The sequence below is a fragment of the Solea senegalensis genome, linkage group LG2, assembly GCF_019176455.1.
Source record: "Solea senegalensis isolate Sse05_10M linkage group LG2, IFAPA_SoseM_1, whole genome shotgun sequence".
Classification (NCBI taxonomy): Eukaryota; Metazoa; Chordata; class Actinopteri; order Pleuronectiformes; family Soleidae; genus Solea; species Solea senegalensis.
Window position 1 is genome coordinate 1,739,176 of NC_058022.1, and position 144,179 is coordinate 1,883,354.

Below are 144,179 nucleotides of genomic sequence, written 5' to 3' on the forward strand. Positions count from 1 at the left end.
AAACAGCGCAGGTCAGGAGCTGCTGTGTTCTCATCTTGTTCTCTCTCAGCTTCTTCCTCTTCCTCGGTTCAGGCCGGAGTGACGGCACAAGCTGAGACACATTTCCTCGTTGACCTTTACTGTGTGTGTGTGTGTGTGTGTGTTGAGACAGAGCGTAACTGTCTTGTTACGCTTGTTGTTTAGGACCACAAGTCGACAGTTTGTCAAGAGAATCAATGGAAATCTGTCATATGACCAAATTACATGCAAAATCAATACACATATGCGTCTCTAGCATCAGCAAGAGCAATGGATACAGCTTGGTACGTGCAGGGACCGAGCAAGGCCTGGGGTGCCCCTGAGAAAGGCACCCAATCCTCCAATGCTTCCTGGGTGCAGATAAGTGCTGAACTGTGCACCTGCACCTGGCATGTGTGCGTGTTCAGGACAACTTGAATGTTATGTTCGGAACTAAACTATAAAAGCCCTGGAATGATCCTGCTCCATGAGAGGCACATCACCTTGTACCCACCAAATATTAGCATTAAAAAAATGATACCTCTCTGTCTTAAGATGGAAAATCTCCAGCGTTTCTCAAAGACGTTCTGCATCTTTTCAGGTTTGACTTGAGTTACTCGGGTTGGAAAGTTATGAGCCTCTTCATGTTCTCAGTTCAAAGTCAGCACACTCTCACTGGGATCTCAAATTCTATGACGCAACCAGGCTCTCCAAACAAACCACACTGTATATATATGTCCAAGAATAGATTTCGGAAACTACCATGTAATACAAATCTGGTGACGCTCTGGAGAAGCGCACAGCGAGTTACGTAAGAAGAAAGCGCGGAGGGGCTGAGATGAAAAGGTTGAAGGAAGGAAAACACACCAGTTCATCCCAGATATGTCCCCGACAGTTGGGCTATCAATAGACCTCGCTTTGGGAACATCAGATTCCATTATGAGTTTGTTTTGCTGTTGTGTCTCCATGACGATTTCTCTTCAAAGACAAAGCTATAACACGCAAATTTTCCAAAAATATACACTCACTGAACCGGAAGGAGCGACAGAGCAGCCGAGGTCTCTTGGTTCAAGTTTCATTTCCTGGGGTGGTCTTTTGTCTCTGTCCCAGGGTCAGTCCACGTACATTTAATTGTTATTTACAGAAAGCACGTTAATTCTAGTTATTAATGGTTGGGTTGATGGGAGAGCTACAACTGTATAGTAGAAAAGCACCATTTCCTTTTTTCCCTTTTTAAATTTATGTGCAATTCATCTCATCTCATTTTATTGTTATTTTGCCTTGAGTAAAATAATATCATGTCTGTGTTAAATAATTTGTACGGATTTGAGAGACAACACATTGGATATTAAAATAAAATGGGAACTGGAGGCTAATGTCATAATTTAAGATGTGGAATTGGAGAGAGATTGCATCTCCTGGCATGAAAGTTATGAATTTTATCTTTTTCCAGATAAGACAGTAATTCAAATCCACTTTGTTGAAGAAGATGTGGTTTATTAGGAGATGTTCTCCCACATTAAAAAGGGAAAACTCTTAACTGGGACAGAGATTTCTTTTTAAGTGAACCTTGGTAATATGCCCCAGAGTGAGCTGGGAACGAAGAACATTAATACAGTAAGAGTTCTTGCACCTTCTTGACCAATGGATACAGGAAACTGTCTGGAAAAACTGCAATTTCGAAAAGACATGTTTTGAGAGATGGTCTTGGTTATAATGTATTGAGAGTGCAACTGATCCTTCTCTCAAGCTCTATACATAGTAAGACAAAAACCTTTACAATATTATGGAGAGAAGAGAAACAACAACAGTTCCCACAATGAGAGAAAAAACTCCATTCCACTCCATCTGACAGAACCAGATTCAAAGATGTGCCTAGACAGGTTGTGATGAAAGGAAAAGCAGAGGAGAGGAAGGCGACAGAGAAGACAAAAGGAAGGTGAGGTAGAGACAGAAGAGAGAAATACAACAATTATATCTCGTTAAACCTTTAGACAAGACAGTTCTGAATCAGTTCTGACGAGTTTATGGTACTACAGTGTCCTTTTACTATCTTGATTTGATGTTTGTTTGGTAAAAAGCTAATGTATCATCGCAGTGGTGCCGGCAGGATCATATTTCAGTGCGAGCACAGTACTGTAATTGGTTAAAACTCAAGCCTGTCAGAGACGTTAAAAGCGCTGCTTCTGGTTGATGGAGGAGGAGAACATTACGGTGTGAGGCACTCCCAGAACATCCACAATAACCAGCAGCAGCAGCAGCAGCAGCAGCAGCAGCAGCAGCAGCAGCAGCGGAAACGAAAATGATCCTGAATAAACACGTACGACATAATCAGATGACCGTTCAGCTGGGGATTTACTAATTCACTAATTCACTCATTTCCCATCATGTCTTCACTGTTTTTCCCTCTCATGGCTCAGCCTTTATGTGTCAAGTCTGATGTGAGGGAAAAAGGGTGTTTCACTAATGTTACTCATCATCATCATCATCATCATCATTATTCTTGTTTCTGGAAAATGTGATTTATGTTGATGATATTAAGATGTGTCAGCTGAGAGAGGGGTCACCGTGAGGTCACGGATGAAACCTCCTCATCTGCTGGAAACAATGTCACATAACATGTAATAAGTTATACATATATATATTTTTTATTCATACCTGAAGAAACCTTCTTTAATTTACATGGAATAAAATGCTCTAATTGTCTAATTTTATTTGAATTACATTTTTAATAATATTAAATTAACAATAGCATGATTTAATACAGTGAGTTTTAATAATATAAAACATGGACAATTATATTGAGTTGCCCCAAATACTACTTCAAGTTCTGCTACTATTTTGTATTTGGATTGTTGCTATATCTGCAGAAAGCACACACAAAGAAAACAATTAATGAAGTCATTATTAATACTTTAGTTATAATAGTATCAATTAAACAAATGTGGACTGGACATCTAAAATAGTTTATTAGTTGTCACAAGCTAAATTAAACCAAATCTTTTGCTAGTTACCAAATATGTGTAAAGAAATACTACAGATGATGTATTTTCTTCATTTAAAAATCAGGTGGAATGTTCAAATGAAAACATATTTAATACGCAAATATAAGGGCAATTTTATTCGAAAGTTAAAGATAATGCTGCCGGTCTGGAATACTGTCCACGCTGGCTGTTTCCATACTCATGGAAACCACCAGGGGGCAGTATAAGTTTCAGTCATGTTCTGTTGTGGGTTTAAAGTTCGCAGTGAACTCGTACAGCGTGATGAGGCAGAACCTCATTTCTGAAGAACTGGTTCAAGAGCTAAGATTTGAATTGTGGTTATAGTTAAAGTTAGGGTTAGTCAATAGCTGCTTACGGTTCAGGTTAGTGATAAGGCTTTGTTTAGTCTGTTTAATTGAATGGAAGTCAAAGCAGTGTTGTTAGTGTGTGTGTGTGTGTGTAATTGTGTGTCCGTACACACTGGTGGAACGTCGTTTGGAAAAATGGCAAATGACTGATTTGAATGTCAAATCCTCGCCAACACACAAAGGTCCCGGTGACATTTCCTTGTCGTCCAGCAGTCTGCCGCCGCTGCCGTCCCCACTCCGTCCAGATGTCCTCCGTCTGCTTGTCTCACTTCATTTTCACATCGAGGACACCCCCGCCGCTCTGACCTGCACACCTTCAGGAGAAGGTGAGGAGAACAGAGGTGAGAAAACACCTGAGGTTAAACACACCTCAGGTGTTTCCAGTGTGTCGTCAGGCAGAATAGTTCACAATGTTCTCCACCTCCGTCTCCCAGTCGGGTCTCAAAGGAAAAAAAATTTGAATTTAATTGAAAAACCATGGGAAACATTACATTTGCACAGTCTCTACAGCAGGGGTGTCAAACTCAAATGACCTGGGGACCAAAGGGTGTCGAGTTTGGTCAGGAGGGGGCCGGACGAAAAAAAGTGAGCAATACCAGATATTTGACAGAATTTCAAAATAAAAGTGTTTGTTTTGATATGGAATGACATGTACTTACATATATGTGTAATTTAATGTTTATAATGTGAAAATTACAACCAAATGTCTTACAATTATACAAATATTCTGTGTTTAAAGGATTAAAACATGGTGATATTGAGTGGTGAACCATGTGTACGCTGTTATTGTGTGTGTAGCCACACCTGAATATTTTAAATCCAATTTTTTGCATTTTTCTCCGCCTCTTTTGAATTAAAGATTAAATAATTGAAGTGAGTCTCTGAATAATTCACAGGCTGACGTCAGCACAATGAGGTCACACGTGTGTACTAGGAACAGCTGTAGTGAAAATCTCATACGTTCAATCACAGAGGAGGAGGAGGAGGAGGAGGAGGAGGAGGATGATAAAGAGGGAGAGAAGAGAAGTGGATTAATGTCTCATCCTACTGGGTTTTTGATTTTGATCATCACACGTGACTCCTTCAGGCTCAGTGCTGAAGGTTTAATCAAACACTTTCTTCATTAAACATAATTAACCTGGAGTTAATGGTGATATTTCTCTGTTTTAGCTCCGTGTTTGGTCTCCACCACCTCCACTGCTCACTGTTAACGTGTAATTAAACCATTAAACAACTTTTTACAGGTGTATAAATCTGAGCAAAATAGTCACAAAATAACACATTTGAACTTAAACAAACTTAATTAAAATTGACCAAAAAAAGTCCTGGAAATGATTAATGATCTTCCATTTGAAAATGATATTAGGTTTTACAGATATGGCTTTAAATTGTACTCGATTTATTCTAATTATTGTCATTTTGAATTATTCTATATTTTGTTTGTTTATGAATGTATTATTTTTGCCAAACCTGCTGTTGATCAGCAGGTTTCAGCTCACCTGGGCCTGTGGACCACGTCTCGTGTTTCCTGTGGTCTCATTAATAGTCTGCAGCCTGTGAACAGTGGAGTGGCTCAGTGGCTTCATCAGAGAGGGATTTACCTCGCAGGATCAAAGACGTCCTTCATCATATTAGTGTCCTTCAGCGCCTCCTCCTCCTCGTCCTCCTCTGCATCCCAGCAGCTCCCACATCCACCCACAAGTCGGCCATCTGGGATGATTTCACCAGAGTGTGTTTGCTCCAGATTATGATTAATGAGGAAGTGAAATTACATTGTTTCACCTGATTGAGTCTACACTACTGATTTATTCCTTTTAATTTGTAGTGATTGTTCAGTGATAAAGTGAACATGAGTGTGGGAATGTTTTTATCAACAATTGACTGCATTTTAATATTAAACGTGGAGACAGAAATACTAGCGGTGTTGTGGACACTGTCCTCTGTCATCTCTGTCTCACCAAAGACAAATGACAAAGACCGACTTTGACCGAGATCCCGATGCAGAGCGTCAATAAAGGTGGACACCGTCATGGACGAAGACAAGTTCTTACAAGTTGTCCTCCCATCTTAAACTGTGTCAGTACATTAAAGTCCTTGAATTTGAGGCAAGTGTACCTGGAAAGTCCTTGAATTTGTGGGAACCCTGTGTAAATGTCATCCACCCAAATTTTATGAACTCTTTGATACGTTGTGGAGGAAGGTGTTGATGTAGATGAGGCGGACGGAGGTCAGACGAGTAGGCTGGACCACAGACAGAGACAGAGACAGACAGACAGAGACAGTCAGAGACAAACTGACAGTTGGGGAAGTGAATTTTCCATGATCTGTTGCAGATGAAACAAACATGAGTGAGATTATCTGGTGAGTAAAAAGCTTCTCATCGCTCTTCTCGTGCAGCTGCCTCACAGTCTTTAAGCCACTGCATCTGTTTGTCTGTCCATTTATCACTGTCTCCCACTTCCTGTTTTGCAGTTGTTGTATTGATTGTTGCTGAGTGTGTGTGTGTGTGTGTGCTTACGCTGCTTTGTTTCCACGTGTGCGACATAAAAACACAGATGAGTGTAACAGTTGCTGCTCTGCGGTGACAAAGTAAACACACACCGTGTTTGAGGAGGAAGTGGAAGAGCAGTGAGACTGTGCTTCACCTCCACGTGGAGCTGGTTCCTTCTTCTTCTTCTTTTGTTTTTCTCTCTCACGTCAGTTGCAGACTCTTCTCCTGAGGTCAAATGTGGAGCCAGAGTTTGTGGCGGTCGATCTGTCGTCTATGTCTTCGTTTCAGGTTTCACATGAAAGTGACTGAGTGGAGACCTTCAGTCCTTCAGTTTGAGAGAGATAGATGGATGGATGGATGGATGGATGGATGGATGGATGATAGGTGCGAGGTAGAAATGTTGGTTGGTGGTTAAGTAGATAGCTAGGTTGATAAGTGGATGGTTGGTCTGTAGGTTGGTAAGTTGGTTTGTCAGTAGGTAGGTAAAAAGATTGGTTGGTAGTTAAGTAGGTAGTTAGGATGTGGTTAGGTAGGTAGGTAGGTAAAAAGATTGGTTGGTAGTTAAGTAGGTAGTTAGGATGTGGTTAGGTAGGTAGGTAGGTAAAAAGATTGGTTGGTAGTTAGTTTGAACAAACAATAGTTCTTACGCTCTCACCAAAGTTATGAGTTAACATTCATAACACAGTGTCAGAGTTATGGTTTGTCTATGTTTATTTGTAATTGTTTCCTGTCTTATTTTGGTAGTCTGCTTTCATTCCCCACATCCTGTCAGGTGTGATTATTTGCTCCGCCCTGATTACTTTCACCTGTGTCTCATTGTCTCCTCATTTATCTGTGTTGTTTACCGTCAGAGCTGAATCATCTTTACTTCAGTGTGAGTGTTTCAACAAATCTACATTGTTTTGTTGTTGTTGTTGTTGTTGTTGTTGTTGTGATCATGTTCTGAAGAGTTTTTTTGTTTTAAAGACACTGAACTTTTCTAAAACAGAGTAAGAATGACAGAACCTTTATTTCGATACTTTCACTTCATTACAAGCCAGTGCAGCATCAACACTATATTAAATCTCTTATTTTAAAATGATAAAGGTAGAGTTTGTGAAGTTTAGCAACATTTATTAGTGAAATAGGTTGTTGCAGCTGAATCTCCTTCACCTCACTCTTCCCTTCCAAGTGTGTTGTTGAACCTATGAAGCCCTCAGTTAAAATAACTGATAAAGTTGCTGTTAGACCTTTAACTAAGTGTTGGGATCATATTCCAAACAACATTTCTTTTACCTGTCACATTTGTACTAAAATAGAGTCATTTTCACACTTAAATTGATATCAATCCCTCAGAAACCTCTTTAAATAAACTTCAGAGTTAGAATGTAAATGAAATGTTAATATCCTGATGAAAACACTCTGTTTGATCTTAAAAAAAGGGAAAGTGCAGCTATTTTATTCTCCACTTCTCAAATGAAACCAAGGGACGTTTTTCTTTTTTTTTCTTTTTCCCCGTCTGAACTTTCATTTTAGCCAAATGTGCCAGGTCATGTGACCTTTGACCCCTGGCCGTTACATCATCATCATCATCATCATCATCAGTGTCATACAACAGACTCTTCTCTCCTCCTCCTCCTCATCATCACCTCAGACGTTAAGACATTGTTGGTGAAGTTGTAGAAACTTGGAGACAATCGCGTTTTCCTTGTCCAAAAATCACATTCCTGAGCGTCTCTCAGAAGAACCAGAGCAGCAGGACACATAACTGTTTCCCTTTAAAGACCAGTTCATGTCCTCAATGTCTTTCAGTTTGTCCGTCCACTGAATTCCCACAGGGTGAGGACTGTCCCCGAGCTCTGGGTCAAGACTTTTCTCCTTTGATTTGTTTTTCTTTTTTTAATTATTCTTTCATACAGAAGTATATATATATATATATATATATACATATAAAAACCTCTAAAAACATTGGAAAATAATCCCAGACTTGATATATATATATAAAATATATATATATGTATGAATATGGATATGTATATGTATATATACACAGTATATATATATGTTTATGTATATATGTATGCAGTGTATATATATTCATGTGTGTATATATATATATATATGTATATATGTATACAGTATACATTCATATATACATATAAAAACCTCTAAAAACATTGGAAAATAATCCCAGACTTGATATATATATATAAAATATATATATATGTATGAATATGGATATGTATATGTATATATACAGTATATATATGTTTATGTATATATGTATGCAGTGTATATATATTCATGTATATATTTTCATGTATATATGTATACAGTGTATATATATTCATGTATATATGTTTATGTATGTATACAGTATATATATATGTACGTACATACATATATATGTTCGACAAATTTTGACAAATGTTTGAATGAAAACAAAGACTTTAACTCATAAACAGCTTACATTTATATTTTTAGGATAAATGATGTGAAAATCTGAACAAAAAATACTTTATTTTCATTTTTTCAGAGTATTGGCAAAGATAAAGAGAAATGCTTATCAATTAATAAAATAAACATGTAGCAGGAAGATCAGAAAGGTTAAGTGCAATTTTATTTACAAATTGCATCTTGTCAAGTCTTAAAAAAGAGCTTAAGTGTATTTAGTGTGAATTAAAATTTTTATTTTTAGGTAATTGACAGATGTTTCCATTGAAACAAAGAAGAAGCAACAGAAATTAAATTCACTGAAAATAAATGGTATTTGAATTTATTTTCAGTGAATTTAATTTCTGTTGCTCCTTCTTTGACACAAGTCTGAAGGCTCTCAGTGACGATGATGATGACGAAGAAGAAGATGCTCTTGTTTCTTTTCGCTTCTTCACAGCAGCAGGAAGTGACGTAGAATTTTGAGAAACGAGGCCACAACAACACATGAAACAGAAAGTGAAGAAAATCTTAAACATTTGTGTTTCTGCCGGTTCACGTTTAGAGAAATTATAAAAAATATGAACAAAGTGTTTTCTTTCAGAAATCAGAAAGTGAATTAAATAAAAAAAAACACATTTGTGTCTTTTTTCACCTTAAAAAACATTTTTACATTAAAACTGCAGATTATTTTATATGTATATCAGTTATTTTTGATTTTTCTTCATGAAAGTGAACGTTAATATGTAATTATTTTCCCTTTACCTTAAAGTGAGTACATTTGTGTATTATATTATTATAGTACCTGGAAATACATTTTCCGTCACAGTTTTTGTCAAAAATTTTAAGTCAGATTTTAGTAAATGAATAGATAATTTAAGTGTTTCTTTAATTTAAGTGCGACTCATAGTCCGATTACTCCTGCATGTATACACTTAGTCGGACTAACATACCTGGATAGTGCGACTCATAGTCCGATTACTCCTGCATGTATACACTTAGTCGGACTAACACACCTGGATAGTGCGACTCATAGTCCGATTACTCCTGCATGTATAAACTTAGTCGGACTAACACACCTGGATAGCACTCATAGTCCGATTACTCCTGCATGTATACACTTAGTGGACTAACACACCTGGATAGTGCGACCCATAGTCCGATTACTCCTGCATGTATACACTTAGTCGGACTAACGGACTAGTCCTAGACTAACACACCTGGATAGTACCCATAGTCCGATTACTCCTGCATGTATACACTTAGGACTAACACACCTGGATAGTGCGACTCATAGTCCGATTACTCCTGCATGTATACACTTAGTCAGAGTAACACACCCGGATAGTGCGACTCATAGTCCAATTACTCCTGCATGTATACACTTAGTCGGACTAACACACCTGGATAGTGCGACTCATAGTCCGATTACTCCTGCATGTATACACTTAGTCGGACTGGAGTGCGTTTTGTGCATGTCAACACAATTGGACAGAAGAAGAGACCACATTTATGCTTCACTGTTCTGTCACGTAAAAGGTCGACAAGAAACTGATTCACTACTCACTTGCTTACAGGGAGATACAATGACACCTGCGGAGGCGGAGTCAGATGTACACGGCCACTTAAATCGATTTTCTCCTCCACGTACAAACTCGGACCCTGCAAGTTGTCCGATTGCCTGTCTTAGTCGGACTATGACCTTAGCTTGATTAAACTGTGCGTGTAAATGTACTGAGTGTTAGATTGAGTGTTAAACAGCCCCGACTTCCGAGGTCCGATGTAAATGGAACGCAGTGTAACATGAGCAACAGTGATCAACAAAAAAAAAGTTACGTACTGCAGCTTTAAATGCACACCCACAGGAATTCAGCTGATTCAAATTCAGGATTACACGATATCCGATCCAGTGATACAGACCCTGTACAGTATCATATCTGCTATGGATAGATGATGTAGATGTATGAATATATGACTGAATGGTTGTGAATGGCTGAATTTACTCTGATTCAAACATCAGCAGCTTTGTTTTCTCTATTTTGGATTTTTTATTTAAGTCTGTCAACGATTAACTTATTATTATTTTTTACAGTGTATTTAACATTTGAACTGTGTGTGTTACAGAAGAGATGAACTCTATAGAGAGAGAAATTAAGAAGAAAACACATGTGAGTCAGGAAGAAGAGACAGAGAGAGGGAGAGGAAACTGAAAGCAGGGGAAACACACACACACACACACACACACAGAGAGAGAGGGAGAGAGAGGGAGAGAGAGAGCATTAACCATGCGCACATGAGAATCAGAGAGAGCGAGAGAGAGGAGAGAGGGAGGGAAGGAAGGCAGCAGAGGGAGGAAGGAAAATAAGGCTTAATGAATTCAGGGTGGATGAGAGAGAGAGAGAGGGAGAGAGGGCGGGAGGGAGAGGGAGAGAGAGGGAGGTGGATGTTGCTGCTGCTGAAGCTTCACTTCTTCTTTTCTTCTTCAGTTGTCGAGCTGCGTGAAGCTGAGAGGACGAGCTCACTTCACTGTGTCTGTTTCTGCTGCTGCTGAGACACAGAGGACAGAGACACAGAGGACAGAGGACAGAGACACAGAGACACAGAGGACAGAGACACAGAGACACAGAGGACAGACCATCAACACCAGCCTGACATCAGTGAGGAATAATCATGGATGTAACAGAGTGAAGTGAGAGTGCAGACGTTCACAGGTAAATCATGACTTTTCTGTCTCCTTCATCATCTGCATCATCTTCGTCTTCTTCTTGTTGTTATTTATATTTAATATTTTCACTCTCATGTTCAAATGTGTGTCTCTGAAGTTTCACACGTTCACTCTGTGAAACATGAGCTGATGAAGCTTCTGTGTTTGTTCACTTTATTTTCACAGCAACTTAAATTCACATTTATGTCGTGGTCTCTTTGTTTGTTTACATCCATATTTCATATTTTTTAAATATACTTATATTTAGTTTGCATCTTTATCTATTTTTATGTATTTAAATTTATTATAGATTAGAGATTATAATTTATTATAGATTAGTTATCTTAAAAATCAGTTTATTATTTTCTGCTGACGTATTATAAGGATTGTAGTGATGTCTTTATTCATATTTTAGCCTGTTTTCATATTTGTTTTATAAATATATACATTTTTGTTTACATCACTATTTCTTTTTATTCTTATATATACAGTATATACACATATATACACATATAGAGCCTGTTTTACATTATTTTATAGAAAAGTATATTATTTATTTTGTGCTACATTTAGTTTATTATTTTCTGCTGATTTATGATGAAGCTTTCAGTGATGTGATTATTTTTATTTTAGCTTGTTTTACTCTATTTCATTACACTTTTACCTCCTTACTTATTTGTAGTTTTGTAGTTTTTGATTTGCTTTACTAAAAATTCAGCTTCTTGCTTTCAGCTAATTTATTTTTATTTATACATTATTTAATATACATGACATTCATTTAACGCTCATATTTCACAGACCTTTATTTTATTTTTTTCAGTCTGTTCTTAATTTACATATAATCTTTTTTTTTTGTTAAATTCAGTTTATTTCCTGCTGATTTATAATAATTATGATTTTAGTGGTTTGTTTATTTATGTGTAACTCTGTGAGACTGTGTGTGTGTGTGTGTGTGTGTGTGGTGTTTTTATGTTTTTGTTACATTTTAATTCAAAGAAAATCACTATAATAATAAATGTATTCAGAATAACACGCAGACGGGCAAACGTTAACAAACAAGCAGGAAAAAACTCATGAAAACATAACATTTAAAAGGGGAAATTGGGATTACAGTGGATTAAATTGGACTAATTTCACCTGAAGAATCATGTGGACAAATGAACCCGGCGTTAGATCAATGCTTCACATAGATAAGCAGCATCTGGTGACTCTGTCACACGTCAATATTCTCTCATTTAAAAACAACACTGTCCATGATAATGTCCATGTGTCTCACGTGATGACCTTTTGTCGCGGAGGACAAAATTATAAACATGGAAACGAGACGACGTGGAAATGTCGTATCTCGATTATCACGATTATCTCTACGGCTAATGAAGAACAGCAAATATGAATTCAGTTATTTATTCGTTGACAGCGCCCTCTGTGGTTGGACATGAGAATTACTGAGGAACGAGCAGAGAGTGAGTCCATAAGTACATGAACTGTAGAAGACATCAGGTTAGGAACCAGCTGGTGTGGGAGGGGTCATCCGGTGAGGGGGAGTAGCTCGGCCGGTCAATTGACCTGCTTGACCATCACACCCTCGTTTGTCACACGGATTAGAGTCCAAGTGAACAATCGTCTTCGGGATTATGTCAATAAAATGCCGCTGGCCCCTCCCCATTTTTGTGAGACCCATTACGCTAAAAGTGAAGTGGACATTTAAGGTTCCACTTTGTCACCTGCATTTGACAGATCCAGAGGACGTCCCTGCTCATAGATCGTCAGACGTCACATGACCTGGTTTCTTTTAGCCGCCATGTTGGCAGGCAAACACGTGGCAAACATTAACGGTCACTGTCACTTTAAATAATATATCGCAAAACCTAACAGACTGAAATCAGATCCGATGATTATGATTTTTTTATTATATTTATTATGATTCCTTTTCCTTTTTAAGTTTGAGGACATTATTCCTCCACTGAAATAAACATGTCTGAACTTGTTCAATGGGAGTTCAATTTAAATTGCTGCCAATAATCTGCTGTAATCTTGATCCAATCTGGATGAAACTGAGTCTGTTGGTAGAGTGTCTGATCCTGCATACATATACCAAATTTAGTTACAATCCGATTAGTTTTGACAGAGATATGATTATTTATTTTTACAGTTTTGCCCATTATAAGTGAATGGGATTTCTTGAAAGTTTCCCTCTTCTTCACTGTTTTTTAATGGCGATTGGTGAACCATCTTATAAGTGCGTTACTGCCACCTACTGCCCTGGAGTGTGGGGCAGTAGTTTCGTCGTAATGATGGCAGTGATGAGTGAGATGAGTGAGAATCTGAGACACGATCACAAGCTTCCAGCCACAGGTTTCAAGTTGAAGTAAAAAAAAAGTAAAATAAAACTAAATCTATGTCCATATTTATTTTAGTCGCCTTTTAGTCCGATTTATGGAGCTGCTGCTTTGTTTTACACGACGGTTTGCTTTAAATAATGCACTTTAAAGTGCTCTAAATTCTCCTCTGTACTCAATAAAATGCCTGTGGCCGTTAGTGTGAGGCTGCGCGTGTGCTGGTCCCGCAAATATTTCACAATAAAAACCTTGTTGACAAAATAAATAATGGAAAAAAAGCAGCAGAAATGCTGTCACTGAAGCTGATGATCCCACGCTGCTCTCCAAAATCATCAAACTGGGACTTTTGTTATTGTTTTTGATTGAGAGAGAGAGACACAGAGAGAGAGAGACACAGAGAGAGAGAGAGACACAGAGAGAGACAGAGACAGAGAGAGAGAGACAGAGAGAGAGAGACAGAGAGAGAAACAGAGAGAGAACCCAGGTGGTGGCCAAAAGGTATATTTCTATAAACATGACATTATCTTATTTTGTAGATATTGAACTTGTTAGTAAATCAAAGGTAGCATATTTCAGTGATGGAGCTACGTTTTCTTTCATTTATGTCCACGTGCTGCGTGTGTCGTTGCTCCATGTTTGGTCTCCACCTCAGCAGGGAAATGAATGGGTGAAATGTCTCTTTAGTCACGCTCTGTCCTCTCTGTCCTCTCTGTCCTCTCCGTCCTCTCTGTCCTCTTCTGTTTCCGCTCGCTCTGGGGTTCAGAAAACCTGTACGTTCAGGGCAGGGAAAAAGAAGCGGCCCATAATGCATCTGCCATCTTAAAGTAACAGGCCCAACATGGGCCAGTATGTCACGTGATTAAAGGACACTCAGCAGATTTTGGACAGGCCAGAATATATTCTGCTGTTTCGACAGATTTACTGCAGCGACTTCTTTGGCTCGGTGTCGTTAATACGACTGAGTCAGAATATTTATGTCAGTTTCATCTGTGGGAATTTTTCTTTTTTACTGCTGCTGCTGCTGCTGCTGCTGCCGCTGCTGCATGAGGTCACCGTTTAAGGTGGACTGAAGTTTGTGAGGACATGAGGACACGTCCTGAATTCATGATGTGAAGCTAAACCCTTAATCCTACTTAATGTCATATTCTGTATTTCAGGAAACCATTTATTTTTATGTCAAATAGATGTGACTCAGCATTTAGGATCAGGGTGACTACATGAGGCTGCAGTTCTTTCACAATAAAAGCCTTCCTGCTGCAGCATCGCTGCTGTACTCTCTTTTATTTTGTATTTTCAGGTTTTGTAATAATGACTTGTAGTTTCTCGTTGATGATGTTGAGAAAAGCATTTCCAGCTTTTAATCGTCTTTGTTCCTCTAAATGTGACAGACGTAGGCGTGTGCCGTGTTTACATTTTTAAATTTATTTTGTTGTTTTTATCTGAATTTAATTTACAAAACTAGCATGTTTAGAGCAGTAACTCAACAGGGCAATATTTCATGGTACTTTTAGCACCCCCTGGTGGATATTTTATATACACTAATTTCCTGGTTGGCTTCTTTAGAACGATAAGTTCTCCACTTCCCTCCCACAGTCCAAAAAACATGAAGATTAACTGGACACTCTAGAGTAAGTGTAGAGAATGAATGGTTGTTTGTCTCTGTGTGTTGGAGACCTGTCCAGAGTTTGACCCGCCTTTGACCCCGCCTTTGACCCCGCCTTTGACCCCGCCTTTGGCCCCCTAATCCTCATGTGAAGGATAAAGCGGTAGAAGATGAGTGTGTGAACGAGTGCTTTCATAAATCGAGAGTTGATATAGAATTCCAGATATCAATATTGAAAGTGTCGTTAATCAATATCTAATCATAAAGTCTGTATGCAAGTGATCGCAGATCGATGCAGACACAGGAGACAAGGCTGCAACTAACAATTACTTTTTATTATCAATTCATCTATATATTTTTTGGTGCACAAACAATTTCGTATGGAGCAAAAAAATATAAAAATGTGAAATGTGAAAATATTCACATTTCAGAAGCTGAAAAACAACCAGATGAATCCATTAATTGTTCGGTCCATGTTTCCCCAAACCTGAAAATGATGCTTTCTTTCATCTTCAAATCAAAACATCTCAGTTTTAATAATTTCTTTGTTTTGTTTTTATTTATAAAAAAACAAAAAACACTCAAAACAGAGTCATAGATTATCAAAATAGTTTCATTTTGTCATTAGATATTCATGTGTCCATAAATTAAACTTAACTTAACAATCGATTATCAAACTAGTTTAATTTAGTAATCAATTCATTTTATGGGTCAAAAACTTATCACGTGGCCAATATACACATTTTAATATACTGTTTAAAGTATTTAGATGATGTCAGTGAAGGTTTAGCTGCGTCTCATTTGTCCTGAGGACAGTTTGTGACACTGCCTGTCTCGCTGTCTCTGCACAGTGCACTCTCTTGTTGTTGTGTATGCTGTAGTGTGGCCTTTTCTTTTTCCCCTCTGCATTTTACACACAATCCCCCAGTTGCCATGACACCGGGCCTTCCATAAATACTCCTGGTATTTGTGAGGCTGCATCCCCACTCACCGAGAAGCCAGCGAGGGCCCGCGAGATGTGAGCCGAGGCAGAGCTAATCAATCAATCAATCAATCAATCAATCAATCCCTCAGTGTCTTTGTGTCGGCCACAGATCCACAGACGCTGACCCTGTCACATATCTGTGACAAACAACCGCGCGGTGGAAGTTCAAGCAGATGAGTAACGGTGATGAGGAGGACGCTGACAGATGAGGTGATTCACAGTGTTGATGGAAAGTCGCGAGTGTGGATCATATTTTAAACAAGAAGAAAGACAATGGGACTAAGTGGAAACAGTGAGTTGTGGTAATGGGGGCGAGAGGTGAAGACGAGGAACAGGACGCAGCAGGAACAGGAGAGTGTCATTTTCTCTGTGTGTGTGTGTGTGTGTGTGTGTGCGTGTGTGTGTGTGTGTGTGTGTCTTGTCAGGACTTGACAAGGCATCAGCAGCAGTCCTTTTATGGGTAAAGATACGAGGCTCGGGCTGCAGCCCCTAAGGTTAACTATGCCCCCGTGTAGTTCATTCTCTGAAACCGTCTTTGGCATGTGCACATTCCCATCCTCCACCTCCACCTCTGGCTCTGAGAAGCTCACAGAGTAAAACATCAGAAAATGCAAAAATTAAATGTAGTTTTCAACTTTTTCTGGATTCAATTGTCCACACCAAACCTCATTGAGAAAATCACTGATTTTGCATCCCGGCACACAGGGGTGGTTGATCCACTATCCTCCATCACTATGTTCAAACATGTTGTTTTATGACATTAGGGTTTTAAAAGCTTTGCTCGGACTTACCTCAGTCATGCAAACATACCAAACAAGGCAGCAGCCGACCAGCAAATCCTGTTAAAGTCCCGGCTAAAAACGATGGTTTTCTCTATGGAGTTTGGTGCAGGACACAGAGAGCAGTCCCATTTAACAACAACTGAGTTCAGAACTTGAGTTCAACAATTTCTCTGGCAATTCTGCAGCTTTAAATCTAATTCCTCTCATTTTTCTCTTCACCAAAACTGCTGCAGATCAAATTTAGGAAGCATTTTTTTTTAAAAGAGTTTTACATCAGCTTTGATTTACGCTGCATACAAACGTACTGAAGTTCTCACTTCCTCAGGTGTTCATGAAAACATGGAAGTTGAGCGAACAGTGGTCCCTCACTTCCTCTTTTTCTTGCCTCACTTACGCACTCTTCCCCCGCGTCTTTGGTCTCACTGTGAAATCATTTATGAAGTGGTGACCTCTTGTTCACCTGCGACCTCTTTAGCTGCCGTTACTGCCCGTCTGTTTCCATCCCCGCCTCGTTAAGGGAAACCATTACCCGTGTAATTTCAATTAAAATACGCTAAGTAAGTGCTTCGTTATAGTTATAGGACCTTTTTGTTGCCATGGTTACCGTAATACAGTAAACACTTGGGAAGATGGAACACTATTGTCTTTTCTCTGAGAATGTTTGTTATTTTTGAAGAACCATTAAAAGTACTTGGGGACACACGGTGATGCAGTGGCTAGCATTGTGCCCTCACAGCAAGAAGGTCACCGGTCTGGAACCCGGCCCTTTCTGTGTGATGTTTGCACATGTTCTGCCAGGGTTCTCCAGTTCAGTTTGCAGATAACAGTGTTCAGAGTCTTATTGTTGTCTTTAAATAGAACAATAAAGTTCTGTTCTCGTGTGAATAAAGCCTCAGTTTTTTTGGCAACCTTCTTATGAAAACCAACATATACAAAAGTGTCCTTTCTAATCGTGCGTCCGGTTATGTCTTCTGGGGACAACCTTTCTGTCCCTCTGACGTTTCTCTTACCATTTAACAGCCCGTTCAGGAGGCTTTACTGCCGCCGCGTGTAGTCGATACGCGGCCTGTCTTTATTGTTCGAGGACCGTGAGCATTTTCTTAAGCGTCCTGAACATCTACAAAGAGACTAATGGACCATTAACAGCCGCTCATTTGCCTGAAGTAGAGGAAACCTGCCATAGGGTTCAGGTGATTGAAGTGGTTCAAGTGCTGCTCTGGCTGATAATCAAGACTTGGCCTTCTTTTGGTCTCAGGGGAGGAAGAAAGAAAACATCAGCGCACACACACACACACACACACACACACACGCACACTTAAGCTGTCTAATCTACTTAATTAACACAAAGCACTAAATGAGCAAATACTACCAACTATCTAGCTCGCTAAATCATCTATTTCTCTATCTATATAGCTGGAAAATTATGTGATTTTCTATATAAATTGATGTGGGGAGTGACCATTTAGCTAGTTAGCTAGTTTGTTAGTTAGCTAGTTATTTATCTAGCTATACTAATGATTTTCTCATGGATTTTGATGTGCGTTAGCAGTTAGCAGTTTACAAAGTGGCATCTGTTTATCTATCTAGCAATCTGGTGCTAGCAAGTTAGTCAGCTAGCCATTTATTTAGCTAGCTAGCTAAATCAATGGTTTTCTCTATGGACGTTGGTCTATCTATCTGTCTGTCTGTCTGTCTGTGTATCTATCTATCTGTCTCTCTGTCTGTCTGTCTATCTATCTGTCTGTCTGTCTGTCTATCTATCTATCTTTAAATCTTTATAATCCAACTTATTTTGTCTTGTTAATGGAAAAAAAAAGAGATACATTTGTAACATTTGCATCAAACAAAAACAAATGTTGATAAAAAATACACTAATAACTAATAACGCAGGTACAAACCAGGGCTTGGATTTTCAAGTGGTTGGACTTGTGAATGAGTGAGTGAGCGACCCAGTTCTGTTGGTGAAGTCTATATTTAGCGAGTGCATGGATGATGAAGATTATGTCTGTGCTGTAAATGACTGATGTTTGACACAGAAAAGCTGAATATAATCATATGGTCGCACAGTTCTGTGGTTTCCTGTGTGTGTGTGTGTGTGTGTGTGTGTGTGTGTGTGTGTAGACATGCTGTGCTGCTATCAGAGCTTGGACACACACTTCCTGCAGAGACGGGTCAGTTTCCTGACCAACACTCGTCCTGTATGAGCCTCCGTTTATCCTCCAGCTGACAAGCTCCGCCTACTGTAAATGATGCTGTGTGTAAAAGTATAACTATTATAAATATTATACGATGTTTAAAAATGATGCCTAACCACTGAAAATGAACCTACTTCCCCGACTTGATTTGTGAGAAAGTTCTAATTCTATGGAGCAATTTTGTAAATTATTGACCAATTTAAACAAACTGTGCTTGAGTGGAGAACTTGATTAAGATCATTCAAGAGCTTTGACGAATGTTTCAAGGCCTGGAAAATAGTCTTTCTACTTTCACAACTTTCCCAGGAAATTCATGACCATGGGAACGTAACAAAAAACACCTTCTGGTTCTTGTTGCTGATTGAAAAGTCGAGGCTTCAGTGGGTTTCACCAAACTCTTTTTAACCAATTCAACACTGAATGAGCTTCATGTAAGAAATGCATTATAATAAGTCATAACCCATCTTATCCGTGCCTTAAATCTTAGCCATTTTCCTCCAAAGGACAAAGTTCTGCAGCACAAGTGACCAACGTGGACTTAATATAAGAACTGGATAATATACTGTATATATATAATATAATAGTATCACGTAATCCCTGCATGTTCTTTCTCATGTTTTTCCTTTGTGAATATTGAGCGTCTGTTTCTGTTGATCCTCCCTCTTCACCACTATCATCATCATCATCAGTGTCCTAATTTGGCTGTGCTGCTCTCTGCACATGCTTCATGTCTTGTAGCACGTCGTGTTGGCGAGTGTGTACACACACACACACACAGAACTGGGTTTATATGTCTTAGTGAGGACATCATGCATTCCCTAATGCCTAAAACCAGGTCTCAACCCTGAAAAAAACCCTTTAAATGTCCTCTCAAAGATAGGTTTATATGTGTTTTGGACCTCATAAAAATATAAATACATGTACACACACACACACACAGCAGCAGTGTTGTGATGATGGACAGAAATATTTATTGTTGTTGTTCTTTTAATTCCCCATCGTGTCTTTGTGTGAATTATGGCTACGACTTCCCGACGTGTCCAGTCGCTGAAGCAGGACCAGTGTTTTCATACAGGAGTGACTTGTAACGCTCGTAATTATTTATCAACCATTTCTGTCTGAGATAAATTGAGAAATTAAAGTCAAAAACATGTTGGTGAGAGGCAGCAGTCACACACACACACACACACACACACAGAGCACTGTGCTGTGTAGTTACCTAATACCATAATAATAATAAGAAGAATATAAATGTGTAGATATAGCAGCTCAGAATATTTGTCATGTGATCAGCTTCGATGTTTCCATCATTGTTGCATCCGTTGATAGTTACCGTGGTGATCTCTCGCTCTCTCTCTCTGTGTCTACCTCTGTCACAGTGCTTCACTCCAGTGACGTCACAGTTGCCGTGGCAACGGTGCGAGCAAAACAGAATCCCTCTCTGCTCAGAGGGGAGGCCCCTGCAGTACGTTTGAGTGGCACGTGCTCGTCTTTCTCTCTCTGTGTGTGTGTGTGTGTGTGTGAACATGATGACTACGTGACAGTGAACCTACCACCAGCTCTGTCTGTCTGTCTGTCTGTCTGTCTGTGTGTGCTGTAGTTGAGCAGAGAGAAGCACAGGTGAAGCACAGGTGGAAACATGTGACAGTGGTAAAGTAAACTCAAGAGCCATAAATGAATAGTGGAGCTAACAGCATGTTGTGTCAAAGCACTAATATTATTATTTTTTGACTATTATTCACAGTCCAACCATCTGAAAAAATGTGTATATTCATGTATTTAAATGTCAATTTGGTGACCAACCATACATATCTGAACCTGTTCAACAACTGAACGTTTAAATTACCACCAAATCTACATTGATCTGGATGATCTAGTCTGTTGGTAGTAGAATGTGTTATCCTGCATATGCATACCAAATGATGTTATTATCATGATGACTCTTTATTTTTACAATTTTGCCCATTCTAAAAGAACGGGGAAATAGAATGGTAACATACGTGGGTGATCACCTGCCCATCACAAAAACATCAGACTCATCCGTTAAAAAGAACGTTGCTAACAGAAGATAAACATATAAACACATTGTAACACATTCATTTATGTAAAAATAAAGATGAAACTAAATAAAAACCTCTCAAAATGATTTGTTTATATTTTATTTACACCTATTTATATCCACATGTGTGACATTGTCCTTTAAATCTATCATACAATCTTTTACTCTGTCTTTGATCTGTGTCACCAGTGGAATTTTAACATATGTTTTTAAATAAAGATTAGTATAAACATCCTCTCCCTCCTGCTTCTGCACAAATATAAGTATATACTGTATATATATCTTTTGACAGACACTGAGATGTTGCAGGTTTTTCCTCACGCGGCTGGTACACATATGTGTGTATATATATATATATATACATATATATATTTAAAGTGTATATAAACTGTCCACTGAGTGTTGACAATCATTTCCATTTATATGTGGCTGTTGTTTTTCCATCTCTCCCTCAGGTCAGATGAGGTGACTCTTCAATAAGGAGGTGAAACTCTTTTATCGCAGACGGAGGAGACTTTTTAAAGACTTTTTTTTTTTTTTGAGACTTGTTGGAATACGTGCAAAGGTGCTCGTGTTAAAAAAGAAGAGGCCGAGATGACGTCACAAAACCATTTCGCCTCTGTCTCATTACAAAACTCGACACAAGGATAACCATCGACCACCCCACCCTCCCCACCCCGCCCTGACGGCGCTCAAGGACCGACACACTCCGAGAATACCCCACCACAAGCTTCAGGCAGCATGGGAGACGGGGAGCTGGGTTTGTCTGAGTCCAGCTGAGTTTAACCAGCTGCAACAGTACAGCGAGTGTGAGTGTACACACACACACACACACACACACACACACACACACAGACAGACACACGTACATATTATGTCTGCTGTATTATTGCGTTCATGTTGTGGGGACCTGAGTTTGATTTCACACTCACTTAATGGGAACTTCCTCCCTTATGGGGACATAAAAGTCCCCATCAAGTTGTTTGGTTAGGGTTCGGTTACGTCACGGGTCGACAACCTTTAGAATGAAAAAAGACATTTTTGTCACCTCTCCATCCTAATAAAGTTAATCTGGAGCCACAAAAAAAATCAACTATTTGACCCTTAAAATGAAGATAATATCATCACTTTGAAAACTGTTTACATTTCATTGCTGTTTATACCTAACCTCTTATGAAGTGGAGAAAAAATAAATGAAATAAAACAATATTTGGATTTTTACGTAGTTCATGCTTGAGTAAACCTGTAGACATTGGATGTGATGCCTAAAAATATCAAAACACTTTTATTTACACCTTCATCTCTACAAAAAACATTCAAATAGTCTCCACTAATGTAATGTCCAGACACTGTGTGTTTGTGTCCATGACAACCATTCATTACTTTGTTTCCACAAACAAATTCAGTGGTTTTTAAGTGACTCGACTCTAAAAACCCTGCATCACCTGATTTTTAACTCTTTGTAATCCAGATTAGATGTAGTAAAAATGGCAACAGTCAAAATACAAATACGGCCAATACAAATATAATCAGATTGGCCGATTATTATTAGCATTGCACAACATTATTAGTATGATAATGGTATCGGCCACTACTTGATTTAAAATAATATTAGCATCAGCTATCATGCAAACATCCATCAACATGAATGACTAAAACAGTAGGTTTGACTTCTATAGTGCCCTCTACAACTCTTTTAACTTTATTGTAGTTATTTATTTTGTATAATGAAGAAAATGTATATCTACATTTATATCTCATATCTTTATATTACATCTGCTGTGACATGAAAAATATTTTGTGAGTATTTCACTAAAGAAAATCTCCTCAAAGATCTATATATTGTTATCTGTTACCGGCCCGGTATCACTTCTGATTTATTGGATGTCGGCAAAGAGGTTTGCAGGAGTGTATAATAACTTTAAAAATAAAAATTATAATATAATTATTATATATGTACTTGACTTGTGGGTATTGCTTTACGGAGGCTGACGTCTTCTCCTTTTTTCTCCTCTGATCCAGTGAATATTAATAATGATAATGTGTTGTGTGTTTTACTTCATATCTATGAAATAATGGCTTTGACCACGAGTGAGTGATTCCTGGACAGACGAGTTAAACCGTCTGTTCAAAGCCCGTTTGACTAACAAATGCTGTGACACCACAAGGCTCGTCCAGCAGGTGCATTAGTCAGTGGCGTCAATGTTTGCTCTCTGTTTTCAGCTTAGGAAGAATGCTGTTATCCTAACAGCATTCTGAGTTGTCTTGATGTCTGATTATCATTAACTCTTAGAACACAGAGCATTTAGGCATATTTTTTTCATTACTATGTTAAAACGTATATACAGAGGCTATGAGAATGAGTAATATAGATCAAATAATAACGGTCCATTTTGTGACGCAATAATCACTACTCCAAGTTTTTTGTTTATAAAAAATATGCGATATAAAATTAATCTTAACTTTGACACAACATATTAAGATTTAAGAGTGGGTTTGCTAGTTTGTATTAGTTTTTATTTGTTTGTAAATGGTTGTTTTAGTTTAGTTAGATGAGAGACCCCATAACCAGTGTTATGTTTAACTAGCATGTCCCACATTGTAAACAATAACAAATTGAAAAAAAATATTATGAAAATTTGCTAGCAGAGAAAAAATAAACACACTTCATATGAACCCAAAAGGATTATTTAATGTATGGAATAAACAACAAAGATAAAAAACTAAGCACATTTTCACTCCAATTTTAGGTTAGTTTTATACACTGCTCAGTTTCAGTTAGTTATCTTTTTTCATTAAACTCTTCAAATGTTTTTCCAATATTAGTTTTCATTAATCACCTTGGCTATAAACGGACACACCCCCAGGACGTCCATACAAGGAGTTGTGTGTTATTATTATTATTCCCACAGCAATTTACCAAAGGATTAGAAAGCGCCAAAGAAGGTGTAAAACCTTTAAGAACAAAAAAGAAAAACCTTTTATTGGTAGAATTACATGTATAATTTAATGTTTATAACAGCATTAAATAATGTTAATACTTATTATAAAGTGTGATCTAGGTGAGAAACGAAACTGCTGCTGCTGCTGTGGTCTGGTCTGGTCTAGTCTGGTCTAGTCTGGTCTAGTCTGACCGGTGTTCTGTCCTTCATGAGTCCGTTTTTCCACTGTAATCCAAAATGTGACATATTAATGTGAGCGGCTGGTCGTGAAAGATGTGACGTCCAGTGTCAGCGATGATGGAAGGAAAGGAGAAGAGAAGGAAAAGGCTTGTGTATCAGCAGCTGATCAATCAATCAATCAATCAATCAATCAATCAATGAAGGTCTTAATGAAGGACGTGGAGGCAGCAGACACTCTCAGGTCATTAATAAAGACCTGTAATCAAATAGAACTGGGACAATTAATTGACCCAATCAATTGCGGCTGGTTTTGTTCATGGATTAATCTGATTTATATTTAAAAACATTAGCTGCTTGAAGCTTCACAGTTTTCTTTTTATATTATTTTTATACTTATTTGAATGTGTCATTGATGATTTATGAAGATTCTATTAAATTCTACTCTATTTTATTCTTGTTTTGAAGGTCTTCACATGTAGTTCGAGGCAGAAGCTAACGATTAATAACATCATTAGTGAATTTGATAAATGAATTATTAGTTCAATTTCACATTTAATTGATTTTTCTATGGGTTTTTTTGTGCAGAAATTGAAAATATGGTTTAAAGACGGACATATTTTCCTTTATTTTTCTACCACAGACTCCACCAAGAAGCTGAAGGATGTTCTGGAGGAGTTCCATGGAGACGGAATTCTGTCCAAATACAACCCAGAGCAGGTGTGTGTGTGTGTGTGTGTCGATGTCCTCACTCTCGCACTCTGACACACAACGACTGTACACAGTGACGTTATCGATCCCGCTGATTCAGTGTGATATCACTCACAGAAAATGCTGAGTCACCGCTCGGCCACACTTTTTCAAACGAAGACACTGACGTCGGCGGATCAGCTCTAAGTATGACTCTGTGGAAATGTGTCCTGCAAATATAATCGATACAGAAAACAGCGTTAACTAATGGAAATCATGTGATTGATACATTTTAAATCTGCCACCAATCTGCTGAATCATGTGATTTCACTTTGATTATTAGTTTTCCTGCTGTTAATATTTAGGCTTTTTTTACATTTTATTTTATATAGTTTTCTGCTCACTCCCTTCACCAAAGTACATAGAAAATCCTCTGTTTAGCGAGCTAGATAGCTAGGAGCATCTCAATTTACTTAGCTAGATAAACAGTTAACAGATAGATAGATAGATAGATAGATAGATAGATAGATAGATAGATAGATAAATAGATAGATAGCTTTGCATCCTCAGTATCAGTGATGTCATGATGAACAGCTGGGTGGACATTTGGCGCCACAGGAACCAGAATTAACGTCCATGTGGGATTTCTGAGACCACAACGGCCCCGCCTCCTCCATTTATCAATGACTGTGTCTGTGTGTGTGTATATATATATGTATATATATATATATACATATATATATATACATATATATATATATACTTCTAATGACTCTGTAACCAAAGAAGTCTACGACCTCCATTTCCTCCGCCCGTGGTGATTTTATTCATGACACTTTGAGACACTGTCTTTGCCTCTTTTTTTTAAAAAGCTGTTTGATGAAAAGTGAAGAAGTAATTGGCATGTTAAGCTGTAAACAAGAATCAGTAATGAAATGAAAACTAAAAACTGACTTTTCAGACTGTAATTTGCCTTAAAATGAGGAAAAACAGGCCAAAATGTAAGAAGTCAAGCAAAGACATTCTGTCATGTCAAAAATGTTGACTTTAAATGAGCCATTTCTTGATTAAGATGATTTTAAGAGAAGAACCTGTTATATTTGCACTCACACCAATCCGTGATTGTGAATTTTACTTCTCTATTTAGCACATTTTAGTGCAACACTTGCTTACCAGGATTTCTGTTTTCTTTTTACAGACAGTTTCCCAGAAATGAGGCTTATTTTACTTTCATGAAAATCAGTTTTTTTGCAGTGATGCTGAGTTTCCTTCACTGAACAAAAAGTAATGCTATAATTCTCTTTGATGAATGAGACGGTGGCAGCAAATGACACCCACGCAGGGTTTTCCCTTCAGTCACACACTTCATCACAAACAGAGAGTGCAAATTAAGTGCAGTGGGCTGTGTTTGTGTCATTTTGTTAAAAAAAGGAAAAAATAAATGAAAAAAAAAACCCACATTATTGTATTCGTCTTAAAAGGGTCACACAAACAAAATCATGATCCATTTAAACTTTAAAGAAGAAATATCTGTAATATACCAATCATTTTTCCACAGTCACAGAATGCAATACTCAGCTGAACATCAGAGTCTTCTTGAATACTTGAATAGTATTCAAAATCTAATTTAATCACATCAATCCAACTGTTTAAAAAAAGAAAAAGAAATGAAGCATGTACTGTAAATGTGTCATGTCTTCCCTTGGGAGATATTTACAGACGGCCAGTATTGAATCTGTGACACTCGCTGGGAATTCACTCCACTCTGGGGGAAGTGAGAGTCTCTAGAGATGCACTCTGTTTAAGGTAATAGATAAAAATGAGAAGACTCCATTTTCATGTTTTATCATCATAAACAGAGACTGTGTACGAAGAATCCACGAGATTCACAATCTGACCAGTTTTTCATGTCAAATATCGGATAATTCGCCCTTAAATGGGAACATTATTTACAAAATTGACATTGTGTTCGACCGGAGAAGAGAAGAAAGCGCCCATTAAGACCATTAACTCCTCAGCAAAGACTTTACTGACGTTATAAATCAAGTGAGAATTAGGGCCAATTTTTACCTTAGATTTCCGGTCAAACTGAGCGAATATACGACCTCGAGGTTTCACTTTTCAAACCAGGCCACCTCATGTATTTGGTCGTCTGGTACTACATCATATGATCATAGTGTGTGTGTGTGTGTGTGTGTTTCAGTGTATTTGTCTAAAGCTGAGTCTTGCGCGCACAATTAAAGCCTCATGTTTTTATTTGGCCAAATAAGGAGAAGAGGAGGAGAGAGACGATGAGTGATGATGAGTGTTCGGGGTTAGGATCTTCATCACGGTGTGTTCTCACACATGATGGGCATCAGTTCCGGCAGCTCTGAGCCCGTGGAGCAGCATATTTCCATGTGGTCACGGAGGAGGATCGGCTTCACTTTTGTCCTATTTTGGTGCAGACCAAATGTTCCCCCGAGAGGGAAACAGGCGGCGGTTTCAGTTTGTTCGTAGAGCAGCCTTATTGTGTTTGCTTAGTTTATGTGCATTTACTGGATCCAGGTCTGCTTGAAACCTAAGAGGAAATTGCTACCAGCAAAAAACTGATATGAGCAAATGTAAAACAAATACAGTCGTCTTTCAGCGTGTCATTTGTTAGACTGATTAGGGTTCAGGTTTGAGTAGAAATTAAAAAAGACATCGTCAGCAATGAACTTTCAGTGGAGACAGGACACATTTTAGCCACCGACTAAAATCTACATCAGTGTAAGTCTGCAATAGCTTGAAAATATGTTTACTGCTGTGTCTCGTTTTTAAACGGGGAAAGTTTTTCTCGCAAATTGCAAATTATTATTCACTCCCACACCAAATTCCATTGAAAAAAACAACGATTTTACATCACGGCACAGAGGAGTTGTTGATCTACCACTGCCTCCGTCAATACATTGAAATGTGTTGTTTTGTGACTAAGGTGTTTGAAACCCTTTGATCAGATTAACCTCAGTGACTCAAACTTATCAAACAAAGCAGCAGGAGACCAGCAGCTCCTGTGTCTCCATCAGCTAAAAACGTTGATTTTCTCCATGGAGTTCGGTGTGGGAGAGTGAGCGGTTTAAAAACGTTAGTGAGATAAAGTAATGGGCATATTGTTAAGATATGTTAAACTAAAGCTGCTGGATTTTTTGTTTTCTTTTTATGTCCCTGTGGCAGCCATGTTTTCAGTGAGTGTTAGCATGACGATAGCAAAGTTAGCACTGATTTTGTGTCAATAACTCATACAACCGCACTTCAGAAACTTTGTTGTTGTTATTGTTGGTGTTCTTCTTCTCTTTGCCTTTTCTTCTTGCTCTGTGTTTATTTGTTTACCTTTACTTTACCCGAACTATCACTTTAAAGCACGTATTTGTATGACATGGTCGTATTGGAGGCCGAATGTACAACTTTACAACAATCTAGTCAACTTTAGCACCATGTTGTCCCAGTACACAAGTGCAAAACAAGAAATCAAAGTATTGAATTAAGGTGATGTGTTTGCCTCTAGGTGGCGATATAGGCATTTCCTGGTTTACATATTACGTCACAGATGACAACTGTAGCTATCAGCTGGTTGTTAGCATGTCAAGCACTATTCCATGTCTAAAAATAGCTAAATATTTCCATGGTAATGAATGGTAGTAAATATTTACTTCTTTAAGCTATTTAAATAATTAAATTTGTTCTGCACATGTGAGGACAGTTACTATTTCCTGTCGGCAAAAAAAAAACCTACCCAATTTAAAATAATCTTATGCTATGTTATATAACATTTTTAGCAGATGTAAAATCAATACGCTTTTTTAAAACATTTATATTATCAAATCCACGTTGTTTTGGTTTAAAGTAAAAATAAGAGCTTCTGATTTTGTACACGTGTTTATGTTATTTTTAGGAAGTTTAGGAACTTTGCACATGTGTATATTAAATCGGGTTTCCGGTAACAGCTCCTAACCACGATGTTTTTCTTTCAGTCGTCTTATGTGACTTTTACTTCTAGTAATATCGCAGTCAAGGCCTGATGTTAATGGAGAAGTGGAACAGAGCATTTAGATCAGTTGAACGTAGACTTCTTCATACAATTTTAAAATGTATTTTAGAAGTTTAACATAGATTAACATAATAATTCATCATGTAGACACAGCAACTGACCACCACCACCACCACCATCAGCTTCAACTCACACAAAACAGCTAACCCCTTCTCTTCTTCTACCAACTCCCTCTTTCCTCCCTTCCTTCTTCCTTCCTTCTTTCCATGTGTCTCCTCACCTTTCCTTTTCCAACTGTTAACCAGAAGCAAGACGTTCTCAGCCAAGTAAGCCTCAGCCCGGCGGCTCTCTCTGCATGCTGTGTGATGTGTGTGTGTGTGTGTGTGTGTCGACAGACTGCATGAACATTCTGTCCACTAACATGACCTAACCCGACCTTTACCCTCTGCAGACGCTCTGTCTCTGTGCCACAGGTTCACCGGCTCCTCCGGCTCCTCCGGCTCACTGCTGAGCTCACCACATGTCTGTGTGGGGACGCAGGGATGTTAGAAGATGTTAGAACATGTGTTTGTGTGTTACACGTTTAATTTCTAATTCATGAAGCCTCCAAACTGCAGGATTATATGTGGATGTTATGTGGATCCAGCTCCTCCGTGCTTCCCCTCGACAGATGTTCCTCGTGGTCATTTGACTGGTCTGACATTTCACTGACCTTTCAGTCCACAAAGAACATTTTCACTGCCCACATGACATGATTTTTTCTTTTTTAAATTAATTAGTTTTCTGATGGGTTCACACGGCGGGTAAGTGGGTAGCATTGTTGCCTAGCAGTACGAAGGTCAGCGGTTTGAATCCTGGTATGTTTCTAAGAAGGTCTGTGTAATTTGGTATTAAATATGAAGTCCTTACTTGTTCTGTTTAAGATTTTTTTAAAGATAAAATTAAGAAATAATGCATGTTGTGATGCTATCCATGGTTCTCAAACTGTGGTGCGTGTACCACCAGTGGTACGCGAGATTCCTCTGAAACTTGGGTGGAAGTTACCTGGCCTGACCTCACGTTTTTGTTTTCTTCAGTTTGACAGATATCGTCATGTATCGCTATATAATTGTCTCGCAATATATTGATTATCACAGAATCGTTGTATCGTGATATTATTGGTATCGTGGACCGTGTATCACATATCATATTGTATCGTGAATTAGCTTCATAGACATTTTACATACATGTACAATACGGGTTGTCCAACTTCCTGTCACAGTCCAAAAACATGCAGATTAGGTTAAGTGGACACTCTAAATGTACTTGTATGTTGCTTGTCTCTGTGTCCAGGGTGTGACCCCGTCTTTCTGTCCAAAAAATGCTATTTTTTAAGTGTCAATATGGAAATCCCAGATATTCTGCCTGTCACTGGATAAAATGTGTTTCAGAGATAAAATTATGGATCCCAGCTTCAATTTTTTTTTTTTATTACATATCAATAAGCGGCATGTCACAGCAAATCAAAGCTGCAGACGTTCATTTCAGGGCAGAATCGACGTGAATCAAAAAATCTACCTGCATCTGTGGTTTTTGTCGTGAACTTCATTCTCATGTAAAAGTTCTCAAGTTTTAAATCGTGTCACTTCTCCCTCTCCGTGCAGCCCATCGACTACGAGGGCTTCCAGCTCTTCATGGCCACGTACCTGGAGAACGACATCCCAGAGGAGCTTTGTCAGCACCTCTTCACCTCCTTCAAGAGCAAGACGGGCGGCTGCTCCCCCGACCAATCACGAGCTGGGACCAGCTTACTGGGTACGCCCATTGCTTTTGTTATTGTTATTTTTTCACATGACTGAAGACAGAACTATTTTATTATTATATTGTTATTTTAACTTTTATGTAGGCGGGGATACAAGCCCGGGGGGTGGGACTACAAGTTGTCAAAATCACAAGAAGACTCGGAAGTCGATACGAGATCTTGACGGCAACATGACATAACAAAACAATGGTGAAACTATTTTTAAATTAGCGGTCGACAGATATCAGTTTTTCATTCCGATACAATAATAAAATAAAATAAAGTTAATGAGACCGATAAATGATATTTGGAACCGATTAACAATGAAAGTCTCTGTCAAAATTATTTTATTTTACCAACTCCAACATCAAAAACTTGGTTTAAATTCCTTTTAAAGGTCATGAAAATTTCTAATATAATCACCCAGGCCGATAAATGGTCAACCCCTTAGATTCAATGTCCTCTGTCCCCCATTTTTTCCTTTCACCCCAACCTGTCTTGGCAGATGCCGCACGTGGTTGAGCCTGGTTCTGTCAGAGATTTCTTTCTGTCTTCCTGTGCGGTTCTGTGTGATTTTGACAACTACTTCCGTCCCCTGCATATAACCCCTCGCACATATTGCCCCGCCCCTTGTCTTGTCCGATTTTGCTCGAGAACCTTGAGTCATAAATCGTTACGTTTCAAAGACGGTCCGTGTAATTTGGTGCTAATTATTCTGAAATGAAAATGAATGATGAATCACCTCAGCGCTCCTCCCCAAAGACACAAAAACACTGACCTGTCTCCGTTTACACCACAGACAATAAAAGAAATCTGCTGTCACTTCGCGTTTATCTCTTTAATCACATCAACATTGACTCTTGTGGGGAAAAAAAAGGAGCACAGATTTCACAGTGACCAGAGCGTTTGTGGCGTCGTAGAAGTGTGTGTGTCTTCGTCCGTCTGTCCGTCCGTCCATGCGTGGGCTGTGACTCGGTGTCCTCACTGCAGAGAGCAGCTGAACAGACAGATGGACTGTTGAATGAGAGTCTATTTCAGAAGGTTCAGTGTTTGTAAAAAAGAGGCCACAGGAAACAAAGACGAACACTGATTCACATTCATTTATGTTTCGTATTAATAACGCTTACACTGCAAAATGTTCACTTTTAGTAAAATAAGTCTAATTTCTGAAGTCTGTGTGTGTGTGTGTGTGTTTGTTCTAAAGTAAATTAAATCAATAATCTTGACGACAGATGACACACTTTATGAAATAAATTCACTTTATCTTCATCATTTTTGATGCAAAGATTGTTGTTGTTAAAGCCTTTGGTCTGGAGTCTGCAGCATCGTCAGTGTGTGAAGACAGAGCCTGTGCTGCCACCTGGTGGTGATTTCAGATCACATGATAATAAAGTGTTATTTTATTCATCATCTTTGTGAAGCTGGTATTTTGAACAAAATAGAGGATTTCTGAGCTAAAATAAAAGCAGGCTCACGCACACAGTGCGTTACGTGACCCTGGGTTGTTCTGCTGTTTGTCACAAACATAAAGAATTGTCTTTTCTTCTTCTTCTTGACTGGTGTTGTTTTGTTGACCGCCTGAAATCGTCTGACCACAGAGGTTCGCTCCATTGACGCAGGAATCTCTATTCAGACTGAAGTGGCCTGTGCTCCCATCACAGGTACCAGAGTCACGAGGGCCGCGACGGCTCTTTGTGGCTGTAAACTGCTGCTTTATCACTGTTTCCTGTGCTTTTGTGACTTGTTTTTTCTTGTGGTTCAGTGGAAAGCTCAAGGCTTTTGTATTATTTTATCACAGTGGAATTTATTTGACCTGCTTCTTGTCTGTTTTGGCTTTTTGTTTTTCAGTATTTGAACTTTTGTTGTGAAGTTTTACAGTGTATTCTTTCATGCCATGCCTAATAATTTGACCCTTTTGTGTGTCAATCATGCTCTTTTGGCTGTAAATGAACACACATTAATAATAATAATATTGCTGTCATTATTTTGCAATTTGTTTAATATTCTACGCACTCCGGTCAAAATTCCTCGGCTCCAATCCGATTACATGTATACACAATAGAACTAGAAGTACCACCAGAGGAAGCTCGTATCACAGTTTGTGAACCATGGGCTTAGTAAGTTTTTTTTTTTTCCGATAAACCATGAAGACAATTTGGTAAAAAAAAAATGGCACAATTGAGTCATAGCTCCAGTCAAATTAGGAAAGTCATAAAAACAGTTAACTTTGCAACCAGGCGTCTACCTCTGCTCTTAAATATCTACCTCCGCTCTTAAATATCTAACTCCGTTCTTAAATATCTACCTCCGCTCTTAAATATCTACATCCGCTCTTAAATATCTACATCCGCTCTTAAATATCTACCTCCGCTCTTAAATATCTACATCCGCTCTTAAATATCTACCTCGCTCTTAAATATCTAGCTCTTAAATATCTACCTCCGGCTCTTAAATATCTACTCTCTTAAATATCTACCTCCAAATATCTACCTCGGCTCTTAAATATCTACCTCCTCTCTTAAATATCTACCTCCGGCCTAAATATCCCGTTCTTAAATATCTACAGCTCTTAAATATCTACGCTCTTAAATAAATATCTACCTCACTTAAATATCTACCTCAAAATATCGAAATATCTACCGCTCTTAAATATCTACCTCCGTTCTTAAATATCTACCTCCGATCTTAAATATCTACAAATATCTACTAAAATATCTAAAATATCTACCTTCTTAAATATCTCTATCTACCTCCGCTCTTAAATATCTACCTCCGCTCTTAAATATCTACCTCTGCTCTTAAATATCTTTTCTCTTTTGTTTTCCTTTCCTGTCGGTCCGTGGTCGCCCTCACCAGGAATGAACGGGAAGAGCATCCTGTCAGCGATGGGCCGCCACACGCCGGAGCACTCGAGCGTCATGAGCACGGCGGGCTCCGGGGCCACCACCTCGCCCTGTTCCTCCCGCTCCTCCTCGCAGCGCTCTGGGACGGGGGGCCACACTCCTAGGGGCCCCCACCGGTCGCCCTGCGCCCGGGTCAGAATGTCAGAGGGCGGCGGCAGCAGCAACGTCCTGACCCCCAACTCTGTCCCCGCCAGGTCACCAGTGTCCCCCAAACTTTCACCAGGTGAGGATGAGATGATTCTTCTCATGACACTGATGTTTCTCTACCAACATCCACAGCAAACACATATTTATTTATATAGACGGTCTATCCATGTAAAGAAAAAATAAAATAATGAAGCTATAGACAACAAAATATTACAATTACATGTGTACAAATATATGATTTATACACCACAGTTTTACCAGGAGTAAGGAATTAGCAAATTAAAATTTGAAATTCTGATTTTACTTGACTTTTTAATGTTTATTTGAATAAAATCTTGGTGCTAAGGCCTAGAAATCCTATTTGGCCACTAAAATGTGTTTGAAATCTCTTGTACCATTTCCCATAATTCTCTTGTCAGTAGCTATGGGTGTCAAAATGGCTTAAAAGTGGCTCCTGAAGTCAGGACCTGGAACCTTTTAGTCCTGCAGGTACCAAACTGGGTCAAAACATCTGTGGAGGTTTTTGATTTTATAGAGGGGAAACACATGAGGAGAGGGTGCAAGACTACAAGTGGGTGGGGCAACAAGCAGGGGGGAGGAGCTTCAAGTTGTATTTATTAGTTATCGCACTAGAAGTCGGCAAAATAAAAGTACAAAAAAAACATACCAGTATCACGCGGGTTATGGTTGTTTTTGGGCCACAGTTACACAAATTCATTTGAAATAAAGTTATTGTATTTGGTCAAATGCAACGTCTGTACTCGGTAATAAATCAGAGGTCATTTACGACACAAATACACATTTATGATTTGTTTATTGACATCTTGTGAGGCAGAATGTTGCATATTGCACCTTTAATCCCCCTTTAATCCCCCTTTAATTCGAGCAGATTTGTGGTGGTTGCTGTGCAGGGGACTTGACCTGTGTTGTGTTTGTCGTGCGCTCACAGAGAGGACTCACTCTGAGAAGCATTTGTCGCTGCGCAGGAGTCCGTCGCCACAGAAAGGTTCCCCGCTGCCGTCGCCTCAGGTCGTCTTTCTCAAGGACATCGTCTGCTACCTGTCTCTGCTGGAGCGGGGGACGCCCGAGGACAAGCTGGAGTGTGAGTGTCAGGAGACTAAAGGGGAGCAACTGTTGTGGAAACAAATAAATAAACATTGCTATTTTCATTTTCTGTCATGTCAGCAGTGTTTGAGGCAATAAAAGAAGGCTAGTTTAGCCGGTATCGAGATTAGCCGATTAAAACAGGTTTTATAATGTTTACATAATATTTTTTGGTTTTAAGTTTTATTTCATTTCATTTACATGTGTAATGTTGCTGCTCTGTCTGTCTGTCTGTCTGTCTGTGTCTTTAGCGGTGAACAAAGTGACATAAACATCTATATCCATCTATAGCTAGCCAGAGTTGGTTATTTAGTTAGTTAAATCTTTAGATTTTGATTTGCATAGTTAGTGGTTAACAAAGTGACAAACATATCTATAGCTAGCTAGCATTAGTTAGTTAGCTAATTAAATCTACGATTTTCTCATGAAATAGCTATTGATTGATCCATCTAGCCAGCTAGCGCTAGCTAGTTAGTTGTCTAGCAATTTATTTAGCTAGTTACATCACTGATTTTCTATGGACTTTGGTGTGTTGAGTTAGCAGTTCATCTGTATATTAGCACTTTTAAGCACATTTTTTTCCCCTCTCGTTTAGAACAACTGCTATAAGACATTTACAAGCTTTCAAACGGTATTTTAAGTTTTAATCGCTAATGTTTTCTTACAAAGTCTAAATCTCCACTTAGCGACAACTGTCCTATGTTTTAGCAGAAGGTGAAGCTCTGTACATATTGTGAATTCTAACCCTATAACCAAGTGTTAAAGAGTGGTATCTGAGTCATCATGTGATCTCTGCAGTCATGTTCCGGCTCTACGACACAGACGGGAACGGCTTCCTGGACAGTTCGGTGAGTTCTCTACCTTCTGCTCTCGTCTCTTCTTTTAACATATAATCATACGGATCTAAAAATAGACACCTGAACGCAGCACAGGCAGCTCCATTGTTACCATGAGATCATTAGTGATGAGTCGTGACGTAAACACAATGGGTTCTTCCTCTTCTTCTTCTTCAGAAAGAGAAGGAATTGAAGCAAAGTCATCGTCAACCCTGTTTACATTCTATGAATAAGTTGAATTATTAAATCATTAGTTTCTCTATTAGACTTCTCAAATTCTAACCAAATTTTTCGTAAAGAGGAGTTTATTTTTTGTTCTTCATACTTACGTCTGTTTCTGCAGGAGCTGGACCGAATCATCAACCAGATGGTGCACGTGGCCGAGTATTTGGAGTGGGATTCTACAGAGCTGCGACCGGTGAGCAAGCAAATCAAGCAGCAGCAGCAGCAGCAGCAGCAGCAGCAGCACACACTCACGACCCTGTCAGCTGTGATCAAATGTGATGTGAAACAGTCAAGAGTAAACTTTTACAGGCAGAGAGTGAAGCACAGAGATACTGCAGTTTACAGCAGAAACTGCAAGAAAAAACATGTGTAAGAGGAAGAGCATTTCAACATTACTTAATAGTTTTCTATATTGTTTATTGATAGATGTTAAAATTCACATTTTTTTAATAACCTTTACTTTTTCAACATCTCTGCTGTTATTAAAAATTAAAAGTATTAAAAATTAAAATAACACAAGAAAGTCTAACAAAACAAAATACTAACAACAAAGTATATACATTTAACATGAAATAAATACATTTTAATGGTAATAGAACCTCTGAAACTGTAACACCAATCCAGAGTCTAATTGTAATGAATTGCCTTTTTTTCTTTTTTTTTACTATTACTACATAAAACAAACATGTAAGTTGATAATAAAGCACTCCTGCAGCCTGTAATCAGTCTGAAACTGATTTAAATCCACAGACGAAAACACACAAACACAACAAGACATTCTGTGGTTGTTTTTTTGTCAGAACTGAGCCTGAATACAAGTTACAAGAACATTTTGTCGGAAAGCGGCTCAACCGGTCAAGTTTCCCGTATCCACACGTTTTTGACAGGTTGACAAAATAAACTCTGTATATTTAAAGTAGTTTTTATGTATATTTATATGTATTTATATGTATGTATATATATATATATATATATATATATATATATATATATATATATATGTATATGTATATATATATATATGTTAACTTATGAATTATTATATTATTTATATATATATATATATTTTTTTTTTTTTCTTATAATTTAGATTTCTTATCTCAATGAAGTTTGTTATTCCTGGTTAAATAAAGGTTATTATAGTAATAGTAATGAATCCACAGCACAGACTGTCTGTGTCTCTTCAGATTCTGAAGGAGATGATGGAGGAGATCGACTTTGACCGAGACGGGACGGTCACACTGGAGGAGTGGATCAGAGGAGGCCTCACAACAATCCCTTTACTGGTGCTGCTGGGCATGGATACGGTACATTTCACTGTCTGTGTGTCTGTTTCAGGGCCAGCAGTCGTGTCCTCGGCCTGATTTTAAATACATTTGATCTAATAAAGTCTATGCCAGCTTAAGTGTGTGCTATTTTAAGAATATGTTCATCACTTTTTTATCACTGTTAGACATTCTTGTGTTTGTGTCACTTTGTAAACTGCTGGTCTGCTTCTGCCATGTTTGGTGGCTTTGTCTCATGTATGTAAACTCACATCAAACAACCCATGTTAGCTTCCTGACAGAACAGCAGTGGATCAACAACTCCCGTGTGCTGTGATGTAAAATCCATGATTTTCTCAATGGACTTTGGTGTGTGTGAGTGAGTGAGTGGTTTACAAAGTGACACAAACTTAGTTTAAAAAACTGTGTTTTACAATGAGATAAATGTGCAACATACTACATTTAAGATGAACAACTAACCTGAGATGACTGATTCAGTAGATTCCATTAAATCACTTCTTAAAACACATTTTATGTCCTTTTTATCCCTGTTTTATTGCTTTATTCTTGCTCTTGCGTGACATGACATTGATTATTGATTTCTGTGCATATTTTGTTGCTTTGTCTTTGTGTTTGTCTTGTTTCTGTCCCTGCGTCGATCATGTATTTGCTTCATTTGTTTCCAATCATGCGAGATCTGCCATAAAACATCTTCCTATAACCACATTAACAAACAGAACTGTCCGTGTAGAGGAAGAGTTCCTGTCTTTCATCATCTGTCCTGTCTTTAAACGTCTGTGCAGAATCAGCAGGAGGACGGGCAGCACGTGTGGCGTCTCAAGCACTTCAACAAACCAGCGTACTGTAACTACTGCCACACCATGCTGCTCGGGGTCCGCAAGCAGGGCCTCAGCTGCTCCTGTGAGTCCATACTCTGTCTTTTTTTGGTAGTTCCTGGGCTGCATGGACACTGTCTGTCCTCAGGACACGCCAGAGACCGTCTCCTGCTACTTCAGATTCAGATTATTACTGTTTTCTCATGGTTTATTATTTCATGTTACGGCAGCGAGTGTAGAGCTTTAATTCACTTCTCTCTGTCACTCACACAAAATGTTTATATATAATATTTTACTTATATTACAAATGATCAGCACACAGCCTTGCTCACAGGCACCACAGCCCTCGACTTGACCCAAGATTTGCACCAGATATGATCTCTTTTTAATGCCAAACTATCGTACTTAAAGGACGTGTGTTAATACCACATCTAGCCCATACACTGTAAAAACAGCCATTGTAGAAATTCTTAAATTCTTAAATTGTCTTGTTTTTTTACAACAGAATGTGAGCACATTTAGTTTGGCTAGAATATTTAACTACGGCCACTTTCTGACTCTAATGTTCTTTAAAACGAGGAAAAACTAGATAAACCTGGACAAAACTGGACAAATTAAATAAAGCTGTAATAAATACAAGCAAATAAATTCAGTCATGTAAGTTCTTCCTCGATTCAGCTGAATTTAAGAATTTTTACCTGAGAATTTCTTATATTTGCAAACACAGGAATGTGATAGTGAATGTTATTCAAATTCCACAGAATTTAGACTTTATTTTAACTTATTTTAACTTTTTCTTCCATCTTCTCTGTTTTTTATTGACTTCCTGCGTCTGACTTGAATTTCAGTCTATTTCGGACCTCGGAGTAAATCTAGTTTTTCTAATTAAATGTCACCACCGTGGTCTTTTAAAGGACATAAATCCTCATCATGAGTAACTTCATTACTGACGTAGTTCTGCCTCAGAGCTGAAATTTAATGTGATAAACTTTATTTTTTATTCCATTCACATGAAAGACGACCAACGACGACAAGTTTAGGAGGTAGTTAGTAATGAAATAAAAAAAGCTGCTCTGTGTTTGTGTTGTGACGTCTTTTCTTCTCTCGTTGTCGTTGTTGTTGTTGTTTACGTTGTTGTTGTTGTTTACCTCCAGTATGCAAATACACGGTGCACGAGCGCTGTGTGTCCAAAGACATCGCCGCCTGCATCAGCACGTACGCCAAGTCCCGGAGACACACCAACGTAAGTATATATGTATATATATAATATACTGTATAAACGCACAAGCTTTTTCACAACAAAAAAAGACAATAAAGAAGATTTTATTTGTATTTTCTTTTGTTTAATCTAAAAAAAAGTAAAGTCAAAATTAGAGCAAAGACTTTTAGATTAGGTGAAAACTTAGGTTTTAGGGTTGGAACCTAATTCCAACCCTAAAACCTTAACACTTTTGTCCACTGCAGTGTCTGGTTTGGCCAGTAGGGGGGCGGTCTTTGAGGAAAAACCGGATTTCAAAATAAAAGCGTTGATAATGATACATTATTCACAATATAGACGTATTTATGACACAAAATAAGCTCTGATAAGGTGTATGTGGATGATTGTGTTATTTCCTTTGGTTTATTTGTTGTCTCCGTCTTGTTTTGAAGGCGATGCAGCACGTGTGGATCGAGGGAAACTCTCCGACCAAATGCGACCGCTGTCACAGGAGCATCAAGTGTTACCAGGGTCTGACGGGGCTGCACTGTGTCTGGTGTCAAATCACTGTGAGTCTTTATCCATTTCTGTTTCTTATTCCTAAATTCCTTTGTTTATTGTTTGCCTGATGAAAGTCGTTATGAGACAAGAGACGTTATAAAAAACAGTCTCTTTTCTACTACTATAAATGCCTTTAAAGCTACATTTTAATGAGTTAATGTTGATTTGTGTTCATTTCCATGCATTAATATCTGCTATAAAAGTAAGTATTTTGTTTTGATACATGACATCACTTCCTGTCGAAGGCTATTTATGGTGCTGTCACTTCCTGTTTGGCCTCTGCCCATGAATCACGCAGTTAAGAAAATGTTTGTTTTCCCGTTCAAACGTCACAGAATCAGCAGTGTAAGTTGGTCAAGTTCAATGTTTGAAATGTTGTAAAATTGATAGATTTATAAGTTGATTTAATATGATTTATCTACAGTTAAAGTTAAAAAAATAACCACAAAAGTCCGTTTAAATCCCCTTTCTTTTCATAATAATTAAAAATAATGAACCTGTCTCGACACAGAAAAGAACAAAAACCTTAACAAATGTCATTCTATAATATCCTCTCACCCTGTTTTCTTTAATTACATTTTTAAATGTGATATTAGTATCAGTTTATTTAGCTGTTAATGAAGAGAAAAATCACATTTATTTTAGTTTAAAAATCGTATTAAAGGACCCCTTAATGACTTTAAGGCACAAACTTGTGGCGGTAGATGTTTTTTAACTGGTTTTAATGTCACTAAATTACTTTAATCTGTTTATTTCTTACACATATGATGATTCTGGTGCCGTTTAATGTCAGTCTTGGCTCTGACTCTGGTTAAATTAAGGTCTAATAATGGACATCGGCTTTATTTTAACTTTATTGTATTTATGTGTCGTTTTTTAACATCTTGTTTGGATTACACAGGTACATAATCCGAGATTATTCTTCTTGCTTTTCATTCATATTTTGTGTTTTTTAACGTAACCCAGGTCGATAAATCGTCTTTAAATCAATCTTATTAACCGCAATACTGTGAGAAAACAGTAACAGGTTATAGGAGCTGCATGACTCTGCTCAGCCACCAGATGGCAGCAGCGTCTCAGAGTTGTCCACACGCTGTGGGATGGAGACTCAAGGACAGAAGAAGCCTCTGTCTGTCTGTGGGTGTGTGTGTGTGTGTGAGATGGACCAGTGTGGAGCTCACAAAACCACCTGTGAAAAGTGTTGTTCTCAGTCTGACAGATGGACGACTCCCACACACACTCTCATGCTTCTTCTCCTTCTGTTTCTTCTTCTTCTTCTTCTTCTTCTTCTTCTTCTGTTTCTTGTTGTTCTTCTGCTGCAGCTTCATAATAAATGTGCGTCTAATGTGAAGGCAGAATGTGATGGAGGAGTTTTGAGGGACCACACGCTGCTGCCCTCATACATCTGTCCTGTCGTCCTGGTGAGATCCTGACAGACCGACACACAGACACTTTAACCTTTAACCTTAATCTGAATGCAAAATATCTTTAGATTAGGTATGAATTATTTGTTGCAGCCCACAGTTTATAGCTTCTATGTATAATGTTATAAATAAACCCCTCCTTCTTCTCATTTCACGTGTGGCAAATTATGATTATGAGATTACGTCAAAATTCTGACATTAACTGATGATTATCATGACATGAGGAGTTAGAGGTATGCGATAGAAAAAGTTGAAATTATGAAATAAAAGTAAAAAAAACCCCAAAAAATATGGCCGTGAATATTGAAATTATGATGTAAAATTGGTTATTTTGAGAAATCAGGTTGTAAAAATGTCCTGATTATGAGATTCAATCCATGACCTGGAGGCAGGAAGTAGACATTATGAAATAAGAAGTCATTAATATGAGATAGAATGTTGACATTTAATATATAAAATCATAATTACTGGATAGCAAGTGATAAATATGTGGTAAAAAGTGATAAATATGAGATAAAAGTGATTGTAGACTGAATGAGTTTGTAACTCCTCCTCTTTCACACCCTCAGGACCGTCACACAGTGGTGAAGCGGGGTGAGGGTGAGTCTCCGCCCAGCACCAGCCCTGACGACACCAACCAGACCTTTAAATTCTCTCCTGGTGACGGACAAGCGCTGCAGGTGGGTGTGTCCTTCACCTGAGAGACAGAGACAGAGACACAGACACATAGACAGAGAGACAGTCTCCATCCTGGTTCTCCACTGACGTCTGAGTCCTGTTTGTCCTTCCCTTTGTCTCCAGGTCAGTCCTCTCCCAGGGACACATCCTCTCCTCGTCCTCGTCAATCCTAAGAGCGGAGGGAGGCAGGGGGAGCGGTGAGTCAGCTGATCTGAACACCTGAGATAACTGATCATTTTTATTTAATCATAAGAAAGGCTCATTTGTTTTTAGCTTTAATCTAAATGAAAGATATTTCCCATAGCCAAGTTCATGAGAAAAACCTAACACGCTAAATAAATCATTAAAAAATCAGGTTCACAACCATTTTTTCTTTATGATAAAAACCTAAAATCTCATTCAAAAGTGCAAAAACATGCAGTTGTTGTCACAGTTATTCCAGCTGAGAGTATAAAAAATAACAGACATTCAGTAAACATGGAAAAAAGAAGCTTTATTGCTCATTTATTTATTAATATTTAAAAATGTTCCTGTTTAAATGACATTTTATATTTAATTTCTCTCACTTGATGATGACGTGATGAGTTTCCTGGGACCTCAGGTGAAAGAGTCATGAAGATAATTATATATCAGGTTTATTTGAAATCATCATCTTCAATTTAAAGACAAACACACATGATGTGATAAATAAAAGTCTTTCATATCGTGTTCCTCTGCCGCGTTTCCATAGCAACGCGCTCTTTATTAACATTAGAAAGAAAATGATCAACTATAAATAAACATAAGAACAAAAAGACACATTTACTTCTTATGTTTTTGTGTCTGTGTGAAAGAAAAGTCACATTTTAACAAAATACACATTTATTTATTTATAAGAACTGGATGGATGGATGTAGCACTGGATGGGTGGGTGAATGGATGAATGGATGTAGCACTGGATCGGTGGATGGATGTAGCACTGGATGGGTGGATGGATGTAGCACTGGATGGATGGATGGATGGATGGATGGATGGATGGATGGATGGGTGAATGGGTGGATGGATGTAGCACTGGATGGTGGATGGATGGGTGAATGGATGGATGGATGTAGCACTGGATTGGTGGATGGGTGTAGCACTGGATGGATGGATAGATGGATGTAGCATTGGATGGATGGATAGATGTATGTAACACTGGATGGATGGATGTAGTGATGGATGGCACTGATGGATGTGATACTGGATGGATGGATGACACTGGATGGATGGATGGATGGATGTGACACTGGATGGATGGATGTGTCACTGGATGGATGGATGGATGACACTGGATGGATGGATGGATGTGACACTGGATGGATGGATGGACTGGATGGATGGACACTGGATGGATGGATGGATGGATGTGACACTGGATGGATGGATGGATGTGACACTGGATGGATGGATGGATGGATGTGACACTGGATGGATGGATGGATGGATGGATGGATGGATGTGACACTGGATGGATGATAAAGTGATCTTTCTAGTTGTAAATGTCTTTTAAATTGAACGGTTTATCATATTTTTAGTCATCATTTCTTGTCTCTTTTATTCTCCCAGCGTCCTGAGGAAGTTCAGGTACCTGCTGAACCCCAGGCAGGTCTACAGTCTGGAACAAGGAGGTCCAATGGCCGGGTTAGTACTCAAGTCTGTGACGTGTATTTAACAAATACAAGCGTGAACCAAACCCACATGTTTCTCCAGATATTTAAGAACATATATCTCAGTTTTCTCAGTGGAAACTAAAGAAAACTCACTCTCTCACACCAAACTCAGAAGTCACAAAAAACTAATTATAACTTAGTGATGGAGGCAGCGGTGGGTCAACAACTCCTGTGTGCTGTGATGTAAAATCACTGATTTTCTCTATGGGCTTTGGTGTGGGAGAGTGAGCAGTTTACAGATTTCAGCTTCCTGTTGGAAAAGTCTGACTGCTAGCAGCTGAGAACGTGTCAGGATCTTACACAACTACTGATTAAGATGAATTAATGAATGAATTCCTTAAAAAAAATAATAATATAACACTAATGTTATAAATCAAGTGGGAAATAAGCTCAAATTCCCACAGCGTCTCCCCCTGATGTCCTTTTAATAATTGACAGGTCTGCAGCACTTTGAGTGCATCCACTCTTCACACACAGTATCAGTATTACTGGGTGTTGTTTCCATAAGTGAGTGACGCTGATCTCTGCCTCGGTTCCTCAGATGTCACTGCTCTGAGTGCACGGAACGTTTTTTTCCTTTTTAAATTAAATTGAGTTATTTATTATCCTGACTGTAAATGAGGCGATGTCATCCTGTTATTGCTGAGTGATGGCGTCGCTGCTGCTGCTGCTGCTGCTGCTGCTGCTGCTGCTGCTCAGAGCGGGAAACAGAGAGTGTGAATGAATGAATGAATGAATGAATGAAAGCCTGTCGTCATGTACATGTTAACCTTCTCTCTCAGCTGAGCTCTTCGCTACTGTTACCATGGGCTCCTTAGCAACCGGCTCAGCGGGGCTTTGAGGTGAGACACAGTGTACTCTTGAGAAATTTGTTTGGGGAATGCAATTAGCCGGTTATTGCCGACATTAGTCTCAGCCTCCTCCATTCACACGAGCCCCCGTTTGTTGATGCACACATGTTTGTTTTTTTTATTTCCATGACATCGGTCACGATGAGGTGGCTTCATTAAAGTTTAATGGCGACACCAGCAGACGCGGGGCTCAGGGGTTGGATGTGATTCTGGGCTCCACGCTGTGAAAATGTCTCTGTAGTTTCTCTTTGTTGTTTTTTTTTTTGTCCTGCGCGGTCGTTAGAGAGGCCTGCGCGCTCCCTCCTGGTCGGTGCATCAGCTGACCTCATCCAGAAATAATCCACCACCTACTTTCATCTGAGTGCACCACAGAGGAAACAGCGAGGAGGCTGTGAAGAAGGAGCGCAGGCTGCTGCTCTTAATGCTGCCAGAATAAAGCTGCTGCTGCTGCTGCTGCTGCTGCTGCTGCTGCAGTTGTTTCAGGTGGATTTCAGCCACTTAACAAAATAGTCACCTAATATATTGTATGTATGGCTTTATATCACCATATGGCTGATTGTTTTGACGGGAAATTAAAGTTAGTTAAACCGTTAACTCTCCCACACCAAAGTCCATAGAGAACATCAGCGTTTTTAGCTCTCAGGAAAACAGGAGCTGCTGTTGAGGACGCAAAATAACACATTTGAAATGACTAATGGAGGCAGCGGTGGAGCAACAACTCCTGTGTGCTGTGATGTAAAATCACAGATTTCTCTATGGACTTTGGTGTGCGAGAGTGAGCAGTTTAGAAATGTAAGATTCTAGCCAGGAAAGTCTATTTTAATAATGTGTTCATGTCTTATATAACTACACAGATTAGCTGAAGCTACCGATTAAGAACATGAATTCTTTAAAAGATCTTCACTGACGCGATGAGTGAGGTGAGAAATAGGCTCACACTTTCACAAACTTGCATACACATCAGCGGAGTCTCCCCCCTGGTTTCCAGTACTTCCACATTGGCTTCACTTTGACTACATCCATTCTAAATACAGTATCGCGTTGTTCATAGATGGATGTTATGTAGACGTTACCGGCGTCCCTCGCGCAGCTGTCTCGTGACAGACACAGATGAAAGCTAACTGTCAACACCTTTGTCTTGCGGCAGATTAAACGTCCCTTTGAAGGACAGGCGCTGGGTGACCACTCTGTGACTGTGCGGGGGGGACACAGCTGGAGAAGGACACACATCGATTCAACTCCCCTGCGTCTCTCAGCCATTTTCAGTCCTGTGAAGTCACCCACAGATGAGAAACTCTCTACCTTCACCTGTATTTCTATCACACACAAGTATTGACACTGAGACTGAGGCTGATGTACAACGTGGAGGTCGAGCAATTAGTCGTTTTAACTCATTAATTGGCTTCAATAGGACATTTTAAAATCTCTTAGTATCAGAGGACACTGGCTGTGACTTTGATAGTGGTCGATGACTGCACTGACTCAGATCACCACTCTGCATTGAAGCTCCATAGACCTTTTGTGGGTCAATGGAAGTATTCGGTAACTTAAATATGTGCAAGTGTGTTTTATTCAGATGAATCATAACCAAAAAAAACTTGTGAGAAATGCAGTGTGTTGAGTTTAAAGGAGCTGATATGAGATGAATTCAAGGAACCACAGAATTTTCATTATTTTTATGGGGTCCACAGCTGTTGGACTAAGAGGAGTGGCTACAAGATGCATTCATGGAACCTGGTCATTGTTATCACTTTGATTTGCAGCTGTTGAGCTCAGAGGAGCAGCTACTGTATGTGTTCAGGGAGCAATGACATTTTCATTACTTCTGTGAGGGTCCACAGCTGTTTGACCTGGTGCAGCAGATATGAGATGCATTCATGAAACCACAGCATTTTCGTGGTGGGGCCTGCAGCGGCAGCAGAAACAAGAGGCATTCTTGGAACCTCATAATTTTTTATCACTTTGGTTCCCAGCTGTTGAACTCAGAGGTGTGGCTTTGAGATTCATTCAAGGAACCACAGAATTGAATTCAGAATCTTTAAAAACAAAATCCACTTTCAGGCAACCGCTGAAGGAAATTGGACAGAACAAACTGGACCTTTACAAAAAAAAACATATTGTTTCTGCATGTGTTGATTAAAATCTTCTCTTTTTAAAGGCTCAACTTTTTCCACGATGTCCCTGATTTCCGGGTGCTCGCTTGTGGAGGTGACGGCACCGTGGGCTGGATCCTCGACTGTATAGGTACATGTTGATCTATACACTGCAAACATGCTTTGTGAAGGATCATTTCAGTTTATTATGACTTTTATATCATATTTTTCTTCACCCTCCCAATCAGTTCAGCTGTTATAGAAACTCTGTGCTAAATTATTTAGATTATTTAGTCCAAACCACAAACTTGGATCAAGTTTCATGTGTATATTTTTTGTATATTTTCAATGTATTGACAATTTAATTGACATTACGTCATCACACCTGTCGCACCATCTGGAGCATGTTGTTTCTTGTTTAGATCTGATATTTTTTTACAGAAATTTTGAAAGAAACCACTAGTTTTTGCCTAAAACTATTTAAAAAATGTGTTATATTTTGGCTTACCCTACTTAAGTATAAGCAAAAAGACTTTAACACTGTAAATAAAAGAGGTTTAACAGTGAACAGGTAAAATGTTCATTCATGGACTTCTGTTGGTTCATCTATTGAGTTTAAAACACTTATTTCTAAGTTCTAACATTTATCCAAACCCATGTTGCAGATAAAGCCAGCTTTGCCCGGCATCCTCCAGTCGCCATCCTCCCTCTGGGCACGGGGAACGACCTGGCTCGCTGTTTACGCTGGGGAGGAGGTGAGACACTCACTCACTCACTCACTCACTCATGCTCCCTTCCCTTGGCTCAAAGACACACTTTAATCTCAGGATTATAATGTTTTTTGTATTTACCAGTGGGAATACATTTCATCGGCGTTCACTCTCGAGGTCCAAAGACCTCACAGGGGGATTTTTTTGGGGTCCACAAACAAATTTTTACCGAATTTTCCCAACTTTTAATGAAGTTGTAGTTTATTTAATAAACATCTCAATCCAAAAGTGCATTAGCTTTTACAGATATGGCTGTAAATGCAAATTCATGATTGATAATTTACTTTGGGTTGCAGTAGTTTGCCATTTTTAAGGTTTCTTTGCAAAGTAGGCAGTTGTTATCAGTGCTGGAATATTGACATTACCACTGAGGGGACGTGTTTATGCAGCTGTTAAGTAGAACAGCCAGTAGGAGGCGCTCTCTCTGTCTGAACTGCTCTGTGATTGGTCAGGAAACAGAGCCTAGATTAGTCCAATTCTCTCAGATCACTTGAAGTAAATTAAGATGAAATGTTTTTGATGTTTTCAGACTGGAAATGGTATGGTTGATGGACCATATGATGGACTAGGTAGTACTTTAATGCAATGGTTCCCAAAGACTGGGTTGGGACCCATAGATGGATTGCACAAGATGTTTTTTGGGTCCTGCCAAAAAATGTGAAGAATTTTCCCAAATTTAAAGTAAAGATTTGTGTATATGTTGAAAACATTAAGTGTTACAGATATGCATGTAAAATGAGTCACACCGTTTTGCTCTTAGCTCCACTGGTTTTGTCATTTGGCTCACAATATTTTGCCCTTATTCACAAAGCAGGTGCACACATAGAAAGTTTGACAAACCCTGCTGTTGTACATTCTTATTTTCCACCCGCTCTCTTCCTCGCCGGCGTCTCTCGGGAAGGTTACGAGGGCGGCAGCTTGCTGAAGTTCCTGCGGGACATCGAGCACAGCACAGAGGTGGTGCTGGACCGATGGAACATAGACATCGTCCCCGACGACAAGGAGGAGAAGGGAGACCCCGTCCCCTACAGCATCGTCAACAACTACTTCTCCATTGGCGTGGTGAGTAAGCAGATACAGGGAGAATTATGACGTATGACGTGCGTGTGCTTCACCCTGGAGACGCAGAGGGGAAAACATTATTGAGTGATAATTAGAATGCATCACAAATGCACAAAATCATTCGGTGCTGGCCGACAATAAGCCTTTGTCTCTCGATCTGTAGCTAATTGTAATTATTACATTATTAATAATGGGGCCACACGGTGGTGTTGCATGGAGTTTGCATGTTCTCCCCGTGTGTGCGTGGGTTCTCTCCGGGTTCTCCAGCTTCCTCCCACAGTCCAAAAACATGCAATGTGGGGATTAGGTAAATTGGACACTCTAAATTGACCATAGGAGTGAGTGTGAGTGTGAATGGTTGTTTGTCTCTAGCTGTGTGTGGCCCTGCGATGGACTGGCGAACTGTCCAGGGTGTACCCCGCCTATCGCCCGATGTAGCTGAGATTGGCACAGCACCCCCCGCGACCCTCTGGTGGAGGATAAAGCAGTTAGATGATGACTGACTGACATTATTAATAATTCTCTAAATTAATAAATAAAATATGATTTCAATCACTAGGGGTCTCTCTCGCAAACAAAACAATAAAGAAGCTCACGTCCTGGTTAAGTGACTGATCCTCTCTTTCTTTATCTCAAAGTTTTATTTTCCAGGATTTGTTTAAACGTTGCAAACGCCACACAATGATCAGCAGTTTTTTAAGGCAGAAAAGTTACATAAATATCTTTAACTGAATGTTTGTAATGTTTTTTAATTAAAAACTGACTCACTGACTTTCAGCTGGTGAAATACTGCTTAATTTAATGGTGAATCAACCTGGAGGTTTGTTGTTGTACTTCACTAGTTTTTCAAGGTTTTTCTCCATGAAGGAAAAAAACTATGACCTTGACTTAGTTTTTGTGCTGTGGCCACGCCCTTTCAAATCTGTAAGCCCTATTGATAACTTTTCATCTTTGATGTGTCTGGTACAAATAGACAATTTTTTTATGTTGGCTGACTTCCTGTCTAGTTGAGGCCATGGTCCCAATGGACTCTGTTGTTCATCTTGGGCTGTGGCACGTTCCCACCAAGGTTCATGAAATTTGCTGCAACTTAGTTACGGCTTTGTCCAACAGGTTACAACTTTTGGGGGTGCTACTGAGCCATTTAACACCACTTTTATATCTTTTTTTTTAAGTTTTTGATTTTTTTTTTTTTACTGAAACCACTGATTTGACTTTTGTATGAAAACAATAACTAATTTTAACTGATTTTACCAGAAACAAAGTCTATAATGTAGTAATAATAATAACAACAATAATGATAATAACAATAATGATAATGATAACACTAACAGTATAATATAATATAATATCTGGGATTAAGTGTATTATGCTGCAGAGGTACTTTTTTACTTTTTGTCTGTGTGGACGTCAGCAATTAACAGACTCATTCTTTTAACTGGAAGGAAAGGGAAGACGCTGCCAGGTCACAGTTGCTAAGCAACATTTATATATTTATTTGTTTTTTATTTTTTTTTTGTAAATTTTATGATGTAGCTACAACAAGTACAAAAGCTCAGGGACGTTTTAAAGCAAAGTGACAAACACGGCCTTTGTGAGGCGACGGCGTCTCAGTGTGAGGTTACAAAACGACGACACGTCACCACCTCGCTCTTCTGACGACAGCGAACGACACCAATTACGACGACGGAGGAAACAAACCAAACAAACGTGATGATTATTGAAATTCCTCCGTCATCACAGCAGAGCTGTGCAGAGAGAGTGGATGAACAGCAGCGAGGAGGAGCAGTGGAAACCAGAGTGGAAGAGCTTGAGGTTTTGCCAAAGTTTGAGCTGAGTCATCAAACAGAGCGGCTAAAGTCGGCGCCATCTGCTGTTTTTCTGCTCCTGCTTCAACATTCGAGCGTGAATAAGCTGACGAGCGAAAACCTCGGCCAAAAGCGTTACATATACAGGACATGTGACCGTGAAGAAACACAAGTGGAACCATGACATATGTGCCACCCCCAACTGATATCTGCATATTTCAGGGCCAGTTATTTATATATAGATTCTTACATCAATTCTACAAACAAACAACGTGATCATTATGTAAACTGTATGCTATAATAGTGTTTTTATTGACAGAGTATTTGTACACATGAAACTGTTGTATATCACAGAGTAAATGACACACAACCAGCACATGTTTGTCTTCAGACTTCATCACAAAATCCACTCAGGACTGAAGTAGAAAAGTCTCCGCTGTCAATCAAAAACTGGCTCCGCCTTTCAGACACTTCCTCCAATCATCATGCAGAAGAAGCCCAGCATCCGTGCCCCGCCCACTGCTCCTCTGACCTGCAACTACTACTAAGACAACTCTTAAAACCACTACTTAACTACTAACACAACTACTACAAGAACTTCTACTAAACTACTAACAAAAGTACAACTATACTAACAAATTACTACTTAAACAACTAACAAAACTATTACAAGAACTTCTACTAAAACTACAAACAAAACTACTAACAAATTACTATGAAACTACTAACAAAACTACAACTAAATTACTACCAAAACCTTCTACTAAACTACTAACAAAACTACTACTAAAACAACCAATAAAAACTACTAAACTAAACTAAACAACTAACAAATTACTACTTAAACAACTAACAAAACTACTGCAAAAACTACTACTAAACTACTAACAAATTACTACTAAACTACTAACAAAACTACAACTAAATTACTAACAAACCTTCTACTAAACTACAAACAAAACTACTAACAAAACTGCTACTAAACTACTAACAAAACTACTACAAGAACTTCTACTTAAACTACTAACAAAACTACTACAAGAACTTCTACTAACAAATTACAACTAAACTACTAACAAAACTACTACTAAACTGCTACTAAAACAATTAATAAAAACTACTAATGAAACTACTACTAAACTACAAACAAAATTACTACTACTAAAATTCAAACTAAGCCACTACTAAACCGTTTAAATAATGTGTGTGTATATATACATACATATATATATATACGTATATATATGTATATACATAGTATAATCATATTGTATAAACATGTACTCATAACAATTATAATAATGAATATTTATCTGTAAAGAGAGAATAATTATGTTTAAATATAAAAGGAGAACGATGAATGATTTAAGAATGACTTAGGGGTTGTACTTTTATTTGACCATCAAGTGTTTGTTTTTCTTTTATTTACTTTAGTATTTAAGGGTCTCGTTACCCTGAAGCTAAAAAGAAAAGCTAACATTTTTCTTAAAGATTGACTTTCTCAAACGGGGAAAGATAAATAGACGTGAGGTGGACTTGAGTAAATATGAAGATGTGGATGAGAGTTGATGAGCGACAGATCGCCGCGCCTCCAGGAGCCGCGCGCTGACAGATGGTCGAGTATCTGTGAATCTGCACACGACACCTGAGCAAGAAAATCTGCTCTCACCGGCCGCACACGGTCTGCGTTTCCTGCCGTCCCGTCCCTTTTCCCCACTCCAGAGGGTTCTGGTTGCCACGGCGACGGGGAGGCTGAAAAGCTTCCACCGTCATCTGTCCTTCATCTCGCTGACTTAATTGTGGCTGACATGGTCGTGTTAGGCTGAGGGAGGAACCGTGAAATCAGAAGCTGCTTCTTTAAATGTTCAGACTTTATTGAAATAATAACTTATCAGTTGTGTGTTTTTTTTTTGTTTGTTTTTTACGTTTATGGTAAACTCTTTATTTATATTTGGCATTAAAATTGGTTTGTATCGTCGTTATACAGTAGGAGCTGAGGATTTAATAGGCTGAGGCTCTGTGCTGTTGGCAGGAGCATCCGGCTGAGGAGAGCTGCTCTGTGCAGTGGGTTCACTGTGGGGGCTGCAAACACAAAAGAGAGCAATAAGACTCTCTCTCTGTGTGTGTGTGTGTGTGTGTGTGTGTGTGTGTGTAGCCTCTGCCTGCTGTTTATATATAAATCCATAATGTCACATTTTTATTGCTCTGTAATACGGATACTTCCTGCCTCGTTTTTAAATGTGTATGATGACGTTAATTCACAGGCAGGATGATGTAAAGTCAAAGTTTCCAGAGTATAGCTGTACTGCACACTGTGTGCGCCCCCTCCTGGCACTGTTTATTGTACATCGGTGGTCAGACCTGCGAGCGACTCTGGGCGTGTCTCAGTGTGCACACTTCTCTGTATTTGTTAAACGTCGTCAGCCACAGTCCAATTCGAGAACTGTTCCTCTACGCAAGTACGTGATTCTCGTACCCTGGAAGTGTTCTTGCTCCGCCCATTTTACCAAGTGCGCACTGGAGCCATGTATCCCACAATGTATTTCGCTGGAAGATATCGGCAAAATCTTCAAATAAGTCTGTTGTGGAACGCAGTTTTAAGATCATTGGAGATGAGTTGGTTCACTTGTTGGTGGGGTAGCTCGGTGGTTAAGACCGGTACCCTGTGTGCAAAAGACCTCATGGTCACAAGTTCAACCCTGGCAGGTTGTAAAAGCGTCTGCTAAATGACATGTAATGATATGTAATGTTGGCTGGTTGGTTGTTTGTTTGGTTAGTTGACTTGTTGGTTGTTTGGGTGGTTGACTTGTTGGTTGGTTGTTTGGTTAGTTGACTTGTTGGTTGGATGGTTGGTTGGTTGACATATTGGTTGGGAGTTGTTGACATGCTGGTTGGTTGAGTGGTTTATAAACTAAAGTTTCCTGTTGAAAGAGTCACTCTAACAGCGAGATACATTGACATATGTCTCATTTTTCTCATTTTTTGTAAACCTCTTACTTTCCAGACCAAAGTCCATGGAGAAAGTCTGTGATTTTAGCTCACAGGGACACAGAAGCTGCTAAACAAAGATTTTCAGTGACAAAATAAGACATTTGAACTTACTGATGGAGGCAGCCGTGGATCAACAACTGTGATGTAAAATCATTGATTTTTTTTTTTCTATGGGATTTGGTGCAGTGACAAAAACTGCTATTTCCACTCTGAAAAGGCTGCGTAACAGTGAATTTAGGTGATAGATATACATTCTATTCCTTGTGTCCCACTGTTTTTCTGTGTTTGCAGTGCGAGCCAGCAGGGGGCGTTCACAGCTGAAATATCCCTTGAAAGTGTTTGGCTTCTGTGTCATTGATCTAAAACGTGTCATTCATGAATAACGGCGGCGGAGGGTTTCGAGCATCTGTGTGCTCGTTCAGGTCGGCTTCGGCGTCTTCACTTGACCTGCAGCCTGGAAAGAATCCCGAGCGAGGAATTTGAGAGGAGGAAATCACACCATGTCAGCAGCCATTAAAGACTCCGCCTCGTGTTACAGTGAGGAAGCTGATCCCTCTGCAGTGAGACTGTTTCTGTGGACGGGTGTAAATGTGTACGGGTGTGTGAGAGTGTGTGCCCTACAAGATTCCTAATGTGTACCGCAATCCCTGACTTTGATTTTAGTCGCACGGTGTCGAGTCTCCTGTGCTTCCTCTGATGGACTTATAAGTCGCTCTCTGAGTCTTTGAGCTGAGGGGCGACCTGCTGTGACATCATGACACGGGTGTCAAACTATTTTGATCGTCGTTTAATTGGCTTAAATGGTTTTACTTTATTAATTAATACAAGTTTTCTGTTTCTTCAGCTTCTTATACGTGAATATTTTCCCTTTTTTGCTCCTTGTAATGAAGTCATTAAAATCTAATCATCTCATTTCAGAACATCATCGTTTTCAGGTTTCTGGAAACAATGGTCGACATATTTCAACATTTTCTGACATTTATTGACCAAACAACAATCGATCAATTCAGAAACTGATGATCAGATTCAGCGATTATTAAAATAAATGTTTGTTGCAGCTTTGGTTGGTTGGTTGTTGGTTGTTTGCTTGGTTGCGTGGTTGCTTGGCTTGTTGGATGGTTGACCGGTTGGTTGACTGGTTGGTTTTGTTTGGTTGTCTTGTTGGTTGGTTGGTTAGCTTGTTGGTTGGTTGTTGCTTGCTTGGCTTGTTGGTTGGTTGACTGGTTGGTTTTTGGTTGGCTGGCTTGTTGGTTGCTTGACTGGTTGGTTGGTTGGTTGATTGGCTTATTGTTGCTTAGTTGGTTGACTGGTTGGCTTATTGGTTGGTTGGCTTGTTGGTTTACATTGTAGTATATAATATAATATTTCCCTGCATTTATAATATATGTTTATAGTATATAATAGTATTTCTGACATAAAATGAATCTATCATTTAGAAAAACAACATTTATAACATATTGTTAATTAATATTTAAGGGTGCATGTAATCAGTTGGAGGGCCGCATGTGGCCCGCGAGCCACGAGTTTGAGACTTGAGGAAGTTGTATCCTCATTCATCCACACTTTCCTCTGTATCTGTGTGTTTTTGCTGGCACAACGAAACCCTTAATGTTTCAGTCATAGGATTTATGACTTCCTGTCAAATAAAACTGTTTTCGATGCCCTTTTTCTACGTTTTTATCACTATGACAAATTGTAGAACAATATATCACAACTTTTTTGAATTTCCCAGTTGTTTTAATGCACAAATGGAAACGTGCTCCTGAAAACAGGCTGATGTAGAAACACCAGTGACAATAATAATAATAAACAGACAGACAGGCTTGTAGGTTGTTTCACATCAGACATTTTAAAAAATCTACTGTATGTATTTGTTCGTCCTTGTGTTTGAGCGTGGTGCAGCTCATCTTTAAGACCAGCCAGGTGTCACTCAGCACGGTCATTCATTACTGCGGTAACCTGGTCTGAACCTGGCAGACGCTGACTTCCTGTCACTGATACTTCCCCTGACCTTCAGCCTGTGCCAGTGCTACTGCATCTCTATCTCACACACACACACACACACACACACACACACACACACACACACTGTTTTTCTTGTGGCCTTTCCAGTTTTCTGCACAAACACAGACTAAATTTAACGTCCAGTACAGGCAGCAGAAAGTTTTAACAGTCTCTCTTTTAAATCACTAATCAAGTGTCATGTGACTGTATAATCAATAATTCTGAATAAGCAATTGATTGATAGCTAAAATATTAATAAAATATCAATGCCACAGCAACACAATAATCAAGATAATTCAGGTTTCAGACACTTCTTTATTCACTTTCCAGATTCAGAAACGAATCTGGACGAGAAAGTAACAGCGAAAATAAGAAATGCAGTTTGCTCCATTTTCGTTTGAAAACTTTGGGGCTGTATTTTCGTCTGGGCGGACAAAAACAATGCTATCTCTGTTTTCATTGGAAAACTTTGGGACTGCATTTTAGTCTGGATGGGCAAAATGGAGAAGTTTGAAAATGCTACTGGCTCTGTTTTTGTTTGAAATAGTTTGGACTGCGTTTTAGTCTGGACAGGCAAAAACCGAGAAGTTTACAAACGATGCTGGCTCGTTTTTTGTTTTTGTCTGAAAACTTTAAAGCTGCGTTTTAGTCTGGACGGGCAAAAGCTGAGAAGTCAACTCAAACGGAGCCACCAGTGTTTTGTGGGGGTTTCAAACACTGGTTTAGTGTGGACGGCAGATATTATTATGAGCAGAATTCATGTGTAGTGTGGATGTAGCCTGACTGACATGCCTAGTTGGCATTAAACGAACCGCCAGAGGCCAGTGAAACACAATGAGGGTGAACTGAAAACCTATATCTGTGCCAGGGACTGTGGGTCACACTGAGGTGACATTTTGCCGCCACTGTTTTTGTTTTTGTCGTTGTGTCTCTTTTTTACGTCGCCCGTCTGACAGCACCCCCTTTTTGCCCCCGGCACCTTCAAACTTCAAAAAACGGCAAGATCAAAAAAAAAACATGATCGTGCAGACGACTGCAGGCGACGGAAAATGTCACATATTTTTTTAACTGGGACAGATTCATAAAAACGTGTTGCTGCTGAACCAGTGATGGCGTGGTGACATGAAACAGCCCGCCATGACAAACGATCCTTGTAAACAAGTGTCCCGTGTTTCCTGCTCACGTACGTTTGCTGAGAATCAGGTTTATGGTTTGGGTAAAGTTGGTCTGTGATGTCTCCTCGCCTCCCCAGGTGCCCGTTTCAGATTCTGCGCCTGTTAAAGCAGCAGATGCAGCTCTATTTTAAGACCTGAGCTTTGCTGATGCAGTGACTTCTGCTTGTGGAGCTGTGTTGCAACAGCCATCACTGTGTTTTTTTTCTTTGTTTTGTGTTGGGTTGGATTGGGTTGGGTTGGGGGAAGGGGGTGACAGACGAGGATGCATATAATTGCACTTGTCCACCTGTCTCCTCACAACCTTCCTCTCTCCTTGTTGCCGAGCGCTGAAACACCTGCACAGGCAGGCACGGTGCCAGCCTGTCATCGCAGATGTTTGCCGGTTGCCAAAGTCACAGGATGGGACACTTTGCTGTAATTATACGCCTTTTTATTAGCGCGGATCACGCGGAGGAGGCACAACAGATACATTTACCGTGAAATGAAGTACGACAGTGGTCATTTCGCACTGCCAGAGCATGTAAATGTTGCCGTAAAACACTTGTTGCCTGTAAAGCTGTGCTACTCGCCTGTTGTATCCTATTGACACTTGGCCAGGTTGGTAATATCGCCGCTCTATATCAAGTTTAAAGATGTCGCGTTGTTTACTTTATATTTATGGGTGTTTATTTTCAGACTTTCATGATCCAAACTTGTTCCAAATGTGTTCCTGCTTATGTTCTCGTTTAGCAGGTGTTTAAACTACTAACACTGTTGGATCCAGTTCAGACTGGACTGAAACTTAGCTAGTGAAGATGTTAGAGCAGAACTATGCAGGAACTGTACCCTCATTTAACAGCTTCAGTGTCATTGTGATGGTTAAACGTCTGCCGTCACTGCCCCCTACTGTCTGTTAGCGGAGGTGGTTAGTAGCGGTGGTGTCGTAAAAATATGTACCTCCGAAACTGTAGGGGGAGCTCCGTAGAGGAGAAACGTGACCAGGCTTGTAAAGTTCTGTGTTTAACACCCTGTACTATGATGAAAACGACCAAATATCAACCTTATTGGACCTAATTTACACAGTATATGTTAACCTTGATCTCAAACTAATTCTAGTGTCTTGCCTCCTGTCTGCTTAAGCCAGGCTCCACCCCTTTCCAGAATGTCCGAAAAAATTCCAAAACCAATATCCCCAAAAATTTGATTTAGGGTCTGGCAAGAAACGTTCTGGAAAATGGGTGGAACAACAATTCTGTTCTCACGTTCCCTCAACTTTACCAGCCAACCTTTCACGGTCACATCTGGATGGTTTTCCAGAACTTTCCCCATGAGTACCATGGTCCAATATTCTGAAGTATCCAAATATTTCAGAGGACATCACAGTGGGACAGTGTCCTGCCTCTTACATGCTTGGCCCATAAGCCACCCCTTTCCCTGATGTCTGGAAAATGTCCAAATCCAAATATAACTGGACGAGCCGAAGATTTGTGTGCTGACCATATATCATAGAGCATATGGAGCTAGTTTCAATGAAAAACAGCGCCACCAAAAGGTGCCATAAAGTAGCGGCGCTTGTGAGTCAGACTAACAGGAAATTATTTTTTAATTAAAATATCAATATTTGGCACCACCAACAACAACAACAACAACAATCAAATCTTCCACAAGTGAAAGTTTCTATGGTGATATTTTGTCTCAGCAGTTTGTGATTATGGATTTGGCGCAGAAAAGCGGTTTTATTTGTTTGCTTCATTTTTTAAAGTGCTGTTATGTCAGGAGTTAATTTGGTTATCGTATTGTGTTCATGCATTAAGTCGGGTTGCGTCATGCGTCTCTGCCTCTGTCTCTGTGAAGCACTTACTGCCGCAGCAGATGATGTTATTACATGGTGACAGAGTGAAGGGATGAATCTTCTTCTCCTTCATGTGTTAACATCATTAGTGGCTCCACCGTCACTGTGACACTCTCCATCCTCCTCCTCCTCCATCCTCCTCCGCTCTCCAGCTCTTACTTCCAGCCGTTACATCTACATTAGCCATACGGTGTCCTGTGACATATAGCCGATTTAATCTCCGCGCACATGCGTCTTGATCTTATTTCGCGTGTACAGTGGCCGTTTATCTGTGAAGGACACAGATCACGTCCTCGGGCCTGAGCGGAGCAGACGCAGCTCTGGTCAAGCTCAACCTGAGGTCGCGCCATAGCTGCTCGAGTGTCCAGAACTCTGCCGGACAGTATGATGTGCTGCATGTAAACGTGTTTGTGGTGGTGTCGTGTTCCTTGAGACTGTGGCTGCTTTCAGATCGGTGCTCGAGACATTATTCTCAAATCATCTAATGTTGCTCGAGACATTATCCAGCACGTCGGTGCCTGTAGACTTTGAATCAGCGTAATTGTCCTGGTGTTATGAAAGCGTCCGACAAACTTTTGTTAATGTCATATTCCAACTAGTATTCCAAATATTCCACTTCCGTGTCCAAGAAATGTCCTGCCTTCTTCACGCTCAGCCAAGGAACCAGACTTTTCCTGAATGTCCAAATTCAACAACCTGGAAATGTGACTATTGTTGACTGGCAGAGGAAGTTCCAGAAAAATTGGAATCGGAAAAATGTACATGTTTTGTCTTTGGTTTTTAAGTCTAGACATTTTCCAGAACGTCTGTGCCTGTAGCCGTTAAATCCAACATCATTTTCCTGGTGTTATGAAAGCATCTGACTCAGGTTCTTCGTGCAGAATAAGACCTGCAAACCTTGATAAATGTCAAAGTTCAACTTTCCAAACATATTGCAGAGCTCGTATCCCAGCCAGTGTTCTAAAAGAATTGTAGAGATTGCGATTCATGCATTCATCCTGCAGGAGGCATGACATAGTCTGTTTTCACACCTGTGCTGAAGTTACTTGAAACAATACTCTGAAATGATTCACAGAAGAAATCCAACCCCAATGTCTCTATAGCAGTATAGCACAGGAGTAGTTCAAGATAAATTGGATGTTGACATGTTTGCCGGGTCTGTGATGCAAAACAGGAGTGGAGCAAACACGAGGCGGAACAATCAGCCTCTCCCTCGCCGTGAAGTTTTCAGATATTTTCTGAGAAAAGAACACGTTTAGTCTCAAGCAAGCACGTTGGCTAAAAGTCGCTCCTCCTGTATGAACTCTGGTCTGAATGTTCTGCTAATTTTCCTGCTGCGTTCTTCATGAGTTCATCACACTCCATCCTCAATTTTCCAGAACTTTTTGATACTCCCTAAATGTCAGTATCAAAATGTGAGCTTTAGTGTGAAAAAGGAGGGAAAATCTCCATAAAATGACCTGCTCGACTCAGACTCAGCTGCTCATTTTCCTGCTTTTTTAAACACGTGTGAGCCAGATTTTAAAGTGAAGAGTAAATGGACGTAAAGTCGAGTCAGAAAATCTCACACGTTTCTGTGAGGAATCAATAAAGACGAGTGAAGAAAGAGAGAAGAAGAGATTTCCCCATGGTTTCTTCTTCTGTTGTAACAACATGTTGTTTTCCTGTATGAAAGGTCAAACTGAGTCTGCACTTGTGACTGATCAGGGTTACACTCAACTCTGACCCCAGAGGTCAGGGGTTAAATGCACTGGGAGAGGAAGGAGGAGGTGGTGAATGAGGGCAGAGTCCGCGCTGTGACCTTTAGTCATTTCTGCTCTTGTCCCATTTTACAAGGACTTTTGTGTTCACACATAATTAGATTTGGTGCGTTTACAAGTTAATAATTAGACAAAAAAAAAAGACAAATAATTACAAAAGTCAAACTGAGAAGCAAAAACAAGAAAAAAACAAAAAGAACAAAGATTTAAATGAGTAAAAATGTCCTGCCCTCCCGTCCCACCCACCATGGACCCCGGGGACAAGGAGAACAATTATTTAAATGATTTAATTACATTTATTGCTTATTTGACGAATAGTGTGAGACATTTGATCGTTGACAAAAAATCCCTTTCTGTTGGAATTGTGTCTAAAAAAACATTTTATTTATTCACATTGACATGCTGCAACATCAAAATCTACATTTTTGCCATATGGTGACAACATTTTGTAACAAACATTGAAATATCAAATTTGCATAGTATCGTAGTATCACATTTTTTATAGTATCGTGTGTACAGGTTTTATAGTTTATTCTGATTATTATTGTTATTAGTATTACTAATAATAATACTACTACTAATAATAATAACAATAATAATAATAATAATAAAACTAATACGGTTGGAAGTCTGATTTTGGAATTCTGTGGAAAAAGTCTGAATTTTTAATGAGTAACAGTACTGCTAATAACGGCTTTTATTAGTTATTATTCTTAATGTCTCTTGATGTCTCTTAATGTCTCCTGTCTTCCACAGGACGCCTCCATCGCCCATCGCTTCCATCTGATGCGGGAAAAGCACCCAGAGAAGTTCAACAGCAGGTAAGTGAAGTGTGTGTCTGAAGTGACACACCTCCACACCATCACTAACAAGCTAACCGTGTAACCAGCGAGTGAACCTGGAAACTCAGTGTGACACCGAGACACAGCGTCAGTACGTGAGCAGGACTCAGAGACTAATCCTGGTGTCTAAGCTGTGACACTTTAGAACAGGGTCACAGAGACCAATGTCGCTCCTTCTTCTCCAACACCAAATCACAATTTCAACTTCCCAGGGCCGGCACGAGCCTTCATGGGGCCCTTAGCAAAATCAGACTTTGGGGCCCTTTGTTCACACCAATAATAAAGCAGTGGATGTTGCTGCCTGAGCACATTCTCGCCCTTGTAGTGTTTGAATGTTTAAAAGGTCACGTTGCCTAGACTTTATTTTTGCTTATTTTAAGCATAAAAACAGGGTTATAAAATGTAAAATGCTTCTGCAGTGTGTATTAAAGATTTAAAATGGACATAAACAAAAGGTTTTATTGAGGAAAAACACTGTAGTTGTACACAAACCCCAGGTTTTGCGTGTTACTTTTAAAACTTGAACTATAAAACAGATTTTACCATTAAACATTTGAGTCTTTGTCTAAATGTACACTTTACTCGCTCATTGTTCTGCACGGAATCTCACGTCAACGGCTGAGACGGAGAGTAACTATGTCTCCACGTTTGTCAAGCAACGCAGGGCATGAAACAGTAGGTGGCGTCGTAACAAATGAGTCCGTCCTCCTTCTTTCGTCAAACACTCGGAGCTTTCCATCTTTTATCAGGTGGATCAAAGAGAAGCCTCTCTGGAGGACAGAGGTACATTTCTTTAATCTTTCACCCTTCTGTGCGACTGAGGTGGAAACACACGCATTCATTATTGAAGTTCAAAGAGCAAACCACTCGTCGCTGCTTCGCTCTCCTTCAGTTAACGTGTAGAGGAAAAACCAGCGGATCGTTATGAAAACAACATGAAGCACAGACAAAGACCCAGTTGTGGACATTTACGCCACACAGTGAAGTCGCCTACACACACACACACACACACACTTTTAAACAAAAACAGAGTTTCACTCTTGAATCTGGGCATAGTTAATTATTAAAAATATTCTGTTTAGTCAAATTCCTTCAACAGCATAAATCTCTTAACTTCAGATTTAATCCGTTAAAACATTTGTACTGGTCCTCAAATGTCTTCTGAGGAGGGTAAAGCAGTAGAAAATGGATGGATGAACTGGTCCTCAAAGGCCTCGAAAAGGCCTTGAATTTGAGGGAAGTGGTTCTCAAAGACCTCAAAAAGTCCTTGAATTTGAGGGAATTGGGCCTTCAAAAAAAGTCCTTGAATTTGATGTCAACCAAGATAAAATGGTACGTTGTTGGGAACTGGTTGAATATTTGTGGATAATCTCGTTACAGTAACTGTGAAAGACGCTTTCATTTCAGTCCGTTTTCTCTTCATCAACAGAGTTTTAACCACTGTTATTTTCAGAGGAGATCTTCCTGTTAGCGACACGTCTCAGGCTGGATTATTGTGCGGGTTGTTGTCGTCTTTTTTTACCTGGCAAACACAAATGCCACTCTGACACTGACTCTGTGCTGCCCATACATTTTAAAGGGTTTTTAAAGGATTCTTTTATTTGCTTTTAAATCCCTCGCTGGTGAACCCACTCTCTCGGGTCAGCTGATCAGCAGAAGAACCAAGCGTAACCCACATCCCCAATTATGGAATAATCTGCCTGTGACACCCGATAAGACTTTATTGTGCTTTTTGTCTTTTAAATGTATATTATACATATTTTATGCTTCATGTGAGCTGTTATATCTTATATTTCTGTGCAGCACTGTTTTTTTTTTAAAGAACATTTAAGCTGCTTTTTATATATACAGAGGCTATAAGAATGGGAAATGTAGAGTGTCTTAAAATATTTTCATTTCATTTTCACCAAGTATATAAACACATCTGAGCAAAAAGTACTGATTTATTTATTTATTTTTAAATTTGGATTGAATTTGGAAATATGTGGAAATGTGTCAATTGTTTTTCATAGCTATAAAATGAATAATACTTTGACTCAATAAAAATACATCTATATGTGTTTTAAAATAAAATACCAAATGTCCAACTCATACATGTATCAAAATGAACTACTGAAATACTAAAATATTGTATTTTTGTATCCTCAAAATACTAAGAATACTCAGATTCAAGGAACTCTTCCTTCAGTTTCTTTCTTGACTTTATTTCTTAGTGTTCACGAACAGACGAAGCTCACGATGACTCAGCAGAGATCGTCAGATCCAGATGGAGACACTAACACTGGAGTGTTTCATCACAGTGCAGTTGCATCATTTAGCCCACAGCTCAAACTGTCACAACTGCTATTACAAACAGAACAAAACAAATCAGGTAATCAGATTTAAATGTAACTTCTTCTTCTTATTACCACCCACTTCAGTAACTAGTTAGAAGTCCACTAACTCTCACTCTGCCAAGGACCGAGCAGTTGTTTTCAGTGCAGCTGAATCATTAGAATCAGTTCATTAGTTCAGTACTTCCTCCATGACCGGAGCACAGACTCGTCTGACTGAAATACACCAGACTCCTGTGTTAAATATTGAGATTTTAGACATTTTCCCTGGTTGTTGTTGGAGATGAACCCACGTTTTTAGAATCGTTGAGTCTTTTTAACCGGTCTACAGTTCGGCACGGTTCGGCTTGGTTCTTGTGTCGGACGTCTCTTCCTGTGACGGCGCTCTGACCAATCAGTGGCCGGCAGTCTGGCGACGTCACGCTAGTGGAAACACAAGTTAACGGTGCTGAGGCGAGACGAGGCGAGCTGGTGGAAACACGCCATAAGTCACTGTGTTGCTTTGTGTCCCTGCCGTCAACTACACATAAGATGATTAAAACACATATAAGGAGTTGTGTATTATTGGATTTACCGCCCGGTGCACCTGCGGCACTGCTCTGTGCCGCGTGGGCACTCGGGGTTAAAAACACTCGTCGTTGAAAACAAAATAGTTTTTCATGATTTTTGGCCTCTTTCTTCTGTTCCGATGACTGGCGGCTTTTGTGTGAGCGTCTCATGGCTCCAACTTCCACATTTAGCTCCAACCGATGACTCTGCCCCCCACCCCGCGCCCCGACGAGGAAATAATACCAACTGTCAAAAGTCAGATGGTAACAGGAAGCTGCAGCAGAAAAGCTGACGGACGGCTGCGACTGTTTCATTGTGGCCTGACTGAAGTCTTGGCGGAGGAAATATCATCCACTCTTATGAAGCGTCTCAGAATGAAAGGAGTCAACGCCGAGATGAAGCTGTTGTTGTTCTTCTCTGTGGGGGGGGGGGGATAATAAATCCCGTTTGACCCGGTGACAGAGGCCTCGCGGCAGCGCTGCACTGTCCACAGTCCTGCATTGTGTGTGTCTCTCACACACTCCGACACCCTCCCCCCACTTCACCTCCCAGCTTCATGAGCTTCATGTGTGACTGCCGACACCTCAGCCTGTGGAGCTCCACCAGCGTCTAATGGTCACAGACCTCCAGGAGCCCGGGGAGCAGGTGTTAATGACTCCTCACACCACCAACAATGACTGTCGTTCACTGTGTGACTGTGTGTCCTTCATCCACAGCGGGAGCAGGAGTCGCAGCGTAAAAGAAAAACAAGAAGAAGAAGAAGAAGAGCTGCTTTCAGAGACATGAACCTCTTTTACATGAAGTCCTGATCATCTGCACGGAAACAGAAAAAAAAACACAACCGTGTTCCAAGAAATGTCTCCAAACACACTGACTGTAGTACGTATGCCAGGCCTGTGTGTGGCGCTGTAACAATGCAACAGAACTTTCTTACGATACAGGTGTAGCATAGCTCGGCTCAACTCGGTTTTTGTTGCTTTTTGTAACTAAACTGGAATTCATACAGCACACAGTGAATTTCCACACACACACACACAGAAACACACACACACACCGTGAATCTTAAAGGTTAAAGGTTTAAAGCCTACTAGAAATAAGACACATTCTTAAATTCATTCAGATTTTCTCGATTTAAGAGGAAAAAATCAGCAAATCTTGCTTGGATAGAAATATTAAAACTAGTCTGTGTATTTACCCACTTTGAAATTGTAAAAAAAAATTAAAAGTAGAAAAAAAAGCCAAAAAATGAGAAACAAAAATAGCCAGAATTTAAGAAACACGTGTTTATCATCAGCAAAGAAATGCTCGCACATGAAAAACAGTCCTAGTCCGACTAGCAATAAGACAAATATTCTTAAATTCATTTAGATTTTCTTCTACCTAGTCTACCGAGCCAAAAACGAGCACAAAATAGCCAAACCTTAAGGAAGACGTGCTAATCATCAGCAAAGACATTCTTAAAATTAGATCTTTCTTGTACTAGAAAACTTGCTTTTTCTTTTTAGGACAAAAAAGAAGAACAGCTTCCCAGAAATAAGTCTCCTCCCTTTGCTGATGATAAGCACGTCTTTCTTAAAGTCCAGCTATTTTGTTCTGGTTTTAAACCATTTTAAGTGGGAAGTTCACAAACTCGTTATATTATTATAATATTTCTATCAGAGCAAGATTGGCAAATTTGTCTTTCTCTGAAAACAAGAAAATCTAAATGAATTTAAGAATATTTGTCTTATTCTTAGGCAGAGTGTTTTTACAGTGAATTATTTTTCACTGCAAAAAGAAGTGTTATTTCTGTGAAACTGTTTATTTTATCTTTTTTTTTGCCTTAAAAGAAAAATAATCTTGACAAGCAAGGTTTGCAGTAGAATAATAATATTACTGCTGATGATGAGCATGTCTATCTACAAGTTTGGCGCGTAAGTTACTTTTAAAAAATTATATTTTCTATATTTTAAGAATATTTGTCTCATTCCAGAGGAGCTGTTTTTGCAGATCCGTTACAAAACTCTGGAACATGGAAGGAAAAAAAAAAGCGTAACTGCTGTGTGTGAAGAACAAATAGTGAGCAGTCAACACGACAGAGACAAAGACGGTCAACGTCTTCAAACTTGACGAGCAGAATGGCTGCGGGGGAAAAACAACACAGACGGCTGCTGTGTTTGGGAACAGAGGTCACAAAGGTGCTGACACCTGATCCCGGCTAATCCAATCAGGTGATAAATTTCACTGACCCTGTTCTCCAGGCTCCACAAAGCAGCTTATGTGAAGAGCTAATGTGTCGCGTCCACATTAACAGACGCCAGGGACAAACGCAGGTTTGACTCGGGAACTAATTCACACTCATTTATAATGGGGACACTGTTGTATTATCACAGTGGAATTGGATGAAAAGTCTGATGTGATGTGAGAGAACGCGGTCATGTTCTCCTGATTTAACAGCAGGTATGAAAGAGGAGGAGGCGGGGCAAAGAGGTGGAAGGTCACGGGGTCACTGCTCACACTGGGGATTAAAGGAGATGTTTATCAGTGGGGAGAAGTTTCAGGTCCACAGATCCACGGATCCACTGCTGAGCTCCGCTGTGAAGCTACGTTTGAAATGTACAAGAAAACAATACAATAGATACTTCATATATTGTAATCCACACTCACTGAGCTAAAAACCTATTTAATGTCCGGTTTGAACAGGTTTTTCACTGTGAAAAACCAGTGAAAATGTCTTTCATCAGCATTCAACCCTGCGTCAAATGACTCAGCAGTTAGTTTCTTTCATGTTTGGCAGATTCAGGGCAACATTCCGGTGCATATTCTGGCTGTTAGCATAGCCATTAGCCATATATGTTTTGTAGCAGATTATTTTTGTTAACTTTTAGGATTTTTATTTCAACTTTATTTATTTGAGCTAATTTTATTAGTGCCGCTTGACAGTTGTTAGCATAGCAGTAAGCAATGAAGGTTTGTAGCAAACCTTACTTTTTAAAACTGGGTGCATCACTTTATAAGCACCACAGAAATGTTCACTCACTGTTTTTTGATTTTTATCGGGGGACATAGATTATTAAAAGAAACGACCTTTCCAGCTGTTAGCATAACTGTTAGCCCCAAAGATTTGTCGTAAATTCCTTTTGACAACTTGGTACAGCACTCTTTAATTTAAATTTTATTAGAGCCTTAAAATCATTCACTCATTGTTGAGTTTGAACACAAAATATGACAGACAAAATAAAGCCCTGCATTCTGGCTGTTAGCATTGCTGTTAGCCATGAATATAACCTTACTTTACACAAATTTGGACAGCACTGTCTTAAAATGGTTCTCTCACTGTTGAGTTAGACAAAAAAATCACACATAACACAAAATAGTGTCCAGCCGACACTAAGAGCATTGCTGTTAGCCATGAATGTTTGTAGTCAATCTTACTTTTTACAACTTAGGACAGCACCCAGTATTTTATTTCAACTTACTTCACTTTATTAGTGCCTTAAAATCATTCATTCGCAACCGGATTTCAACGAGGTAGTATACAAGTATTTTCCAAAAAAGCAAACCCACTTCAATTAAAACTAGCTCATTTTAAAAACTAAAACTAATGCGATACTAGTTCCACAGTGTTTTGTTTAGTGTTGGCCAATAAAATCAAATATATTACACAAATACGCCAACAGAAATGCTAGCTAATCAAACCAGATTCATGTGTTTAAGCTCAAATTTCTTTAAATTTCTTTCAAACTGAGCTCTGAGATCAGTTTAGCATCATTTGCACTCTTGCTACGAAGTTGGCCATGACAGATTCTACTCTGCTAGTTAATGAGAGCACTTTCTGTCATTTTAAGTATTTTTTTGCACTCTTGATAGGCTACATTTTTGAGTTATTTGATGCTAATTATAAAGTAATTTTTCAGCACACAGGTATTAAACCCATTAGCATCTCCTAACCAGTCAAAGCCCCAGGGCTCGGCACACTTAGCCCTGGAAGCTAAACTGGTACAAACAGTGTCCTTCCTCTGATGGACAAAAACCCCCACTTGCCTATTTAGATTAATTTTGTTCCAGTTTCACCAGTAGTTTTTGCCAGAAACCTGGGAATAGTGGAAGTAAAGGCTTATGGATGTCGCGAGTCTCCCTGTTGCACTCTGTGTTCATAGGAGAGGACAAAAAAACATGAGTTAATTGCATTTTTTTTTTTTTTACAGAGTGTCTCAAGTGGAGGCAGCTTAATGAGGTTAGGCAGCTCGCCTCGTCGAGAATCTCAACTGTTCCTAATTGTGATCTCAAATATGCTTATAATCCCCTGATTTGACAGCAGCCCAAGTTTCAGGGGAGGAATTACGGCGAAAAACACAGAACAGGGGACAGAAAAGACAATTAGCGGGGAGGGAAAAAATGTGTCAACAAGTGCGGCGGCTTAAGACATTTTCCCTCACACTCGGAGAAAAATAAACACTTATTACAATTCTGTCAAGGTGTAATGACGTTAATGCTTCTTTTCTCTTTTTAATGTCAGAGAGGAAAGAAAAACAAAGTCTTTCAAGTTTGTTTTGACGCTGTTTGGGCTCCTGACCTTGGCGTGTGGTCTGCCCACATTTCACGCAGCTGTTTTGTCAATAAGTCGTGTTGTCACTATCAGCACATGCTAATGAGTTCACTCTCATGTCTTGGAATAGAGTGTGGGTGGATGTGGATGACGAACGCAGGGTGAAAACATCAGCCGAGAGTCTGCAGATGATGTTTGTGATGAGGAGAACATTTAAATTCAGCTGTTTGCATTTCAGTGTATGGGCTTAAAACTAAGTGTTAGTCAATTTTTCTTCCGTCTTTTTAGTTTGCAGTAGGAATGAGAATCAGGGTCGCTCCAAATGACTGGATGGGATATCGGACATTACTTCAGACTGTAAAAATGGAGATAGAAATCAGCAGAAGCATTTTAAGCTGAGTCATGTGCGTGCTGTTTATTTCTTTATTTAAGGGAGAAGAATATTTGTTATACACTTGGAGAATTATGTCCTTTTGAAATGAGCTCCATACGTTCATAAACGATCTTAAATGTCTTTATCGGACTAATGTCGGTATCAGTAGAGTTAGTGATATCAGTATCAGACACAAACGGGAGCGTTGTGTCAGGAAAAATCAAATATGTCAGACATTTAATCATCACAATGACTCAGTGAAGCTGTTAAATTGTGGTTAAAAAAATCTGCTTTAATGGGCTCAATCACGAGCTGTAATTCAATAAAACATGAAGCCAATTTAGTAAATCATGATTCATTTAAGAGTCAAATCACCTTAAGTCAGGGGGTGTGGACACAGTGTGATTGACAGCTGGCGTACTACTGGTTTTCAAAAACCAACATGGCACGGAACCAAACCACTGAACTCAAGGCTCCATGAGCCTAAACTAAACTTATTTATATATTTTATCAGATTACATTTCCGTGTGTGCAAAAGCAAAAAAGAAATGGTCGAATACAAACAAATATCCTAAAGGTTGTTAAAACATTTTCATTCAAATGACATCAGGAAGAGAACAGAGAACTTCCTCCTTCAGGTCACATGTCTGACAAATCACCTGCAGTAGACATGTGAATAAAATAGTCCTCAACCTCATCGTCCTCAACCTCACCCCCCGTCCCCCGTGTTCCCTCCAGAGGCGACGTCAACGTCTCAGCTCGTGTCATGAAGGCGCTGAGGCGGAAAATGTCTCTGCTGCTTTGCTTTGATTAAAGTAAATAAAAAATAAGGAGCAGTTTGGCTTGTTTGGCACAGATGGTGCCGGTTAACGCTCTGTGGTTCGACGCTTCAGGCCGCATCAGAGGAGCTGCGACCTCTGTGACCTCTGTGTCCACGTGGTCCACCGCTGTCTGTGTGTGTGAGAGAGACACGTCTCCAGACAGCGGACAGCTTCAGTATGTGTCCACTGAAACATAAAAATCGAGCCTGAGGCTCCAAGACTTGTTTTGACTGAAATAAAAGGCGTCTGTTCTTTCTGTCTCCCCTTTCTTTCTCAGGATGAAGAACAAACTGTGGTACTTTGAGTTCGGCACCACCGAGACCATATCTGCCACCTGCAAGAAACTCAACGAGTGCATAGAAGTGGAGGTGAGTCTATCTTTAAATGTGCGTCGTGACACTGGACAGGCTTCAGAGTCTGCAGGTGACTTACTGAGGGACGTACGAGGACACGTCTGTCTGTCAGTACGTCTACAAGCGCAGCTTAATCCAGCTAATAGAGCCTTAGTCTGACTAAGACAGGAAGCCGGACTACTTGCAGAGTCCCAGTATAAATGCGGAGGAGAAAATGGATTTATTGGCCATGTACGTAGGTGGCGCTGTATCTCTCTATAAGCTAGTGCTTATTGAATCAATTTCCTGTTGAACTTTACTTCACAGAAAAAAAACAAATGGTCGGACGGACGGACGGACGGTGCTGTGGTTCTGTACGTTTCGTACCTGCTGTTCAAGTTAATCGTGATACAAGTGAGATGGGGCGTGGTTCTTGCGGTCGTGGTCATTTTAGTGCGCGCACAAGAACGCTAAGAAGTCCAACTCCAGTCCGACTTAGCGTATACATGCAGGAGTAATCGGACTATGACTAGCTCGATTTGAGTCGAAGGTTGCAGGCTTGATTCCCGGCTCCACTAGTCTTCATGCCTGTGTCCTTGGGCCAGACATTCAACCCAATGTTAACGAGTGACAGATAGAAAAATTAGCTGTATGAATGGGTGAGTGTAAAAAACTGTATGGTCAAGACTAGAAGAGCACTGTGTAAATTAAATACAGACCGTTTACCAGTTAACTAATGTGTTCATATGACATTAAGAACTGAATTAACTGAGTTATTGTCTTAGTCCGACTAATATTGGACATTTAACCTGCGTGTAAACAAACTGAGTGACACCAAAAAATAAATAACACCACAGAAACAGGCACATATTGATTTGGTACTGCACTAGTATGTAAAATATGTACGGTAACATTCATTCATTCATTTTCTACCACTTTATCCACTACATGAGGGTCAGAGGTCGCTGGAGCAGATCCCAGCTCAGCTCAGGTTACACCTTTCCCTTGAAGCCAGTATTTCAATGAAAATGTTTTTAATGGCTAAAGAATTTTAAAGTACTGTAGAAGAATAATCAAAAAAAAACATCCATAAATGCTCAAAATATGCAGAAATATGAGATGAAAAACACAACATCCTGTGTAGGCTGCGTGTCAATAAGTTTGCTTTTATCGCTGACAGCTTTTTTAGTGCCATTTCTTTTCTTAAAAAAAAAAAGTAGGGTTTAGTAGTTTTTCTTTGTATTAATGAGACGAGCTATTCATAGCACATCGTCAGATTAATGCTCCATGAAGTCAATGATTGCCTCATTCTGTCATACGCCGATGCCTAATCTGTCACCTGGGCTTTTAAAGCACGGCACAAACACACGTTGTTGTTTTTTTTTAGAAACCTAATGCTAAAAAAACCTAGCTCCATCTCACAGGCTCCGTGTGTCCGTCACACTCTGTTGTATTTACACCCATAAATACAATCTAACGTGTGGGAAACAGTGAAGAGCCTCAGTTATAACTGACGCACAAAACAGCAACTTCCCACGCAAAAAAAAGTTTGGCTCTTCTTTAGTCGGGGGCAGTGCAGACATTTAACCGTCACAATGACTCTCAAGATGTTAAATTAGAGTAAAAATCCTGCTTTGACTCAAAGTATCAGAGTGTTTTTGCTATTAGCATGAGTGGCAGCCATCTTGGAATCCTATACCGGGGTAGCACCCAACTTCCCAAGAGGGCGTTCCTGTTGAAACCTCTGACGAGGAACTCCGAAATGTCCGACTTCTGACTACAACTGGTACGCACCATCAACAGAGAAGAAGATGAAGAAGAAGAAGAGTTATGTAACACAAGGTTATTGCCTCTTACAAAAACATCTCCTTTTTGCACAAATCTCAAAATGGCTGAATGACTCAGGGTAGCCCCGCCCACATCCCCTGACATCAGTGGTTTCATTTTTATGGGTCAATGCTGGAGGCAGCAGTTTTTTTTGGCACCAGCACTTTCTCTTTTCTTTGACATGGGACCGTTTGTGTCTCACCGTGTGGTGTTACTGTGTGTGTGTGTGTGTGTGTGTGTGTGTGTGTGTTCGGTACACTAAACACTAAACTTGACGGCTCTTGTGTGCCGTGCTCGCCGGGGGCCTCTGGTGGGCGAGCAGTGCAAAGTGCAGCGTTTTTTTGTAATTGCTCTGACTCAGCGGTGCTCGATGCCACGGAGAAACTCTGCGGCGCGTTTAAAGTTGTTTGATGAATCCAGATGAGGGTCAGACATAATGAAAGTCAGAGGTAAGCCAAGAGCGGCAGATGGTGTTCCGTTTATATCTGTTCATATTTTTATGCTCCGTGTTTCCACGTCGGCCAACTTACTGCCGTTTTTATTGCCGTTAATAAAGACGGAGCTGCACACTTGGCTCGTGTTCAGGTAATGCATCAGGACAAAATAAATCTTCAAGTCATAAAATCAATAGTGAACAAAGTGGGCTTTGCAATTTTTTTATTTTTTTACCCAGTGATTCAGAAAGTCTTTACACTGCAGCTTGTTATTTAAAGTAACATCACTTTCTTTTGTTGTGTTTTGAGTCGACTTTTATTGAGCCATTCCTTACAGAGCTGTCGCTTTTTAACCAATATTCAAATATCCACTCCCTCTTTCAAACACAGAAATGTAATAATTTATCACATTAAATGTTTATTTCTTCTACCCTTTGGTCTGCTAAAAACTGGATTTGATCCATGTGACAGCTTTCCGATTCTTAATCTTCTTCATTTCTTACGTTATGGTCCATTTACTTTATCAGTTTTCTCTTTTATTAGCTACGTTTTATTCACTACTCTTGCTATTATTTATTCATTGTATCTTTTCCTATTACTGCTGTGTTTTCTAGTATATTTACAGTTGTTCCTCATCACTGATTGTTAAGATCTTTGTTCCTCATTTCTGTTTCTTCTGCTACATTTGTTACATATTTTTATGGGTTTGTTTTCTTCAGTTTTGTCCTGTGAAGCATTTTGCATTATAGAAATCCAGTTGACTGAAAAAAACAGTTCCAGTTGAAAATATACAGCCCAGAAGTGCAGTAATTACCTCAGAATCAATCACGTCAACCAAAACTTAATGTCGTGATCAGACGACACGACAGTTTTGTCTTTCTCGATGGTCACCATGTCAGACAATCAATCACTGGCAGGAATCCTTCCATGTCAAAGTATGAGCAACGTCGTAGCTCAACGGCCATTTTGAATTTGGCGTCCATCTTGGTGATTTGTTTTGTAAATTAACAAACTCGACAGTTTGTACTAGACGCATCAAAGCTGAAAAGTCATCAGAAGGTTTTTGCAGATTTAAAAGGGCGTGGCCACGTCAGCTATCGGAAGCTATAACTCCGCCATGCATTGACCGATTGGCTCAGAACTTCATACGTGACATAAGAGACCAACCCTGAACACGTCTATGCACAATTGCAAATACATTTTACTCAACAGGAAGTCAGGAGTTTTAAATTGACCTGTCCTTTTGCCACAGAACATGAAGTGGCCTGTAACTTGGCTGTACATTAGGCCGATCTGCTCGAAACTTGACATGTGAGAGAAGAGCTCTGACAGCCCTAATTCCCACCTGTCTTCTAACCTTTGTCCTCTCAGTGCGACGGGATCATCTTGGACCTCAGCAACACGTCGTTAGAGGGCATCGCCGTGCTCAACATTCCCAGCATGCACGGCGGCTCCAACCTGTGGGGCGAGACGAAGAAGAGGCGGAACTACAGCCGCATGAGCAAGAAGGTCCCGGAGAGGATGCCGGCGAGCACGGTCACGGACGCCAAGGAGCTGAAGTTCTGCATGCAAGGTGAGTGAGGACACGCACGAGAGTTCTTCTTCTCACAATTACAGTAAACCTGCGTTAGCTGCAGCAACAGGAACATTTATCACACAGAAATATAGTTTCCCTGTGGGAAATGTAGGACATTGGCTTTTTTTGGGAGCTAAACATGTATGAGATTATCATTCATGTCAGAGAATCTAGCTCACCTATAGCTCACCTGGTAGAGCTGGCGCCCCATTTTCTGAATGTCCTCGGGTTTGCTCTGGTTTCTCGCAGCTTCTTTGCTGAACGTCTTCCCTTTTCTCCCTCTCTCCCTCCCCCGTTCCCATCAAATAAAGGCTCGGAATGGGCTCAAGAAAAGGGCATTTTTAAAGTAGAATGAGCGACAACTGAATGAAAGCTGTGGAGACTTTCATACTGGTTGGCTTTTATTTATAATCCACTTTTCCAGCACTCAAAAAAACTCAATTTTGGCATTTGTCTGCTGGTGAAAGGACTTTGCTTTAGAGGCAGGCTCTGAATGAGCGGCTCTGGCTCTGATTGGCAGAGATGGAGAAGTGGACGCGCTGTTTTCAACTATTTTGTTTTGGCGTTCTAGACACTGACAATATTTTGACAGCACAGTTCTAAAATGGGAAAAAGACGTGCATGTTAAAGTGTGACTGTACGATTCAAGTTTGCCCTGGTATGATGTTCAGTATCAGTGCAATACTGGTGAAACACAGTGGAAAAATTAAAACATGGAATCCATGGAATTCCATGGAAACCTTAAATATCACACAAATGATTGACTACACTTAACACAAATTGTAAAAATTCAAATAAGACTGTGTGATCTGATTATTTGTTACATAATTGGACCGTAGTGTTTTTTAAATGAAAAGTTAGCAGCGTAGAAGTTTTAAAGACTTCAATTCTTGTGTTATGCTACGTTCACACGCCGCGGGATCACTGGTTGATCGCCTCATCAAAGCAAATTCTTCGCTAAAATTCTCAATGGCCAACTCGAGCATTAGCGTGATTGGCGATTTGCGCCGTGTGGCCCGGCCAACGAGAAATTCACATCTACTCGTGTCGAAGTCCATCTGAAATCTACAAAATCGAATGTCTAAAAATCGGACTAGCACACTCGGCTAACGCGATTAGATATTGTACAAATGTCCAGAGTTGGACTCAGCTAGCAGGTATTTGTTCGGCTAATACCAGAAAATAATAGAAGCAGCTAACAAACATACAAATAAGTCATCAGTGCAAAAACACAGCGAAATTCAGGTCGTTTTTTAAATTTTTGGACTGATAGGAAGACGATTGATTGGTCAATCAGCTTAAAGAATTGCATATATTTACGTTAATGGATGGTAGGAAGACTCAGAATGGTGGTTAACATGCTATCAAGTAGCCACATGCTAAACTAACAACTGGCATTTAATAAGAAGCTGAAAGGGGGTGTTTTGACCCCTAGTGGAGCGGAGGAAAATGCTTTTCATTCAATAAAGTGATTCCCCACTGTAGAGCTTTTAGTGTCGTAGAAGAATTGATCGGTATGGTCGAGTTACAACCTGCAGCTCGACATCTGGTCTCCATGGTGATTCCTTTTGTTGTGTTTCCCAGATACTGCTTCATTGTTTGTTTACAGTGTTTTTGACATTAAATATGACTTGAAAAACATACAAAAGACGCTTTAAAGACCTGAATATAATGTACCCTTTAATTTTGACCCAAAGTGGTATAAATATAAATATAAGTATAAATATCTCCTTGTCAAAGGGATTTCAAGCGACTTTTGTTAGCCTGGGCATTTTTGACCTTTGTGAAGATTGGCTGGATATAAAGTCCAGTCATTGTTTGCAGTGTTAAAGTTGTATTTGTCTGGGGTTTTTTTTATTGTGTTTTCGTGACGTAACAAACAATGCTCTGCTGCCTCCTCCGCCAAGTCTGTTACGCACACACAATTTCTATGTGGTTAAATACCAGGAAACATGAGAGCTATACATTTTGACGACCTACTCAAAAGGTTCTTATTTTTTCAAACGTAAGATGTTTATTTGTCATTTTGTGCATGAGCAGGCCGGCACATTATTATGGAACCCTGTGCCAAACGGCAGAGGAATTAAAAAATACCAAAATAAATCAAGTTAATCTGGTGGGAGGTGTGGCACTAAACAAAACAGGATAGAAAAGATTTATACAAAACCTACTACATTAGAAATGTGATCTCAACGGAAATGAAATATTCAAGCTGTACATTGTCTGAAAGTAAAATTGCACTTAGGGAAAATTTGAGGTTGTGAGAGAAACGACTAAGTGTAGGTAAGGACTTTTCTTAAATGTCACCATTTCTTATTTCTTCACTCAAACAGGAAATGTGTGCACAAATGTTTCCAGATACACACTTACTGTATACACTTAGTCACTCTGTGAAAAAGTCAAATCAAAGTGACATATAACAGCTCCATTTAATGTTTTTTATTTGTAGTTTAGTTACATACAAGGTCCACCAAAAAATCTTTTTTTAATTTATTTATTATTTCAAATTGAGCCCACCTCTGTGATGACTGTGGAAAACCTTGTTACCATGGAGATCTCAGGTCTATAGTGAGGCCATGAGTGACGCAGGAGGAGGAGAAGGACATATGGAAAGAAATTATACTGCAGGAAGAAGCACAGGCGACTCACATCGGTCACATTTTCTCCTCTTGTTTGTACAGTTGTGTGTTTTATTGTCCAGAGCGGACTTTTACTGTGGCCGCGTGTTTGACACGGCGTCAGCAGTTCCATCAAAGTGACGTGGATGCGTCAACAAGTCCTCCAACTTTAATGACAACTGAAGTCGCTCTTCCCTTTTTCCTGAAATCCGTTACGCAGGTGTACGTCACACACCCACTTCAGAAGAGACAGGATTTCCTTATAACCAATGAATAAATGTGTCAGGACACGTATCAACGCCGTTCTTTGACAGAAGCAATTTGTTCTTGCAAATGAAAGGTGGGGATGTCGGATAAATATAATAAAATTCATCATGTGTGTGATGTAGGTTATTGCGCTGCTGCTCTGAAAAGTCATGCCTTCACACTTTGAGTGTGTACACCTTTTTAATGCATCATATCCAACCTGAGGGGGTAAAGGTTAGGGTTAAAAAAGACTTGGGGAGGCAGTAAGTTGCAGACAATGACAATAATAATAACAATAATGATAATAATAAAACAGACTTACCTTGGCTGCAGCTATTTGATGATGACACACCCAGCGTACCAGATGGCTATAATTGATGTGTCCGCTAGGGGCATAAAAACCTAACTATGGGATGTAATCCACTGCAAGGCTGCTACGGCACAAATGGTGCAAATTGGGTGGCACGTTTTTGCCTCCAGTAGAAAATTTTCAACAGGCGAAAATGAGGCAAAAACCAATCAGTGTTGAGGTTCTGTGATGCGACGTCACGTCACATCCTTGTCCGGTGTCCAGCCTCAGCTGGTTCACGGTGGAGGACAAACGTGTCAGCTCTTCTACGACTTTAGAAACTGTATCAACAGAGACCAGGTTAAAAAAAGATTGAAATAAAGTCAGCAAGGCAATTTTATTGCCACTGTTGCGATAGACGTGAGTGTACACAAACGCAACTTGAGAGGAAACTCATGGCCAAGTGGAGAGGGAACTTGACTTGTAACTGGAGGGTTGCCAGTTCTAGTCCCCACCAGGTAAAAGGCTGGCGTACCCGTGAGCAAGATACCCAACCCCCAATGTTCAGTATGACTTTTCCTCTACTATTAGCCTGTTAGCATCACTCTCTAATGTTAGCCCACACTGCACCTCCGACCACACGACTCATATACTGCTTTGTATTTACAGCAGAACTTGGAAGTCGGAACTGGGAGTGACTTCACCGCATTCCAGTTGAGAAAATACGGAAACGTCTTGAACTAGCCTATGTTAGCCACTGTTAGCAATACCAGTCAATACCAACGCTCTACATTGCAGACAAACGGCATAGCAACATGTCTACGGTTAAAAATGAAACAGTTCTATGTGTACGACTGATTTACTGTGAAACCAACACGACTGAAGTGCCATTAACAGTAGAAGTAGCAGTGTCTCAGTGGTGGCAGCTGTCTTGGAGTTCCATGTCGGAGTTGGTGAGGTTGAGATATGAGGTCTGAGTTCTCTGACCTTTTTTTACATTCAAGATAAAGTTTTTGTGATAGTGAATCGACTTTGTGCTTGTTTGAAAATGCACGTGATGGAATCTTTGCTCTCCAAAGCTTTGTCCCTCTGGATTAAACCCTCATTAAATTAGCCTTTTCTTGCTAATGCTATTTGGAAACAGGACTCAGAGACGGGTGCTCCAGTTTCACAGAGACACTGTGCTAGGTGTGCGTTTCTGTGTGTGTGTGTGTGTGTGTGTGTGAATGCGTTCCTGCATGTTTATCACACAGCTAATTGTTTGTGGCAGCTGCTTTCTCTGGCACAATGAACTAAAGCTTTTAAATCCATTTGCTGCCGATAATGCAATGAACCGGCTTCACCCAGTGAGAGTGAACGAAGCCCAGGGCCATTCTGACCTCAGCACTCAAACTTCAGCGCTCTGAGTCACTGCGCCGTCCCTGCTCTGGTTTTCGTTGCGCGGGGACACAAACGACAGCAGACACACAGAGAGACACAGAGTCCACAGAGTCCTACGGCTGTAATAGAATCATCTTGTGTTGTTAAAATTTAAACAAATAAAACACACAAATTGCTGTGAGACTGCTTTGTCTTGTGTAACGTGCACTAATAATAATAACAATAACAATAATAATAATGGAGTGCTGCAGTTCACGTTCTATTGTAGTAGCAGGTAGCAGCAGCTAGGGTATCAGCTATCTTCCTCATTAAACATCAAGCACACTTCCACATGGTTACCGTCTTCCGCATCATCTCACCACATTTTGTGGACCCAAGGATCGATCACTGAACAGGCCTATGGGGCCCCCGTCTTCTGAGTCGTCTCATTTTGGACCAAAACAAGAGCGTGCCTCCAACTGGACTGGACTGTGCCCACGTGTGTCCACATGGTAGCTTTTTTGGACTACCATGGAAATGGGCAGATGAAATTTACATCCCACGGACCCAAGGATGGATTACAGAATGGGACCCAGGGGCCCACTGGCTCATAATCCATCCCAGTGTGGACCTCTTCTGTTAATGGACAGACGTAAATAGAAAGTACCACACACAATGATTGCAACACACCTGATCCAACAATGTCTGGCTCGTACCGTACGTGTTATTTAATTCGCAGCATTTCCTTCTCCTTGTCTGATAATGTGCCGTAACTTTATTTGTAACCACATTTATTCATGAACACTACTATAAGTCTGCATTTATAGTGTTTTATGAACCATTTACTAACATTCTATTACTTATCAGTAAAAGCCATTTAGGACAAATGGACAAGCTTGTTCCACAAAAACAGACGAATGACATCCTTTCTGGTATGTAAAGGCCACCGTAGTTCCCTGACATGCTAGGGAAAGGGAGGGATCGGTGAAGAAGTCCAGTGTTTGTTTGAATCTGGGGTCTCACCTTTAAATATCAGTCATTCTTAAACACTGGACTTAGATATTGTATAGTATCGTATAGTCAAATGATGGGAATAATGTCAGTATTCAGTTTTAAATTGAGATGTAGTGTATCCCAATGAAGTAATCGTGTCATTTAAGCCCTCTACTCATGAAATTAGACAGATTTGGAAAAGTTTTATATCGTATTACCTTTTTATAAACATGGAACTGGTATTTTAGTAGCATTTAAGTGCTGCTTTTGGAAAATACAACCCTTGCATTTTCTTGTATTTGACCAAAAGGCAACTTTGGGTAAACAATGCCCCACCTCTACCAGTTTGTACATTCGTCAAATTTATGACTTTTATGACGATTTTTGGTGTATTTGTCTGGCAGCGTTACAGCGCCACATACAGGATTTTTCGGAAACTTTCAAGAAGGAAAAAAAAGGAAACAATCGTATATGGAACATTCTGTTTTTTTAGGGAGACACGCTGTGACTGTGTCCACTCTTCTGACGTAAATTGGACCAAAAAAAAGTGATCATTTGTTCCACAGTTTGTGAATGTGCTGCTGTGGAGTGAAGTGTCCCAGCAGACACTGTCAGGTGGGAGTGGACACGGAGGAAACCGCAGTGTGTCAAAGAGGGCGCTGACAGGAACAGCAGTTACGTAGAGCGATGGCGGTGTCAGTTCATCCTTTCACCCTGCTCCTCCTCAACTCTTATCTGTGTACCATCGCTCCCCTCCCCTCTTCATTTCCTCCCAGCTCCTGGATCAGATTTCCTCCACTTCCTCTGCTGGATGGAGCTGCAGCGGATGCACACAAATAAAGTGGAGTCGTGGGAGCTTTGGAATAAGAGGAATTGTGATTTGACGATTGTGTGAACGCGTACATGTCGGTAAAAAGCAGCAACAAGCAGCGGGGGCTCCCAGCCCCTTTTACACCGGTGACGTCTGAAACGGCACTGACTTTAATTTCTTTAACCTTTATCTGAGCAGGTAAATCCCCTCAAGGTTAGCGACGTCACACAGGACGACATGACATCAGGAACAAAAATAAGACGGCACTAAAACCCCGGGGACAGTGTGAGACGCTATGAACAAACAAATGAGATAAGATTGATAAGCTAATTGATTATTTACTCGTAAAGTTCTTCGCCACAAATGATCATGCTGTACCTTCACTTTCATCCTCTTCACAGACCAGTTAAAGTCATTTTTTTTGTCCTTGATGTGGAGGAGATTCTCACATCCATCTTCCCAGGAGAAAAGTAAAACTCCACTTTCAAGCATTTTTTTGTGGCCTAAATAAAAGTTAACAGGCCGGTTTAAATGTCAGCACATGTAGTTGGTTCACTTTGTTGCAAAAGGTTATTAGTTACTGTCAAAAATTGAATTAAATATTAACTACAGTCCTGTTCCAGCTCCAGCCGGGTGAGAACAGTCAACGTGTATGCAGATGACACACTTTTCTTCAGGCTCCAACATGGAGATAAACATCCTGAATCAGACATGTAATCAGATCCACATCTAATGTCTCAAAATATAACTATTAAGTTAACCTCCTGAAGATGTTTGTTTGCTGGTGAGATTTTCAAACTGGATTCTCGCTGATTATAAAAGAATATTTTCTTAAACCAAAACTACGTCACTTGTGATATAATGAGTTGATAGAATCAGTTCCTGGTAAATGTTATCTCCCAATTAAGTGCTTTGAGTCACTTTTAGTTTTTGTTATTACTTTCATTATCCTGTTTTTGTTTTTTGGAATTTTTGTTTTGTACATTTGGATTTGTTTATTTTGTCGTAGTTTTTTTTAATCTCCTTGTGTATTTTGTTCACTTCCTGTTTTATTTTGTATCCGTGCTTTATCTTCCACATGAGGGTTGCTGGTGCCAATCCCAGCTGACATAGGGTGAAGGGTGGGGTCACAAACAACCATCAACTCTCACACTCTATCTAGAGTGTCCAATTTGCTCAATCCCTAATGTTCTTGGACTGTGGGAGGAAACTGGAGAACCCGGACAAAAACCTGCGCACATGCAAACTCCACGCTGTGACCTTGTTCTGACCGGGTCGTGAACCCAGGTCTTTCTTTTGTCTCATTTCAGTCAGATTAAATTCCTGTTGTTTCCCCGTTTGTCTCCTGTCGTCACCTGTGTTCGGACAGCTTCCCCTTTTTCGGTTCCACTCTCCTGCCACAGTGATTCCATGCCACTCCCCGATCAGTTCCACCTGTCCCTCATTATCCAGTCGGCTCACGGTATTTAGTCTCCACTCAATCTTCACTCATAGACAGCGTTTGTCAGGGTTGCAAGATTTATAACGTTCTCCCTCGTGTGTGTTTAACCCTGCACTGTTCCAGTAAATTGTAAAGCCCTCATAAAATAGTTAAAAAAACAAAAGGATTTCAGGTTTATGTTTGGACTGAAGATGGAAGGACATCAGTGATTTATCAAAAACTGTGAGAAAATGTTCTCTGATTGAAGACATTTCCGTTTATGTGTGTGGGAATTCACTTGAGTCTAAAAAAAGATCCCACGTCTTGAATTTAAGGAGTATTAATGATTGTTTTTGCGTGTCATTGTCCTTTTGTATTTAACGTGACGGGTTCTCATTCATTAACTGTGAGTAAATGTGTCAGTGGAAGGTCGTCCACTCTCCCACCGTCCACTGAGACTGAGACGACGACTCAGCAACTGTTTATATCTATTTACAGCCTCGCTGTAACGCGGATGGTTGGGAGGAAGAGGGGGAGGAAATCAGAAATAATTACAGTCGTCTGTTTTGTGTGAGAAGAAAACAATACGCAGACTCTGAGTGTGATCGTTCTATAAATATCTCCCTTCATGGTTTTTGTCTCTCAGCCTGACTGTTGTTGTTAAGGAGGGGGAGGAGAAGGAGGAGGAAAGGTGAGGGGAGGTGAGGGGGAGGAGCTCCCTGGGGGTGAGTTTTTGGACACAAGTGAGTCATGAAGGGTTGCTGTCGGCTTCATACCTGAGGTCACAGGTTTCCTGCCTGTGTTTCGCAACTTATTTGAAAGTTAATTATGCAACAAAAAAAATGAGTTACACAACTTAAAAAATGGAGACAAAAAACTGCTGATGGAGCTTCACCTGTAAAACTAACACTAACATGTTTATACTAGCTAATACTAACGTGTTGTACAAGAAAATGTTTATTTAAATATCAGCTTTTGTGTACTTTTACCAAATACTGTGCGTGTATATTTATACCAGCTAATGAGTGGATTTCTACCTAACATTAACATGTGTTAATTCAAACATGTGTTAATAGCCTCACATGTTAGCCTGAGTATATTTATAATTATGTTAAATACACATGCTAGCTAGTACAAAAAATCACACCACATATAGGCGTTTGCTGGTACAAGTAGTTATACACAAGTTAGCTGGTATAATAGCCAAAAGCTAACATTTATGTGTGTATTGGTTCTAGCTACCATGAGGTTATGTTAGCCTAGATAATATGTATGTTAAATACACATGCTAGCTAGTACAAGCCAGCTACTCCCTAGTTATACACAGTATAACAAAATATTACATTCCATGTCATTTAGCAGACGCTTTTATCCAAAGCGACTTACAATAAGTGCATTTAAACATTTGGGTACAAATAAGAGCTAGAAGTAAGTAAGAGCTTCAAGTAAGCCAAACCACGAAGTGCTAGTCATAAGTGTGATGTATAAGGTTTTTTGTTGTGGTTGTTTTTTGTCGTCGTCGTCTTAGTCGAGGCGGAGTGACATGAGGTGACATGAGGTTATGTGAGCCTAAATGTATTTATAATTCTATTACATAAACTTGCTAGCTAGTATAAATGCACATGGTAGCTGGGAAATGTACATGCTAACTTGTATAACACAGACGTGTTAACTGATATAAATACTATACAGTATTTATACCAGCTAATGAGGTTAGCCTAACATTAACGTTAGCCTGAATATATTTAAAGTCATATTAAGTTTACATGCTAGCTGATATAAATACACATACTAGTTGACGTGTGTTCCTACCAGCTAACACCAATGTGTGTATTTTTTATCAGATTTTAATATAGTACACCTGCTAGCTGTTAGCTGGTATTTGTAGGTGAAGTTTGAGTTTTGGTTTTCAATTTAGCCATAAAATTAACCATATATAAAAATACAACCAAATATCAAAGAACTTGAATTTAAGAAATACTAATTGAATCAATTGTTTTTATCTATTTATTTATTAGTTATTTGTTACTGTCATCATTTTTATTTAGTTTCCATATGTATAGATACAAAAGAAAATGTTTGGAAACTTGAATTTTTGAGTTATCAATTAAAAAGAGAATTTTTAAAAAAACAACTACAAAAAACACTCAAAGCATATTTCCACATTGTTTAAGTTTAATTTGTATTATATATATATACATATACATATACATGTATATGTATATATATATGTGTGTGTGTGTATATATATATATATATATATATATATATATATATATATGCTTATATTGATTAGTGTGTGAAAGGCTCATTTTACAGATTACAGTATTATCGTCGTGTGGTACTAAAGTTCTTTCCCACGGCTGTTTCTCTTCTCTCTGGAAAACAGTGTGTTCTCTCATTTGGGCAAGCATGAAGCATGTGGTGTGTTATTATTATTATAATTTATTTATTTATCATATTTTTTTTAACTGTATCATAGTAACAAAGTGTTCTTTGTCAAACGGCCAAGTGCTCTCCCCCGTACCTTTTCCCTCGGTCGGATTCTGGCGGAGGTGAGCTGCAGTTCCTCTTGACCATCTGCCTCCACTCTCACCACCCTGTGACAACAACTGTGGAGGCAGAGGGGGGAGGCGAGGGGGGGAGGAGGAGGAAGGATGCACAAAAAAATGCCTGCTGATAATTATAGCCCCGACACCTCGAGCTGATGCACAATGAAAGCTGCACTTACTCCTCGGGGAGATTTATAATTCATCTTTCAGTTTCTAATTGAAGGGTTTGTTATAAATAACTTGTCGCTGAGTAACGATGAGAATAATGACACAGATTATAATCTGTAGTGTAGTTATTGTTCTACTCTGGTGTATTTGTAACTTATTCCTCTGTGTCATAGAGCGCTGCTGCTGCTGCTGTTGCTGTTGTTTATGTGTGACATGGTTCCAGTTTATTTTAGGTATGTCCCACATACGCGGCCTTTTTCTTCGTCTTTTTTACCTCAAGCTGCTTTTATACACATTTATAAATAAAAATAAAAATCCTGAATGGAAACACTAAAAATAATAGTAACACAAAAATAAACTCTGACGTAGCTGAACTCTGAAAACGCTGTTTTACATCATCATGTTGCACCTCTAAATCCGTCTGTCCTGCCATGGACTTTTGCACCACTTGCATTTTACTTAATCAAATATTTGAAAATTTGCTTTAAGTTTATGTGAATTTTCATTTAAACTGGGTTATAAACCATTATGTTTGATAAAAACTCACATGAAAAGCGTATTTTACACTTTTTTCCCCTTTTCTCTCTCATGGTCTAATGATCTAATCTTACTTATTTTGGGTAATACAAACTTCAGTTTCCTGTTAAAGAGCTTTGTAACTGTGAAATAAACCCGTGAACATATTCAAATCAATAGGAAATATTGAAAACAACAACTTATTTATTTATATTATCTTGTCAGAAATGACCAAAGAACAATGTGACTTAGTTTTTTATTGGATTTGTAGACAACTAAATACATATGTAATACAACCAGCCTGAATATATGCCCTTAAATAGATGTCTGAATCTTCCTCTCGCTGTGTATTTTAGGCTTTATTATAAATAAACTGCAATTCCGGATATTTACGTGTCATTTTTAACATATTTTTAACCACAGTCACTGTTAAAAACACAGTGTTTTCCTGCACACACACACACACACACACAGAGCAGAGAAAACGGTGCTGCACAGTGGCAGCTCTTCTCGCTTGGAGGAGCAATGCCATCCCGTCCCAGAATGCACCACGGCGGCGTTATGTAAGAGGCTGTTCTGGTCTATTCTTAGCTCTACCTCGCTGAGAAGTAACAGCGCTGGTTTTTGCCTGAGAGTCAGGAGAGCGCAGGGATCTGATGAGGCAGGAATCATCATCATCATCATCATCATCATCATCATCATCATCACTGTGGTGGTGGTGGTGGTGGTGGAGGTGGAGGTGAGAAGCAGCAGCAGCAGCAGCAGCAGCAGCAGCAGCAGCAGCAGCAGCAGCAGCAGCAGCAGCACAGTGGGCTTCTCTGCCATCAGGCTCCCACACCGGGACACTGGCAGCACGGACGCCCATATTTGGTGCTCGGAGGAAGTCGAGGTGAAGGAGGGGGAGGAGGAGGAAGAGGAGGGGAGTATTTTTGAAGGTGCAACACACACACACAAAAGGGCCCGTACAGTATGAAGGATTATAATAGGATCTAAGTCTAAATCTTAAATATAGTTTTGTATCAATATATGTTACATTTAGTGTAAGTCAGGGTTCCAGCACCTTGGCTGACATTGAATTCAAGGACTTTTCAAAGACTTTCCAGGACCAGTCCATCACATATACTCACACTCGGTGTCCAATTTACCTAATCCACAAATCTGCATGTTTTTAGACTGTGGAGGAAACTTTCCAGGACCAGTTCCCTCATATTCAAGGACTTTTCAAAGAATTTCAATGACCAGTTCCCTCAAATTCAAGGACTTTTCAAGACCTTTGAGGACAAGTTCCCTCAAATTCAAGCACTTTTCGAGGTCTTTCCAGGATCAATTCCCTCAAATTCAAGGACAGAATGTGCTGACTCACCTTAAGATGGGAGGAGAACTTGTAAGAGCTTGTCTTCGTCCATGATGGCGTCCTCTGTTATTGATTTGCAGAACGCTCTGCATCTGGACAAGTGATTGTCCTTGAGAGCTTGGTCAAAGTCAGTCTTTGTCATTTTCTTTGGTGAGACAGAGATCTTTGAATTTTCATTTCCCAGACATCACGTCGTGATTTTTCTCTCTCTTCTTTTAACTTTACTCGCTCATTGTTCTGCACGGAATCTCACGTCGACGTTCGGAGAGAGACAGTGGACAGTGTCCAGCATGGGCCTCGTCCACGTACAAACTACATATCAACTTCACTTGACCCATGTCTATTTAGGGTGATTGTCTAACACTTTTCAAGGATTTCAAAAGCCTTTAAAAGCAGGAAAAGTCATGTCCAGATGACCCGATCTTGTCTCCCGTCAGCACATACAGATATAATAACGATAACTTGTCCAGCTTTAGTGTCAGTGATGCTCTCGTTTCACTCTTCTCTGAATTGCTGCTCAATCCTCTCATGATTATTTCCGGGAAAACCTCAGTAACGACACAGAGAGTCATGTGGTGTCTGCGCATGTGACGCAGGATGAAGCTCATGTGATGAGGACAAACCACTGTTCTTAACACCAGTGTGTGTAATCTGACTATTCAAGGAAAACGGGATTTAATCTGAAACTTGACAGCTGTCGTCGCGTATAGCTTTTAAATATATAAACAAACGTCCGCAGGGTTTGTTTTCGTGTGCACAGAAGCACACATCGCGAGTAAAGCGAGACAGTTTCATGACAACAGCACCAAGAAAAGGGTGTTGTCATGACGAGCGTTTAAAATCTCCGCTGAATAAAGTGGAGCGAGGCCGTTCGTGGCTTTAGAAGCAAAGAGTAAAATCTTAAGATTCCTCATTCTAAAATGACGAAGTTGCTATAAAACGGGTTCAAAGGTCACTGTTTCTGCTGGAACTGCACCGCAGACCTTTCAAACTTAACCCTTAGGGCTAGCGTGGCACGGAGCTGTGCCGCAGGTGCACCCGTGATAAATTACCGTGGGAATAATACACAACTGTATGTTTACAGGTCACATATTCAGGCTTTCCAAAATGCGTCTGTTGTGTTGTTGAGTCAAAGCTATGATTCGTTTTGTATTTTTTGGTAGTGATATAAAGGAGCGACAATTGTGCAAAGAGTCACAAAATAGATTTTTTTTTTTGCTCAGGTGTGTTTGTATAGTTGAAAACTACAATACTGTATGTTTCACCATCGTAATGTAGGTAAAAAAGTAGCCTAAATTCTCCGTGTTCTAAGAGTTAAACACAACGAACGAGTGTTTCCTGAGCAGAATTGATGTTATTTTAAAGCAAAAATGTAGTCATGTGACATTCACTCATGTCGGCAAACATTGTTTTGTTTCTTGCTGTGTCCTCCTGTGACGTCAGGTTTCCTCTCACACACAACACAGCACAACACTTTCCTGTTTGCAGCTGGGAACTTCGTCTTCTTTCACATTGTTTCCAGTGTAAGAGGCGGACGGACGCGCGGACGCTGGTAGCTGCAGTCGCGACAGGCAGCGCTGCCAGTTGGAGCTTGTCTGGAGCTGGATGGAGGACAGAGAGCCTCGGGGGCGACGGGGACGGTTTTACCGGTTCTTCTCTCACAACTTCTTTTCTGAGCCAGCCCATAAATCAAGTACATGATCGAGATCTTCTTCTCTGCTCTGTGGGCCCCCCGCCCCCCCCCAGTTTGGAGCACGCCATGTTTAATAAAGGAGAACTTGGTATGACATTGAAGACGTCCGTGACTCAGAAGCTGAGCAGAAACAGAACGTTCTGGCACAAACAGGAACTCGCTCAGGTGTTCAATCAAGACTGAATAAATCTGTACAAATCAGCCACAGAGAGTGGGTTAAACCATTCCTTTTTTTTCTCAATGGAGGTCGTCCCAGAAAACTCTCTCCTTCAGTGCACTTTATAACCCAAGTGTTCCTCGAGGACACGTTTTGTTTTGTTTAGACGATTAAAGACGCGATAAAGAAGGACAGAGACACACACACAGGACCACCGCACTTGTAAAAAGGCAATTTATGTTGCCAATAAGCAGCAGTAACAATAATAAGAACAATAAAAACAAACAAAAAAAAGTGAAATCAAGAATTGTGCAAATTGATATCGTTGATTGAACTTAGAGAAAAAATATTTTGTACTTTAGTGTACAAAGAAAAAACAATCACACTAAATCCACAAAAAGTACTAAAGTAATACTTTTAGAGTAAAAGTACACATATGTCGGATCACGTGTGCTCATAGGCTTATGTAAATATTGACTGTTGGACATGATCCATGAAAGAAAAGATATTCTGTCCTAATTATAGATTTATATTTTATCTTATATGTGTGTCTTTTCTTGTTTACAGTGGAAAAATCTATTAAAAAACAGCTGTTACTTTGAGGTTAAAGGTCTCATGGTTTCAGGTGAGTCAAAATAAACATCATCCTAATGTATACATCTGCTACAGTAAACTGGTTCTGTAGGAATCTTCCTGCCAATGTGGATATTTATATACAGTATATATGTATTTCTCCGTGTTTTGCCATAGTCCTCTTGCCTGAGGACAGCACTGTGTTTGTCATGGCTTTTGTTTGAGTTTATGTCCAATATTAGTCTATTGATCTATGGGATCAACTAACAGAAAACGTGTAGTGACGTCAGAAAACACTGAGCAAATCTATAGGAAAGTAAACTGAAAGTGGAACTGGAAAGATGTTTGATGGGTCAGTTAAAGGATCAACATTTGATCCAACGATGAAAATTCTCCGTGTAACTTTCTAACTCCCTATTTAACACTCTAACACCCAACTGACATCGTATCTAACACTCTAAAAAACGATCTAAAATGCTAGTTACATTACATTACATGTCATTTAGCAGACGCTTTTATCCAAAGCGACTTACAATAAGTGCATTTAAACATTTGGGTACAAATAAGAGCCAGAAGTAAGTAAGAGCTTCAAGTAGATCAAACTATGAAGTGCTAGTATACTGTTTTTTTTTTGTTGTCGTCTTAGTCGAGGTAGAGTCAGAAGAAATGTGTTTTTAGTTGGCGGCGGAAGATGTGGAGGCTTTCCGCTGTCCGGATGTTGATGAGGAGCTCGTTCCACCATTTGGGAGTGAGGACAGTGAACAGTCTCGAGTTCTGCGAGTGCCTCTGCGATCCCCTCAGTGAGGGGGCAGCGAGCCGGTTTGCCGATGCAGAGCGGAGTGGGCGGGCTGGGGTGTAGGTTTTGATCATGTCCTGGATGTAGGCTGGACCGGATCCGTTTGTAGCATAGTTCTGTTTAAAGCTCAAATTTACCATCTAATGTTCAACTACAATCCTATCTAACAACCCATTACCCTATTCTAGTGCTCCAACAACCGGTTTGAACCCCAAATTCCCATCTAATGCTCAACTAGAACCCTATCCACGCTAACCCTCTCCAGTTTAATGAGATAAAGGGTCTTTGCACACCAGACGCGTTGTGAATATAAGGGACAATAATGATTGACGCTGGAATACGCAAATGCTGCGATGCGAATCCTGCAAAGACGCTAACTTTGCGTCGTTTGCTCCAATCGCTGGAGTTGGACTACGCCAATCATGGAATCCTGGAAAATTGGTTGGTGTGAACATACAATTACACACATACAGTATGTCTGATATTCTGGAGCTCTATTTAATGTTCTACCCAATGCCTGATCTATTACACTTCTACCACATTGTTAAACAACTTATCTAAGGACCAGGTCATACCAGGAAATCTGCCTCAGTTTTATATCCTTGTAATCTTTGAGCACTGAGTGGCTACCAGCAGGGTTCCTCGCATAACTTCAAGAAAGTTTCAGTGTTTACCGTCTTCTACATTGTGTGGTTTTACCCAAACAGGAGTGCACCAGCAACTGGACTGGAAAGTGTTGTACTACCAAGAGCCTTAGCAGTCGTCTCAAACTGGAAGTGTTCTTGCGGATCCTACGGGAGCTCTGTGGACATGGGAAGGATGACCGAGGCCTTGTGCTCCATCTATCGAATGCCCTATCAAACATTTTATGTGACACCCAATTTGATGTTCCGTCTACCATCCAGAATTCCACAAAATCTTGCTTGCTTGTTTTCCTGTGTCCATATGGGGCCCTATAAGGGTTTTATGTCAACTGACAATATGGGTCCCAAATGGGTTTGTCTGTGGTTTCCATGGTGGCTCCACCCGTGTTTGCCTACTTTGCCTACTACTTTCCAGACTACCTGGGTACTGAGTGGGCTTGAAGTGGGTCCCTTATGGTTTCACAAACATGGGCAGGTGGAGCCACAATGGAAACCACGGACAAACCTGTTTGGGCCCCCTAATTGCTGGCTGGGTTTGGAATAGTTAGATGCAAACTAGGCATGCAAAACCAAACTGTAAGACATGGAACCATCCACTACACGAGCCAGACTTTGATTTGAGGACGTGAATCGCAATATCTCCCTACATTAAAGTTGTTGAATTGTCGATTGTTTGTGCAAGTGTGTTTATAAAAGACTTTCCTTTTTTCCCCACGTTCCTGATCGCAGGTTTTCCTCTTTAATATCGTTAAATACAATTGTACTTGTTTGACACACGCTGGTTATCATCGGTGATAAATACACGATACATTGTACCTGTGTTTTTGATTGACACTATTGCGTTTCTCCTTCTTTCAGACTTCAGCGACCAGCTGCTGGAGGTGGTTGGCCTGGAGGGGGCGATAGAGATGGGGCAGATCTACACTGGACTGAAGAGTGCCGGACGCAGACTGGCTCAGTGTGCCAGTGTCATTATCAGGTCAGAATCCTTCTGTCCCACACTCATCGCTCTCCATTGTTCTCTTTGTCTCGTATAACCACTCACTTCTCCTCTTATCGACCGAGGAGTGGAAATGGCAACATGAACAATGTGAAGCTCGGCTCCGTTCTACACACGCGTGATGAAAAATGTATTGGCTGTGAGTGTTTTTGTGTGCGTTTGAGAGCTATAGGCCCTGCAGTGTCTAAACAATAACACGCATGTAGCTCGTAAATGATAGATTTCACCTTCATGCTTCACAAAGTGGAGCAGTGGATGACGCACACGTGACAACATGACAAATACACTGTGTGTGGCATTCTGGAAAATGACAAATACACAGTTTAATCTTTGTCATTTATATTTATTTTAACGTATTTATGTTATATTTATGTTTGTATTTTGGCCTAAATGATTAGAATAGCTTAACACATTTTTTTTTAGAAGTGATAAAGAAACTATTTAATTTAGATTTGAAGAATTCCTCACTCCCACATACGGTATATAGTGGTAACCATTTTAGCTCTTTTTGGGCCTTAATTGTTCTCCTAGATACACAATGTAGACGGAAACATATTATTGTGCATTTTATTTGCTCAAATAAGTAGTAACATACTTTAAAAGTGAGACAGAGTTGGACAGAAACCCAGTTATTGTTCAGTTAGTGTTGTAAATACCCCATAAGTAACTGATTGACTTCAGAACCTCAATCAACAACACTTTAAAAAAATCTTTTCAGCAACTGCATTCACTTCAGTTGGAAGATAGTAAAGATATATACCAGATATACTCACAAAATGGGCGATACAGTTCATTTGTGCTGTAAATAGTCGTCATTTTTGGGCGAAAACAGCAAAAAGACTTCAAAAGTTTTTTGAAAAATCTCCGGAAACTAGGAAATATTCACATTTAAGAAGCAGAAAAGTCACATAAACAAGAAAATATTCCCATTTAAGAAGCTTAAAAATCACAGAAACTATAAAATATTCACATTTAAAAAGCTGAAAAATCACATAAACTCATATCTGTATATTAGCTTCTCACTCACTATGAGTAGTTTTAACATCATAATAAGAAAAGTTGGTTTTATTTCCTCTTAAAACCTAATCAAACTGCTTTTGTTGCCTAGACTACAGACAGGACTCAGAGTCGTATAAACGGTAGAATACATAACCCAGACTGTGATTATGTTCCGCTGGAGACTTTTTGCTCCTGTCACCACATTAGCGCTGCGGCCTCCTCTAAGTGTGGACACTTTTCACATTCAAAGAGAGCGGTTGTCGGTTGTGTTGCTGCCGTGTTTGTGTTTCCTCTGTGTGACTTGGCCACTTACAGCGCTGTGGAGGAATTAGTGACATTTGTAAGTTTGTCCTCGCAAAAACTGCCCCTCATATTTTCCTAGAGCAGAACTAAACGCGTATTCATCCCGGCCATTCTCCCATACAGTGTTTCTGTAGCCACAGAGGCGAGCATCAAAGTCTTAAACCAACTCTGACGCTCAGTGTGTGTGTGTGTACAGTGGCTCTGTGAGTTTAAAGAGTGGGGGCCTGTCTGGGAACGGGTCTCTGGGGAACAAAAGGTGCAGTGTGTGACCCGGTCCTGGGACAGTGTGAACAGGCCTCTGAGGTGTGTGTGATCTGACCCCCACAACCTCCAAACCTCACCCCAGTCCTCTCTGCCTCCCTTTTCCCTCTCTCTCCCCCTTCCTCACCTGCCCTCACAGGACGTCGCGACGGCTGCCCATGCAGATCGACGGCGAGCCGTGGATGCAGCCTCCCTGCACGGTGAGACTAACGACGCTTTTCCACAAAGTTCCAGCGCAACTCCACTCAGTGTTTGCTTTTCCATTAGCGACCGCACCTGGCACCTGGTGTTTTTTTTAGTACTAAAATGTGATGTCAACACACTGCCGGCCACTGATTGGTCAGAGAGTGTCGTCACTGGAACAGTCATGAGCGCGACGTCTGACACAAGAATCAAAGCCAACAATGTCCAAATGCTGATCGAAGTTAAAAAGACTTAAAAATCCTGAAAACATTAACGTTAATCTCCAACATTTAGCAAAGGAAATGTATAAAATGTCAACATTTCACGGAGGCGTCCCAACGATCATGAGCCCAATCACGACCAACTTCACTTCTGGCCAGGTCACTTTGGATGAGAGAGCGACTTAAAGGTTATCAAAAGCTTCACTTAGCACTCGGGGGCGTCAAAGTTGCAGCTAATCCGAAAGAGTCAAAAGTGCCAAACATCCCGACGCTGTTATAACTCCAGGATACAAGGTCCGATCTCAACCAAACTTACTATGATTGATGGTAGTTCCACCTTGAAGATGTTTCTGGAGAACAGAGCGCATGTGGTGAAAATCCTGATCGTGATGGTGTCGTAAGAAAACACAGAATTGGTCCGGAGTCTGTGCTCCAATCACGCAGGAAGTACTGAACAATACTGTCAACAAATCTTTCTAAATCCACTGATTCTAATGATTCATTTACACCCAAAACAACCGCTTTACAAGTCACTAGTTTGTGTGTTTGTGTCGTGCTATGATGGCTCCGCCCACGTTGCGGAGGTACTGTAGTAATGGAAAACGATACCAGTCGAGCCATGCTGGAAGTGTATAGTGGAAAAGTGCCATAAAGGCCCTATTATACAGCCTGTGTTTCTGGCTTTTTGTCTCCATCTTTTTCCTCTTCACACCTCCAGCCTTAAACTCCTTCACTTGTCATGCCATCAAAAATCACTGCCTGGCTACATTCTTCAGATCAACCATTATCTGTTCACATTTGAATCATTTTCCATGTGGTTTTCGTAAACCTTTATGGAGGCGGAGGATACAGAGCTGTTGTTGTTGCGTGATGTTTGTTACATTGCAAGGTCGCCGTGAATGGGTTTGGTAGAAAAGAAAAGAAAAGAAATGTTTTCCTGTATGAGCCCAAAAACCTTCTCCATCTTCTTCTTCTGTTTGATTCTTCCAGATCAGGATCACACACAAGAACCAGGTCCCCATATTACTGGGTCCATCTCAGAAGACGCCCTTCTTTTTCTTCAAGAAACGCAACCGGAGCAGCGACTAGAACCCGAGCATGCGCACACGAACCCCCAACCCCCACCCCCAGAAAAAAAGAATGCGTATTACTTAGTAGTACAAACTGTATATGCACACACACACACATACACACGCGCAGAGGCCGGTCCATCCGTTTGAAAGCGTGAAAAACATGTACGGGAAAAAAAAATTTAAAAGCTGGATTTATTCCTGGAGGAACCAAATGAAAAGACTCGCCGTGCCAACCTTCTCCCGTGTAACCACCACCACCGTCGTCCAGACCCGTCCACTCCAGGTCCCAGATGTGGACTTAGTCAACAGTGAAGTGAATTAGCCATAAACTGAACCAGTACTGCACTGCCTACTTAACACGGCTGTGGCCACCGTTGGTTTCCACCAACTCTGGGACACGAGGAGATCGTACCGAGATCAAGACACACTACGACGAGACAGAAAGCAGCTCAGCGGCTGTTTACGAGTAAACAGAGAACGAACCACCTATGAAAACACCTGTATGAATAATGAAGGAGCTGTTTTATTGTTGGAGTGCTCACTGCAGGGCCTGACGGCATGGTACTGCCGAGGAGGGGGCGACGAACCAGGAAGCCTCATGCATTATTGACGGGTCTTGTTCGTGGTTTGATGGCAGTGGCCTGGATCAGGTAGAAGCGTAGAGATCTCGTTCAGAACTGGTATCAACGTCCATCCTGAGTGATCAGATCATGAGCAGATCGTGCCAAGTTCTGGTCTGACCACAAGACCTTTGAATGGTCTGAAAAGTGAGACTTACTGAACATCCTGGTGGGTCAAGTGGATCTTGGGTGTCCCATAAAAACATTTCTGTGCCAACCAAATACGACAGAACTAGCTAAGTTTAAAAAGCTAATTTTGATGTTGCGAAAGGTTAGAATCAAGCCTTTAAGTCGTGGTAATGCTTCTTTTGGGTTCTCCCTCTCTGGAGGTCGCCTCACAGCAGATCTTCAGATATTTGATTCGGCAGTGATGGTTTAATCCAGTTGCCCTTCCTGACGAAACACCCTCCCATTTATCTGGTCTTGGGACCAGCAATAGGTGCCCTCCAATTAATCCAATCAATTGGGATCAATGGGGATTGGGTACCTTGCTCAGGGGAACTTGCCCCTTGACCTGTCAGGATTGACCTGTCGGCATTCATCCTTTATTACATAGGCTGTTGTGAACACGTCACTGTGTTCACGAACAATCGCGACGTCACTGTGTAGTCAAACACAGGATGTGAGAGAATAATTTCTGGGATGCATTTCAACGCCAACACCATGTGGCGCTAGGTGGCGTCAAAGTCGTAGCTAATTCTAAGGACTCACCAGAAATCATGACATTGTTTTAACTCCACCATACAAGGTCCAGTCTGAACCAAACATACTATGAGTGATGATCATTCCACCTTGAAGATGTTTCCGGAGAACAGAGCGTTCCCTAGTGGCAACGGGAAACACATAGTTTTAGAATTTCCTGTTCTGTGCTCACAGGGAGTATCTGATCCACCTCAACTTTGGTGGCGTCACTAAAAGCTGACTATGGTGCAAATTTGGATGTTTATAAGAAAACAAGGAATTGGTCCTGATGGGCAACGAATGCTCGAATTCTCACAAAAATTGACATAGTCATCAACATTGTCTCACCTCACAGTAATGAACGCATCACTGTTAAAAACCTTAATTTTGCTTTCGTAAACAATTCTGTCATCAGGCCGATCGGATCACTGAGGACGGTTGTCAATATCAGGTCTGAACAGGTCCATGAGGACAATTTTCACCCATTAGAGTCAAAAATCAGTTAAACAATATTTACAGACTGTGTTGTGGACTGAAGGTAAGAGACAGGCCTTGTCCGTGTGTGCAGTTACTGCTCCATAATTTAGCCGGGGGGCAGATCGAAGAGAGAGATTGTTGGCTCATCTTTGCTTTGCTCAAGGAAACAAACTGTGTTTCAGTGCGGTTGATTCAGTCAAACAGTCACGGAATCATCAACGGCTGCTCCTCGAGTGAGTCAAGGATTGAAATAAATCCCATCAAGGGGGACGCGCACGATCGGGGCCCCCGTGGGTTTTTATTTACCAGGGTTATTGACAGGGGAGCTAAATTTATCCCCGTCCTCCAGTGAAACCCGACGCCTAATTACCGTGTCAGACATCGACTGGCAATGTCAAGTGCACGCTGTCAAAGTGCAAAATCCCCAAGCCTGCTCCGACTGGAAGGTGCCGCCACCGCCGCCACCACCGCGTGGATTCTGTGTCGTCAAGATGTCGGTTAACGACCAAATAAAGACACAGAGGAAAGGAAGTGTTTTTCCATCGTAGAAGGTGGGAGATTCATGGTTGGGACAGCAGCGAGCTCACACTTCAGTGTTTTTTTTAAAAAAAGAATGTATTCATATTACTGTCCGTACAAACTCTATTACACAGTCTGTGCCGACAGAGTATATATGTATATCTCTGGAACGTAGGCGTAGCTCACATATACTGTTTTTAATATATTACTCTTATTAATGTGGAGCTTTTAGAGTAGAGAGGAGTTCAGATCAGTATTGTTCACTGTGCAGGGCCGCTGCAGTTGCCCTCTGGTGGCCGCGGTTTTCCACTTTGTCACATTCGCATCGTCTTTGGTTTCGACTTTTTGGTCGAAAACAAATATTTATACATGGAAAAATCTGTTTAAAGGGTTTTTTGACCGATGGGATGTGTTTAGCTGGTTCAGTTTGGCTTGGCGGGAAACGTAAAACCCAGGTAATTTCTTCTTTGTCTGCGTCATTTTTGGCAAAGATGCACATTCCTGCACCATTTACACTGTGGCACACATTCCCGTTCAGGGTTGTTAGCATAGCTGTTAGCTATGAATGTTGAAAGAGCTGACCAAAATAAAAAGGAATGGTGTCAATCGCATTTTTAGGACAGGTTTCAAGTACATGAAGGAAAATTGGTGTACGTCTTAATCATATCGGGACGTACAAAAAAGTAATGGGACCTAAACCCTAAACCCGACAGGAAGGCAGGATTTAAGGGGCGATTGGGGGACGGATTTCGGTGATTTTTTCATGCGTTGTATTTAAACAAACTCATACAGTTTTAATGATAACAACTTAAATTCTGGACAGGTTACTTTGGACAAGATAGCGATTCAAATGTATCAAAAACTTCACTTAGCATCACACAGTGCGGGCGGTAGGGGGCGCCAAAAACACAACACTGTTATAACCCTACTATACAAGGTCCAATCTGAACCAAACTTACTATGATTGATGATAGTTCCTCCTTGAAGACGTCTCAGAAGAAATATTACATTTGTTTAACAGAGTGCCCCCTACTGGAAATAGGAAAACCATATTTGAAAAAAAACACGTTGATTCTGACTGAAAAAATTGTAAAAATCGAAAGTTCGCAGTAAAACAGGGAACTGGTCCTGACGGCCAAACCGATGATCGAATACACTCGGAAATTGACACACGCATCACAACACTGGCTCACCTTCACCTCCAATGTGGGTCCCCGGATTTTGCGTGGCAAAATGGCTCCACAGCGCCCCCTAGAAGAGGGGTCAAATTGAGACAAGTTTGGGGCTAGATGGCACTGAGACTATATATTTATTTTATTTATTTTTAACTGTAGTATGTTTTACGTGGCATGAGTTTGGACATTTGTGGAAACCCCGTCCTCACGAGTGCGACTGCTGAGAAGCTCTGATGGTACAAACTGAATTCCACTGACAGGGTCAGGCATTCATGTCTTTACACCCTGATTCCCTTTAAAAACACGCTGAGTCATTACTCTTACACCCAGTCTCTACGGAAACAAACCCTCCCCCACCCTGACGACACTTTGGTTTCCTCCAAACATCGGCTGGGATGTACTGTAGTTCAGGTTAGAATCACACCACTGTAAAGCCATTCAGCAAAAGTGGCGTTCATTCAAACACAACGGCAACACTGTGTAAAGAACGACGACGACAAATACTCTGCATTTCATAATAATCCTTTCATCGGTCGCTGATGGAGCCTGGGCGTCAAGAGAACTCAGTGGTGACAGAGTGCATGTTTACATTACCTTTACATTTACTGAAAGAATGGTTTTAGACAGCTACATTACCAAGTGTATATATTTGTTTATATATTATTATAATAATAATAATAATGATAATATTTTATCTGAAGTTACTGAACTTTCGTCACCGCATGCCTGCTGAAACAAATGGAGAGTGAACAAAAAAGAAATAAAGAGAGTGTGGATCTGATTATTCAAAGCTTAATGGAGGATTTCATACACACAAAGATAAAAATCATTCATTATTTTACTAAACCGATGAAGGAGTAGGTGAAACTTCAGAGTCTACAGAATATTTGTGGAGCTTCAGCTTTGAAGCCAAATCCAAATCAGACGTAAACAACTGAAAAGAATAACAATAATCACTTTGGAAAACTTTGTTTCTTTCATTTCATTCGTTTTTCCAGTCAAACTGGAAACATTTCATGGCTTTCAAAAGCTCGTTTTTGAAAAACGAGCTTTGGAAAACTGGCTTTGTGAAGCTAGCTTTGTAAAACTAACTGTAAAGCTAGCTTTAACTGTAAAACTAGCTGTGCAAAGCTAGCTAGTAGCTCTGCCTCCAAACTGCTCCCGTGGTTTCATCTAAGTGAAAATTAAAATTCAACTCAACGCTGTTGTTTATTTTTTAGTCTAAATGTTTGTTTTAGCCTCCTGACCAGGAGCCATATTCAAATTATTATGTACACAGAGCACAAACTCACACTGCGTTAATGCTCGATGTTTATGCTCCTGCTAGAGGCAGCTAACAAGGTTAGCAGAGCAGCATCGGACACGGCTAACTGACAGACAGGAGCTGCTAATGCTGCTAAAGTGGAATAAACAACGCAATTTTGAGTCAAATTTGAATGTTTTTGACGTCATGTTTTTATTTTTGTTATTTTTTTACGTTTAAAGAGGTGGTCAACATTTACGTTGACTCCAAACTTTCATCCACTCCTTCATCAACACAGTGTTAAGTAGAAAATGTGTGATTTTTCATGTTTTTGGGGTGAATTTTCATCTTAAATGTTTGTTTTTGTTTTTGTTTTCAGGGACAAGAAAAGACGTTAGTGCAGTAGACAGTACACACACACAAATACACAAACACACAAACACGCACACTGTCTGAGTGGATTTCCAATGTGTGTCACTGCTCATGTCTATTCCTGTCCTTTGAAATTAATCAATTGCCTTAACAAATAAATGTAGCCGCTCTGTGCTCGCAGACAGACAAGAGAGGTCGTAATCAGGAGATTATATGGATTATTTGTGGCACAAAATTTGCCCATTCTTAACAGCGTCTGTGAAAAAGAGCTGACGCTCACCAGGTGGATAAACAAAGAGCAGACTTCGGTTTTTTGTTTTCCATCCCAGTGAAGCACTGACGTGATTTAATCATCAAACAAAGGCACATGGTGTCATATCAGAGTCTGACTGTTTACTTTACAGATAACGTAACAAATCCCACCACACAAAACGAGACCAAAGCCAATTCTATGTTCCCTTTTTTACATTTTAACCAAATTTTCCTTAATTTCCAATTAGCTGGACTATTTTCACTTGACACAATTTACACACAGTTCAGTTGGTAATCTACTCAGCGAGTTAATGAAGCAGCAGAGTTTTTTTTTGGATTACAGGTGCTGTGACGTGTCACGTCCACAAGAACGACCGCGACACTCAAACATTTCTGGATTATACAGTCGGATTTCCTCATCTGAATAATCCAGAAATGTGATTTTCTTTGGAATGAATGAATGAATGTGTTGAATTAGTGGCATGAGGGATGTTTTCATGGTGGGTGAAACCAGGATTACCTGCACGTGTTAAAGCTACATAAATCCAGGGAGATTTTAAAAAAAAAAAAAAAGAAAATGTGGAATATAACACATTTTTGTTCCCTTTATTCTGTATTTTTGTTGCTTTTTAGATCTTTGACAAATGAATAAAGTCGAAATAAAAACAACACACCTGGACACTGGAGTTTGAGACGTGAGGGGTTTTTTTCCTTCAGTTTCTTGGATTATTGTCGTTCAAACCTCATGTACTGTTCTGCTGCGTTTGTAACCACAGCGATGATCACATTATCCGTGTAAATGATCACTGGGATGAGCGCTCTGTCTTCCCCTCAGGGTGAGTTTAGTGTGTGTGTGGGGGACACACACACACAGAGGGTCAAGGACAGACTGTCCCACCGTGGTGTCCACATGACTGTGATTGGACAGAGAGGTTGAGGAATCAATAAATTCAGCCTCTGTCGACCACAGTCACTGTTATTGTTGTTTGAGTTAAATTTAAAGTTAAATTTGTCTGACACTCCAAACTGGAGGTCTCCAACTCACGGCCCGTGGACCACATGTGGCCCCCACAGTAGATTTTTGGAGTGTACCGCGGGCTTTAGCCCCGGTGACCCCCGCGACCTTCATGTGGAAAATGAAGCAGTAAAAAAAAATGAGCATATGGCTGCAGTGCTGGTGGTTGGCCAGTGGGTGGCGGTAGCATAATTTGACGTTATTGATTGTCAGATGCAGGTAAAGCGTTCTAAAGAAGTGACAATGTTAAGATGAAAAGTAAAAAATATATTAAACAGCCACCAGGGGGCAACTCAGCTGATTGCTAAAAATGTAAGAAAATGTCAAAGAATTATATTCAGACATGAGAGAGAGAAGATAACAGAGCGAGGTTAAGAGTTTGCCTTTGGCCGACTGCAAAGATAACGAGGCAGGAATTATCTCCTGAAAGTTCTATTAATAGAAGACGAGTCACTTCTTGTCCTTCAAAGAGAAAGCATCCTGCACCCAGAGGCTCCTCAGCTTTATCGCTCTCTTTCTTATTCTCGGTCTTTCTTTCTTTCTTTGGTCCAAATGTGCGTTTGTGAACCAGGAGTCTCACACTCTGGAGCTTCAGTGACGCCATTAACACCCAGTGTGTGAGAATTAGTGACATCTAATGGTGAGACACTGTCACCACCAGAAAGCCGAGGCCACTTCCTGTGACCGTGTAGAAAAATGAACATATCTTTATCTTTACTCCAGTTCACTCGCTGCCTACTATTTTTGCAAAAGGTTTATACAGGATATATGGTATGGAAGGATTAAGGCCTTCAAAATAAGAGTGTTGTGTTGACGTGTAAGATAAACTGAGTAAATAAAAATAAAAATTTAATTCTTTTCTGAGAAAAACAACTAAAAATTAAAGATATCTATATTAAAAAGTGTATTTTCTTGTAGAAAAATAATTACCCAGTATTTTTGGCAAAAAGTTTATACAGGAAGTCAGTGGCTCTTATTTTGAAGGCCAGGGTTAAAGGAAGTGTTGATGTGTACAATGAGCTAAGTGTATTTTATTGTATAAGACTCGCTAACCTAAGCTATTTTTACCGTTTCAAGTCAGTGGCTCTTATTTTGAAGGCCAGAGTAATGCGTACGATAGGCTTTTTTATAAGAATAAGTTTAAAACTTAATATAATTCAAAATGTATTTAAAAAACTAGAAACTGCTGTTAGTTTTGACAGGAAGTAGCCACAAATCTGTTTCCTGTTTCCCAAGTGCGTCAGGGAACTACGGTGGCCTTCGCATACCAGAAAGAGTATTTACAGAGTAAGTTTGCTTCTAAAATGCAAATAGTGCACTTCAGATAAGATGGCGGCCTCGGTAAAACAAGAATTAAAAAAGGCTTATTTTAAAGCTACGGAAACCAAATATTGTGTTGTTTTAAAGCGATTATATACTTATATACACATACTTTAAGGCGGCATAATCAGTTTCTGACACCAAGCCCTCATAAATATTACGCACTAGTCCTTTAAGTCCTTAAATGGAGACGTCAAAGTTCAAAGTTGATTGTTTTTGTCCTTGAAAGAGACTTTGATGAATTAAAACAAAGTCTGTTTTTTCGTCTCAGAGCCTTTAAAGGGAAAGTCCGCTCATTTCTCATCAAAGTCTGTTTGAAAAACTTTCATCATCTTTTGCTGGAGGCTGCGCTGAAACGTCAGTGGTGACGTTTAATTGGACGTAAATCAGACGTTTTCATCTGTGCACTGTTCTTCTTCTTCACCAGCATGTGCAAAAGTCACTTCTTTACTGCTCTTCTTCCTTCTAACCTTACACCAACACCTGCAGGTTTGTCTTTGCCTGTTGAGAACTCTGTTTCCCTTCACCGTGCCGTGCTCTGCTGGTGCACGTCTGCTCCTCACATGTGTCTGTACTTGTATTCATTCAAACAACACACACTGAAAACAGCACAGAGACCATTCATGAGGTCGATGAAGGGAGGAGGCCAGGAGCAAAAACATTCAGCACATATACATGTTTTTGAGACTCTCATAGTAGATGTGAGTCAAACTTAGAGCAGACACTGAAACTTTTGTGAGCGAAAACGGAACTGAGAAATTCTGTGTTTTTAGCTCATGTGGATCGTCCACTGCTGCCTCGTGTGGTCAGTGTCAGCCACTGAGGTAAATCTAAACAAAGGATTTCAAACGCCGAATTCACAAAATAAGACATTTGAACTTACTGGTGGAGGCAGCAGTGGATCAACAACTCCTAAAATCACTGATTTTCTCTATGGACTATTTATGATATATTAAACATTTTTTAGACTTTTAGACTAGATTTGAGTCAAAAATAGAGCAACCACTGAAGCAATTTGACTGGAAATGGCAATTTGTCGGCCACTCACTCTCCTGAACCAAAGTCCATCGGAAAATCGGTGATTTATTCTATTTGACAAAGTTAGGGGTAGGTGCGTTGTAAGTTAAAGGGAAGTATTGTTGTTTTTTTTGGCAGGAAAACACTGTTTTCCTGCAGCACCTCTCATTGAAGAAGTGTCAGTGTCAGGATTAGTAGCTGCGACCACACTGACCTGCCCTGACCGGTACATCACTGTCACACTGACCCACGGCGATAGATTTGGAGGGAACATGAAAAAAGAGAAAGAGAATGAGAGAGAGAGAGGTACACAGTGTATGTACACAAACAACCATGCATATGGTGCAGTTATTTAAGGAAAGTGTGAGAACAGCACCACAAATGTCCTCGCTCTCCACACGCCTCCAAATGACCGCCCACCACATCCGTACGAAAAACACAGAGAGGAGCAGCGATACTGAGAACACTGCTGCTGCTGCTGCTGCTCATGCTGCTGCTGCTGCTCATGCTGCTCATGCTGCTGCTGCTGCCTCACAAACGTTGTCCTCTGCTATTTAATGCTTCACAATTAAATGTGACAGTGAGGATATTTTTAAACCCGCTCACCTCCACAGTTTTCCAGGGATAGATCTGTGCGAGCAGAACCCGGGTCCTGAAAGACAAGCTGTTTGTCTTTGTCCTCACAGAACCCTGTTCTGTTCAGACCTGGTGTTAACATCAGTCCCGAGTCCTCGGTTTGCAAAAGCAAGTCCGGGAATTTTCAAAATTGGGACATTGAAGGTTGGCAGCAGTGGATCAACCACTCCTGTGGTGCAATGATGTCAACATCACAGCATTCATTCAGTCATATACTAAACTTTTTTAAGACTTTCATAGTGTTTCAGCCAAAATTAGAACCGCTGTTGATATATTTCTGAGTGACATGTCTAGTCTCACTTCATGAACCAAAAAAAACTATGTCCACTCATTTACCTGCAGTCAACGCAGTGGTCAGCAACTAGTGGTCCATGGACCAAAACTGGCAGAATTAACATCTGGCCCTGTAGATGAATTAAAAAATCTGATTTATCGTTTTCTATGTTTTTTAAATAGTTTGCTTATCTCCACACGACTCTCTCTGTGTTCCACAGTATAGCAGTGTTTAGATCTCATGTCACCCGGTGACATAACCATGCTGGACACAAGTACATAAGACAAAGACATTAAGTACATAAGACATTAAGTACATAAGACAAATGTAGGAAACAGCAACACTGAGCTAACAAAACAACATGACTTAAAACAAGGTGAAAGTTTCACTGAAAACACAAAGAATGTCCACAAAAACCCAGTCGTCCCGTAGTTTAAACACACTTCCTGTCTTCGCCCCACCCCTGCTCTGCTGCTGTATACACACCAACTCTCCCTCAGTCACGTCTGATAGTTTTGCCTGACACAGTCTGGTCACAAAGAACAAACAGAGGCAGAATAAAAACATCCATGTCATCACTGAGGAGATGCCGTGTCCTTCCAGTGTCTCCGTCTTCTCTTCTCTTTCTATTATTGCCACGACAGCAGGCTCATAATCTCTGCGTCGTGGCTGCAGGGATTAACCGGGGATTATAGTTTTCATAGCAGCTGCTGGAGTGAGTTTTTAAAAACTCTGTGAGTGGTGTTTGCAGTGAAACAGAGTTTATGGCACAGATTCCTCATTTGGTAACAGAGGTGATGATGGCCGTGTGACCTCTGACCTCTGGGCTGCGACAGCCGTCTCTGGTGCAGAACATAAAGTTAAGGTTTTAATCTTGGGAAGTTTTTAGCTTGTGACATAAGGTGACATTTTTTGCCGCTAGGAACAAATTAGTAAGTTTTTTAAGGAACTCTTAAGGGTTAAATTCTTGAATCTTGAATCTTGAATCTTAAATAAGACAAACAACTGTGTTCCTTTATTTAGATCAGCAGCAGCAGCAGCAGTGAGAACATGTGTCCACACTAAAATTTTAAATTTAAATTTAGCCATTACAAGTTTACAACGTGTCTTCACCAGTGGACGACGGAATTAGGAAAGAGTTTATGACGTTTTTTCTACGTGAATGTCATTACATTTGAATATGTTTGCTATTTTGATGAATTTAACCCTAACCCAAAGAGTCGCATTAAAGGTCAACTAGTAAATAAAGTTCATTAACATCCTCTCATGTGAGTTAATGTGAACAACACATTTTAAGATAATCTGTGTTGTATCAGGTAGATCCGAGTCTGATTAACCTAATCATCTCCACTTCCAGTGATTAAAGTAATCAGATTAAATAAACTGTGTGAGTGCAGCTGTGTGTGTTTTAATGACAGGTTAAATATATTATGTGATTATGTCAAATATGTGACTTTTGGAGTTAAAGACAAATGCAGTGTTTTTTATTATTATTATTATTATTACATATGCAGATGATGCTGTGATGTTTCAGCAATTTTTAAACTGTCACTGGCAAAAACACTTCAATTATGATAGAGGAGTCGGTACTTTTTTATTTAAAAGAAAATGTTTTTTTGGACAGAAACATACTTTGTATCTAAGAATTTTTTATTTTAACAAAAAAAAATCGTACTTAACTAAAACATATTGAGATTGTATTTTTTTTATTAAAACATTTTTGTTTTGACAAAAATATGGTACTTTTCACTAAAAAATATTCCGGTGAAGATAAAAAAATAAATAAATGTTATTTTGACAAAAAAATATGTTTTAGTACATTTGATTATAAAACTGTCATTTAGATGTATAAATGTTACATATGGTATCTTTAAGTCAGCCTGTGTTTTCTTACTTTTACAGGAGTAAAATGAGTCCTTTTGTTGTTGTTAAAGTGAAGAATGTGTAGTAGTTGTGTGTGTGTGTGTGTGTGTGTTGCTGCAGTGACAGAATCTTTCCACTGTTACTGTCCCTTTAACAAACCACTGTTTCTCTGAAGGGGGGAAAAGTGTGAATGAAATCCAGCCATTCATAAATATAGACAAACGCCGCGCTGTGATTGGCCGCAGCCGCGTCATGAATAATTCACGAGCACCGCCTCGCGCCATTGGCTCGCGCCCGTAATGGACACGCCCGCTCCACCAATCAGCGCGCGCCTCCGCGTGCCGCCGGAGCCCAGGGGAAAAGCGTCCGGGCCATTAAGGAAAAAGCTCAGTCAAGTTTTGAGAGTCAGAGGAGGAACATCGGTGTTTCCTCTCAGCGCGGACGAATCACGCCAGCACCCACGACACGCTGCGTGCTCCTCTGTGTTTGTTTTCACACGCGTGGATATTTCTGCTGCTTTCTTTAACCCCCACTGAGGACGTTTAAAGAAGGAGAAGAAGAAGAAAAAAAGGTAAGAAACGGGTTTTGGGTTGTTTTTGGTTCCAGCGACAACTTTAGCTGAAGCCGTGTTGTGAAGTGGACTCGAACGTTAACGCCATCTTATTTACAAGGACATTTGACTTTTAGTTACCATTTTAAACCGTGTCTTATGTGCTTAAAGCTCGGTTTTGATGTGTGTGTGTGTTTGTACACAGAGGCTGGTTTATCTGCGTGGATGTGGACTACGTTTTATCTATGTGTTTTTTCTTTTCCTTTTTTTTTATGAATGGACGGGCCATTTTCCCCCCTGCCTCTGTTTCCACACGGATCGAGTTTCACTTCATTGAGAAAAACAAGGGAGGGGTGGGTGGGGGAAGGGCGGAGGGAGGAGTTTGTGTGTTTTTATGTGTGTGTGTGTGTGTGGGGGGTCGATTGATGTCCTCCCCTCTCCTCCCCCCTCCAGCCTTGGTGATTAAAAAAATGGGCCCCTTTTATGTTTCGGGAGAAAAGCTAGCACTTTTTATACAAACCACAAGTAGTTCAGACAAAAATAATCCATACTTTTTTATAAAGTACTGTGGTACTCTTCTTTAGGAAATGTCAGATTAAGTATTTGACACTTTTAGGTTGTACTTTTTTTGGATGTAGAGTTTTTGTCCTTGTCCAATACATAAAGTTTTAGAAAAAAGCTATTTTTATATTTCAGGAGAAAAGCTATAACTTTTTATACAGAGCTAAAGTTGTTTGGTCAAAAATAATTGGTAAATTTTCAAAGAAATTTAAACAAAAGAGACAAAAAGTACTGTGGTACATTTTAAGAAATGTCAGATAAGGATTAAGTACTTTTAGGTTGTACTTTTCTTTGTCAAAGTCTTTGTGCAGTACAATGAAGATTTAAAAAAAGAATTTGGTACTTTTAAAACTAAACTAAAACTTGTTTGGTCCAAAATAATCAGTGCTTTTTTATATAAAATTTGGACTGTTCAACGTTCAATTTATACATACTAATTAAGAAAAGTCAGATTAAGGATTTGGTACTTTTGTACTTGTCTTTGTCCAATACTATCAAGTAACATTAAGTAGAAGAATTTTGTACTTTAGCAAATACATTTTTATACAAAACAAAAGCTGTCTAGACAAAAATGATCAGTGCTTTTAATAGAAATTAATATACAGAATTTAATACCTCTTTGAAACAAAAGATGACATTTGTTACCTTTTTTATACGTAATACCAAAGATGGTCCAAAAAAAGTCCTGTGTCACTTTTAAAAGAAAAAATAATTGTATGGATTTGGTACTTTAGGTTGTGGTAACTTCCTTTGTTCAATGCAATAAAGTTTGTTGGTTTTTTAAAACAAAAATGACTTAGAAACAAGACTCAGTTGATGGTTTTGTTTACAAAATTACTTAAAAGATATCAGTATATATTTAAAATTTGCTGCCTTTTTTTTATTTAAAAATGGCACCAACTTGATTGCTATTGATTAAAACATTGCCTCTAACATATGAACATTTTCTCATTTCTTTGCTCTTTAATGACAACAAACTGATTGGTTTTGTTTTATGGACCAGAACAGCGACACTATAAATCCATAAAATACTTGGCAGACGAAGCTAAAATGAAAATGGTTCCATTTTTAAATTCTCAAAAACTAAAATATATCTGGTATACACTGTTATCTCATTTTAAGGTGATTTTCCCTAGCTTTAAGCTTAGATTGCTGCACACGTGACGCAGTTTTATGAACTTTCTGGATTACTCCACTGTATCAATAAAAAAAAAACCAACCTCCACACAAAGACATGAACACTGAGTTGTGGTGTAATTATTGCCCTGCAGCTCAGCCTTTATTTGTCATCCATTAACAGTAGATGGAGCAGTGAGTCATATCACTCTGCTCTGCTGGCTGAGATGTGAGGACAGAGGGCAGCTCGCATGTCTTCATCCTCCTCTTGTTATTAAATCTGTTTCTGGTTTTTCTAGCTGAAGCGAGTGTCACAGAGGAGTTCAGTTACACACACAAACACACACACAAACACACACAAGGTTAATCACCGCGTGTTAGGTTCACGCCTCTCTGCTCGTTTTCTGGAGGGTTTTTGGATTGCGTTGAGCGCGTTCCAGACTCTGCAGACTCCTCGTTCCAAGTCTTTAACTCAGAAGATTTCCAGGCTGATTATAGTGGAAAGTGGTTGTCACAGATGGTCACTGAGTGCCAGTTATATAACCGTGTGAGCGAGTGAGTGTTTACGCTGCTGCTTTCCTTCGCCTCACTCACTGTGGCTCAGTTCAAAGAGCTGTTTGTTGCTTCAATAAAAAGGCTTTGGATGATGATGGTGGTGGTGGATTTAAAAAATGCAGCGTCACAAATGAGACGCAGGCAGAGGACAGTTGTCCTGCTGATTGAGGACTGGTTTACTACTTTTATTACAATCGCTGTTTTTCAAAAAAACACAAAAAAGGGGCTACTTTTTAAATAAAAGGACAAATATTTGAAACAGAATAATTTGGTACTTTTTAAAAACAAAAATACCAACATTTTCATAAAACGAATGTCGGTTCTATTTAAGAAAAGTCAGATTAAGAATGTGTTACTTTTTTAATTAAAGGACAAAAGCTTTGGAATACAAAAATGTGGTACTTTTTTAATGGAACAAAATACCAATTTTTTAAAGAAAATTCGGATTTTTAAGAATTTTGTAAAGTTAAATAACAAAGCTATGCAGAGAAAGAGAGTTGCCTGTTGAATACAAAATACCAAAATTATTTAGAATCTTTATTTCATTATTTTATTTTTTTCACCCAAAAGTCATTTAGCAACCTTGATGCATCCAATAAGTAGTTTAAAGGTTATTTTTATTTGAAATAAAAAGTGCACTGTAGTGAATAATGTTTTTTTTCATTTTGTTTCTACCATTTTCATAATTTGGGGAGAAAAATCTGCCTAAATTGAATGGCACCGTGTGTCAGCTGCGTCTACACCGTATAATTGTTTTAAAATCACAGCTAGCATGAGTTTAGCCTGTAAGTAGCCGGTTATTTGTATGATTCATTAATCTGTCCATTATTGTCTGGCTTATGTCTTTTGTTGTTTGGTCCATAAAATGTTGAAAGATTGTGCTTCACAAAGCTCTGATCGCTGGTGAATTAAAATGTTTGACGATTCATTCGTGATCACTGATGCGTGTCCATCATTTGGAGAGAACTCTGTCACGGTTCTTCGACGCGTTGCTTGACTCTCGTTCCGCTCTCGTCTCTTCCAGTGACCCACGAGGCGACGCAGGCGCTGTCGCTTTAAAGCGAAACACCTCCCCCTGCCCCCCCCTCCTAATACATCAGATAACATGGACGGATTCTACGACCAGCAAGTCCCATTTATGGTCCCACCCAGTGTAAGTGGACACTTGACGTCCTCTCACATTCTCCACGACATGGACGCTGATGGTCATCACCGGTGCTGGTGGTGGCTCCATCAGCGACGGTGTCTTCTTCTGATGGTCTTCTGACTACTTCTTCTTCTTCTTCTCAACAGCACAAGTCTCAGGTGGAGGAAGCGTCTTACAACAGGCCTCTGAACGACAGGAAGAGGAAATTTGTTGACACTGAACTCGCCCAAGACACGGAAGGTAAAGTGTGAACACAGCAGGTGTTTTTTTTAATTACCTGTTCCTGTGAAAGCGGTTGTTTTTTTGTTTTGTTTTTTGATGAGAACCATTTTCTTCTTCCAGAACTCTTCCAAGACCTCAGTCAGCTCCAGGAGATCTGGATTGCAGAAGGTGAGTTTGTTTGTTTTGTGTGTGTCATGTTTATCTTTGTAAAGTTCTAGGAAGACAGATTAACTCTGCGGGAATGTGACATGTTGCTGGTTTTTTTTTTAGCAAGTTAGTTAGTTAGTTTAGCAATTAGAGCGAGAAGAGCAAAGTCCTGCACATGAGAAACTGCTGACCACCAACAACGTCTTTCCTTTTACATTTGTTTCCACACTTTTATTGTCGACTTTGTCCATTGTTCACACGTTTATTATTTACATTTGCTGATGTTTTTCTGTGTGTTCACAGCCCAGGTGCCTGATGATGAACAGTTTGTTCCTGATTTCCAGTCAGACAGCTGTGAGTACATGCTTTTTGTTGTTTACACCTCCTGTTACTGTGTCTTCTGATGCGATCCTGTAGCCTGTAGCTGTTTGGTTGTGTTACACGTTTGGCGTGGATGTTTCTTTTGTTTTTTTAGCCCTTATTTCAATTTAAAATTCTAATTAAATTGGAACACTGAGGCTGGAAATCAAGCAACGCAGCAGCAGAAAGTCTCATCACTGAAAGACCTTGGCATGAGCACGACGAAGACCATTTGTGATATTTAAAAAATTAAAAAACGAGCCTAAAACCATCCAGTCACAGATGAGATTCACCAGCGTGCCGCGCGCTTGTGACGTCATCTTCTCAGCACCGTAACACGGTAGCGGTTGAATAACTGCCAGATGTGGAGCGTGAAAGTTATCTCGTGGAGGAAAAGGGGGCAGAAGAACTCACTCATTGAACATTTTTTGATAATTCTACAGAAAAGATAAAAATGTCTTCTCGTTTTGATTCGCTGTCCCCGACGAGCCTTCCAGGTCATTTTTGCTGCTTCTTATTATCAGGATTTCTTCCTCCTGCTGAGGACAAACACGACTCTGAGGAAGGCCACTCCCCCTCGTCCTCCATTTTGAGTTTAATCAGCCGATTGGCATGGGGGGCATCACATGAGCCCAGCCCCCTAATCTGATTTCACACTTTCTCGCACTCGGGCCCTGCTGCTCGAGCGGGCTACATTCCAGAGTGCAGGGCAGAACCGTCTCCTCCGCTACCTGCTCCTGTACGGCTGCACCATTCAGCATTTGAATTATGCCCAGTGGAGCATTTTATGTGCCTCCCCCGCCTCCCCCTCCCTCTCATACGTCTTTCTGACTTAGTGTTTTTGTCTGACGAGTAGGAGACGGGGAGACGGGGTGTGGTTGCTGCCTCTGTTTCGTCGATGCTGCCTTTTAAATCTGGGTTTATGTGGCACAGCAGGCTGTTAAACACGACGCCCGCCTGCGCTGCTGTAACCCATTATCCGGCCCTGATGCACTCGCACGCATGTGTTTTGTGCGGAGGGCGCCGATCAAGGTCCAACGGTGTCTGTCGCTGTGGCGGAGTCTGTGACCTTGTGCTGTCGGATCAGTGTGTGGGTGAGATGCAGAGGGCGGAGCAAGAAAAGCCGATCTTCATAATGTATACCGCGCCTCGTCCACACTGTTTAGAACTGCATTTAAGTGATGGTTGTGGGGTGTTTTTTTTTTGAGTGTGGTTTTATGGCACACATGGCTGCCAACAGCGACATCAACAGATTTAGCCACTTCACACAAACAACTCCCCTAACACAATCTGTGTCCATTTAAGTCTACGGTATGTTCAGAATATGAATAATGGCCGCGTCGTGCTCTGCGACGCCTTCAAAAAGCAGCACAACACAAGCAAGACTCAGCCTCGGTTAAAACATGGCTGCTCACAATCCCATTTGCTGCTTCATCTCATTGTTAAACATCCTTTTCCGTGTGCTGTGATGTTAAAATCACTGATTTTCTCTCTGGGCTTTGGTGTGGCTTACAAACTACATCACTTTAAGCCGACAATATCTCAAGAATACGTTCACTGCTTTATCTCACTGTTCGCCAGCAGGTCGCTAAAAACTGTAAACCACTCGCTCTCCCGCACCAAAGTCCATAGAGAAAATCAGTGATTTTAGCTCGTGGGGACACGGGAGCTGCAGGTCTACTGCTGCCTCGTGTGGTCACTTTGTGTCACTGAGGTCAATCTGAACGAAGGATTTCAAACCCGGAAGTGTCAAAATAACACATTTAAACTTCCTGATGAGGCAGCAGTGGATCGACAACTCCTGTGTGCTGTGATGTAAAAATCACTGATTTTCTCTGTGGGGGTTTGGTGCAGGCGTTGCAGAGCCACACAAACTCCTGTTTCCAGTCAGGAAAGCTCATATAAAATGTTCTTAAGATATCGTGGATGTAAGCAGGAGTAGATCTTAAGTTGCAGAGCCATGTTTTCAGACGACGGTCTCATTAAATCCACCTCTCTTGCCCCCGTTCCCGAGTAAGAAAAGAGGCCTCATCTGCCCCATTATTTACTCCACCGTGCGTGTGAGGAGCCACGTTCCAGCCATTAGGTTTCACCCGCTCACTGGTGAGCTCACGTGCCCATTGTTAGCTCTGTTTAGATCCATCAGCGCCGCGGCTGATTTATTTGGCTCCCGCTCCTCTGTGTCCAGGGATCCATTTTCTGCCCGGCTATTAGGTGGCGCCCCGGAAACTGCCACTGATACATGGAGAGCTGCAGCTACTGTCTAATGGTTACAGCCCGGGAGAAGAAAATCATTCACCGCCATTAGATTACAGCCCCACTGATTCATGGGGATTGGTATTGCCTGCCCTAATGGGAATCAGACGAGAAGTTTGATAGCTTCTGTGTTGGTATCATGCTACCTGGCAGCCGCGGATGGATGGCTGTTTTCAGAGCGCGGAGTCGGCCGTCATTAGGGCGGATGATAAATAGCTGCTAAGTGGCTCTGTCAGCCGGGGGAATACACAGACGCTGTCCATGCCACGTCCATTTATCCATCAGCTGCAAATGTTGTTATGATAACTGCTGCACTTCTGTGTATAGCTCCAATTAGGTGATATCTGGAGTTTATCTAATGCACTCAATTGTGTTGTTGCTCTCCCCCCCCCTCCCCCCCGGGTGTGTGTGTGTGTGTCTCCAGTGATGTTTCATGGCCCGCCACCAGCCAAGATCAAACGAGAGCTGAGCAGCTCCAAAGAGCTTTCTCCCTGTCGCCAGGACAGGAGTCCCATGCCCTACGGAGAGAAGTGCCTTTACAGCTACAGGTACATTCAATTACACAGTACACAACTTTTATATCACATGATCACAAGACAAATGCTGTTTGTATGAAGTTGTTTTTAATGTAAAACACACTGTAATCCCTTAAACTTACATTGTACTTACTATGGAACTGTTGTTACAGTGTTGTAAACAGAAGTGGGCGGGGTTTTCTGACGATTTGTAGCATCATTTGGGTCATATCGGTACGTTTTTAGAAAATGTGCACACATTTGTCCATATTTGTTGCTTATTTTGTAAAAGCTAATGAATAGAGAGAGGATAGATGAACTAATGTTAACTTATATTACTAGAAATGTTATAAAACCATGTGAATAACACTACAAATTACACATTTTAGGGGGCGGAGATAATATCAAATACCAAAATGTTAGAAATATGACTGGAAAGATGGTGGCTCCCCCTTGTGGCACTTTTAAAATACCGCTTTCTCCATTCACATTTATCCTAATAATAGCAAAGTATCGCAATCAAGTTATTGTGGTTTCTTTTTGTTGCATTTTGCGATAAACAACCTTCACGTATGTCCGCCCACAGTGCCTGCGACAGGAAGCCCACACCAGGGTTCAAGCCATTAACCCCGCCCTCCACACCCGTCTCCCCCTGTGGCCCCGCCAGCACACCAGGAAGTCACCCACTGAGCGAGCACACTCCCCCTCCTCACCCCCATGTAGCCAGCACCAACCCTGGGCCGCGTCCGGTGCACATACAGCAGCCTCTCACAGCGAGTGCCGGCCACCACAACCAGCAAGCGCTCCCAGTCCACACCCACAGCCCGCCCTTTGCCGTGCCCTGTGCGCCCATCAGCCAGGATGCTAACAACTTCACACCTGAGCACAGGTGAGTGTCATCCAGTGTGTGTCGCCTCCTTTTTAAGCGTTTTTAGGACGCAGCATTAATCTTCGTTGTCCTCCTCCATCTTTAGATTCCAGAGGCAGATGTCAGAGCCATGTCTACCTTTCCCGCCATCAGACAGTCAAGGCCGCGCCCAGTTCCTGCCTCAGCCTCCAAGCAGCAGCAGCAACAACAACAACAGCAGCATCAACAGGAACATGCCACGTGACGGACGGCCACCGTACCACCGTCAGATGTCAGAGCCGCTGGTGGCCGCGCCTCCGCAGGGATTCAAGCAAGAGCTCATCGACCCGCGCTACTCCGAGCAGGGCGTGCCCACCATGGGCCCCCCAGTACCACCACCACCACCACCCCAGGCTTCTTTCCACCCCATGGCCATCAAGCAGGAGCCCCGTGACTTCTGCTTTGATTCTGGTGAGTGTCGTAGTCATAAGACTACACAAAATGACGTTCTTTTTATTTTATTGGCTTTTTATCCACAAAGAACCAACATTTTGGTGCACTGAACCGCGATTTTTGGGAAAATGGTACCAGAATGGTAAAAATCACATGCTCAACGTCTGCCGCTTTGTTTATTTTTATGAATTTAACCTTTATTTAACCAGGTAGAAGCCATTGAGTTCGAAGTCTCAACATATATAACAACTTTTGGTGTATTTACAGAGTAGCGTGACAGTGCCACATACAGATCGGGAGTATGTACTGCAGTGTTTGGCGTCATTTTGGATAAAGAAGTGGATAAAGAAATAAGGAAACGATACGTTCTTATGTAAATGTACCGCGTGAGGGTGAGGAATGTGCTGCTCCATGTTTGCTCTGCACACTTGCCTGTGAGTTTTAGCGTGTATCAGCAGCCCGCTCACACTCAGACACTCGCACGCACACTCGAAGAACGGCTAATCTGCATCATTCCTCCCGAGTCACGTCAGGGGAGTAAAAGTGGGTCTTTTAGCTCGTCGTAAGCCTCCAAGGGCAAACAGTAAGTGGGTCACGCAGGCAGGTGCAGTGAGCCTCTTCACTGAGCCGCTCTACCTGGAATAGATCTGGGCCGCCGTGCTCTCCGGGGACTCGCTGACCCGCAGCACTGCACTGACGACTTTGGCAGAATCCACACGGGCGCTGCCGGTCCTCTTCACAAAGCCCCGTCAAACAGTCCTGACAGAGATGCTGTTGACTCGCGCGACACATAAATCAAACGCACCACAGTGACTGTGGGTGTATTGTTTGATCCCGGCGCCCACACACACCCAGCTGTTGTCCCTGCTCTCATGCGTTAACATCATGTTTTCTTCTAAATCTGCTACATTTAGTTATTTATTTATTTGTTTGTTTCACACGTCTCTGTCTCTCAGTCTTTTTCTCTTCTTTCCCTGTCTGTATGATGAGCTCACTGTTGTGATGTAATGGCAAATCCTCTTAAGCTTCTTATGGCTGTGTTAAATACCTACGTCACAGAGGCCTCGGTGTATCTGGACGTTCTTTCACTTGAGACCGGTGTCATCAAGATGTCGATGCTGCGCTGGATAATTACCCTTTCTCTTGTATTTCTTATCCATACGTTGTCAAATGACACTTTTCCACTATGTATATATCGTAGCTCAGCTCGGTGATAGTACCTGGTACCTGTAGCTGAACTGTAGATCTGGAAAAAAAAAAACTACTTAAAAATCCTAAAAACATCACATAATCGGCAACATTTAGCAAAGTAAAGGTCTAAAATGTCGGAGTCTGGTATTTAGCGATAGCACAGCTGAAAGCCGGCGATCGTGAGCCCGATCACGACCACGTTCAGTTCAGCGACTGTATTGCGATGCCGTTAAAAGCTCCGTCATCCGGAGTACAAGTAACGCCAATTGAAATAGGGCCACAGTTTCTCAATATGTTCACTTAAACATGTAGTATTGACCAATAATTCGGTATCGTTGCGACTTTGTTGATGCTAACACTTACTAACAAGATATCACGCAAAGATGCCGCAGAATTCAACGGTTATTTTCCGGCAGGTTCTTCAGAATTTAGAGTAGAAGTTTGCAAACCTGATGCTAACGGCGTCTTCAGCTAGTAGCTAACACATTTACACTTAATGAGTGCTGCTAACAGGCACTGCCGTACCGTTAGCCGTAGCAGAAACGTCAAACATGCTACTCAAACATCCTCTTGTTTATAAATTGTCTTGTAGGCCGACAGTGGCGCAGGGTGGAGTGAGTCGTCTTTTCCACTGTGAGGTTGTAGGTTTGATTCCCAGCTCCGCTAGTGAATGAATGCATTTAATGCTAACTTTAGCAACATGAGCCACAAGCTTTCGTCCACAACGATGACCGGGGGAGTAGATAGTTGGGACTGGGATGTTTTACGTCTATTAAAACGTCAGAACTAACTAATGAGCAGCTGCTACGTGTTCGTAGCGACAGTTGACAGAAATAATTAGATTCCAAACTTCTGTCTTCTGTCTTTCTCTGCGCGGACGCTAACGATCACTTCCTGCAGACACTTTCCTGTCATAGACGAGGACAGAAAAGAATCAGCGGCTCGAGGAAACACTTGCCCCATGATTGATCTGTGGTTTTCTTATCACTAGACAGGAAGTAGAAGAAGGGAGGATTGGGGTGGTGGTGGGGGGGGATGTGGTATGCACTGCACTGCACTGCGGAGACACTGCTCTGAGGACAGAAGACAGGCCTCCACCCCCTCAGGGAGCAGCAGCAGCAGCAGCAGCAGCAGCAGGAGGAGGGGGGCGGCTGGCATAACTCGATTGTCATTGAGATTTAATACAGCAGCCATGGTGCTAATCCCATTTAAGGGCTTGGCGGACATGCAAGGGATGTTGTGTGCTGTGCAGTGTACTCTGGTCCACTCACAGAGGTGTGTGTGTGTGTGTTTGGAGCTGCACACGAACACGACCCCGCGGTCGGGACAGAAAAGCAGCCGTGCTGTCGTTGACCTTTTTATTTCCATACTGTATATTTGTCATCGTGACCTAATGCACAAGTTTAGCGGCCGTTCTGGTCGACGAAACCCCGACACAAGCCCCTGCAGATACAATATCAAAGCCGCAGCAGCAGCTCGGTATCGGCGCTCGGTGGCCGGCGTCCAAATATATCTGTCAGCTGTGAGGCCGGGATTCTGATGCATTTACACGTTTGATCTGACGCTGAGGACGTCCGCTCTAAATTCACGTCCTCTTTGTTTGCAGAAGTGCCAAACTGTCACTCATCGTTTGGGAGGGCGGGGAGCTTCTACCAAAATAACCACGACAGTAAGTTTCACCTTATTAAACTCTGTCAATGTCTAAATGAAATCTGTCAATAACTGTGACCCTGAACCCTGTGACTCATCGACACTTCTGCCCTTCAGGACATGCAACATATAAATATAGCAGGAGATTGTAGTCGTGAGTCGTTAAATCTGACGTTTGATCGAATTTTGATATTTTAACTTGAACTGAACTGAATTATGACGTTACTACCATGTACTGATTCATTGCAGAGGTCGGTCGGTCTCAAACTCATGGCCATTTAATGTCAAGTTACAATATAATATGATAACAATAGTTATAACTGTATTTTTAGATACAGATGTCTCGGCTTTTATTTTGAAATTCTGCGATACCATGATGGAATATCATATCGTTCTAATTTTAATGTCGTATCGCTCACCCCTACTGAACAGTTGCCTTTGTAAATAAAATAATAATCATTTGGACTTTTTCTTCGTATGACTGTCCAGACTAGACGCTCTGTGACCCCAAGGTCATTTGAGTTGGCGACCCCTGACCTAAGGTGGATAGATGGTTAAATTTTATCCAAACAATTCACATTGGAATAGTTTTATTTGAATTTTTTAAGTAGAAAGTTTGTTTTTTTAATGTCATACGTGATGTACTTCACGTTCAGGGCAGTTCACAGACAAACCTAGAATACATTTATATTATATTATATTATATTATATTATATTATACTATTTTGAACTGTTAATTTTATTTGATAGACCAGGAAAAAAAATTGGCATCAGATAGAAAAGATGTGATTTTTTAAATTTTTGTGTGTTTCTTGTGTTTGAACGTCAAATTCACACTGCGTTTCTCTTTTATTTCAGACTTCTCCTTCGACAGAGACACTCAGTTATACTTTGACGACACCTGCGTCGTCCCTGAAAGATTAGAAGGTGAGACAAATAAAGTGGACTGTGAGAGTTGTGCTCAGAATGAGCAGCTTGTCCACTTCACAGTCTCCATCTGGCAGGAATGTCTCACCACACTGTGGCTGTGATGACTGACTCTCTCTTTCTCCTTCTGTCGTCCGTCCTCCTCCTTCTTCTTCTTCTTCTTCTTCTTCTTCTTCTTCTTCTTCTTCTTCTTCTTCTGTCCACTCTCAGGTAAAGTCAAACAGGAACCCTCTGTGTACCGTGAAGGGCCTCCATACCAGCGCCGCGGCTCCCTGCAGCTCTGGCAGTTCCTGGTCACTTTACTGGACGACCCGGCCAACGGTCACTTCATCGCCTGGACCGGCCGCGGCATGGAGTTCAAACTCATCGAGCCCGAGGAGGTGAGTCCGCGCTCCGTGTCAGACTTTACTTTACAGCGTTTGAGGTTCACTCTGAAGGACGACTCCTGATGGTTCTGCTCCTTCTCCTCGTCCTTCTCCTCCTCAGGTGGCTCGTCGCTGGGGCATCCAGAAGAACAGGCCGGCGATGAACTACGACAAGCTGAGCCGCTCGCTGCGCTACTACTACGAGAAGGGCATCATGCAGAAGGTAAAGGCACGTCCACCGTTTTATTTGTTCATTTATTTCCAGAGCTCAGCGTCCAGAAGTGCACGTGTTTGAGGCCCCACCCCCTCCACTCACACATTGTCAATTTACTCTAAATATGCACTTCATTTACCAAATTAACATTGTGCTTTCTTTAAGAAGAGCTAAAACTAGTCAATTAAAAGCAATAATGTTTTAAAGACCTTTTTAAATCAAGTCAGAAGAAGTGGCAGCTCATAAGATTATATTTGAAGGTTTACAGCGTTGGACAAAGTTTAAAATTTGACGTCGTTGTGTTTTTCCCCGTGCTCGTTCCTCAGGTGGCGGGAGAGCGGTACGTCTATAAGTTCGTGTGCGACCCCGAGGCGCTCTTCTCCATGGCGTTCCCCGACAACCAGAGGCCCAACCTGAAGGCCGACCCGGACAGTCTGCCAGGCCTGGAGGACGACACCGTGCCGCTCACGCACTACGAAGAGTCCGCGCCGTACCTGCTGGACGGCGGGGAGCAGTGCGCGGCGGGGCTGTCCTTCCCGGACGGCTACGGCTACTGACGAGCGAGCGTGGACGGAATCCGCACGCAACGACACACGCGCAGAACACACACATTTATATGCACACACTCACACACACGTCGTCTCCAAAAAGTCTCTTAAACTCCAGAGCTGGACGTGAAAGACGGACGTGGCGCTCTGATCCTTTAGCGGTTCACTCTTCTGCTCCCTGCTCCACAGCCACGAACGAACGAGGGAAGAACCTGCGACGCCACCGGGGCGAACGAGAGAAAGAGCGAGAGCGATGTGACCCCGCTGAGGTTGAACTGAACTCTGTAGCTCCGCCCACCCTACAGTAAAAGGAAAAAGGGGCTGCTGTTGCTCCGGAGACCCTGCAACGAAGCGAGGCGCCATAGCCTGCCAAACTTTAAAAATAAAAACTCTCAGACCCCGCCCACTTCCCCCTTTGGCCCCGCCCTTGCCCTTTGTGCCAGACTGCAAAAGTTGTTGATTTGTCTTTTCTTTTGTGTGACAATCTGCTTTTTAAAAAAAAATCTATTATCTGACTTTAAATACATAAAATCTAAAAAAAGATTTTAAGATGTTTATTAAACTGCAGCTTTAATGCTATCGTTGCCTTTGTTTGGGCCCCTCCCACTCCTCCTCTTGCCCCGCCTCCTTTTAATATCCACGTCACTACATCGGAAAACGTAGAATTCCATTAAAAAAGGGCTTTTAATTTGCAAAAAAAGGACAATAACTACACACTCACAGTACAACATATTCAAAACTGACAAACCTGCTCGTTTTCTGTAGATAAAAACGTACGTTTTTCTTCTTCTTTGGTGTTTTTTATTCGCAAAAGTGCGATTTCCAGCTCTTTTTTTTCTGTGTCAATGTTACGTTGTTTTTATGTTTTTGGTTGTTTTTTTTTTTTGTTTTTTTTAACGGTTCTTCTTCTACTACTTTTACTTCCTGCTCCTTGTATCTGCTGCCCCTTTTTTCAGTGACTGCAGCGCCCCCCGCAGTCTATATAGAGTACACTCCGGCTCCTCCACTGAGAAAGGGATACGTATTGTTTTTATCTGAACGGATAAATCGGTTGTGTACTTTTGTCTGTCGTCGGCAGCGTGTTAGTCCCTCTGATGCACCAGTATGGCCGGAGCGTCGGGAAAGTTGCATGCAAACAAACAAACAAACAAATGAATGAATAAATAAACTGAAACAAAGAGTGAGGTTTAGTTTTGTTTCTGTCTTTTGTTTTTTTCTCCTCTGCATGGTTTATAATGGATAACATATCGCTTTACTGTCTCTAATGGACAAAGAAGATATTTGTGATATTCTCTGCATCTTTATTTTGTTTTTTTCGTGCGTGTTTAAAGTCTGTTATGTGTTTCTGAACGGGGGCAAAGACTTATATATAAATATAAAGTATATATTTTTGCTATAAGGCTGCGTTTTGTTTTGTTTTGGGTTTTTTTGGACGTAAACGCTGTATAGTTCTGGCTTTAATAGACATGTACGTTTTTAAAAACGAAACCTCCCCCGCGATGCAGCTACCGCAGACTGTTTTTTTTTTTTCCTAGGACAGCGACCTTGTGGTTGGAGAATGTGTTGTTTTTTCTTTTCCCCCTCATACGATGTAAAAGGCCAGAGACGCAGTGAGTGCGTCACGGGGTCACGGGGTCGCTCTGCACTTGTATAAGCTTCAGTCTCCTCCTCCTTGTTTCTTACACTGCTGAGTTTATAAGAATCTGTACTGGGTACAATAAACGGTCTCTATGCTTCACTGCCTGCTGTGTTTCATCACCACCATCATCTTCATCATCGTTGACTTCCTCTGTGGGTCAGCTGACTGGCTGCGTGACCTGGCTGATTCCCCCTGGAGTCACATGCCTCTTCTGAGTCAATGATTCACTCTCTGTTTTAACTTTTGCTCTTTTTAAACGACAGTTTTGAATTGAATTGGAGTTGGTAAAAGTGAATAGGTTTACACTGAATCCACATATTTTTCCTTTACTCTTACCTTAAATCAATGGTTTTATTTTTGCAGTTTTACGACCACGCCATCATTCTAATAAATGTCTTGCAGCACAAACATGATACTTTAAAATACAAATGTGAAATAAAAACATCAGATTCTGATCAAACTTGGTCAGATGGTAGTGTGTCTGATCCTGCACACACAAACCAAATTTGGTTCAAATCGGATGAGTTTCGACGGAGATATGATTATTTACTTTACAGGATTACCCACTATAAACTAACGGGGTTTCTTGAACATTTGATCATGTTTTGTGACATCATCAGTGAGTGGATTCTTACCAAAATTGAATGAGAATATAGTTGGGTGATCACCTACACATCACTAAAAATTCAAATTGATACTTGGAAAAAAAAAAAATAATCTGAGGACAGGAAGTTGCTAACGGGACAAATCTTATGAACTTATGCTGATTGAAACAGAACCCCTTTGAAGGAGGTAAAAATCACAATATAATGCGTGACAAGAGTAAATTAGTGCCTAATGTAACGCCTAATTTAACCGAATACTTCCTGTCAAAACAAGCTACTTCCTGTCTAAACAAGTTACTTCCTGTCAAAACAACCAGGGTTTCAGGGATTTAAAATAAAGTGTAAAATAAAGCAAATTAGAGGTTGACTTTTGTTCTTTTGTTTTATGGCTGTTAGCTACTGCAACTGTCAAATAAATAAACAATAGCGCTAACAGGAAGTAGCAGTGCTTTTCTCACCATACATCCCCAAACGATAAAGGGCATGGACACGTGTTGGCGCAGTGATTTAAGGCCCCAACGTATGTGGAACAAATGCGACTGTGTCGTAAACAACACTGAGTCAACACACACAGAGAGAGAGAGAGGTTGAGAGGCAGTGAGGAGAGTGGATGTAAAAGTAAAAAAAGGCGTGGACCTTCATCCCTTCATCATATATCACACCACATGACCGCGATAACTGCAGCCAAGTAAATTATTGATCCAAACACGAGGCAGAGACAAGGCCGCTCAGCTGTAACACTGTACACTTTCATCTTTAAATCTACACACACACACACACACACACACAGCCTGCATTCACTCAGCCTCACACACACACACACACACAGAGCTGCAGAGAATTATGGGTCATGGTGGCGGCGAGTGGCCAGATTTCACATTATTTTGGCCGACATGTTGTGTTCACACGGAGCTAATTATCATAGTGAAGCTCTGCTCCTGAAAGTGTGTTACATAACTGAGCTGCATCACACACACACACACACACACACACAGAGCCTGGTTTCCATGACTTCAGGGAACATTACATTGACATAATGCATTCTAACCCCCTTTACCTTAACCTTAACTGTCACAACTAAGTGCCAAACCTTAACCCTTAGAACACACACACATTTATGCTGCTTTTTTTCCCATTAACTTTGTTAAAACATATAAACAGAGGCGATAAGAATGTGTAATTATATTATTAAAGTATTGTACATTTGTACAATACTCGTAGTATAATAGTGTTGTATGTATTCTACGTTTTAAACTCTGGTATTAATCTTTAGTCCGTTTTATTTCATCTGAACTTTTATCTGTTTGAATTTGTCCATTTTATTTGATCTTAATGTTTGATGTATCTTCTTATATAAGATGTAAAGTGGACTTGAGTGTTTGAAAGACAAAAAAAATAGTCCCATAATGTGACCATTTAAAGATATTTAGGTCCCCACAACATAAGTAATGCATGGAACACACACACACGTCCTTAGTGAGGACATTACATTGACATAATACATTCCCTAATCTCTTAACTTAACCATCACAACTAAATTAAACATAACCTTACTCTAAACCTCACCTTAAACCAAGTTTCTTGGTCAGTGTTTATGACAAAAAAAGAGTTAACAACAACACATAGAAAGATTTTAATGGGAGCCCATGTATATATTTATATTTTGCATTAGTCATTGCTGCCCTCTAGTGCATAACTACTTGAACTACTGCATACAGTATTATGTACAATATTTATTTTATACTTTTTTTCACATGTAAAAAAAAAAAGGTGCAAATTTTATATATTAACACACAAGATTTTTTTTTTCAGTGCAGTTTAATGTAAATGCATCATGTTCGTCCATCAAGTTTAAAACGTTTATTATGAAATAATCAATTTAAGTGAAAACTACATGTTATTTGGTGGGATTATTATTAGACAGAGATTAGACAGAGATTAGACAGCTTGTTTCTGGGTGAGGAGAAATCAGCCGCAGGTGGACAGGTACTGTAAGCTAACAATTAAGCTAATTAGCCTCCGCACCTAAGTGGAGACAAACCGCAGCCCATTATTTCAATTTGAGTCAATAAATAGTACACATAGTATTATAGTCTTTTTGTACATTAAGTTAAGAATGGCGACACGGCAGCAGGTAACGAGTGTTAAACGTGTAGTTTAGAGCGGTGACGTTTGGGCAAATTGGATGCGTCATCGAGCTAGCTTTGGCTAACTAGCTTTTTTTTTTCAATCGTAAAATGGCGTCGTTTGATAGTAACGCTGATTTTCACTGTCATCAGCCCGCGGTTGTGTCGGTTCAGTCCGTGTGGCCTTGTTACCCGTTAACGTTGCCCGTGGAGCTTTTACCGAGGCACCAGTACGTGGCCTGGGACAATATCGGCCGCGTGGAGCCTTCGTGGGGAACATACGCGTCCTTCAACCCAGTGACCGATGCCACGCCAAATCCCAGTAAGATGAAGAATGCTAGAATTCGAATGTAGTCTGTAATGACGTGTTTGTTTTTAGGCTTTTACGTTTACTTTAAGCAACTTAAATCAGACATTATATCTGTTATTGCATGTTTTTGTGTGTTTTATTCTTCTCAAGTGTCTGTAGTTGTTTAAATCAGCCACTACGTGTTTGTGTTATGTTTATTTGAAATTATTTTTAAATTGAGTAATTATGTGCAGATACCTACTGTATTTAGGTCTAAGTACAAGTTTTTGCTAGTTTACATGTTTGTGTGTGTATTAAGTCTACCTAAATGTCTGAAAGTACAACTTTTAGTAGTTTAATTGTGCCAAACTGTCTGTAATTTCAAGTTTGAGTTGTTTAAATCAGTCAATATATCATCAATATAGTTTAAACCAAAATGTGTACTTAAAAATGCAAATAATTAAATTCTGCAAACAATCAAGTACAAAGTACAAGTAGTTTAAATTAGCGAATGTCTGCAAATGTGAAGTTTTAAGTCTGCTAACTGGTTTGTAATTACAAGTTTGAGAAGTTTAAGTCAACTATACCAAACTTTGGTTTACCAACAAATTTGAGCAGGTTAAGTTGTTAAAGTCGACAAAAAAAAAAACCTGCACTTACAAGTTTGAATAGTATAAGTTTACCAACAAGTATTTAGTTAGAAAGTGGAGGAGTTTAGGTAGATACTTAAATATTAATAAATATAAATACTGCACAACATGATATTTGTCATTTTTGTCAATATGATTCATTCCTTTGAAGCTTATTATGAAGGTTTTTCCTTGTTGACATTTCATTCATGTCACTTGTCCATCAACAGAAAAGAGCAGGAAGTTCTTTCTGGACAGGTATGTTTATCCGTTATTTTACAGACAAGTAAGTGTGAAGCGCTCATGTCACTGGTTTGTAGACAGACAAAAAGAGCTGTTTGTCTTTGTCCAACAGGTCTGTGTTTGACCTGGTGGACGCTCATCCCTATCTGTCTCTGACTGACCCAAAGCTACTGGGCTGGTATCTCGGTTTGACTCCCGAGGACAGAAACATCATACTGGGTATGTTCTTCTTCATCTTCTTCGTCAAAGTTGTGTCATTTGTATGTTTTTATAATATTTGCTGGGTAGATTTGAAAACAAAGAGGACAAACAGGAACCAGACATGTAAAGTTGTCTGTTGCCTTTTTAAATCAACTTTTTTAGATAATTTAATAAAGAAATGTTAACATATTTAGTGGATACACATGTGTATGTATTACATTACATTACATTACATTACATGTCATTTAGCAGACGCTCTTAGCCAAAGCGACTTACAAAAGTATGTATGTGTGGATATTATATCTATATATGGTGACATGAGACATAAATATCATATTGAATACATTTGTGAAATACACTTTAAGCCTACTTATTTGCGTTATAGCAGAATTTGTCCATAATTATAGTCAATTTCATTGTTTCTAATACATGTAAATATCCTTAATTCAAAGAAATAAAGCAGGTAATAAGTGTATATGTTAAGATCATGTAATACAGGTCATTAGCAGTTGATTATATTTTATTTTGGAGTGTATTTTCACTCTCAAACTTGTCATGAGTCCAGAGAAACAACCTGTGTGCAGCTTTATAGCTACATGTATCTCCTGTTTATCGGGATATAGCCTCAACATATTCACACATTATTTATAAGACCCATCACCCAACCTTCAAGAAACACTGATTTGATTTATATCATGAGATTATATATATATGTATGTATATATATATATATATATATATATATATATATATATATATATATATTTCTCGATATTGAATCGTGTACTTTTCTCTCTCTCTCTCATAGTTGAAGGAGGATTTCATCAGTTTCTGCAAAGACATCCCGCCTTTGAACTGTCAAACCATCATGTTTATGTGAAATGTAAGTGTATTATGGTAAAAAATAATAAAATAATAATTAAAAAAAACCTTTTAATAAATGTGCACGTTACAATTAACATATTTTTTATATATACACATATATATGAAATGCAGATCCTGTTGGAAAGGTCACTCCTGTCCTGCCGACCTTGACGTCCATGAGTCAGAAGTATTTTTCCTCCAGTCAATTAATAACATGCTGCGTCACACCAGTGAATGATTTGTTGAGTTTTATTGTGATTAATCATTCTTTTTTTTTTTATTGTCTCTTCCATAGAAGTGAATCATCATCAGGAGCAAAGACGGGCCAACGTCGCTCAAGTATTAACGCACTTTTTTAATGTGAAGCATCAGATTTTTAAAGTTGTAGTTTTGATGGCTAAACTCAGTCCTATGACACTTACTTAAAATTAAAACAGAGGAAAATCTCATTATTAATTGAATCCACCACTTATTTTGATGAATATTGCTTTGTGAATATTGCTCCACATAACAAAATAAATCATTAAAACAGAGTAATTTTAGTTTGTGGACAAAACATGACATTTAAGAACGTCATTATTTCTCGGTTTGGGAAACACAATTTTTCAACGTTTGATGACATTTCATCGACCAAACAAAGTGTGAAGATTTGCACATGGGTCTAGAAATATCATTAGTAAATACACTTAAAAAGGTGGTTTAGAGCTTTAGTTACACTTTTAGTCGATGGTTGTCACATCAGAACATCAGAAACTAACATTCATGCAGTAAAAACTTTAATTTAATGTCCGGTTTGTTTGCATTTCCTGCCAGTATTGCCCTGTGCACATCTAGAGCTGGAGATGCATCGCACTCATGTAAAGGAGAACCTGGTCCACCTCCAGGACAACGTCCACACGGCCTGCAGCAGCAGCATCATCACACAGGAGCCAAGTCATCAGCGGGTCCTCACAGAGAGGGTACAACCTTTTTTTTTTAGTCCACACTACTTGTTTTCTTTTGGGTAAAAATACAGTAAGTGAATTTATTTATATGTTTATTTCGGTCATGTCAATAATATGTTGTTTTTTCTTGTTCTTGTGACATCTGTCTTTTCCAGGCGGATGCAGATCTGGCCAACTTTTCTCTGGACGTGGAGCTGGAGCGACGCAGGGGCCACGTTTTAGTGAAACAGAACGAAGCTAACATCACCGCCAAAGTCTGTCCGTTACAGTGAGTATGATTACATCTAACATGTGACGCGCGACATAAACACAGCTCTGCATGTTTTGTTAGGAAGCTGCTGACTGCTGCCGGAGCTGTAGCAGAAACCCAGAAACCTCAGTATGCATTTGTGATGCTGCAGCTGCTTCCATAAAACATAAGAAGAAACTCTAACCCCTTATTTGTAAATATTACTTTTTCTTAATCAAAAATACCTCACTCTGCTGTCAATTGTTTCTTTACCAAATTGACAAGAAATCACCATATTTCACATGCACGTCGAAGAAATCTGCCAGCTCTTGAATTCATTTGGTGGCACATTTAAACTATATTTTACTTCATAAACTTGCTTTATTTTCTCGTTATAAGTCATTGAGTTAGCATGTGTTTAACTGCTAAATTAACCTCCTGAATATATTTCCAATTATATAAAAAAATGATGTGTGTTTTTGCTGTCTAGCAGATGCTAAAGTAAGCCATTGTTTGTTTTAATATAGCAAATACAATAGGTAGTCATTTTAGGTACAATGCTCCTCTCTGCAAACCCCTCCCACAAATTCACAACAAACCGAAATAACTTCCACAAAGTCTTTTTCTGATTTATCAGCACTAGAAGCGTCTAATAAACTGGAATTTCCTCGACAAAAATCTTTAGTTTTCTGTGAGCCAACCCGTCTGATTTCGTCAACTGGATTTAGTTTACCACTAGAGGGCGGCAAAGTGCTTCCACATACGATCCTTGGTACAGTATGTGTAGAATATGCATCAACCAGCATTTGTGGAACACATACGCCGCCACGGCTGCATTCAGTCTGGGAATTGATTCAGGCAAATTCACTTAAGAGGAAAAATCGGACATTCTAGGTCTATTTTTCAGGATAATAACAAGTTCATATTTTAAAGTAAGTATCACAATCATGTCAATTCAGGTTCAACTCGAGCGCCGGGCACGATTTGTGCAATAGAAATGTGTTAAAATCACGAAATATTGTTTTATGTTTGCAGGTCAGAAAGGTCAAATGTCAAAGAGTCGTACTCTGAGTGCTTTGGCAGCAGCAGCGTTGTTGATGTTGATGACCGGAGTATCGTCCAGTCAGTGAAGCCACAGCAGGTCAATTGTCCAACGGTCCCGGTGTGTGGAAAAGAACAGACGGAGGACGAGGACGAAGATGCAACTGACGAGAGTGAGAACTTCCAAAGTGTCCTGGAGGACGACGTGAGCGTCCTGCTGTGTCTGGACAGTAAAGGGTTGGACGTCTCATCAGACACAGGAGCCGTGAGGAGAGCGTCAGAAAGCAGCGTCTCCACCTGTGACGCCATGGTTGGCACAACACTGACATCGTTCACAGCAGCTTTCACTCAGTCTGAGAATCCAGAGACGGTGGATAAAAGTGTCTTAACTGAACTCTACATGTCAGACTTGGACGAGATTGCCGAGGTAAGTTTGAACATTGCTGTTTAATCGTCAACTATTTTAATCATCCATTCATCAGATTGAGTATTTCTTTGACAGTTAATGATAATTTCACAGATTTTTCAGCTTCTTAAATTTGAATATGTTCTGGCTTTGAGTTTTGGACGCACTGATCATGATAAAGCCATGATACGATATTAAGGACACATGCGATGTTATCACGATAAATATCATGATATTTAAGCCAGCATGTGATATTATCATGATATTTAATACACAATACGATATTTAAGCCACGATAGGATATATCACAATATATTAACACAAAATTTAAGACTTGATACGGTGTCATTGCGATATTTAACACAATTACACGGTGTTAAGACGATATTTAAGCCACAATACTATATATCACAATATATTATCACGATATTTAAGCCACGATACTATAGGTCACGATATATTATCACGATATGTAAGCCACAATACTATATATCATGGTATATTATCACAATATTTAAGCCACAATACTATATATCACAATATATTATCACGATATTTAAGACACGATACGATACTATCACAAAACTTTAAAATATTGAGTAAGGTCTTGAAAACAGTATCATTGTCGCGCTAAATATCGCGATATTTCACTTGGTATTAAAGAAAATAAAAAATGTAAATAGTGACAGATTAAATATACGAGGAAATCGGTACATAAAAGTAAGAAAATAGGTAAATAAATAAAAGAAGTAGATAACACATCTTTCCACCATTTTAGGAATTTATCAAAATGAAGACGACTCTGGAGGAACAACTAGAGAAAGTGAAAAGGTAAAAATATCTTTCTTTTTACATGTTCTTCTGCACTTCCGTTGGACTGATACCTGTCTTTGTATTTTTTCATTTTCCAGCTCAGGTTGTGGATTGAGAAAGGAGTGTGACTGTTTACAGCGAGCTCAGCGAGCAGAGCTTCACCTCCTGACTCTGCAGTACAACATGTGCACACAGCACTGCTGGAGACTCTACTACACCTCTGCTGAGGGAGGCCTCGCCTCCACGCTCGCAGATGCAGCTCAACACTGGTCAGTCGTGTTGATGTCATACTAGGACCAGGAATAGTTGAAGATTTTTGATGTGTCATGTTAGATACTGACAGAGTTTTGTTATCTCCCCACACCAAACCCCATAGAGAAAATAAATCAGTGATTTTATTTCACAGCAAACAGGAGTTGTTGATCCACTCCCTCGTCTATCAGGAAGTTTAAATGTGTTATTTTGTGACATCTTTGTTTGAAATCCTTTGTTCAGATTTACCTAAATGACACAAACTGATCACACGAGGCAGCAGTGGACCAGCAGCTCCTGTGTCCTCCATGAGCTAAAAACACTGATTTTCTCTAAGGACTTTGGTGCAGGAGAGTATTATACTTATCAGCATCAACCTCTCTCTGCAGGGTGAAGGAGCCTCCATGCAACATTGGAGGTGTTCTGCAAAAACTGGAGGTGGATTATTATCACATGAGGGATCAGATCCTGGATGGGGTTCCTCTGCAGCAACTGAAACCTCTTTGTGTTGACTCTGAGAAGATAAGCTCAGGAACAAGTTACACCCCTGCTCTGGTAAGACTCTCTATCTGTTAACACAATAATATCAGAGTATTTAAAACTGGAAACAAGGAATTTAACAGCAGTCCAATCTATCTGTTTAGATGATTGGTGACGTGGTGGGAAACCCTCCTTCTCGGTATGTAAGAACGTCCGTCCACAAGCACGGAGCTCTACGTTTGTCTCTGTAGACACTGAGATGTTGTCATCATCTGTGATCTTCAGGCGTCCACCGGAGAAGACATCAGGTGAAGACTGTGGACGCTGTGGTGATGGGAGCATGTTCCTGGTACGTTCACAGAAGAAACTTCTTCTTCACAGTGTTTGAAAATAAGAGAAAAAACTGTTTAGTTCATTTATTTGTCCTTTATCCACGAATCTGAGACGCAGGGAAATAAGGCAAAGGAGGAGAAGATGACATCAAAGAGAGCGGTTACTCTCATCCCACAAAATAGACGCACTCACCAAGGTGACCCTAAACCAGACCAGAAGAAGACCTGGACACAAAAGCATCCGCTTCTTTTTCCTAAAATAACTGATGAAGTCGTTCCTTTTGCGCAGGAGCAGCACACAAAGACCTGAACACAAGCGAGGCCTGGTACGATGCTGAAGAAGTTCTGGACCCTACAGGACCTGCTGAGACGCAACCAGACCCAACAACCATCGCTGGAGATGGAACCAACAGTAAGCGATTAATAAGCTGAAAGAAATACTAAAGGTTTTTTTGAAGTGGGGAGCACAGCTGTCACTTTTTAACCGAAATCTAGTTTAATCACAGTCATTTTATTTTGGGACCCATTGAACTCGTTACATTGAAAACCCGTCACTGCTGTCATCACAGAATCTGCAGGTGACGAGGTCAATAACTCCAGATCACTGCTGTGTGTCACTATCCTGACCGGTCATGTGACGGAGGTGAGCGTGCACCATCTCACTGTAGCACTCCTTTCAGAAACAAGTTCATTTCTGTGGACTGGAGTGTATTGCATGGTGCCGTGGTAGCCAGCAGGGGGCAGTACAGGCTCTGTAACAAAAACCTTTGTCTCCGCCAGAGTGAGGTGATGATGTGGTTTGAGAAATATGGAGCCTCTGAAGTTAAAATCTCTGTTTTAAAGAACGATCTGAGGTGAGTTACTCTGACTATTATCTGTGTTTTTAGAATCATGGCGTTCTGCAGTTATGACCACATTTTTAAGCCCTTAATTATTTACTTTTATTACTTTTAAAGACTTTTTTTGGGCAGTGTGTGTCAGAATTGTGTCCAAAATAATTGTAATCCACAGTCATTTTTGTGATAATAAGAATATTGTAGTGTTTTTATCAGATTGGTTAGATGAAGCACCAGGTTGTGATGATTATTCTAATAATTGACTGTCAATTATTTTGATCATTGGTTCAACTGTGAATATTTTCTGGTTTCTTTGCTCCACATAACAAAGAAACTGATTTAAAAACAGATTCATTTTGTTTTGTGGAGGACTTTGTGCTTGATTGATTGATTGATTGATTGATTGATTGATTGAGATAAATTGACAATAATGGTGAGTTGCAGCTGTATTGTAGACCCATCAAAAGTGGAAAAATAAATAAAATCTGCTCTGTAACTTAGTTTAGTAACCTGTGTCAGAACAGAAATGTGACGTCATTCACGTCAGTGAAGTGACTTCTGTGTCGCTGTCTTGTCTTTTACAGAGTCGCCATAGTGATGGTAAGTGACCTCCAGTCTGCTGAGGCCGCGGTGAAGGAGATGAACGGCGTCAGCGCGGACGGTCACACTTTACACGTGGAGATCATCAGTGGAGGAGGAGCTGCTGGTTCTGCTGCTGCTGCTTCACCTACGTCCTCACAGGAAGACGACACCAGACGACAGCCGCTCACAACTGAACCCAGAGTCTCTGACAGAGAGGTGAGAGTGGACACGAATGCTGTCTTATCCACAGGTAGACCCTTAAACCTGTGTTCTCAGAATTCCCACTTTCTGATTCTGACTCTAATCTCAGAATTCGATTTCTGACTTTAATCTCAGAACTCTGATTTCTTACTTTAATCTTAGAATTCCAACTTCCTGATTCTGACTTTAATCTCAGAATTCTGATTTCTTTAATCTCAGAATTCCAACTTCCTGTTTTTGACTAATCTCAGAATTCTGATTTCTGACTTTAATCCCCAAATTCCGATTTCCTGACTATAATCTCAGAATTCTAATCTTGTGACTATAATCTCAGAATTCTGATTTCCTGACTATAATCTCAGAATTCTGATTTCAGACTATAATCTCAGAATTCTGATTTCTGACTATAATCTCAGAACTCTATATTGAAAATTATGGATCATGTGTAAAAAGATGTTCTTGTTTTAAAAAGAGGATCCAAACTTTTCTGTGTCTTTTTAAGTTTTCTGTAAACAGAAAGGTGAGTAAATGTGAAGTCTCAGGTTTTCCCACAGCATGTACATTTGTCGCGCTGCTCAGTCTCCTTCTCGTCCCTCAGTCAAAGACGCCGTCCTCTCTCGAGTCAACCTTTCCTCCGCCCGTGAGCTCCGGCGTCAAGAGCAGGACGGTGGTCTCCGTCACTCCCACGGCACAGGGGACGTTTGTCCCGCAGCACTTTGGCACCATGGGCAGCTTCGACTACCTGATGTCGGAGCTGACACGCCTTCACCCTCGCGTGGACAAGCAGAGGTTTGTGGACGCTCTGGTGCAGCTGAGGGCGAGACACCGGGGCGTCCTCTGTGGTCTGCCGCTCAGCAAGATCAGAGAGATGGCGTCTGAGCTGCTGAGCGGCTCACAGACTGATACGTAGATATAAGTGTTAGACAAGGCTGGAAAAGTTGTTGTTCTACAGTCGTTTATTGTTTCTCAGTTTATTTTAGCTGCAAACCAGTACATTTAAAGTCTCGGGGTTTCCCCACAGCACTCAAATCTGGGTTTTATTTTGATTAAAAAGCAGATTTTTTTTTAAAGAAATCTGTTTAAATAGATTATTAGACTTGTGCTTTAAGGTGCGTCACCTCAGGAGAATCATAGATTTGACACCTGAGCTTCTGACACAGATATGAGAGACCAGGAGCTCTGATTATTATTTCTAGTTTGAAAAATGCTGAAAATCACAACTTTTCTATTGTTTGTGTATTTATAAAAGCATCAGCAGGGTTTACTCTAGCAGCAAACAGGTAAATATTGTTTTAAAGAAACAAAGTTCGTGGAGAATTCTAAGTTGTGTCAAAGGTTTTCACCTCAGGAAAATGTGAGAAATGACACCAGAGCTTTAGTTGTTTGTTATTCAATTTAAAAAGAGTTGCTCTTTTTAAATTAGTTCTAAAACCATTGTTTCCTAATTCTTGTAGAGCAGAGATTATTTTAGCCATAAGGTGGAACATTTCAAGAGGAGTGGTTTCCCACAGTGACTACATTTAATGTTTTTATTTTAAGAATTAGTTAAAGAAATTTGACCCAAACAAATAAAAAAAATTAAAGGATTTCAAAAAGTTTCTTTTTCTAAAATTGTGTTTGTTTCCTCGTTGTTGTTCACACACCAAGTTTGTTTGTGTTTCACATTCAATCAAAATAAAATAAGTCCTGACTCTTAGAAATCATTTTTTGACCTTGTGATTATTATTAATTTTTTAAAACGTCCTCACAATGTCAGTAATGTCCCCAAAATATTATTTATATATTATTTCTTTTAACTTTCTTTCAAAAAAAATTTTTAGTTGTGACATCTGGCTTTTATCTCAGAACTCTGACAGTTTTGTTTTTTTTACATGTGGTCATAATAAATACTCTTCTGTAGGAAAACACTCAACATATAAATGTTAATTCACGAAAGTTTGCATAAAACTGCTGTTTTTGTCCATGGTGGTTGAAAATGGCGGCCAAAGTACAGTTACACTTACGCTTGTAACCTTTAACGTGTTTTGTGAGTTTCGCGACAATTAACAATTAACCAGATCCTGGGTGCAGTTCTGAGAGTCACCACTAGGTGTCCAAATCAGCAGTGAACGGGTTAACTGTAATCCCTGGTTAGTTCGTGCTGGAGTGGGCGGAGTGAGCATTAGGGACACGAACCGGACAAACGAGCAGTCAACAGTGAAATCTGACCGAGGAAAGTCACCGCAGTTTGGGGGGGATTTGAGTTGGTTTGCGTGTGTTTGTGCGCATTCACGCGTGTTTTTCTCCCTCAGATTTGACGCACAGTTGCACAGCCATGAAGCTGAAGCAGGAGGAGAAGTTGTTTTTGCGGTGGAGTCATGTCTGTCTGCGGGTTTATGGATGAAGAAGTGGCCGACGTAGTGGAGACGTGGACGGCTGCAGACTCTGAGTTCCTCCCCGGCAGAGGAAGTGTCCGGACGAGGGTCCACGGAACTCTCTCCCCCACTCCAGCCCTCCCGGAGTGCACGGATCCTGGAGCATGAGCGCAGATTAGTTGGATGATCACCGGCGGGGGTTTGCTTTAAACCTCACTGCACTGTCATGGTTTTTTATTCACACACTCAATCCTAACAACATGGAAAAGTTGTAAAAAAAACACGGGTAAAAACATCAGCTGTGAGTGGATCTTATCAGATTTCCCGGACACGCAGGGAGACACCATGTGGAGCCCGGGGACGTGGATGTGGCCAGCCGCTCTCTGCTGCCTGATCGTGGGGACGTTGACGCACACGGCCGGAGGTGGGTGACGGAGAGCAGCAGCAGCAGCGTGTCCTCACTCTTTTATTACTGTTATTACAACAACAACAACAACATGGTCAGACCGTGTTTGGAGCTCAAACACCGGCAGACCGTGTGAACCGCTGGCACATGGAGGGAAAATAAACGATAGCAATGATGTTTTATGTAAACACAGCATTCACGCGTCATCATTTCAAGTCAAACTGACACCAAGACCTTTAGACATGGAGAATCATTGTAATAACTGTAAAGATTGTCCCAAACTAGACTTGTACTGTGACTTAAGACCATTAGGACAACACCATGACCAGGACGTTTTAAGTTTTAAAGTCTTTGAAGACTGTGTCATGACTCAGAGGAGTCCACTATATGTCCTGTCTTGGTACAACTCTTGCCCAGGTCTTGGTCTTGATTTGTTGTTCTGCCCTGGCTTTGTGCCTGGTACAATCTGGCCTAGGTCTATAAAGGGTCTTGCCCTGCCTTGATATTGGTACATGTCTGGACTAGGTCTTGAAATGGTCTCCTAGCTTGTTCTTGGACATGTAGAAGTTTAGTCTTGGTCTTGGTCAGTCTCAGTACAAGTTAGGTCTTGGATTTGACTTGTTCTTGAACTGCCTTGGTCTTGTCTTGACTAGTGCAGGCCCTCCCTAGGTCTCGGTCTCGACTTGAGCTGGAACTTTTTATTTTCCTGCCTTTTAACTTTGTCTTGATGTCAGTCTGGTTCTTGGACTTGACTTGTTCTTGTCCTTCCCTGGACTTGGTGCAGGTCTGGTTCTTGGTCTTGACTTGTTCTGGTCTAAGTCTTGACTGTAATATTAAATATGAAAGAGTTTCACTTGTTTTGGGCTTCAAAACTATTACAGACAGTTGTTGTTTATCACACTCACATCTCAGAGGGGTTTTTGTGAATTAATGAGAAGTTTTTGTTGGCTCTGTTTTGCAGCTGTGGAGTTTTTTGGCTGCAGTTTTTGTTCTTTTCATGCTGTAACACTAGAATCATCGTAGGAAACCATTCACCCCACAAACCAAGATAAACTCATAATCATCACTGACTCTTGGTTGGGTTTGGGTTGAGCTGCTCTTTTAAAATATTGTTTTTCTCCACAGTCCCGTGTTTTGTCTTTAAATATGACCTCTTTTGTTTCTGTTTGTCAGGTTTTAACGTGTGTATGAGTGGCAGTTCTACTTCCTGTGAGGACTGTCTCCTGATTCACCCCAGTTGCGCCTGGTGCGCACAAGAGGTACGACTTCACCTGCTGCTGAAAACTGTTTGTTTTAGACCTAGATTACAAATACACACAATAAGAGCTCCAGCTTCTGCCATCCTCCCGATCTTTGGTGGTCTGGTGTTCCTGCCAAAATGGCGTTGTTTTGGTTGGAGCTCTATCGTTCAGTGTAGATAAATCAAAGTAGTTTGGGTGATATTTTTTGGGTGTAAGGAGTTCCAGCTGTAGCAAAATAGAGATGTTTGCTCACATGTGTGTTTATTTGTGGCTGACCCGTCCTTCAGGATTTCGGAAAGGGTCGCACTCTGACGTCACGGTGCGATTTCAGTCACAACCTGCAGAGGAGGGGCTGCCAGGCTCGGTACATCGAGAAGCCCACCAGCAGCCTCTCGGTGCTTCAGAACATGCCCCTGAGTTCCAAAGGGTCCGGGTCAACCCAGTACGATGTCGTCCAGATCGCGCCTCAGCAAATCTCCCTCAGTTTGCGGCCAGGTGAGAGGATTCGGGAAAAGCAGTCTGAGTATTTGAAATTTGAAAGGTTTCGTCAAAACCGAAAACGCTAACGTCTTTCTCAAACGTCCGTCCAGGAGACCAGACGTTTTTCGACCTGCAGGTACGGCAGGTTGAGGACTACCCGGTGGACCTCTACTACCTGATGGACCTCTCTCTTTCCATGAAAGACGACCTGGACACCATCCGGAACCTGGGCACCAAGCTGGCGCACGAGATGGGGAAGCTAACCAGCAACTTCAGGCTGGGCTTCGGCTCCTTCGTCGACAAGAACATGTCCCCGTTCTCCTACACGGCGCCAAAGTATCAAGAGAATCCGTGCAATGGGTGAGTTTTCATGGCGTGTTTTTCTATGACGCTGATTTTCTAATATTTTGGGCCAAATGTTCTCCTTTTTTCTCCTCCATTCATAAAATATAAAAGTTAAATAATAACAAATAATAATTTTACGCTTTATTTTTGCACTGTGGTACAGTATTTTCAGTAACTATAACATATATAAACTAAATATTTAATACATGTACGGAAGAGGATTAGGGCCACATGTGAACATGTGTTTAGAAACAAAATTAAACAATAAGAGGGGAAAAAGTCAGAATTCTGGCTTTTTAAAATGTTTAATTTTGAGAAGAAAAGTCAATTCTGAGGTTAAAGTAAAATTCTAAGGACAAATTCAGAGTTCTGACATTAATCCCAAAATGCTGGCTTTTTGTAAATGTTTTTTGCAGCAGTGAGCAGAAAGTTTACCTGAGACATATATAATATTATATATGTAATATAGTCTTTAACATACCATAATAGAAGGAGAAATAACACACACATGCTATGTCTGCAGTTTCCATGAATCATTTACGGTGAATAAAATGGCGTCTTCTCTTCTCTCTGATTGAGGCTGAAAAAGCTGTGGCACGTCATGTTTTTAGCCCTGGAGGTGATTCACTGCGTCACCATCGCGCATCACTTCACAACTGGGTTACGGCCTCACTTCTACGTGTGTGTGTGTGTGTGTGTGTAGGTCGCACACAGTAAAGCAAAGCAGGGAAACATGAAAAAGACTGATGATGACACTCTGACCCCAAACAACTCATTGTTCAAATGACTATTTCATTGTTGCTTAAAATGAATGCAGTTTTCTTCCATTTAAATTTTGATTAAAGTGATTTTTTTTTTTTTTTCCGTCCACAGATACAAACTCTTCCCCAACTGCGTCCCCACGTTCGGTTTCCGTCACATCCTGTCTCTGACGGACGAGGTGGACCGCTTCAACGAGGAGGTGCAGAAGCAGATGGTGTCGCGCAACCGGGACGCACCGGAGGGCGGCTTTGACGCCATCCTGCAGGCGGCCGTTTGTAAGGTGACACATTTCACTTTTGTTCATTCATCATCTTCACTTCCTCTGTGTCAGCGAGTCAACGCTGACTTTTAGGTTCAAGTAGAAATAGGACAAATATTCTTAAATTGATTTAAATCTTTTAATGATTTTCTTTGTTATATGGAGCAAAGAAAAAAAAAGGAAATGTGGTTCATAAACATGGTCCAGGATTATATTGCACTATTTATACTTCACTTAAATCAATGCTGCAATTTGCTTTAAAACTTAATAAAAAAGAGTTAAAATCGTATGTTCAACATTTATTTTAGCTTAATATTTGCTTTAATATACTGTATATTATGTACTCTTAAAATTAGATGATTATATTTTTGGCAATAAAAAAAATAGGCTTCTCTTTTTCTGTTTAGAATATTTTTTACAGTGTTGATTTAGCATATTACTCTTAATTAAAGGTTATTGTTCGTTAGAATTAATTCCCCTTAAAGTTATTTTATTTTCCTCTGGTTTTTACTGTTTTAAAGATAATGTTTTACAGTGTTATTTTAGCTAGTAAGACTGCTAGTAAGCTTCTGGTAGTTGTAATATCATATTAGATAAAATGAGGTATTTCCTCTTAAACTAACTTAATTAACTTAAGTTTTGAAACTCAGTTTTTACAGTGTAGTTTTGGATTGTTATTGATAATCAAAGCTTATTGTTCGTTGTAATATTTTATTGTACAAAGTTTATTTGTCTTTAAATTTGTAACATTTTGTGTGTTAGACAATTCCTCTGAAATTAAGTTATTCTTTAAAGAAAAAAAACTAATAATAAAACTTAAGGGTTGGGGTTAGCCTAACCACTTAAAAAGTCCATTTGTGAAACTGCTGCGACTTCCCCACGTGACGAGCGTCTGACCCATTTGTCTGTTAATGAAAAGCTGTGTGGGAGACAGACAGACAGACAGACAGACAGACAGACAGGAAGTGCAGTCTGGTGCAGCTGCTTAAACATCGTCGTTGCTCTTCCTCTTCTAATGGAATAGTTTTGCACAGGAAGAAAATGACTCCCTGTGAGTTTGTCCTGCCTTGTAATTAACGGCACTGCTGCTGCTATTTCAAACAACACTGGTTACCACGGTGACCAGAGATCTGATTGATCCAGATTTTTTCAGCTGTTAAATAGTAACGAAAGCAGTGGTGGAGAAATATGAATTCTTTTAACTGTGATTATTTTTTTTCTTGATGTTTGGTTCATAAAATGTCAAACTGTGGATCTTTGTTGCTCAAACCTCAAAATGATGATGTTGACCAATGTTTTGATTTTGTCCACAAACCAAAATAATTCAGAGCAAAGAAATCTGAAAATATTTAAGACGCTGAGAAATCAGAGAAAACGTCCTTTAACACGTTTAAACTGATCAATCATTTATCAAAATAGTGTCAGGACTCATCGAGTCTCTCAGAGTCGGGCTTCTCTCCTCTCTGACTGAAACGAGACGTTTCTGCCGAGTCATGCGTGAGTTGGCAGATTATTTGTTTCCTGATGATAACAAAGACTAAACTTTAGCCTCAACTGCACAAAACTCTGCTGCTGCTGCGGCGGCTGCTGCTGCTGCTATAGAGTTTAGAATATGTTTGCATTCAATTCAATACATTTTCACACTTGATTTACAATAGAATTGAGTGGAAAACATAAACAAACAAAATCAATAAAACTAAGTCATTAAAACCTTTGCATTGTGACAATTTGGTACATCTGAATGTGCAAAATGTAAAATAGGACTTTTTTTTAGATATTTACAATGTTTAATACAACATTTACAGTGCAAAACATTTTCATTTATGTTCTTATATTAAAAGAAGATTTATGTTTCTTATACTTGATTGTGTTTTGCTTTTATTTAATTTATATTTATAATTTAGTTTGATAACGTGTTGGAAGATTTTAACTTGAATATTTGGCATTTTTGTCCAAAATAGATTGGTTGTAGTTGATCTCTAAGAGAAAAAATTGGCAGAAAAGCTTTCCTGGTATCCTGGTAAGGAATTAGTCATACTAATCAGTTACAAAATAACTGATTACAGCATTATATAAGTAACTAGTTACCAGGGAAAGTAACTATCGCATGACATTTTCTTCAAATGTTCAAATTATGTCAAAGAATTTGAATGAATGGAGCTTTAAATTCACCTGTATGTCCAATGATTTATAATAAAAGTGAATATTAAATGTGTTAATAATCATTTTTGCTCACAGGAGGAGATCGGGTGGAGGAAGGAGGCGTATCACCTGCTGGTGTTTGCCACAGACGACGTCCCTCACCTGGCTCTGGACGGCAGACTGGGAGGACTGGTGGAGCCACACGACGGACGCTGTCACCTCAGCAACAACAGCGAGTACAGCGCCTCCACCAGGATGGTGAGATTTACTGCAGTTTTTTCTTAAAAGTAGCACAAATACACGCTCACCCAAAAGTGCTTTAAAATAGTTAAATAAAACTGTGTAACACAAGGAAACTCCAGATTATGGACAATAAATAATGAGTTAAAGTACAGATTTCTTTGTGTCAGTGTTTTGATTTCCCTCTTAAAGGGAAAAAAGCGCTGGAATTTCCTCTGTTTACTCAGAGAAGCAGTAGAAGTGACGGTGTTTGACGTGTGGAGTCTGATGCCGTCGTTGATATTGAGAGTTTGTTTGAGTTCCCGGCTCCGCTTGGCTCTCGTCCACGTCCGCACTCTTCTGTACGTCCAGCATGTTTGTTTGATTCTGTCCTCACGCCAGAGGAAAAGTGAGAGTGTAGACGACAGGAGGGAGAGGAAACTCTTCATGTAACATGTTTTACATCAGGCTTTCTAAATCCTGGGTTGTTGCTTAAGTCTCTGAAACAGAGGGGAGATGATTACAGGCCCAGTGGTGCTCTGAAAAGACACAGATGACTTATCAAGAGAACATGTCGGGGTTAAATGATATTAATTATTATTATTATTATTATTATAGTAATGAGTGTGGTGTCACTGGCCTACATTTTCCAACCAGTGAAAGTGACCTGTTTTCATACGTGTTGTAACGATGATCACAAACAATTTAAATGAATCTTAGTGTTTTTTATGGAGGATTAGAGTCACTGTGAATTTTTTTGGAAACAAAATTTAGAAAAAAGAATTATGAATTTAATCTCAGAATTCTGAGGATTTAAGTCAGAATTCAAAAATTCATTAGTCAGAATTCTGAGGAAATAAGTCAGAATTCAAAAAATTTGAATTCTTTTTTGAGAATTCTGATTAAAAATGTATTCTGACTCTTTTAAATTCTGACTTTAGAAGAGTTCAAAAAATATTCTTTCTTTAAATAAAAAAATGTAAGATTGAAAAAGACAGAATTCTTTAAAAAAGTCTTTCACTTTGCTTTTTTTTTTGCCAGTCAGAAATACAATATGACATAAGACTGACTGTCTCTCTCCCTTTGTCTGTCTGTCTCCTTGTCTCTGTGTCTGTCTGTCTGTCCCTCTCTCTCTGTGTCTGCATCTGTCTGTCTCCTTGTCTCTGTGTCTCAGGATTATCCGTCTCTGGGTCTCCTCGGGGAGAAACTGGCAGAAAACAACATCTTCCTCATCTTCGCAGTCACAAAGCGTCTCTACGTTATTTATAAGGTACTTTTCAGAAATAAAAACAAAGTCTCTGTTCACTCTTTTTCATATTCAAACAACACAATGTTGTCATTTCTTTATTTCTTTATTGTTTAAATTAGAATTTCACGGCACTCATTCCTGGAACGACGGTTGAAATCCTGGACCAGGACTCTAAGAACGTGATCCAGCTCATCATCGCAGCGTACAACGTGAGTAAAGACCAGGACTTCCTGTTTGTGTGTTAGACGCAGAGTGAGATAAGAAGAGGGAGAGAGTAAATGAACCTCCTGCTGACTCTGGAGCTCACACACAAAAAAACTCAGTCACTTCTGGTGCGTTCTAGTTTATAGTCGGAATTCCGAATTTCCTAGGTCACCCTAAACACTTCCTGAACTCGCAATATCCTCGACAACAAATCAGTGGAAAGTCATTGCGAAAACAGCAAAACAACAACAAAAAAACTGTTTAAAAACATCAATATTTCAACATAGAGATAGAAATGATCAGTAGTAGAGCTAATCTCATTTAATCCATGAATCGGTTTGAATCTTTTTGCAGCTTCTTAAACGTGAATATTTTCTGGTTTCTTTACAAAGAATTCATTAACTTCCACTGATTGACATTTTATGGACCAAACGATTTCTCAATTAACCGGGAATTATGAAAAGAATCGTTAGTTGCGGTTCTAATAACGCAAAATATGCACGCCAGCGACAATAGGACGGTCACATAAAGGTTAAAGGTTAAAGCTATAGTAGGTAACTTTTAACTTTTCCCATTTTTGTGCTGTTTCTGTGTGGGTGTTGCCTTAATCAGCGCTGTGTGAACTTGTGGAATGCGGCGAAATAGTGGCCAGCGTTGTTGCCTCACAGCAGGAAGGTCACCAGTTTGAATCCCAGGTTACTCCCATTGGGGATCGCTTGGAGCCTCTAAAATGTAAATGTGAGCGAGCGAGTGAATGGTTGTTTGTCTCTGTGTATTGATGACCAGTCCTGGGTGTGACTCCGCCCTTTTTTGACCCCCGTGTCAGCTGCTGATTGGCTCCAGCTCCAGCTGTGACCCCTGTCAGTGGATATGTGTTCGTATTTAAAGCAGCTGTACTGTAAAAAAAAAACCTCCAGTTACATAACTTAAATATAGGTCATTTTGAGACTTGCACGCTCCGGCTTTAATTATGTGTGAGGTGTGAACTCGCACAGTTACGTCACAGTTAAACGTGTGTGTGTGTGTGGAGCCAGATGTAGCTGGTATTTCACACACACACAGCATCTACACACTTGTGGTTGTGGTGAGATTAACTTCACAGTTACGGGCAGGGAAAAAGCGACTGAGGTGATTTTAATATGAATGTTTGTGTTCACACATCGTCACATTGTGTATTTAAATGCACAGGAAGTGTGGACAGCAGAACATGAAATCTACATCAGTTAAAGTGTACGCTATCTTAAAAAAACATGTTCACAGCTTTACCTTAGGTGTTACACAGCCTCTTCTTTTCTGTAAACTGAAGTTTCCCTCCCCCTGCACCAAATCCCATTGAGAAACTCATCGATGTTATGTCACAGCACACGCGAGTCATTGATCCACTGCTGCCTCAATCTATAGGTTCAGATGTGTTGTTTTGTGACTTTGGTGTTTTGAATTCCTTCATTCAGTTTTACTAAAGTAACACAAACTGACCAAATGAAGCAGCAGCACAGCAGCAGCCCCTGTGTCCCGTGAGCTTAAATCATGACTTTTTTCAAAGGAGTTTGGTGCGGGGTGAGGAAGTGGTTTTCAAAGCTTCATAGAGTTTGGTTTCCTGTCAGAAAAGGTTGCAAATGCACTCTGAAGATAGCGTACATATAAGCAAATGTAGATTTTATTTAATAAGTGTTTTATTTATTGCTAAAATAAGCTTTTTTTCCACTTAAATCTATGTTTCCATTTCTAATAACTGCTTATTCCTGGATGCTACTAAGCTCACAGTCTCTAAATACCTCATACAATCCCACTTCAAAGGACCTGAGCGATCATTTTAAAGTGGCTGGAAATCCTTTTTTTTTTTTTTTTTGTTACCGTGCAGTAAATCGTAATCTTATCTCAAACCTTGTCCTCCCTCGTTCTCCTCAGAACATTCGCTCTAAAGTGGAGCTGACGGTGTGGGACCACCCCGAGGACATCAGCTTGTCCTTCACCGCCACCTGTCAGGACGGGAAACCACTGCCGGGTCTGAAGAAGTGTGCCGACCTGAAGATCGGCGACACCGTGAGTCACTTCAGCCCCACACTTCACCTCACATCATACAGTCCATGTTTTATTCATTCATTCACTCACAAGCAGCCTGTTATCTCCTCACCTACATCGTTCAACGTTTTTAAAGTGATGAAATATTTAGCAGCTTAGCTTTTAGATGGATGTTTTTTTTTTTGTCTTTGAGTGAGCCAATTTCTGCTTCCAGTTTTACTCTTATTTTCTATTTAGGACTCAGGCTACGTTCATACTACTATGGTTATGTGTAGTTCACCAAGGTTTTAACCACCTGACAAAGTCTCCACCTGCTTCAGTCTGTGACATTAGGACTGGGCGATATACCGTTATAACGATATATTTTTTAAGGAGATATGTAGTTGAGACAATATCGCCATATTATGTTATTTTTGTAATTGTTGTTGTAATAATGTAATAATGGCGCTGTTATTTTCATAAAAAAAGTGTACTTTTACTCTGATACATTTTTCTTAACCATCTTCGTTACTCATAATAAAATGTTGTCGCTGTTTGTTGTCGCTAGTTTTCAACGACACAAGCTGTTAGCCGCAGATTTCGGCTCCAAGTGGACTTAAAACACATCCACGGCTCGTTGTTTACTGTGTCCGACACCAAGGCTCTCTGGGTTTCTGGTCTCCTGTTTCTGTTGTACAGTCCGGACGCTGGGTTTCAGTTATCAGCTATTTCAGCTCTCCCGCTTTGTTAAAAATATCGTTATAATATCGCCATTCAAACAAAAAAATATCGCGGTATCAGTTTTGGTCCATATTGCCAAGCCTTATGTGACATCTTAGAATATATTCACTTTATTTCACAGTTTGAAAGCCTGTTCTGATTGGAAACTAGACTTTCCCAAACCGCTCACTCTACTGCACCAAACCCCATTGAGAAAATCAGTGATTTTAACATCACAGAACACAGCGGTTTTTGATCCATTGCTGCCTCCATCAGTAAGTTTAAAAGTGTTATTTTGTGAATTCGGCTCTCAAATTACTTTGTTGAGATTTACCTGAGTGGCAAAAACTGACCACACGAGGCAGCAGTGGGCCAGCGGGCTCCTGTGTCCGTACAAACTAAAATCACTGGTTTTCCCTATGGAGT

At 40.2% G+C, this 144,179-nt stretch overlaps 4 protein-coding genes across 5 annotated transcripts in view; all 4 read left to right on the plus strand.

Annotated features, from left to right (window-relative positions):
• The first annotated feature begins 24,700 nt into the window (after window positions 1-24,700).
• On the plus strand, window positions 24,701-99,596 carry LOC122760754 (diacylglycerol kinase beta). The gene is made up of 23 exons (XM_044015925.1): window positions 24,701-24,758; window positions 30,381-30,531; window positions 33,374-33,643; window positions 34,517-34,669; window positions 35,470-35,519; window positions 35,851-35,925; window positions 36,920-37,039; window positions 37,801-37,918; window positions 38,988-39,076; window positions 39,484-39,600; window positions 40,915-41,013; window positions 41,586-41,696; window positions 41,818-41,891; window positions 43,279-43,353; window positions 46,392-46,477; window positions 46,992-47,081; window positions 47,998-48,158; window positions 60,484-60,548; window positions 69,451-69,541; window positions 73,138-73,339; window positions 90,390-90,510; window positions 92,234-92,294; window positions 93,489-99,596. Exons 2-23 carry the CDS (start codon window positions 30,411-30,413, stop codon window positions 93,585-93,587), a joined length of 2,448 nt encoding a protein of 815 aa, XP_043871860.1. The 5' UTR covers window positions 24,701-24,758; window positions 30,381-30,410; the 3' UTR covers window positions 93,588-99,596.
• A 9,312-nt stretch (window positions 99,597-108,908) lies between these two features.
• etv5a (ETS variant transcription factor 5a) lies at window positions 108,909-120,397 on the plus strand. Of its 2 annotated transcripts, none has more exons than XM_044019064.1 (12): window positions 108,909-108,970; window positions 109,111-109,204; window positions 109,307-109,354; window positions 109,637-109,687; window positions 112,374-112,497; window positions 113,051-113,353; window positions 113,439-113,782; window positions 116,562-116,624; window positions 117,464-117,532; window positions 117,743-117,912; window positions 118,019-118,126; window positions 118,438-120,397. In XM_044019064.1, the coding sequence occupies exons 1-12, from the start codon at window positions 108,923-108,925 to the stop codon at window positions 118,666-118,668; spliced, it is 1,653 nt and encodes a 550-aa protein (XP_043874999.1). In that variant the 5' UTR covers window positions 108,909-108,922; the 3' UTR covers window positions 118,669-120,397. The 2 variants fall into 2 exon arrangements, with proteins under 2 accessions (XP_043874999.1, XP_043875000.1); XM_044019065.1 differs by having other exon boundaries at window positions 118,019-118,120.
• A 2,743-nt stretch (window positions 120,398-123,140) lies between these two features.
• On the plus strand, window positions 123,141-132,925 carry rbm44 (RNA binding motif protein 44). The gene is made up of 20 exons (XM_044018343.1): window positions 123,141-123,351; window positions 124,178-124,205; window positions 124,303-124,409; window positions 125,200-125,274; window positions 125,388-125,442; window positions 125,551-125,594; window positions 126,069-126,214; window positions 126,355-126,467; window positions 127,464-127,896; window positions 128,654-128,706; window positions 128,787-128,957; window positions 129,330-129,495; window positions 129,585-129,619; window positions 129,706-129,769; window positions 129,871-129,949; window positions 130,042-130,164; window positions 130,322-130,395; window positions 130,533-130,606; window positions 131,173-131,386; window positions 131,970-132,925. The coding sequence occupies exons 1-20, from the start codon at window positions 123,141-123,143 to the stop codon at window positions 132,279-132,281; spliced, it is 2,577 nt and encodes an 858-aa protein (XP_043874278.1). The 3' UTR covers window positions 132,282-132,925.
• A 598-nt stretch (window positions 132,926-133,523) lies between these two features.
• The window catches only part of itgb5 (integrin, beta 5), a 39,224-nt gene continuing 28,568 nt past the window's right edge, over window positions 133,524-144,179 (plus strand). The window contains exons 1-9 of the mRNA XM_044019036.1: window positions 133,524-134,149; window positions 135,305-135,390; window positions 135,660-135,867; window positions 135,963-136,212; window positions 137,071-137,239; window positions 139,457-139,618; window positions 140,754-140,849; window positions 140,948-141,037; window positions 142,941-143,075. Coding sequence (XP_043874971.1) covers window positions 134,071-134,149; window positions 135,305-135,390; window positions 135,660-135,867; window positions 135,963-136,212; window positions 137,071-137,239; window positions 139,457-139,618; window positions 140,754-140,849; window positions 140,948-141,037; window positions 142,941-143,075 — 1,275 coding nt within the window. The 5' untranslated portion in view covers window positions 133,524-134,070. The remainder of the gene's footprint in view (window positions 134,150-135,304; window positions 135,391-135,659; window positions 135,868-135,962; window positions 136,213-137,070; window positions 137,240-139,456; window positions 139,619-140,753; window positions 140,850-140,947; window positions 141,038-142,940; window positions 143,076-144,179) is intronic.

Bases quoted from the DNA above. Each gene is read 5' to 3' on its own strand.
- LOC122760754 (XM_044015925.1), top strand. From the start codon at position 30,411: ATGGCCACGTACCTGGAGAACGACATCCCAGAGGAGCTTTGTCAGCAC. The intron at 39,601-40,914 runs GTGAGTCTTTAT...CTTCTGCTGCAG, and splicing joins GTGTCTGGTGTCAAATCACT to CTTCATAATAAATGTGCGTC. The intron at 41,892-43,278 runs GTGAGTCAGCTG...TTATTCTCCCAG, and splicing joins GGAGGGAGGCAGGGGGAGCG to CGTCCTGAGGAAGTTCAGGT.
- etv5a (XM_044019064.1), top strand. From the start codon at position 108,923: ATGGACGGATTCTACGACCAGCAAGTCCCATTTATGGTCCCACCCAGT. The intron at 112,498-113,050 runs GTACATTCAATT...GTCCGCCCACAG, and splicing joins AAGTGCCTTTACAGCTACAG to TGCCTGCGACAGGAAGCCCA. The intron at 113,783-116,561 runs GTGAGTGTCGTA...CTTTGTTTGCAG, and splicing joins TGACTTCTGCTTTGATTCTG to AAGTGCCAAACTGTCACTCA.
- rbm44 (XM_044018343.1), top strand. From the start codon at position 123,141: ATGGCGTCGTTTGATAGTAACGCTGATTTTCACTGTCATCAGCCCGCG. The intron at 129,770-129,870 runs GTACGTTCACAG...TCTGAGACGCAG, and splicing joins GTGATGGGAGCATGTTCCTG to GGAAATAAGGCAAAGGAGGA. The intron at 131,387-131,969 runs GTGAGAGTGGAC...CTCGTCCCTCAG, and splicing joins CCAGAGTCTCTGACAGAGAG to TCAAAGACGCCGTCCTCTCT.